Below are 132,338 nucleotides of genomic sequence, written 5' to 3'. Positions count from 1 at the left end.
AAATCTGGTCTAGTGGTTGTAATAAACTCAATCCACCGCTTCCATCGCTCTTCAAACTTATCTCATTGTAATCTAATATTGAATGTTATTCTCTCTAGTTTAAAAATGTCAATATGATATCAAACCATTCATTTATTGATGGTATTTGTGGGTTTAACCACTTTCTAGTAATTGCTTTCCTAGCAGCCGCACTTAAAATTTGGAATAAGTATTTACTTTTATATAATATATTGTCATCTAGCAAGGAACCTAGGTACAGTGATGTAAATTGAAACGGTATGTCCATGTGAAACACTTTTTCAAAGATTTTATGAACATCAGTCCAAAATGGAACAATCAGAGGGCATGTCCAGAAGATGTGGCAGTGATTTGCTTCTTGTTCTCCGCATTGCCTCCAACAGGTTGCTGATTTGGTGAAATGTTTTCCTTGTGCCGGTGTCTTGAAGAACCTAATCAAGTTTTTTCAACAAAACTCTCTCCAGATTGTTGAGTTGGTAGTTTTCCATTGTACCTCACAGATTGTTGTCCATTCCTCATCAGAGATACATAAATTCCCCAAATGATTCTCACCCCTTAGCCCCAACCAGTCCCAGCAGAAGACTGCCTCTCCCTGAGCCTGGTTCTGCTGGAGGTTTCTTCCTGTTAAAAGGGAGTTTTTCCTTCCCACTGTCGCCAAGTGCTTGCTCATAGGGGGTCGTTTTGACCGTTGGGGTTTTTCTGTAATTATTGTATGGCTTTTGCCTTGCAATATAAAGCACCTTGGGGCAACTGTTGTTGTGATTTGGCGCTATATAAATAAAATTGATTTGATTTGATGCCCTTTTCATTGCCTGTACACAGTCAGTGACCCTTAACTGGAGTAAGCGGGTATAGACGATGAATGGATGATATTGTATAGGAAATAGGTCTGGAGTCAACGGTTCCCAAGAACTGAGGGACTTTGCACAAAGAAAACTAGTGATTGTAAAAACTGTACAGTGCAACCTTTGCCTGTTGCATCACCAGTTCTACAGCTTCATGGTGGAGAGGGATATTAATCCAAGAAAACACATCAAATTAAAGTATTTCTTTTGGCAAGCAGTCTGTGATTTCACATGATCTTTTTCATTAAAAAAAAACCCTCCATTTTATTATGTATTTTTATTAAACTTGAATTAAAATTAAAGATTACAAGTACATGTTGAATGTTTAATTTCACCTCCATTGTGGTATAGAGGCATTTGTTTTTTTGTTGTTTTATTTTTTTTAAAGGGCGGGGTCACAGTCCAAATGGACCTAATTGTTTTATTGATCTCCATTTGATGTCAATCCCTAGGACACATCAGAAAGTGTTTAAATATAATCCTCTCCCCCTAAGCAAAAAAAAAAAAAAAAACTAAAAATAAGTTTGCAACACAAACCTTGTGACAACAGAGTTTTAATTATTTCACAGCTTTTACATTAGCATTCCTTGCTGCTGTGTGTGAGAGTGAGTTACACTCTCAATGACTCAGACATCTTTGTGATTATTGTGGCAGCTCAAAAGTATTCACAGCGCTTCACTTTTTCCACGTTATGTTACAGCCTTATTCTAAAATGGAGTAAATTCATTTTATTTCCCTCAAAATTCTACTCACAACACCCCATAATGACAACATGAAAGAAGTGTTTTTATTTTTGGTGGTGGGGTTTGGGGGCGCGTTGTAAATTTATTAAAAATAAAAACTAAGAAATCACATGTACATTTATTTACAGCCTTTGCTTAATACTTTGTTGATGCATCTTTGGCATCAATTACAGCCTCAAGTCTTCTTGAATATGATGCCACAAGCTTGGTGCACCAATCTTTGGGCAATTCTGTCCATTCTTCCTTGCAGCACCTCTCAAGCTCCATCAGGTTGGAGGGGAGCACCATTGTACAGCCATTTTCCGATCTCTCCAGAGATGTTCATTCGGATTCAGGTCTGGGCTCTGACTGGACCACTCAAGGACATTCACAGAGTTGTCCTGAAGCCACTCCTTTGATATCTTGGCCGTGTACTTAGGATCATTGTCCTGCTGAAAGATGAACAGTCGCCCCAGTCTGAGGTCAAGAGCATTCTGGAGCAGGTTTTCATCCAGCATGTCTCTCTACATTGCTGCATTCATCTTTCCCTCAATCCTGACTAGTCTCCCAGTTCCTGCTGCTGAAAAACATCTCCACAGCATGATGCTGCCATCACCATGTTTCACTGTAGGGATGGTGCCTTGTTTCCTCCAAACATGACACTTGGCATTGCTGTAGAGATGGTTGACCTTCTGGAAGGTTCTCTCTCCGTAGAGGAAGGCTGGAGCTCTGACAGTGACCATCGCGTTCTTGGTCATCTCCCTGACTAAGGCCCTTCTCCCCCAATCACTCAGTTTAGACGAGCATTCAGCTCCAGGAAGAGTTCTGGTAGATCCGAACCTCTTCCATTAATGGATGTTGGAGGCCACTGTGCTCATTGGGACCTTCAAAGCAGCAGAAATGTTTCTGTATCCTTCCCCAGATTTGTGCCTCGAGACAATCCTGTCTCTGAGGTCTACAGGCAATTCCGTTGACTTCATGCTTGGTTTGTGCTCTGATGTGCACTGTCAACTGTGGGACCTTATATGTAGACAGGTATGTGCCTTTCCAAATCATACCCAATCAGCTGAATTTACCACAGAGACTCCAATTAAGCTGTAGAAATATCTCAAGGATGATCAGTGTAAACAGGATGCACCTGACCTCAATTTTGAGCTTCACAGCAAGGTCGTGAATACTTATGTACATGTGATTTCTTTGTTTTTTATTTTTAATGAATGTGCAAAAATGTAAAAAAAAAAAAAAAATCACATTGTCATTATGGAGTATTGTGTGTAACATTTGAGGAAAAAATGAATTTTTTCCATTTTTGAATAACACCGTAACAGCAAAATATTGAAAACGTGAAGCATTGAATACTTTCCGGGTGCATGTACATGAAAACTTTACACAACCTAGTAGGGGTGCCACAATGCACTAGCTCTACGTTTTGATGCATATCATGATACATAGTTGCATCATTATTCCCACTAATTTCTGAGACGTTTGTAGAAAGCAATCTGTAGTGAATGTTTTAACTATAAAGAAACATTCTGTTTCCTGTTTGTAGATTTTACAAATCATTTATGATTTTTCTGCAGTGTCATTACGTCTTCCATGCAGTTGTTGAATTTTCATGGTATCATTACACAATTTATTTTTTTTTTTAAGGTTTGATACAAGCTTCACAATAATACGATTATCACAATTCATAGTGCGTCATTCTCTACAGCCTAGGAGGTTACTGTCGCTTTGTCTTCCTCATCATTCGAACACAGCTGACTATGACTCATTGGGTGAACTCAATTCAATTATGCGCAGGATTTCCATCTAATAAATGTAGCCCCAACTTTAGCAGGGGTGGTGGCCAAGTGGTAAATGTGCTTGGTTTCAGTGCAGAAGGTTCCAGGTTCAAATCCCACCCCTGCCACATTTCTCCATGTAATGTGGAGTTGCGTCAGGAAGGGCATCCAGCGTAAAACCTGTGCCAATTCAACATGCAGATCCACCTTGGATTTGCTGTGGCGACCCCGAGTGCAAACAAGGGAGCAGCCGAAGGGACTTACAAATGTTGCCCCAACTCAAAGCACATCCATGCAAGACCATTTAATTTAATTTAGTTGGGTCTACATATATTTATAGGTGAGTCAGTGAGTCAGTTTTTTGGGTGTAGGAGCATTTTCAGCTGTTTGGCTCTTAGTGGCATATCTCTGCGTTACAATGGGCATACATTTAGAATGTGTGGACTGAAAACTTGACATAAGTTACAGTGTCTTTATGCTTCAGTCATGCTACTGGACCAGCACTGGCCAATCTACATTAAAGCAATCTGGATCTAGTGGGAGGAAAGAAATGTTTCAGACTAATTAAGGGCTTATGATGTTCCACTACGTGCTCACATTTCTGTCAAAGCAGGGAACTGATAAGCAGTGAGTCTGCAGGTCTTATTCCTCTTTTAACTATAGGAATATGCTTCAAAACATAAAAACTAATGAACCTACCAAGTTTATTACATAAATTCATTAAAAAACAAATCATAATTCTGCTGAGCTGCATTAGTGACAGCCAAACAAATTGATAAGTGCAACAATGCATAAGCGTGTCTCCGCCATGGATCAGTATTCTGCCGGATCTGGTTTTCATTATGGATCCTTTGCAGCACAATCATTTGCAACACACACAGGTGTGCTCTAGAGTTTACATACCCTGACTTTTTTTGGGGGGTAGGCAATTATTCTGAGAATATGAATGATAACACAAAAACTTTTTTCCACTCATGGTTAGTGGTTGGGTGAAGCCATTTATTGTCACACAACTGTGTTTACTCTTTTTAAATCATAATGACAACAGAAACTACCGAAATGACCCTGATGAAAAGTTTACATACCCCTGTTCTTAATATTGTGCATCACCCCCTTTAACATCAATGACAGCTTGGAGTCTTTTGTGGTAGTTTGTGGACGAGGCTCTCTGATGGTAAAGCTGCCACTGAACGTCTTGGACTTTAATTACATCAATTATGAAGAAATACAAACAGTATGGCACTCTATGGTAATTCTGCATGGAGTAGACAGTTCTCAAAAACTGAGTGACTGTGCAAGAAGGAGTGAGGAAAGACACCCAGACAATCCAGAAGAAGTTATTATACAAATAATGAATGAGTTCAATGATACGAATATTCCATGAGGGCTTTCGCCGAATTAAGTATTCATTCCGTTGAAATAATGCAAAAACATTCATTATTTGTTTTACATAACTGTTAAAATAGATCCTTGACACTTGTTATAATATTAATTTATAAACAACAGAAAAGGAATTTACATTTTGGTGTGTATCACTGGTGCTTGACATCAACAATCTAACACGAACTTTAAATAGGAGCCAAAAATAATTCTGAAGATGTAGTCCGTGAGGCCGTGCACTGACTTTGTCTACTTCATCACTCTTCAGAAATTTGTCCGGCTTTTCTTTCTAACTTCATCCTCTTAACAGCTCTTTGTGCCTCCAGACAGCTCACAGTATAGTGGATTTGTTTGTGTGCGTGTGTTGTGTTAGAAGAATTAGCTCCGTCAATTAGCTCGTTCACATTGTCGTCTGTCATCAAAACAAACTGCCATGTTTAGCTAAATGCCACCCCGACTAGTGTGTACGTGGGTGGAGTTTGCAGCGTGCAATGGTACAAAATTAATTTTTCAGTGTAACTGCTGTGAATTTTAGGTCATTATTTTACTCTTGTGTAAATCTTAGGAGTGGCTAGCATTTTCACTAGCAGTTAGCTTGCGCTAGCCAGTTCAACCCCCCATTTCTTTAATACTTTTGCTGCTTTTTCAGTGTAACTGCTGTGAATTTTAATTCATTTATTTACATCTGTGTGAATCCTGTGTGAGCCTTAGGAGTAGTTAGGTTATTCATTATTGGTTAGCTCATGCTTGCTTGGCTGTACTCTTGAATTTCCTAGTGCACAAAGTACACTACTTTACACCCTCCGTAAATCCTGCATGATGTTGGAAGATAGGGTGGCTCTCTTAGAGAGCTGTGTCCGTAAGTTAGAACAGCTTCTTAGCTCAGTGGAGTTAGATGTTACAGGCACTCCAGATGAGTTAGTGTTGGGCCGGCTAGCATGCCCATTAGCATCAGCCTAGAAACGCTGGCTGTGGAGGACGGCTTTCAGACTGTGGTTAGGTGGAGGAAGCCCCATAGGGCTTGGTGCCCGGTTGTGGTACCCCGATCACAATCGCCACTATAAACTGTGAATCATTCTCCCCCTTGGATTTGCCTGATGTGAATTCTCCGAACCCACGAGTGACTTCCACTCCTGTGTCCAGGCCGAAATGCCGGACTTTACTGATAGGGGATTCTATCACCCGCAAAGTCAGGTTACAGACGCCGGCTGACGTTAAATGTATTCCTGGGGCCAAAGCTCCCAATATTGCATCCCATCTTAGGGTGCTGATGCTGCACAAGGGAAGACAGACTAAGGAACATGACATGAGATATAGTCAAATCAAATCAATTTTATTTATATAGCGCCAAATCACAACAAACAGTTACCCCAAGGCACTTTATATTATAAGGCAAGGCCATACAATAATTACGGAAAAACCCCAATGGTCAAAATGCCCCCTGTGAGCAAGCACTTGGCGACAGTGGGAAGGAAAAACTCCCTTTTAACAGGAAGAAACCTCCAGCAGAACCAGGCTCAGGGAGGGGCAGTCTTCTGCTGGGACTGGTTGGGGCTGAGGGAGAGAACCAGGAAAAAGACATGCTGTGGAGGGGAGCAGAGATCAATCACTAATGATTAAATGCAGAGTGGTGCACACAGAGCAAAAAGAGAAAGAAACACTCAGTGCATCATGGGAACCCCCCAGCAGTCTAAGTCTATAGCAGCATAACTAAGGGATGGTTCAGGGTCACCTGATCCAGCCCTAACTATAAGCTTTAGCAAAAAGGAAAGTTTTAAGCCTAATCTTAAAGTAGAGAGGGTGTCTGTCTCCCTGATCTGAATTGGGAGCTGGTTCCACAGGAGAGGAGCCTGAAAGCTGAAGGCTCTGCCTCCCATTCTACTCTTACAAACCCTAGGAACTACAAGTAAGCCTGCAGTCTGAGAGCAAAGCACTCTATTGGGGTGATATGGTACTATGAGGTCCCTAAGATAAGATGGGACCTGATTATTCAAAACCTTATAAATAAGAAGAAGAATTTTAAATTCTATTCTAGAATTAACAGCGCAGTGCCTTTAATACCTATGGCATGCTCTAATCTCTGTATGTCTGAGGCCATAAGAAGATCATTTGTAACCTTCACTAATGCTGTTTCTGTACTATGATGAATTCTAAAACCTGACTGAAACTCTTCAAATAGACCATTCCTCTGCAGATGATCAGTTAGCTATTTTACAACTACCCTTTCAAGAATTTTTGAGCGAAAAGGAAGGTTGGAGATTGGCCTATAATTAGCTAAGATAGCTGGTTCAAGTGATGGCTTTTTAAGTAATGGTTAAGTAATTCACAGAGAAACTCACAGTAACGACCAGGAGGACGATAGATAACAACAAATAAAACTGGTTTTTGGGACTTCCAATTTGGATGGACAAGACTAAGAGACAAGCTTTCAAATGAATTAAAGCTCTGTCATATTCTAACATATTCATCCTGCTGTAACCAGGTTTCTGTAAGGCAGAATAAATCAATATGTTGATCAATTATTATATCATTTACTAACAGGGACTTAGAAGAGAGAGATCTAATGTTTAATAGACCACATTTAATTGTTTTAGTCTGTGGTGCAGTTGAAGGTGCTATATTATTTTTTCTTTTTGAATTTGTATGCTTAAATAGATTTTTACTGGTTGTTGGTGGTCTGGGAGCAGGCACCGTCTCTACGGGGATGGGGTAATGAGGGGATGGCAGGGGGAGAGAAGCTGCAGAGAGGTGTGTAAGACTATAACTCTGCTTCCTGGTCCCAACCCTGGATAGTCACGGTTTGGAGGATTTAAGAAAATTGGCCAGATTTCTAGAAATGAGAGCTGCTCCATCCAAAGTGGGATGGATGCCATCTCTCCTAACAAGACCAGGTTTTCCCCAGAAGCTTTGCCAGTTATCTATGAAGCCCACCTTATTTTTTTGGACACCACTCAGACAGCCAGCAATTCAAGGAGAACAGAGAGAGAATTTAGTCACGTCCCTCGTGATGTGAAGCAAGGCAGGGTGTTTCTCTTATTTATAAATCTAGGTTTAGCTTATTAGCTGTTGGGGGTCACAAATATAACTCATTTGACATTTGTGAAATTTCATACTGTCTTCTTAAGTTAACTATTTTGTTTCTTTCTCTTTTTGCTCTGTGTGCACCACTCTGCATTTAATCATTAGTGATCGATCTCTGCTCCCCTCCACAGCATGTCTTTTTCCTGGTTCTCTCCCTCAGCCCCAACCAGTCCCAGCAGAAGACTGCCCCTCCCTGAGCCTGGTTCTGCTGGAGGTTTCTTCCTGTTAAAAGGGAGTTTTTCCTTCCCACTGTAGCCAAGTGCTTGCTCACAGGGGGTCGTTTTGACCGTTGGGGTTTTACATAATTATTGTATGGCCTTGCCTTTCAATATAAAGCGCCTTGGGGCAACTGTTTGTTGTGATTTGGTGCTATATAAAAAAATTGATTGATTGATTGATTGAACTATTTCAACAGTTCTTTTAGTCAGACAGGAAAGATTGTTTTACCTGCTTTACATGTTTCGGCTACTTCCTGTAGCCTTCCTCAGAAGTGTCACAAGATGGGGAAGTGACGTGTCTTATAGGCTGCTACTTCTTGATTTGGCCAGACAGCAGGGGGAACTTAACGCCCCCTGAGGGGGCGAAATTTCACAAATGTTTATATGAAAGTTTTGGACCAAGCGGTGTCAAGGCATGCCGGGCGCTGGAACATCAATTTTTAAAGTTAGCGCGGTACAAGAACCACCTACGTTTCCATCTGAGGTGCCGGGACGATGGAATAATTCAGAGAAGTTTATACATCAGAAACCCGATAAAGACCAAGAACTCTGAGGACATCATACGCAAAGCACGTAAGGCCCTGGTTAAAGAACGGATACGGACTATTACACACAACATCACACAAATCAACGCAGACATCGAGGGAAAAAGGCAGGATTTTAAACGCATCTACAATCCACAACCTGAAATAAACGCGGACATGACGGAGCATTTAAAACAACAATACGAAAAGGAATTCATAAAAACCAAGAAGAGACACATCGAAAAACTGGACAAACTCTTAACCAAAACAAAAGCTAACAGGGACACAACAAAACACGCAGCTGTGCCGGACAATTGGGTAAAAAACTACTCACAACATCAGCTCACACACACAGAAACACAAGTATTAGCAAAAGGACTCAACTACGCAATAACACTGGACACAATACCATACGAGGATTTCATTTTAGCCACGGAATTAGCTTGTCAATCCATACACGATCAGGGAAAGAAATCAGCATTACGCAATGAGGTAGCAGGCATTCTCAAAACCGCACATTTACCACCCAGTAACATCACCAAGGAAGAAAGGAGAGCCATACATACACTAGGTAAACAGGACAACATCATTATACTACCAGCAGACAAAGGTCGCACCACAGTAGTTATGGATAGGGACAGTTACAACAACAAAATGGACATCTTGCTTAAGGACCACAACACATACCACACATTGCAAAAAGACCCAACAGAACAACTAAAAAGGACTCTTAAATCATTACTCAAACCCATGTTAGCTGAAAACAAAATAACTCAGGACTCATACAACCACCTGGTGCCCACAGCCACCATCACCCCCCGGATATATGTTTTGCCAAAAATACACAAGCCTAACACACCACTCCGCCCCATTGTCGATAGCGTAGGATCCGTCACTTATAACCTTTCCAAATCTCTTGTAGAAATCATAAAACCCCTCCTCGGACTCACTGAACAGCACTGCAGGAACTCACAACAATTGGCAAAGGACTTACAACAAATCACCATAGGACAGGATGAAATATTCATATCACACGATGTCATATCACTTTTCACAAAAACCCCAGTAGAAGCCACACTCAACATCGTACACAGTAGACTCAGTTAAGGACAAATCGCTCCGGAAATGAACCAAACTCACAGTTGAAGACATCATGTCATTACTCAGTTTCGTTGCCACATCCACTTACTTTCAATACAACAACACTATATACAAACAGACTGAAGGCTTCGCCATGGGAGACCCGTTATCAGCCATTATGAGCGGGTTTTTCATGGAGCATCTGGAACAACAAGCTATATCCACAGCACCAGCAGATTGTAGCATATCGTTTTGGAAAAGGTACGTCGATGACATTTTAGAAAAAATATAAACCGGACACACACTACAGCTCACAGATCACCTCAACACCACAGACCATACAGGCAGCATCAAATTCACGTATGAAGAGGAAACAAACAATGAAATAGCTTTTTTGGATTTAAAAATACACCACAGCACAGACGGCAGTATCAAACTTAAAATACACAGGAAATCCACACACACGGACCAATATTTGCTCTGGACATCAGAACACCCCACAGAACATAAGCTGTCAGTAGTCAGAACACTGTACAACCGGGCCACTATAGTCACAGATACACAGGACAGGGAAGAGGAGGAGGCACACATACACAATGCACTCACAAACTGTCAGTATCCACAATGGGCAATAGAAAAAGGTAAAAAAAAACAGGTACAAAACACAGAAAAACACGTAAAAAAGAAGAAAAAGAACACTCAATAAAAACAAACCGGCCATAGTCAAACTGCCATATATCAGGGGGGTCACTGAACGTATCCAAAGAGTCATGAAAAAATACAATATCAATACACCGGGGTCAAACCACACACCATACTCAGACAGCTTTTAGTTAGGCCCAAGGACAAAATAAAATCAGAACACAAATGCGATGTAATATATGAAATACCATGCTTATCATGCAACAACACATACATTGGGGAGACAGGGAGACAATTTGGAACAAGGAAAAATGAACATCAAAAAGAATGTGAAAAAGAGACAGCCAATAGACAAACAAGAGCAATAAAAGAACAAGCCGAGCAGGAAAATCTCAAATCAGCCATATCCGACCATTGCAAGAGGAAAAATCACATCATGGACTGGACCAATGCCAGGGTCATACGTGCTGAAAGCAACAAATACCACCGCTGGATCAGAGAGGCCATCGAGATCCGCAAGCGAGGTCCAAGAAGCATGAATCGGGATGAGGGGGCCTACACCCTATCACATACATGGGATGCCGTCCTGGAGAAGACGTCAGACAGTAGTGTGCGTAAGTTCCCCCTGCTGTCTGGCCAAATCAAGAAGTAGCAGCCTATAAGACACGTCACTTCCCCATCTTGTGACGCTTCTGAGGAAGGCTACAGGAAGTAGCAGAAACATGTAAAGCAGGTAAAACAATCTTTCCTGTCTGACTAAAAGAACTGTTGAAATAGATAACTTGTTTGAGCATCTGATTCTCCACTCTGCTCAGGATATTGCGTATTGCCAAGGTCAGAAGAATAAAAATCAGCCGTATTACTTTGTCACTGTATATAGGCCTCCTGCCCATATTCTGAATTCTTAGATGAATTTGGTGCGTTCATCTCTAACTTGTCAACTAGTGCAGATAACATTCTGATCATTGGTGTCTTTAACGTTCATATAAATAAGCTTTATGATCCCCTCTGCAAATCATTTATGGAAATTGTGGATGCATTAGGATTTCGGCAATGCATTCCGGACTAGACACACATTAGTGGAAATACACTGGATTTGGTTCTCGCACGTGGTATTGCTGTCATGAATATTGACATCATGCCTCTTACATCAGTGGTCTCTGATCACTCACTTATTAAGGTTACAGTTTCTCTGCCGTGTTTAGTGGAACAACAACCTTATATATCACTATGGCGATGCATCAACTCCTCAACTAAGACTGAACTCGAAGCTAGACTGCCTGATGTCTTAGCTTCACATTTGGCAAATACCCAATCAGTAGTCAGACTTGTGGATAGTTTAAACTCAGTGCTCAAAACTACACTCGACATGATTACGCCACCTGTGTTAAAACTGCGCCCTCCCAAAACACAGGCTCCTTGGTTCAATGATTACCTGCGTGACCTCAAACATAAGACCAGAGGTCTAGAACAGAAATGGCATAGTTCAAAATTAGAAGTATTCCACCTTGTGTGGCATGATGCTATCTTAGAATATAAGCATGCATTACTGGCTACAAAGCGGACCTATTACTCTGATTTGATCAAAAAAAAATAAATAAAGTTCTTGTTTGACACGGTGTCAAGACTTATTCATGGACAACCACCTGTAGTTCGCTCTCCTTTTACAGCACAAGATTGCCTGGATTACTTGAGAAGGGAGGACATTAGGTTAAACATATCCCAGCATGCCTTAACCCAGCCACTACACCCTGCTGTTGAGGTGGGTGCAATTACTGAGGTATTACCTAGATTTACAGAATTTGATAGTATCTCACTCGACATGCTGACAAAACTCATAACATCAACAAAAAGCACAACCTGTTTATTTGATCCTATACCAACAAAACTGTTTAAGGACCTGTGGCCCACTTTTGGGCCGACTGTGCTGGAAATTATTCATCTTTCTTTAACTTCTGGATCTGTTCCTAAATGTTTCAAATCTGCAGTGATTAAACCATTACTTAAGAAACCTAATCTTGACCCTCGTGTACTGAAAAACTATCGGCCGATATCAAATCTATCATTTTACTCTAAAATTCTGGAAAAAGTGGTGTCACGCCAGCTCGTGGACTATTTTACTGAGAATAATCTCTTAATAATCTCCACTTCAGTCTGCTTTTAGAAAATATCATTCCACAGAGACGGCTCTCCCTAAAGTGGTGAATGATCTTCTGCTTGCAGTGGATTCGGACACCACTACGGTTCTGGTGCTGTTAGAGCTCAGTGCTACATTTGATACCATGAATCATCATATTCTACTTGATATAGGCTGGAAAATCATTTTGGGATTACTGGGAGTGCCCTTGCTTGGTTGACATCATACTTGACCAGTCATTCTCACTGAGTTTTGTACAGTAACACTACCTCTAACCTTAGTGACATGAAATTTGGGGTTCCACAGGGTTCCGTCTTAGGCCCCCTGCTTTTCTCCTTTTATATAGCACCCCTTGGGCCCATATTGTGGCGTTTTGTGATTCATTTCATTGCTACGCTGATGATACTCAGTTATACATGCCGATAACTGCTGGTAATCTCATTCACATAAAATCCTTAGAAGATTGCCTTGCATCAGTGAGAAGTTGGATGTCTAGAAACTTCCTACATTTAAACTCTGATAAGACTGAAATGATGGTTCTTGGTCCAGTGAGACATCGGCATCAATTTGACCAGTTAACGCTTAGTCTAGGCTTGTGTGTCATACATCACACTGACAAAGAGAGGAACCGTGGGGTAATTTTTGATCCTACATTGTCCTTTGACCTCCACATTAGACATATTACGAGGACTGCTTTCTTCCACCTGCGAAATATAGCCAAGATTCGTCCCATCCTGTCTATGGCTGATGCTGAGACCCTGATCCATGTGTTTATCTCTTCAAGATTGGACTACTGCAATGTTCTGTTTTCTGGTTTACCGCAGTCCAGCATTAGGGTTCTCCAAGTGGTTCAAAATGCTGCAGCCAGACTTTTGACACAAAGCAGAAAGTTCGACCACATTACACCCATTTTGGTATCCCTTCACTGGCTTCCTGTCCCAGTGAGATCAGATTTTAAGGTTCTGCTACTAGTCTATAAAATTGTTTGCGGATTGGCACCTCCCTACCTGGCTGACCTAATTAATCCTTAAGTACCAGCCCGGGCTTTGCTTTCTCAGGGTGCAGGACTTTGTGTCCCTAGTGATAAGAACTCTGTGGGTTATAGACCTTTCTCTTATCATGCCCCTGTTCTGTGGAATGATCTCCCTGCGTCAATAAAACAGTCAGATTCTGTGGAGACTTTCAAGTCGAGACTTAAGACACACTTATTTTCCCTTTCGTATGGCTAGCATACTGACATAGTATAGTTCTACACTTTGTACTCTTTTAATTCATTTATTAGGAAATGGAGCGTGCCATGGCCTCAACTTTACCTAAATTCTGGGTCTTTTAGTGAAGCTTAGGGCTAGTGGCCACCAATCATCTTAGTACAACCCCAGTTCCAGTGAAGATGGGACATTGTGTAAAATGTAAATAAAAGCAGAATACAATGATTTGCAAATCCTCTTCAACATATATTCAATTAAATACACCACAAAGACAAGATATTTAATGTTCAAACCGATAAACTTTATTGTTTTTTTGTGCACATATTTGCTCATTTTGAAATGGATGCCTGCAACATGTTTCAAAAAAGCTGGGACAGTGCTATGTTTACAATTGTGTTACATCACCTTTCCTTCTAACAACACTCAATAAGCGTTTGGGAACTGAGGACACAAATTGTTGAAGCTTTGTAGGTGGAATTCTTTCCATTCTTGCTTGATGTACGACTTCAGTTATTCAACAGTCCGGGGTCTCCGTTGTCGTATTTTGCGCTTCATAATGCGCCACACATTTTCAATGGGTGACAGGTCTGGTCTGCAGGCAAGCCAGTCTAATACCTGTGCTCTTTTACTATGAAGCCACGCTGTTGTAATACGTGCAGAATGTGGCTTGGCATTGTCTTGCTGAAATAAGCAGGGAAGTCCCTGAAAAAGATGTTGCTTGGATGGCAGCATATGTGTTGCTCCAAAACCTGGATGTACCTTTCAGCATTCATGGTGGCATCACAGAGGTGTAACTTACCCATGCCATGGGCACTAACACCCCCCCATACCATCACAGATGCTGGCTTTTGAACTTTGCACTAGTAACAATAGTTAAAACGTCCATGATTTTCCAAAAACAATGTGAAATGTGGACTCATCAGACCACAGCACACTTTTCCACTTTGCGTCTGTCCATTTCAAATGAACTCAGGGCCCAGAGAAGGCGATGAGATTTCTGGATGTTGTTGCTGTATGGCTTTCACTTTGCATGGCAGAGTTTTAACTTGCACTTGTAGATGTAGCGACGAACTGTGTTAACTGACAATGGTTTTCTGAAGTGTTCCTGAGCCCACGCAGTAAGATCCTTTACACAATGATATCGGTTTTTAATGCAGTGCTGCCTGAGGGATCAAAGGTCACGGGCATTCAATGTTGATTTTCGGCCATGCTGCTTACATGTAGAAAGTTCTCCAGATTCTCTGAATCTTCTGATTATATTATGGACTGTAGATGATGGAATCCCTAAATTCCTTGCAATTGAACATTGAGAAACATTGCTCTTAAACTGTTGGAGTATTTTATCACTCAATTGTTCACAAAGTGGTGATCCTCCCCGCTTCTTTGCTTATGAATGGCTGAGCCTTTTGCATGACACTCACCTGTTTACAATTAGATGTTCTTTGAGCATTCATCAACTTTCCCAGTTTTTTGCGGCCCTGTCCCAACTTTTTTGAAACGTGTTGCAGGCATCTATTTGCACAGAAACAAGCATTAAATATCTTGTCTTTGTGGTGTATTCAGTTGAATATAGGTTGAAGAGGATTTGCAAATCATTGTATTCTGTTTTTATTTACATTTCACGTAACGCCCCAACTTCATTGGAATTTGGGTTGTTCTTCCTGATTTGTTGTTGTTTAATGCTGGCAAATTATACTGTATTTCTTGTCTTTCTGATGCCTGATTCTGTTTAAGGTGCAGCTCCATCCGGTGTGGTATCTGTGCTGGAGACCCTCCTGTCCTGTGCACCAACAGCATTTCCTGTATATTCATTTTGTGAATTGTTTGGTAATTTATGTTTGCCACATGGCCCAAGCAGAGGGTCACCCCTTTGAGTGTGGTCTGCTTGAGGTTTCTTCCTCAGAGGGAGTTTTTCCTTACCACTGCTGCTCTGGAGGTTAGTAAGGTTAGATCTTACTTGTGTGAAGCGCCTTGAGGCAACTCTGTTGTGATTTGGCACTATATAAATGAAAATAAATTGAAATTGAATTGAAAAAAATTACTCCCATTACAAAGGACAAACACAAAATATCATCCAGGAACATAAAGTCTGTCTCTTCTTCTGCTCTTTCAGCTTCTCTTGCTCGTGTAATGTTCACTTCCCCTACCCCCTATCTAACAGTCCCTCTGATCTTATTGACTACTACAATGACATGCTTTCCTTTTGTCTTGATCAGCTGGCTCCCATTAAAATTAAAACTCTTACGTTCACTCACTCTGCACCATGGTATACTCCTGAACTTTCAGTTCAGTTCAGTTCATCATTTTTTATTTGATCAACAGATTTACATGGTTGTAAGCAGACATTTGGTAAAGTAGATATATACATGATGCCCAAAAGGAGTAGGCTGAAGCAAAGCTTATAAACGCCTACCCCCCTCCATACTGTTTTTACAGTAGGTACATTCCAAATCAGATTATATGGAGTGCGTACACATATACATTGCATTGTTTGTTGAGCAAACTGAATATTAGAAAGCACAGAAATTTGTCCATTTTGGTCTGCAACCCTTGACATGTTGTTAAAATCATTCATAGTTGTACAAATAATAGACGAGGAAAATGAAAAAAATGAAAAAAATTGAGTTGTTACCAAGGTCCTTAGTAAGAAAATAATTCCATATCTACAATCATTTATGATTGTACAGATTTAAAAAAGACAAACCTTTCTCTATCCTGTTAAGTGCGAGTGATTTCTTTTTCATGTTTCAGTAATAAGTATTCTTTATAAACCCTTTTAAAGTGTGGCAGATTCTTGCAAAGTTTGGCATTTGCTTCTAAAGTATTCCATGTCCCACTCCCCGTATAGAAATACACATACTTCATCAAATGAAAACACATAAATGCCAGCTTGAAAGACTTTTCAAGAAAAATGGCCTTACAGAACATCTTCAAGCTTATACTGATTATCTCCAACAGTATAAAGATGCTCTGTCCACTACTCGCTCCACCTACTACTCACACATCATACAGTGGTATGTAAAAGTTTGCGCACCCCTGATGATTTCCATGATTTTCCTTTTTAAATCATTGGTTGTTTGGATCAGTAATTTCAGTTAAATATATCATATAGCAGACAAACACAGTGATATTTGAGAAGTGAAATGAAGTTTATAGGATTTACAGAAAGTGTGCAATAATTCTTTAAACAAAATTAGACTGCTGCATAAATTTTGACACCCCAACAGAAAAAAAAAATACATCAATATTTAGTAGATCCTCCATTTGCAGAATTAACAGCCTATAAACGCTTCCTATAGCTTCCAATGAGAGTCTGGATTCTGGTTGAAGGTATTCTGGACCATTCTTCTTTACAAAATATCTCCAGTTCAGTCAGGTTTTGTTGGTTTCCAAGCATGGACAGCCTGCTTAAAATCACACCACAGATTTTCAGTAATATTCAGGTCTGGGGACTGAGATGACCATTCCAGAACATTGTACTTGTTCCTCTGCATGAATGCCTTAATATATTTTGAGCAGTGTTTAGGGCCGTTGTCTTGTTGAAAGATCCAGCACCGGCGCAACTTCAACTTTGTCACTGATTCTTGAACATTGTTCTCAAGAATCTGCTGATATTGACTGGAATCCACGTGATCCTCAACTTTAACAAGGTTCTCAGTACCTGCACTGGCCACAGAGCCCCACAGCATGATGGAACCACCTCCAAATTTTACTGTAGGTAGCAGGTGTCTTTCTTGGAATGCTGTGTTATTTTTCATCCAAGCATACCACCCTTGTTATGTTCAAATAACTCAGTTTTAGTTTCATCAGTCCACAGCACCTTATTCCAAAATGAAGCTGGCTTGTCCAAATGTGTTTTCGCATACCTCAAGTGACTCTGTTATTGTACGCAGAAAAGGCTTCCTCTGCATTACAGCATCTCCTTGCAACCATCTTCATCCTGCTCCTCCTTCATGTGCCTCTCTCTCTCACACACACACACAAGTGACTGCCACTCCCATCTCGACTCCTCCCTCCATCAGTGCGGACCAGGTATTTAAGGAGCTGCAACATCTCCATCTTAGGAAAGAAGCAGGTCCAGACTGGGTCTGTCCACGGCTCCTGAGGGTCTATGCTACTGAATTGGGAGACCCTCGACAGCACATTTTCAACCTGAGCCTGCAGTTGGGGAGTGTTCCCTCACTGTGGTAAACATCCTGCATTGTTCCAGTCCCAAAGAAGGGTAGCCCTCAGGGGCTGAATGACTACAGGCTGGTCGTGCTCACGTCGCACGTGATGAAAACACTAGAGTGAATGGTCCTGCAGCTTGTACGACCTCAGGTACGATGGGAAGGGACCCCTTCCAATTCGCCTACCAGGAGAAGGTGGGTGTTGAGGATGCAGTTCTCTATCTCTTACACTGTGCACTTACGTACTTGGATGGGGGGGCATTCTGAGGATGTTATTTTTTTTACTTCTCCAGTGCTTTTAATACAATTCGTCCCAGCCTCCTGCAGGGTAAACTTAACATCATGGCTGTGGACCCTCACCTTGTACACTGGATTTCGGACTATTTCACCAACAGGCCACAGTTTGTTCGTGCTGGACATTCTCTGGCTGAAACAGCTCATTAAGAAGGCAGCTCTGTGGTTGGACTGGGTCTGGACTCTGTGGAGAAGGTGGTGGAGCACAGGATGCTCTCCAAGATCAGGGTGATCATGTCCAATCAGAACCTTCCACTGAAGTCGGTCTTCTCTCACCAGAGAAACATCATGAGCAACAGTTTCCTCTCAGTCAGGTGGTCCACTGAAAGACTGAAGAACTTGTTTGTCCGTCGTGCTATCAGGCTGCATAATGCAGCCACTTCAGCCAGGAGCAGGAGATATAAGGCGGAAATGCCGTAAATGTCCCATGTAGTGCCTTAAACTCCTTCTACTTTTTTACTTGAATTTTATTGTGCTGTATTATTTATTGTTACTTTTATATGCAATTTTAATATGTGTGTTTTATTTGTGTGAATGGGAGCAGCAGACCACCACATAATTTCCTTTGGGATTAATAAAGTATTTATTTATCTACAGTAGCTTGTGCAAAGTGCACTGTATAGTTGAACGATGCATAGAGACACTATCTGCAGCAAGATCATGTTGTAGGTCTTTGGAGCAGTTCTGTGGATTGACTATGACTGTTCTCGCCATCCTTTGCATCAGGTTATCTGAGATTTTTCTTGGCCTGCCACTTTGGGCCTTAACTAGTACTGTGCCTGTGGTCTTCCATTTCCTCACTATGTTCCTCACAGTGGAAACTGACAGCTGAAATCTCTGAGATAGCTTTTTGTGTCCTTTCCCTAAACCATGATCTTGAACAATCTTTGTTTTCAGGTCATTTGAGAGTTGTTTAGAGGCTCCCATGTTGCCACTCATTAGAAGAGATGCAAGGAGGGGAAACATTTGCAAATGGCCACCTTAAATACCCTTTCTCATGACTGGATTCACCTGTGTAAGGAGATCAAGGGTCAGTGAGCTTACCAAACCAAATTTTTGTTCCAATAATTAGTGATAATGTATTCAAATCAATAAAATGACAAGGGTGCCCAAATTTGTGCACCTGCCTAATTTTATTTAAATAATTATTGCACACTATCTGTAAATACTAATAACTTCATTTCACTTCTCAAATATCAGTGTGTTCGTCTGCTATATGATATATTTAACTGAAATTTCAGATCCTGACAACCAATGATTTATAAAGGAAAATCATGAAAATTATCAGAGGTGCCCAAACTCTTGCATACAACTGTACACTCTGGCTCCAACAACCCTGTTTTTTCCACCATTAAAAAACTTCTCAAAACCAGTGACAACACCTCCGCTTCTTTCACAGTTGACAAATGTAATGCTGCGTTTACACATAACGACAAGTCACGAATGCCACTAAGTACACATTCTTGGCCGCTGATCACGAATGTGATGATTCGGGGCAGAGGCGTCAGGTGTCCTCAGGAACTGCTGCAACCTGTTACCACGCGTTACGATTAATGGCACATGTTGCTGGAGAATTATCAGGAACCATTACGCACGGTCAAGAATAGTGTTGCGCGCTATTGCGCATAACAGCGCATCGTTAAGTTCTGTCACGTTGTGAACGAGGTGAATTGTCTCCACACACACCCATATTCATCCAACTGAATTCAGATCACTCCAGTTTTTCAGAAGAACTTTGTGACTGCATGCGTAGTTGGGCTCTGTGCCATGGAGTGGTGCAGAGAGGAGGAGGAGAACAGAGCCAGATGTGTGGCTTCATGCGGCTCTTGTCTCGCTCGTTTTTCCAAACATCAGGCACATGCAGCAGGTGGAACACCTGCAGGAGCGCGCTGAAGATCACTGAAATTACACTTTTAGCCGACTTGGTGTCAGCAATCAAACTGAATGCGGTGCAGCAGGGTTTAATTGTGCGCGTGCTTCTTCCTCCGCCGGACTAGAGGAGGTGCAGAGATGTCTGGCTGCATGCGAGTCTCCTCTGGTTCCTCTGGCTCAGACTCGTTCTCCTGCTCATCGGTTACAACAGCAGGTGGAACACCTGCAGGAGCGTCCTGAGGAGCTTCAGCAGGAACTGTGGAACGACATTTGGAGCCGTGTTTAATTGTGCGCACGTGACAGAAAACTGATTTGTTGTGGTGTGCAGTGAAATGTGACGCCACGTTACAAGTCGTGTCAAAACTTGACAGTTTGGGCTCCAAGAATCATCACAGGAACCACTACGAACGTTGTCACATTCTATTAAGCATCACTACTCATCAAGACGGATCAATACGCTCAGTTGCGACCTCCACAACGTGAGACGAAATGAGGGTGGTGTGTGACATTTGTGGAAGATTTTTTGACAGGCAAAAACATGCTCCACGAATATCACGCATCAACACGCACTATTAAGAAACCTATTCAGATGCATTAAGTCACATTAATAATGTCACGAATGTGTCACGAATGACAGAAAAATGACATTCGTAACGCGTCTTGGTTATGTGTAAATGCACCTTAATACCTTCCTATCCTTTTTCCAAAAAAAATTGACACCATTTACAGTAACCTCAGCACCTTCCTTGCCCTTCTCATTCCCCCATCCCCCTCTCCCCCCTTTACCACTCAGCCCGTCTCAGTTCTCCAGTGTGTCTCCCAACAAGCTCCACAAACTCATGGCAGGTATGAGAAGCTCCAACTGTGTTCTGGACCCCATTATATCCACTCTTGCTAAGGACTGTTTTCCAATCATTTCCACTCTGATCACAGATATCATTTACTCTTCCCTCAGCTCTGGTCTCATCCCTCATATGTTCAAATTGGCTGCTGTGACCCCATTCTCAAAAAACCTGGATTCAACCCTGACATCATGACAAACCTCCAGCCCATTTCCAATCTTCCCTTCTTATCACAACTTCTTGAATGTGTTGTCGCCTCCCATTCAAAGCCCACCTCATTTCCAGTGATCTGTTTGAACCCTTTCAATCTGGTTTTCAGTCCCAACACAGTATAAAAACAGCCCTTCTCAAAGTCTCCAGTGACCTCCTCCTTTCCACAGACTCTGGTAAACTCAGCATTCTTGTCTTCCTCAACCTCACCGCAGTATTCAACACTATTTCTTTCCCGCCTCGAAACTACCCTTGACATTACCTACACTGCTCTTTAGCTGTCTACGGTCCTATCTCACTAACAGAAAATAATTCATCAGCATCAATAACTGCACCTCCTACATTACCCCTTTGTCCCAAGGGGTTCCCCAGGACTTGTTGTTGGGTCCTGTCCTTTTTATCCTTTACATGCTTCCCCTCGGTAAAATCATACGTCAGCATGGTCTTCATTTTCACTGTTATGCTGACGATGTCCAGCTCTACATTTCCACCAAATCCGTCACCACTTCAACTCACTCCATTCTCACTAACTGCCTCACTGGGATCAAGTCTTGGATGCGAAATAACTTTCTCAAACTCAACTTGACAAGTCTGAAATAATCATCATCAGCTCACCCACACCATCCACAATTTCGGACAATTTTTTTTTTTTTGATAACTCCACCCTGTCTCCCTCCCCGCACATCTGCAACCTTGGAGTCATCTTTGATACCAACCTGTCTTTTGAACAGCACATTAATCGCATCACTAGCACTGCTTTTTTTCATCTCAAGAACATTGCCCGTCTCTATCACTTTCCTTTTCTGCTGCAGAAACCCTGATTCACACCTTTATTACATCCAGGTTAGACCACTGTAATTGCATCTTTCATGGTACATCTTCAAAAGTCCAGTACATTCAAAAGTCAGCTGGTTGTTTGCTCACCTACACCTGTTCCCGTGAACACATCACTCCTATTCTTAAGAACCTTCATTGGCTTTGTGTCCTATGGATCCATTTCAAAATCCTTCTCCTCACATGCAAAGCCCTCCACAACCAGGCTCCATCCTGTCTTACCATACTCCTTCCCGTTGCCTTCACTCTTCTGATGCCAACCTCCTGTCAGTGCCACTCAGGACCAAGCACCGGACCTGGGAGGACAGAGCCTTTTCCATAGCTGCTCCCTTCCTCTGGAACTCTCTCCCCAAACAGATTTGTTACTGTACCAATCTGTCCACCTTCAAGACTCAAGGGGAACAGAAACGCTTTTTGAGAATTTGTTTGTGCATTCCTCGGTAAAAAATTAAGTGTTATTCATACACTTGCAGAATGTTTGAGCGTAGTGTAGATAATATTATTTGAATCAAATTTGCCACTAAATTGACATGTAAATCTCCATTGATTGAACTCAGTAGAGGGCACTTCCAGTTGATGTCACTGGTTGGGGTCTCCTCTGCTGGGACAAGCGCAGTTTACTGAGCTTGCTCAATGAAGTTCTACTAGTCTCCTCAAGAAACAGGTGGAATATACCGGAAAGTTGTGCATGTTGGCAAAGCCACAAACGGAGGAACAAGGGAGACAATACTTCCTTCCATAAGTAAGTGGTTTTTGGTTATTCTTGTCACTCTGTCTGTGACATTTGGTTGATAAACAGGTGTATGTTTCCTGCCCGTGCCTGTGTCATACACGAAACTACACACAGTGCTCACACACAGAGATGTGCACACACGCCACTGACTTCATGAATGAAAGTCAGCCAATAAAGGATAACTGTAATTATATATATAAATGCTTCATAATGGTTTTAGGAGCTGCCCTATGCTGAAAACAGCAGCAGCTCGGTTCAGTTCAGCAGCGCATTTTAACAGCACAGATCCGTGCAACTTTAAACACTAATATTTCAGAATGTGTGGGTGTCAGAGTTTAATATTTCCTGACATGATTTAATGTTAATTATTTTACTGGCTCGATATCCAGGTCAGACTGGCATTTTAACGCGTAATTTGTGAGTGTTTTCTGAGTGTGTTCAGTTGCGAATCCCCACTGAAAATGCATTAACATCCAGGAACTGCATCAATATTTTGGAGGCGTCATGTCGCTGTCCAAGAAGGGCATTCGCGTTTGGTGGGCAGCATTGGGACTGCAGACTCTAGTAGTCATTATAATCTCATTATTGGTGCCTCTGGCAGGGAATCTCAGAACGAGGCTCATCTTCCCCCAACCAGTGACGTCACCCGCCTGACCTGCATAAATGGCGGCAGCTGGTCAATGTCAAAGCCTCTCAGACCACGACTAAAACAACGTTTTCTGTAGATGTTTTATGGTCTTTAGTGTTTCTTGAACTATCACAAAAATGCATTTTTTGTTTACTCATGCTATAAATAATCCGTGGGCTTTTCTGTTCCCCTTTAAAAGCACTATACAAATCAAATGTATTATTATTGTTATTATTATTTGAGGTGCCTTAGACAAATTTGGGACAATGGATGGCAGGATAAGGTGCCCAACATAGAGGTCTTGGAAACATGCCACAAGAGCAGCATGTTCACCGTTCTTGGCGAAAGGTGCCTTCATTAGCTTGGCCACGTCAGGAGAATGGATCTGGGCCACATTCCTAAAGATCTACTGTATGGTGAGCTGGCACAGGGCACTCTTTTGGTTGGTCGACCACACCTGCGCTTCAAGAATGCCTGCAAGAAGAACTTGAAAATCTGCAGCATCAATGTCAACACGTGGGAGCAGTGGGCAGAGGACCGTGCAGCCTGGCGCCTTACTGTCAGAACAGAGGGCTGAGCAGGAGAGGAACCAAGGCCTTGCCGAGCAATGAGCTAGGAGAAAGGAGCGACAGCGGCAGCCTCAGCAGGCATCACAGTACACGTGCAACAAATGCAGCAGAGATGGTCAATCGCACATTGGACTGATAAGTCATTCGCGCAGGTGCAGATAGAAAGAAAAGACAACAATTTTCCTGTATATTTGTATTGTCAACTGTGTTGGTAGCATGGTCCAAGCAGAGGGTCACCCTTTTGAGTCTGGTCTGCTTGAGGTTTCTTCCTCAAATCATTAGAGGGAGTTGTTCACTGCCACTGTGCTTGCTCTAGGGGTTGGTAAGGTTACTTACTTGTGTGAAGCGCCTTGAGGCAACTTTGTTGTGATTTGGCGCTATATAAATGAAATAAATTGAAGTTGAATTGAAAAAGTGTATAAAAAAAACAAACGAACAAAAAAAACAAAACAAATTGGACGCTACCCCATCGTCTCCCGCAGATGGACGGATGCCAGGAGGACACCAGGAATAACCACACCAGGCTTGTTCATGTCAAACATTTCATTATTTTCTCCACAATAACTTTGAAACAACCCCATAAACCAAAGAGTAAGAAAGAGCATGCTCGGGCATGCAATGATGTCACAACATGATGATGCCACTGGGTGCGAAGTATAAAACATACAGTAGCAGAGAGTTTCTTTTGCTATCATTCATAAACTCGGGACGTTTCAATATCCACTGAGAGTTAAAAGCTAGCATTTATTTTACACTGTTCTCCATGTCTCGCGTAGCCTTGTGATGCTGGATAAAGACACAAGAGGGAGAAACTCACAAACTGACACCAGATTGAGCAGGCTAAACAAACATGCTGAAGAAAATCTCATCCGGCCCAAACGTGTCTGGAAACGACACTGTAGAAACCCCGATTTCCCTTTTTGACTGGTCCAAAAAGGTGACTGGGAGAGAGAGAGACCAAACAGTGCATGCCATTTCAGGATGAAGGGAGGTGAGCGGGCAGTTTGGAAGGTCACCTTTTCTTAATAATGAAGGTTAAACAAATCTCTTCACCTGCCCACGTATGGTGTTTTATCTCAGGTCGCGCGGTTAATAAATTAAGACGGAAAATGAATAAATACGAGGCACTCAGCATTCTCTCTGTCTTGCAAACTGCAAAAAAGTAACAAACTAGAATAATAATGACACATACACATATATATTAGAAGTAGTGGTTAACATAACAGTCTCAAGGCTGTACAAAGGGGCAAGGCTGAACCTTCCTCAGTAAGTCAGCGCTAAATGTGTTTCTGCGTGCAAATGTGTCTCGTCAAGAATGCACGTGTGTTGAAAGTCAGGTTGGAGAGTCGACGTAAAAATTTCACTTCACGTACAATAAATTCTGGAAGATCTTTGACATTAGACTCACACGTCCAAGCTGTAAAGACGTGCCACCACGTTCACGTTCAGTTCGTGAAGTCGGATTTGGTCGGATGTGAAGGTGCGACCGAATCCAAATCTCTGCCAGCGGGTGCAAAGAATTGTGAGACGTGATCATCAAGATCGAGCGTGTACAATGAGATGGAACAGTGATGTTAAAGGGATAGAAATGCATTTTAAAACACCACACAGCCTCATGCAATAGCTGTGCACGTTTCTTTTGTAGTTAAACAGAAAAGAAGAATGACGGAGCCCTTTAAAATGGATCTACTCTTGCAGCATAGTTCTGTAGCGGCATAGTGCGAATAGGGTTTAGAGATTGGTGGATGGGTTCAAAAGGGGGAAAGAGGCAGAGGGCAGAAGGGACTGTAGGGTTTGGCATGGAGAGTGTGCCATGCTCTTGGCTAGCATGTTTGTCATGGTAACGGGACACAAAGAGTCGTTATATTCTTTTCTAGAGTGGAAAAATGGGCAGAACTGTCTGTGCCACCTCCAGTCTTTATAACAGTACAGGTGCATGCATGTGCGTCCTTTTACACCACGCCATCTTAAAGCTGCTCTCTTTACTATCTTAATCACCTTTGTCTGTGGTTGCAAGCTCAAAATAAACATTTCAAAAAGGAATGGTTCGCTTGTAGAAACTCAGGCTTCAACAGAGGCGAAAAGACCAGTAGCAACGATAGACAGGCTGACTTGTGTCCGTCACGTGGGGCTGTGGGTTCCAGTGCAACAGGCAGAAAGTCCATCTCAGTATCAGGAATAATATAATATACCATAGTTATCAATAAGTCTTAGTAGATCGTACCTGTATAAGCTTAAATAAAGAAGTGAATGAAAAGAATGGCTACTCCAATGTTGAGTAAAATGACCATAACCACCAGAATAGAGCTGGAGCCCTAGGAGACAAGAGAGGAGAGGAGAGAAGAAGCAATTAGACCAGTTCTTGAATTGATTCTTTCTAAATGGCAAAGGAGAACATGCAGCCACCAGGAATCAGAAAAATGGAAATCAGTGCTACAAACAAACCATTGCATTGTTACACAACACGCAAGGATTGATACAATCATCAAGCATCGAACATGTGAGTTTTTAAAAATTGTACCTTAATGACTTTTCATGGTTATAGACTAATGTAATTAGTTTGAAAGCAAGCTGTCTCAGAGCAGTTGCGAGTGTACGACATGCTTTTCTGCAAAGATTGTGTGTGTGTGTGTATGTGTGTGAGAGAGAGAGAGAGAGAGATTTTTGTCAATTTTGTGAAGCCTGTTGTGTGTCTGTCATCTCTGACGTACATCTATGTATAAAGCAAGAAATGTCTATATGTGTGTATGTGGCTCGCACATCTCTCTACTTGTCAGATGGGCCTAAGCTTTCGGATTTTGCTGTGCATAGCACGGAGATGTGCATCCTTTATTATGAAAATTTTGGGAATTAATTTTCAAACCTTTATTTTGAAACCTTTATTTTGATTAACATTGTAACATTCGTACTTCCAAGATGGCGTGGCTTGATGTAGCCAGCTTCCGGCGTAGGCGATGCACATTACGCTTGCGTTCGGTGGCCATTTTGTAACCTGATATGGTGGGAATTTCCACTGGGCATGCCTTGCAACACCACGAACGTGAGACAGCGTGACCAAAACTAAAAACATGGCGGCCCCTGATGTCATAAATTCTGCACCAATCAGAGCTCAGAGCTCTCAACCAATCACAGTAGGGGAGAAGACCCACGGTACCTGTCTCTTTTGAGCCACTCCAGGCTAGGCTCGATGATGTTACTGGTAGCAAAGTTAACAACATCAGATACTTCATGTTGCTTGCACCATTTCACAATAAAACGTTTAATGCCAGCATCCCAGCAAGTACTTTTACTGTGAAACGCATGCTGTCAGTATTCCTTGCGACGGAGTTAACTTGACAACACTGAGGAGACGTTAGATAAAATCCGTTTTGCTTACACCAATAAACTTTCCCACTATTTGTACAACGTTTCAGTAAGTACACAAGCTGAATAAAATATTGCATTTGCTGTGAGTTCAACTTTAAATAAACTGTGCTCAGGAGGTGGAGTACTGGGTTTCAAATATTCTAAATGTTCTGTTTAATTTTGTCTGAGTCACTTCTAATAATAGGAATCCTTTTAGTTTCATATAATTGACTAGTTTCTTGAAAGTTGATTAATGATGAACAGTTATTCCACAATACCCCGTGATAAAGAATGGTGCATTTTCAATCAGATCACCATTTTCTGTTTTATTCTTTTTTTACTGACACAAATATTCAGATCACACACACACACACACAAACACACACACACACACACACACACACACACACACACACACACACACACACACACACACACACACACACACACACACGTACATGTAGCTTTATTCATAAACTGTGTAATCGCTGGCAAATTCATATCATACTGTAATTATCTCTCACTACAGACTGGATGTTTTGTATGGACATGTGGATTTGCTTATTTATATTTATATATTAATTATTAATATATGACTATTATTTGTATATTGTTATGAAGTGCTGCCATATGTTTGTTTGTTTTCATCTGTCAGTTAAATGCACATAGAAAGACTCACTGAGTTTGATTTGAGGGTGAGATGTTCTCCTTCCTGCTCCAGTATGATGGGCTGAGAGGTAAGGGGGCGGAGACAGTGTGAGATCCCTGTGCAGGGGCCATTCCTCTATCTCTGCCCCCACATTCAGGTTTTCCAGCATCTGTACAGAGTCCATGGATCCCTCCCTTACTGTCGAAGGCCTCGGGATCGCAGCCTGTTATTTTTCGGGGCTGGGGACTCCTGGCCCAAACCCCGAGACATCTGCAAGTCTGGACACTGGAGTCTCATGTCGACTGTATAGTCATTCATCTTCTCCTCGTCGTGCTCTGTGAGGCGTGAGTGAGCAGGGCTCCACCTAAGGGTACTCTCAGCAGTCCAGCCCCCGGTGAGGCCGTCGAGCCTTTGGTCAACTAAAGCATGCTCAATAAGCTTGTGGTTGGAGTGGTTGTGCTGCTTTGGGTAGTGGTTGGAGTAGACATGCTCTCGAGGGTTGTAACTGGAAGAGACGTGTTCCTTTGCATGATGATTAGAGGAGATATAATCTTGGGGCTTGTGACTGGAAGAAGCATGCTCAGAAGTCTTGTGATTGGACATATTATATTCCAAGGCTTTGTGATTGGATAAAATGTGTACCTGTGGCTTGTAGTTGGAAGCATGCTCGCAGGCCTTGTGATTGGTGGAAGAGTGATCCCATGTTTTGTGATTGGACGATGAGTACTCTCTTGACTTGTGATTTGAAGAGAAGTGTTTGGAGGGCTTTTGTTTGGACAGGGAATGCTCCCACACTCTGTAGGCAGAAGAGTGCTCACGGGGCTTGTGATTGGACAAAGACTTTTCTCGTGGTTTGTGATTGGACAAAGGGGTTTGCTCGTGGCCATTAATTTGGCCCTCCTGTTCCTCCAGAAGGGAGGGCGTGGTCGAGCGGCTACTGGCTCCTCGGTCTGGATACAGATCCTCAGTCCAATTATTAGGACCACCCCTTGGCAAATCAGTTCCCCGCCCCTCCACCAGCACCTGGATCTCGGCCCCGCCTTGATCTTCCACGGCACTTTGGCGCATGAAGCAAGCGTTCCGTAGACGATTGCTGTGCTTGGGCGGGCTGTGTGGGGGTGAGACGGGTACACTCAGCACGGGGCTGAGATCAGGTGTTATTACAGGCGGTGTGGTGTCGGGAGTGCACAGCTCCGGACTGTCTGTTCCTGTGGAGATGACCTCGTGATCTTTGTCCTTGGCATCCTGGTGCTTGGCCCGTTGACATTCAAGCCCTGTGAAAACAGTTGGAGAATAGCGCCTATGAAGTGATCTGACACCAAGCCACAGCAGGTCTGTTGGACTGTGTGTGTGTGTGTGTGTGTGTGTTGTGTGTGTGTGTGTGTGTGTGTGTGTGTGTGTGTGTGTGTGTGTGTGTGTGTGTGTGTGTGTGTGTGTTGCAATTGCAGACACAAAAACAGGATGGTGTGCAGGAAGTCACTGTTGGTCAGAGAGGATTAAGGAAGTGAAGACATTTAATTTGATTTGAATTGTCAAAGTCTCATTTGTACTTTGTCATTTAATATCAACTTTAACATGCATTTTATTAATAAGTCAGATATATACTGTGATTTAACATATTTGATTTATACTGCAGTACCAGTCAGAAGACTCCAAATGTATCAACATTTTAACATAAAGTCTTAATCAAAATTTAGAAAAATAACAATTGAAATTAAGACTGAAAACTACAAAAGCAACGGGAACAACTAAATATCATATAGTCAGTGTAGTGTGATACTGTGCTGAGGCCATTCCTCTTGTCCATGGATTCCCCCCTTACTGGTCTAATAAGGCCTTGGGGTGGCAGTCAATTTCAATTAAGGCTTCAGATTAAAATGTTGATACATTTGGAGTCTTTTGACTGGTATTGCATCATATATATTAGGCTTGTGGAGATTAATCGATACAAAACGGTATCTAGATACAAATGTACCTGATGCGAGCGCATTGATTCATTCAGTGTGCATCGATTCAGTTGATGGGTGAAATCGTGATGCATTGCTCGCTGCATGCTTGCACTGATTTTTTCCGAGGCACATTGAATGGACCATCACTGCTCCGCGTTTTGTTTTGAACATGGACAGAAGCCAGAAAGCACATTTCTACCGCAACAAGAACAGCTGCAAGCAGTCAGAAGAGATTTTTGACACACCTAAAACATTTACATCAGGCGTTTGGGGATACAGTGGTCCCTCGTTTATCGCGGGAGTTACGTTTTAAAAATAGCCCGCAATAGGCGAAATCCGCGAAGTAGACAGCGTTATTTTTTACAATTATTATAGATGTTTTAAGGCTGTAAAACCCCTCACTACACACTTTATACACTTTTCTCAAACAGGCATTAACATTTTCTCACTTTTCTCTCGTGTGTAAACACTCTCAAAGTTCCAACCTTAGTAGAAAAATAAGACCAACCTGTTTTCAGGCCCAAACATTTGTTTGAGAAATAAAAATAGAACCTTTTCCTATAAATAATTATGATGGCTTTTAGAACTAACAAATTTAAGTTTAACGGTCAACCTACGAGGTTGGACACATAAGAAATTATTAATAGTGACTGACCAGTATTTCACTGTTCCTCTGATCGCGCCTCTTCGTCCTGGCTCCGCGCCACTGACGCGCCTTTTCCACTGAGTTACACCTCGGTGCAGGTGTCTTTTTCCGAGTGATGAACAGACTTATGGGTAGTTGTTGGCGCTGTTTTTTCTTCTGGGCGAGAAGATTCTTATAAACAAACAGGCAGAACACAATGCGCGTACTCTCCCTTTGCGGTGCCGTGACCGGCCTGCTTGATGAGGACGCAGAACACAATGCGCTGTAAAAAAAAAATAAAAAAAAAGCATGCAAAATTGGACTAAAAAATCCGCGAAACTGCGAGGCTGCGAAGGTGAACTGCGTTATAGCGAGGGACCACTGGTACTTTGGCTTTTTTTTTTTAAATGGGAAACTTGACAAGATGCAGGTCGTTTGTAAGGATTATGCTGCTAAACGGTATCAAACATGGTCGCAGATGTGAACCGAAGTCCGGTGTCCCCCCCTAAAAATTGGTCCGCCCTGCCTTCACTGCGCATGCGTCATCAGCCGCGGTTCACGGATTAATAACTCATTTCTGCTTCAAACTGCACTCCAGTCATCATCTTTCTCATCGACAGATATCTGAAGCTTTTGTACAACAATCACTTCCACATATATTCAGCATTATTTCATCATAAGAGACAGAGGACGCGATCAGGGTGCCTTGGCTACATGAGCTGCTAGCTGATGCGTTTACTGCGCGTCGGTCATTTAAAAGTGTCACAGAGTATTGCCTCATTTCTGCTTAAAACTGACTTTAGAATGATTTAAGAGGTTTTACCTTGTCCTCTGATGGTTAATAATCCCATTAATCAATTTGATCGCTTTGGGTGAAGAGACTCTGTCTCAGACCAACGGCTGAGCACCAAAATGACGCATGTGCTGTGGAGGCAGGGCAGACCAAGTTTTAGGGGCGGACCGTTCAGTGTGCGACATCGGAAAACTGGTAAGAAAGTATCAAAGATTACTTTTGCTAATGCGGTACTCTGTCAATGAGTGACTCACTTTAAGTCATTCACTGACAGAGTAATGTTTTCTTACTGTTTACTGTTTAAGTTCTGACAGTGTGATGAAATTGGTACCAAATCTGAGGGAACTGACTCCTGTTCCTTAATGTTGAATCTGGTAAATTTGTTGCTTATAAGGAGTAAAACAACTCTTCTGCCTCTAGCAGAATCAGAAGAAGAAGAACACCATAGTACCATACTGAATTGCAGCTTCTTATTTTCTATTTAAATTTTTGGTATAATTTCTTTGCATCATGTTGAATCGCATCATATTGGACCAAATCGCATCGTATCGCATTCTTGAGGAATTTAATCGCCATCAAATACATATCAAATCACATCGAATCGGTAATAGGGGTGAATCGTACTGCATCGTATCATCAGTATCGTCCTGTATCGCTATATGTATCATATCGCTGGCAGTGTATCGAGATGTATATTGAATTGTTGCCAGTGATGAGATGCACACGCCTAATATGTATGAGGAATAAATCCTGAACTCCAAGCTGGGTGAATCTAACATAACTCATCCTGACTTGTCAGTTACACAACACTAGTTATCAATTTTCTCAATGAACTTTGAGTTTTATTAACAAGCTCTGTGGCCATTAATGGCCAACCTACAAAGACATCATCTATTGAGAGTCGAAACCATGAGTTACACCGGTGAAAAGGCGTACTATGTCTAATGATTATTTCTTCGATGATTTCTCCTTTGAAGGTCTAGCTAAAGTTTTATGATGAGTGACCTTGACAAATATTGAAGGACAAAACTAGTAACTGTGTGATGAAGACTGTACTCTCAATAACTTTCCAAGGACTTCAGACAGATTCATCAAACTTGCAGCAAACATGTATCCCTTCAATGATGACTGACCTACCTTAACTGAATCTGACTGACCTTAACCTAATTTTGAAGTTCATAAGGTCAAAAAATATCTGTAACAGTATATTCCCAATAACTTTTCAAAGAAATAACACAGCTTTACCAAATTAGGAGCAGTTGTCTTAATGGTCTAGGTCAATTTCAATGATTGAAGGGATTTTGTTAGTGCAGCAGATAACAGAATATTTAAAGAGGAATCATTCAAATGGTGATGCAAGCACCAAATTCGGCACCAATACTCCTTAGACATTACACTTTTGAAAAAAATGGACTGGCCACTTGAATTTTCAATAGGCAGGCAGGTAGGAGCCAATTGAAGAATTACACATGGGTCAAAGTTTCAATTTTGGTAAAGGTTGATGCAAATTATTGATTGAGTTAATAGGGTTTTAAAAAGGAATAGTTAGCACCAACTGTCATGCTTAGTTATCACATTACAGGGTAACATGTCACATGTCATAGAATCCAATGGATGTCAACATTGATTGACCTTTACTTTGGAGACATTCAGCACAGTCAAAACTATTCCAATCCTGTTAGTTCAACCAATAATTTACAGCACTGTTTTGCCAAAATTGGAGCAACTTTAACTTTTGACCCCTGTACAAACTGAAATTGACCTTTATCACCATTCTTGCTGTTTTGACTCCATAATCCGATCCCTTCCAACTTTATTTATAGAGCACTTTAAAAGAACAAGAAAGCTGACATAGTGTTTTCCAAATAAGACATTAATAAAATACAACACAGATAAAACAAAAATAGTAAAAAAAAAAAAAAAAAAAAAGGGACCAACATGGCTAACACTGACAAGAACATAAACAATTTTGAAATGCCTTAGAGAAAAGATTTGTTTTTAAGTGAACCTTAAAAACCTCTAGTGAAGGAGCCAGCCTAACATCCAAAGGCAACTCATTCTATAGTTTGGGGGCCACCACAGCAAAGCTCGGTCACCCCGGTGTTTCAGTCTTGACTTGGGGACAGCAAAGTAACTGGTCAGCCAATCTGAGTCCTTCAAGGGGTGTATATGTAAGACTATATGTATAACTCCATAACATTTAGTCATAGATAGTCCAAACTATACCTTTTTGGAATCTTTATGTTCAGACAAATAATGTGGTATAGTTGGAGCATTTTAAAATTTTGACCCCTGTGTAATTCTTCAACTGACCCTTACCTGGCTGCCTATTGAAAATTCAAGTGGCAAGTCTATTTTTATTTTTATTTTTTTTATTTTTATTTTATTTTATTTTATTTTTTATTTTTTTTTGGTGCTTGCATTAATGTTTGAAGGATAGTTTCAGTTATCTGCTGCACTATACCTAGTTTTGAAGGTTAAAGAGCCAAAAATTCTGTCCTTGTCTAATGAACATTCACCTCTCTATTGGTTTCCAGGGATTGCATTTCCACCAAGGATGTGTCCCTTGAAGATCTTGGTTAGGTTACTACTCCAGCACTGTATCCTTCATGCTCTTTTCAGTCAAACTTCCATATCTTTCCCACATCGTTTCCAAACCAATAAACTCATGACTTATGTAGAAATTGTTCTTGATTGCCTTTGTTCTGTGAATGTAGTCTCCCCAATAACAACTTGTGAACTAGTCTCCACAGTGATTATTATCATGAAGCTCACTTATGACATTCCTGTGAGCATCTGCAAAATGTGCTACAAGCAGCTACATAATCTATGGTGAGAAAAATGAAACCACCAGACAGACTTTGTTCAGGAAGAAGTTAACATTCAGGGACGAACGCAGTATAATCCACAAGGTCCAACAGAACCTCAGGATCACAACAAAGGAACAAAATAAGAAGTTGTACACATCACATGTCATCATCCAGCATTAACAGAGCAGTCAATCACAGAGGACTAAATGGTTGTCAACCAAGAGGAAGCCATTACTCAGTTATGGTCACAGCTGTAACCTCTGCCCTCCTCTGTCAGTTTGCAGTGTAAATAAAGATTAGGAATATTTTGCAGCCAGAGCCATAAACCACCCTCAGCTAGACTTCACAGATGTGGCGGTTTTATTTGCATCATGTTCTCATTGAATTAAAGATTGCATTACCTGGTATCACAGGGCTCAAATGATAAAAGGAGAATTCAGGGCTGTGAATTTTTTTTGACAAACTTCTGCTTTGTCCACTCACCATTACCATAGATGTGAAATGATGGTGAGAGCTCCTTGGCAGCAATCCGGGCTAGTCGACACTCTTCCATGGCCTTCTGTGCCACTCCTTCAGCTGCCTCCGCCTTCCCACGGGCATGGCTCATCCTAAACAGCACAGGTACAAACCATGCAGTCAAATATAGTTCTGCTTTGGTTGGCCTCATTATGTGACACCATGCCAATTTACCCTCCAATTAGCAGGACAAACAGAGGATTAATGGAGTCTGCTAGCGAGTCAAAGGATTCACAAATTGACCATAACTCCACTAAGATAAAAGCTACTGCAGATTCTGTTATGAAATTATGGGTTCTAATAGACAAAGGTGCATATGTATACCTTATCACATGTCTCTTTTGTATCATGCCCTGATGTATCTGTATGAATCCAAAGGACGAGGGCTCATAATTCAGACTTATTCAGACTTTGTAGAATCCAGCTCAATTCTGGCTCCTCCAGCGCTCATATATGTCTTGAAATCAGGAAAATTGTTCTGCTGAATACATCACTTTTATGTTCCCAGTGGAAATGTGACGTTATATGACAGAAATGTGCTTAGGGTCATTGTCCTGCTGAAAGATGAACTGTTGCCCCAGTTTGAGGTCGAGGGCACTCTGGAGCAGGTTTTCATCCAGGATGTCTCTGTACATTGCTGCATTCATCTTTCCCTCAATCCTGACTAGTCTCCCAGTTCCTGCTGCTGAAAAATATCCCCACAGTATGATCCTGCCACCACCATGCTTCACTGAAGGATGGTGCGTGGTTTCCTCCAAATATGATACCTGAGATTCACACCAAAGAGTTCAATCTTTGTCTCATGAGACCAGAGAATTTTGTTTCTCATGGTCTGAGATTCCTTCAGGTGCCTTTTGGCAAACTCCAGGTGGACTGCCATGTGATTGGTGGATTGCTGCAGAGATGGTTGTCCTTCTGGAAGGTTGTAGAGAAGTTTGAATCTTCAACTGGACTGGGTTGCTTGAACGAGGACGTTTCGCTTCTAATCGCAGAAGTTTCCCCAGCTAAAATTCTTGCTCTGGTCGTCTTTCACTCTATAATAGAGTGTATGTAACTCTATTTGGACTGGGACCAAATATTATCCTGGCAGAATATATTTTACTCAGCAAAATTTAGGAAGAGTCCTGGTGGATCCAAACTTCTTCCATTTACAGATGATGGAGGCCACTATGCTCATTTGGACCTTCAAAGCAGCAGAAATGTTTCTGTACCCTTCCCCAGATTTGTGCCTCAAGACAATCCTGTCTCAGAGATCTATAGACAATTCCTTTGACTTCATGCTTGGTCTGTGCTCTGACATGCACCGTCAACTGTGGGACCTTTTATGTAGACAGGTGTGTCTTTCCAAATCATGTCCACTCAACTGACTTTACCCCAGGTGGACTCCAGTTAAGCTGAAGAAACATCTCAAAAATGATCAGTGGAAACAGGATTTACCTGAGCTCAATTTTGAGCTACATGGCAAAGGCTGTGAATACTTACGTACATGTGATTTCTTATTTTTTTATTGATATTATTTTTAATAAATTTGCAAAAATCAAAAAAACAAAAACAAAGCTTTAGTCATATTGTCATTATGGGGTATTGTGTGTAGAATGTTGAGGAAAAAATCGAATTTACTTTATTTTGGAATAAAGTTGTAACATAACAAAATGTGGGAAAAGTGAAATACTGTGAATACTTCCTGGATGCACTGTAATTTGCTGTGAATCCATATCTTGGTTGGGTTTCTTAAAAATTGGTTGAATCACTGCAGATTTAAAATATGCAGGAACAGAACCGGCTGTAAATGACAGGTTCCATTTTCCCCACTCTTCATCCTCTTCATATCCGTCCTGACTTCACCCTTGCTAATCCTTTGCACATCCTGATTCACTCCATCCACATTATCCAGTCTTTCTCTCCCTCTCATGTTCTTCATTCATCATCTCAAGCAGTTGGCCATTCGCACTACAGAGGTACGAATTTTCTGAGCACCCAGGAGTTTCACCTTTTTTGATGCTCCATCATTTTGTTGTACATCATCATGAATGTCTTCTTTTAGTGTTTCTAGTTGGGTGAGAAGTTGTCTTACACTCAACTGACATGAATGTTGTGGCAATTTGGGGTTTTTAGTGATTTCTTTGAACGGTGCTTTATCTATGGCCAAAAGAATGCACAAAACAGTAGTGTTCAGAATCAAAGTAGTGCTATGTGACTAAAAAGATTAATCCAGGTTTTGAGTATATTTCTTATTGTTACATGGGAAACAAGGTACCAGTAGAATCAGTAGATTCTCACAAATCCAGCAAGACCAAGCATTCATGATATGCACACTCTTAAGGCTATGAAATTGGGCTATTAGTAAAAAAAAAGTAGAAAAGGGGGTGTTCACAATAATAGTAGCATCTGCTGTTGACGCTACAAACTCAAAACTATTATGTTCAAACTGCTTTTTTTAGCAATCCTGTAAATCACTAAACTAGTATTTAGTTGTATAACCACAGTTTTTCATGATTTCTTCACATCTGCGAGGCATTAATTTTGTTGGTTTGGAACCAAGATTTTGTTTATTTACTAGTGTACTTGGGGTCATTGTCTTGTTGAAACACCCATTTCAAGGGCATGTCCTCTTCAGCATAAGGCAACATGACCTCTTCAAGTATTTTGACATATTCAAACTGATCCATGATACCTGGTATGCGATATATAGGCCCAACACCATTGTAGGAGAAACATGCCCATATCATGATGCTTGCACCACCATGCTTCACTGTCTTCGCTGTGAACAGTGTCACCCCTCCAAACTGGTCACCAAGCTCACTGCCCTAGGCTTGGAGAAGTCCATATGCTGCTGGATCTTGGACTTCCTCACTAACAGACCACAGGCGGTGAGAATCGGCAGACCCTTTCCTCCACACTTGTCCTTAGCACAGGTGATCCTCAGGGCTGTGTTCTCAGTCCACTTCTCTACTCCCTCTTCACGTATGACTGTACAGCCAAGCACTGCTCTAACGTGATCCTCAAGTTTGCTGATGACACCACCATCTTGGGCCTCATCACTGACGACGACGAGTGCCTACAGAGATGAGGGGGAAATCACTGACCAGCTGGTGCCAGGAGAATAACCTCTCTCTGAACATCAGCAAAACGAAGGAGATGATAGTGGACTTCAGGAGACAGCGTGGAGGTCAGCACTCCCCCATCCACATCAACAACACTGAGGTGGAGCAGGTCAGCAGCTTCAAGGTCCTCGGCGTCCACATCACCGAGGACTTATCCTGGACCTTACATGCAGACACTGTGGTTAAGAAAGCATGGCAGAGACTCTACTTCCTGAGAAGGCTGAAGAAGTTTGGCATGAACACCACCATCCTCACGAACTTCTACAGGTGCATCATCGAGAGTGTGCTGACGGGCTGCCTCACAGTGTGCTAAGGGAGCTGCACCAGCCAGAGTCAGAAAGCACTGCAGAGGGTGTGCACGGCTGAGGACCTCACTGGCAGCAGTCTTCCCACCATCCAGGACATTTACCACAGTCGGTGCTCTCTTACCCTCTGGCAGGAGGTATAGGAGTCTGCCAGCCCGTACCAAAAGACTCAGGAACAGTTACTATCCACAGGCTGTCAGACTACTGAACTCTAAATAACACAGAACTATGATAATAACACTGCACTAAGCCACTTCCTTAACACTGTATGTCTATTGCTGTTATCAGTGTGACTGTATCTTGTATGTCACCACCTTACCTTTCATAACTCATCTCAGTTTTTACTATTTATTATTACCTGTGCAATAACTTGCTACACAACTGTGCAATATGTCATGTGCAATAATCTATGTGCAATATGAACAATACTACAACCTGTGAATACTACAACCTGACTACTGCTGACTATTATTATTATTATTTTTATTTTTATTTTATTTATTTTATTTTTATTTTTTTTGCATATGCTTATATTTTCAGTATTTATATTGCATGCTATTAGTACTTCCTGCGAGTTTGAACAGTCCAGCCCCAACCAGTCCCAGCAGAAGACTGCCCCTCCCTGAGCCTGGTTCTGCTGGAGGTTTCTTCCTGTTAAAAGGGAGTTTTTCCTTCCCACTGTAGCCAAGTGCTTGCTCACAGGGGGTCGTTTTGACCGTTGGGGTTTTACATAATTATTGTATGGCCTTGCCTTTCAATATAAAGCGCCTTGGGGCAACTGTTTGTTGTGATTTGGTGCTATATAAAAAAATTGATTGATTGATTGATTGAACTATTTCAACAGTTCTTTTAGTCAGACAGGAAAGATTGTTTTACCTGCTTTACATGTTTCGGCTACTTCCTGTAGCCTTCCTCAGAAGTGTCACAAGATGGGGAAGTGACGTGTCTTATAGGCTGCTACTTCTTGATTTGGCCAGACAGCAGGGGGAACTTAACGCCCCCTGAGGGGGCGAAATTTCACAAATGTTTATATGAAAGTTTTGGACCAAGCGGTGTCAAGGCATGCCGGGCGCTGGAACATCAATTTTTAAAGTTAGCGCGGTACAAGAACCACCTACGTTTCCATCTGAGGTGCCGGGACGATGGAATAATTCAGAGAAGTTTATACATCAGAAACCCGATAAAGACCAAGAACTCTGAGGACATCATACGCAAAGCACGTAAGGCCCTGGTTAAAGAACGGATACGGACTATTACACACAACATCACACAAATCAACGCAGACATCGAGGGAAAAAGGCAGGATTTTAAACGCATCTACAATCCACAACCTGAAATAAACGCGGACATGACGGAGCATTTAAAACAACAATACGAAAAGGAATTCATAAAAACCAAGAAGAGACACATCGAAAAACTGGACAAACTCTTAACCAAAACAAAAGCTAACAGGGACACAACAAAACACGCAGCTGTGCCGGACAATTGGGTAAAAAACTACTCACAACATCAGCTCACACACACAGAAACACAAGTATTAGCAAAAGGACTCAACTACGCAATAACACTGGACACAATACCATACGAGGATTTCATTTTAGCCACGGAATTAGCTTGTCAATCCATACACGATCAGGGAAAGAAATCAGCATTACGCAATGAGGTAGCAGGCATTCTCAAAACCGCACATTTACCACCCAGTAACATCACCAAGGAAGAAAGGAGAGCCATACATACACTAGGTAAACAGGACAACATCATTATACTACCAGCAGACAAAGGTCGCACCACAGTAGTTATGGATAGGGACAGTTACAACAACAAAATGGACATCTTGCTTAAGGACCACAACACATACCACACATGCAAAAAGACCCAACAGAACAACTAAAAAGGACTCTTAAATCATTACTCAAACCCATGTTAGCTGAAAACAAAATAACTCAGGACTCATACAACCACCTGGTGCCCACAGCCACCATCACCCCCCGGATATATGTTTTGCCAAAATACACAAGCCTAACACACCACTCCGCCCCATTGTCGATAGCGTAGGATCCGTCACTTATAACCTTTCCAAATCTCTTGTAGAAATCATAAAACCCCTCCTCGGACTCACTGAACAGCACTGCAGGAACTCACAACAATTGGCAAAGGACTTACAACAAATCACCATAGGACAGGATGAAATATTCATATCACACGATGTCATATCACTTTTCACAAAACCCCAGTAGAAGCCACACTCAACATCGTACACAGTAGACTCAGTTAAGGACAAATCGCTCCGGAAATGAACCAAACTCACAGTTGAAGACATCATGTCATTACTCAGTTTCGTTGCCACATCCACTTACTTTCAATACAACAACACTATATACAAACAGACTGAAGGCTTCGCCATGGGAGACCCGTTATCAGCCATTATGAGCGGGTTTTTCATGGAGCATCTGGAACAACAAGCTATATCCACAGCACCAGCAGATTGTAGCATATCGTTTTGGAAAAGGTACGTCGATGACATTTTAGAAAAAATATAAACCGGACACACACTACAGCTCACAGATCACCTCAACACCACAGACCATACAGGCAGCATCAAATTCACGTATGAAGAGGAAACAAACAATGAAATAGCTTTTTTGGATTTAAAATACACCACAGCACAGACGGCAGTATCAAACTTAAAATACACAGGAAATCCACACACACGGACCAATATTTGCTCTGGACATCAGAACACCCCACAGAACATAAGCTGTCAGTAGTCAGAACACTGTACAACCGGGCCACTATAGTCACAGATACACAGGACAGGGAAGAGGAGGAGGCACACATACACAATGCACTCACAAACTGTCAGTATCCACAATGGGCAATAGAAAAAGGTAAAAAAAACAGGTACAAAACACAGAAAAACACGTAAAAAAAGAAAAAGAACACTCAATAAAAACAAACCGGCCATAGTCAAACTGCCATATATCAGGGGGGTCACTGAACGTATCCAAAGAGTCATGAAAAAATACAATATCAATACACCGGTCAAACCACACACCATACTCAGACAGCTTTTAGTTAGGCCCAAGGACAAAATAAAACAGAACACAAATGCGATGTAATATATGAAATACCATGCTTATCATGCAACAACACATACATTGGGGAGACAGGGAGACAATTTGGAACAAGGAAAAATGAACATCAAAAAGAATGTGAAAAAGAGACAGCCAATAGACAAACAAGAGCAATAAAAGAACAAGCCGAGCAGGAAAATCTCAAATCAGCCATATCCGACCATTGCAAGAGGAAAAATCACATCATGGACTGGACCAATGCCAGGGTCATACGTGCTGAAAGCAACAAATACCACCGCTGGATCAGAGAGGCCATCGAGATCCGCAAGCGAGGTCCAAGAAGCATGAATCGGGATGAGGGGGCCTACACCCTATCACATACATGGGATGCCGTCCTGGAGAAGACGTCAGACAGTAGTGTGCGTAAGTTCCCCCTGCTGTCTGGCCAAATCAAGAAGTAGCAGCCTATAAGACACGTCACTTCCCCATCTTGTGACGCTTCTGAGGAAGGCTACAGGAAGTAGCAGAAACATGTAAAGCAGGAGAAAACAATCTTTCCTGTCTGACTAAAAGAACTGTTGAAATAGATAACTTGTTTGAGCATCTGATTCTCCACTCTGCTCAGGATATTGCGTATTGCCAAGGTCAGAAGAATAAAAATCAGCCGTATTACTTTGTCACTGTATATAGGCCTCCTGCCCATATTCTGAATTCTTAGATGAATTTGGTGCGTTCATCTCTAACTTGTCAACTAGTGCAGATAACATTCTGATCATTGGTGTCTTTAACGTTCATATAAATAAGCTTTATGATCCCCTCTGCAAATCATTTATGGAAATTGTGGATGCATTAGGATTTCGGCAATGCATTCCGGACTAGACACACATTAGTGGAAATACACTGGATTTGGTTCTCGCACGTGGTATTGCTGTCATGAATATTGACATCATGCCTCTTACATCAGTGGTCTCTGAGCACTCACTTATTAAGGTTACAGTTTCTCTGCCGTGTTTAGTGGAACAACAACCTTATATATCACTATGGCGATGCATCAACTCCTCAACTAAGACTGAACTCGAAGCTAGACTGCCTGATGTCTTAGCTTCACATTTGGCAAATACCCAATCAGTAGTCAGACTTGTGGATAGTTTAAACTCAGTGCTCAAAACTACACTCGACATGATTACGCCACCTGTGTTAAAACTGCGCCCTCCCAAAACACAGGCTCCTTGGTTCAATGATTACCTGCGTGACCTCAAACATAAGGCCAGAGGTCTAGAACAGAAATGGCATAGTTCAAAATTAGAAGTATTCCACCTTGTGTGGCATGATGCTATCTTAGAATATAAGCATGCATTACTGGCTACAAAGCGGACCTATTACTCTGATTTGATCAAAAAAAAAAAATAAGTTCTTGTTTGACACGGTGTCAAGACTTATCATGGACAACCACCTGTAGTTCGCTCTCCTTTTACAGCACAAGATTGCCTGGATTACTTGAGAAGGGAGGACATTAGGTTAAACATATCCCAGCATGCCTTAACCCAGCCACTACACCCTGCTGTTGAGGTGGGTGCAATTACTGAGGTATTACCTAGATTTACAGAATTTGATAGTATCTCACTCGACATGCTGACAAAACTCATAACATCAACAAAAAGCACAACCTGTTTATTTGATCCTATACCAACAAAACTGTTTAAGGACCTGTGGCCCACTTTTGGGCCGACTGTGCTGGAAATTATTCATCTTTCTTTAACTTCTGGATCTGTTCCTAAATGTTTCAAATCTGCAGTGATTAAACCATTACTTAAGAAACCTAATCTTGACCCTCGTGTACTGAAAAACTATCGGCCGATATCAAATCTATCATTTTACTCTAAAATTCTGGAAAAAGTGGTGTCACGCCAGCTCGTGGACTATTTTACTGAGAATAATCTCTTAATAATCTCCACTTCAGTCTGCTTTTAGAAAATATCATTCCACAGAGACGGCTCTCCCTAAAGTGGTGAATGATCTTCTGCTTGCAGTGGATTCGGACACCACTATGGTTCTGGTGCTGTTAGAGCTCAGTGCTACATTTGATACCATGAATCATCATATTCTACTTGATATAGGCTGGAAAATCATTTGGGATTACTGGGAGTGCCCTTGCTTGGTTGACATCATACTTGACCAGTCATTCTCACTGAGTTTTGTACAGTAACACTACCTCTAACCTTAGTGACATGAAATTTGGGGTTCCACAGGGTTCCGTCTTAGGCCCCCTGCTTTTCTCCTTTTATATAGCACCCCTTGGGCCCATATTGTGGCGTTTTGTGATTCATTTCATTGCTACGCTGATGATACTCAGTTATACATGCCGATAACTGCTGGTAATCTCATTCACATAAAATCCTTAGAAGATTGCCTTGCATCAGTGAGAAGTTGGATGTCTAGAAACTTCCTACATTTAAACTCTGATAAGACTGAAATGATGGTTCTTGGTCCAGTGAGACATCGGCATCAATTTGACCAGTTAACGCTTAGTCTAGGCTTGTGTGTCATCACACACTGACAAAGAGAGGAACCGTGGGGTAATTTTTGATCCTACATTGTCCTTTGACCTCCACATTAGACATATTACGAGGACTGCTTTCTTCCACCTGCGAAATATAGCCAAGATTCGTCCCATCCTGTCTATGGCTGATGCTGAGACCCTGATCCATGTGTTTATCTCTTCAAGATTGGACTACTGCAATGTTCTGTTTTCTGGTTTACCGCAGTCCAGCATTAGGGTTCTCCAAGTGGTTCAAAATGCTGCAGCCAGACTTTTGACACAAAGCAGAAAGTTCGACCACATTACACCCATTTTGGTATCCCTTCACTGGCTTCCTGTCCCAGTGAGATCAGATTTTAAGGTTCTGCTACTAGTCTATAAAATTGTTTGCGGATTGGCACCTCCCTACCTGGCTGACCTAATTAATCCTTAAGTACCAGCCCGGGCTTTGCTTTCTCAGGGTGCAGGACTTTGTGTCCCTAGTGATAAGAACTCTGTGGGTTATAGACCTTTCTCTTATCATGCCCCTGTTCTGTGGAATGATCTCCCTGCGTCAATAAAACAGTCAGATTCTGTGGAGACTTTCAAGTCGAGACTTAAGACACACTTATTTTCCCTTTCGTATGGCTAGCATACTGACATAGTATAGTTCTACACTTTGTACTCTTTTAATTCATTTTATTAGGAAATGGAGCGTGCCATGGCCTCAACTTTACCTAAATTCTGGGTCTTTTAGTGAAGCTTAGGGCTAGTGGCCACCAATCATCTTAGTACAACCCCAGTTCCAGTGAAGATGGGACATTGTGTAAAATGTAAATAAAAGCAGAATACAATGATTTGCAAATCCTCTTCAACATATATTCAATTAAATACACCACAAAGACAAGATATTTAATGTTCAAACCGATAAACTTTATTGTTTTTTGTGCACATATTTGCTCATTTTGAAATGGATGCCTGCAACATGTTTCAAAAAAGCTGGGACAGTGCTATGTTTACAATTGTGTTACATCACCTTTCCTTCTAACAACACTCAATAAGCGTTTGGGAACTGAGGACACAAATTGTTGAAGCTTTGTAGGTGGAATTCTTTCCCATTCTTGCTTGATGTACGACTTCAGTTATTCAACAGTCCGGGGTCTCCGTTGTCGTATTTTGCGCTTCATAATGCGCCACACATTTTCAATGGGTGACAGGTCTGGTCTGCAGGCAAGCCAGTCTAATACCTGTGCTCTTTTACTATGAAGCCACGCTGTTGTAATACGTGCAGAATGTGGCTTGGCATTGTCTTGCTGAAATAAGCAGGGAAGTCCCTGAAAAAGATGTTGCTTGGATGGCAGCATATGTGTTGCTCCAAAACCTGGATGTACCTTTCAGCATTCATGGTGGCATCACAGAGGTGTAACTTACCCATGCCATGGGCACTAACACACCCCCATACCATCACAGATGCTGGCTTTTGAACTTTGCACTAGTAACAATAGTAAAACGTCCATGATTTTCCAAAAACAATGTGAAATGTGGACTCATCAGACCACAGCACACTTTTCCACTTTGCGTCTGTCCATTTCAAATGAACTCAGGGCCCAGAGAAGGCGATGAGATTTCTGGATGTTGTTGCTGTATGGCTTTCACTTTGCATGGCAGAGTTTTAACTTGCACTTGTAGATGTAGCGACGAACTGTGTTAACTGACAATGGTTTTCTGAAGTGTTCCTGAGCCCACGCAGTAAGATCCTTTACACAATGATATCGGTTTTTAATGCAGTGCTGCCTGAGGGATCAAAGGTCACGGGCATTCAATGTTGATTTTCGGCCATGCTGCTTACATGTAGAAAGTTCTCCAGATTCTCTGAATCTTCTGATTATATTATGGACTGTAGATGATGGAATCCCTAAATTCCTTGCAATTGAACATTGAGAAACATTGCTCTTAAACTGTTGGAGTATTTTATCACTCAATTGTTCACAAAGTGGTGATCCTCCCCGCTTCTTTGCTTATGAATGGCTGAGCCTTTTGCATGACACTCACCTGTTTACAATTAGATGTTCTTTGAGCATTCATCAACTTTCCCAGTTTTTGCGGCCCTGTCCCAACTTTTTTGAAACGTGTTGCAGGCATCTATTTGCACAGAAACAAGCATTAAATATCTTGTCTTTGTGGTGTATTCAGTTGAATATAGGTTGAAGAGGATTTGCAAATCATTGTATTCTGTTTTTATTTACATTTCACGTAACGCCCCAACTTCATTGGAATTTGGGTTGTTCTTCCTGATTTGTTGTTGTTTAATGCTGGCAAATTATACTGTATTTCTTGTCTTTCTGATGCCTGATTCTGTTTAAGGTGCAGCTCCATCCGGTGTGGTATCTGTGCTGGAGACCCTCCTGTCCTGTGCACCAACAGCATTTCCTGTATATTCATTTTGTGAATTGTTTGGTAATTTATGTTGGCCACATGGCCCCAAGCAGAGGGTCACCCCTTTGAGTGTGGTCTGCTTGAGGTTTCTTCCTCAGAGGGAGTTTTTCCTTACCACTGCTGCTCTGGAGGTTAGTAAGGTTAGATCTTACTTGTGTGAAGCGCCTTGAGGCAACTCTGTTGTGATTTGGCACTATATAAATGAAAATAAATTGAAATTGAATGAAAAAAATTACTCCCATTACAAAGGACAAACACAAAATATCATCCAGGAACATAAAGTCTGTCTCTTCTTCTGCTCTTTCAGCTTCTCTTGCTCGTGTAATGTTCACTTCCCCTACCCCTATCTAACAGTCCCTCTGATCTTTATTGACTACTACATGACATGCTTTCCTTTTGTCTTGATCAGCTGGCTCCCATTAAAATTAAAACTCTTACGTTCACTCACTCTGCACCATGGTATACTCCTGAACTTTCAGTTCAGTTCAGTTCATCATTTTTATTTGATCAACAGATTTACATGTTGTAAGCAGACATTTGGTAAAGTAGATATATACATGATGCCCAAAGGAGTAGGCTGAAGCAAAGCTTATAAACGCCTACCCCCTCCATACTGTTTTTACAGTAGGTACATTCCAAATCAGATTATATGGATTGCGTACACATATACATTGCATTGTTTGTTGAGCAAACTGAATATTAGAAAGCACAGAAATTTGTCCATTTTGGTCTGCAACCCTTGACAAGTTGTTAAAATCATTCATAGTTGTACAAATAATAGACGAGGAAAATGAAAAAATGAAAAAAAATTGAGTTTGTTACCAGGTCCTTAGTAAGAAAATAATTCCATATCTACAATCATTTATGATTGTACAGATTTAAAAAAGACAAACCTTCTCTATCCTGTTAAGTGCGAGTGATTTCTTTTTCATGTTCAGTAATAAGTATTCTTTATAAACCCTTTTAAAGGTGGCAGAATTCTTGCAAAGTTTGGCATTTGCTTCTAAGTATTCCATGTCCCACTCCCCGTAAGAAATACACATACTTCATCAAATGAAAACACATAAATGCCAGCTTGAAAGACTTTTCAAGAAAAATGGCCTTACAGAACATCTTCAAGCTTATACTGATTATCTCCAACAGTATAAAGATGCTCTGTCCACTACTCGCTCCACCTACTACTCACACATCATACAGTTGGTATGTAAAAGTTTGCGCACCCCTGATGATTTCCATGATTTTCCTTTTTAATCATTGGTTGTTTGGATCAGTAATTCAGTTAAATATATCATATAGCAGACAAACACAGTGATATTTGAGAAGTGAAATGAAGTTTATAGGATTTACAGAAAGTGTGCAATAATTCTTTAAACAAAATTAGACTGCTGCATAAATTTGACACCCCAACAGAAAAAAAAAAATAATCAATATTAGTAGATCTCCATTTGCAGAATTAACAGCCTATAAACGCTTCCTATAGCTTCCAATGAGAGTCTGGATTCTGGTTGAAGGTATTCTGGACCATTCTTCTTTACAAAATATCTCCAGTTCAGTCAGGTTTTGTTGGTTTCCAAGCATGGACAGCCTGCTTAAAATCACACCACAGATTTTCAGTAATATTCAGGTCTGGGGACTGAGATGACCATTCCAGAACATTGTACTTGTTCCTCTGCATGAATGCCTAATTATATTTTGAGCAGTGTTTAGGGCCGTTGTCTTGTTGAAAGATCCAGCACCGGCGCAACTTCAACTTGTCACTGATTCTTGACATTGTTCTCAAGAATCTGCTGATATTGACTGGAATCCAGTGATCCTCAACTTTAACAAGGTTCTCAGTACCTGCACTGGCCCAGAGCCCCACAGCATGATGGAACCACCTCCAAATTTTACTGTAGGTAGCAGGTGTCTTTCTTGGAATGCTGTGTTATTTTTCATCAAGCATACCACCCTTGTTATGTTCAAATAACTCAGTTTAGTTTCATCAGTCCACAGCACCTTATTCCAAAATGAAGCTGGCTTGTCCAAAATGTGTTTTCGCATACCTCAAGTGACTCTGTTATTGTACGCAGAAAAGGCTTCCTCTGCATTACAAGCATCTCCTTGCAACCATCTTCATCATGCTCCTCCTTCATGTGCCTCTCTCTCTCACACACACACACAAGTGACTGCCACTCCCATCTCGACTCCTCCCTCCATCAGTGCGGACCAGGTATTTAAGAGCTGCACATCTCCATCTTAGGAAAGAAGCAGGTCCAGACTGGGTCTGTCCACGGCTCCTGAGGGTCTATGCTACTGAATTGGGAGACCCTCGACAGCACATTTTCAACCTGAGCCTGCAGTTGGGGAGTGTTCCCTCACTGTGGTAAACATCCTGCATTGTTCCAGTCCCAAAGAAGGGTAGCCCTCAGGGGCTGAATGACTACAGGCTGGTCGTGCTCACGTCGCACGTGATGAAAACACTAGAGTGAATGGTCCTGCAGCTTGTACGACCTCAGGTACGATGGGAAGGGACCCCTTCCAATTCGCCTACCAGGAGAAGGTGGGTGTTGAGGATGCAGTTCTCTATCTCTTACACTGTGCACTTACGTACTTGGATGGGGGGGCATTCTGAGGATGTTATTTTTTTTACTTCTCCAGTGCTTTTAATACAATTCGTCCCAGCCTCCTGCAGGGTAAACTTAACATCATGGCTGTGGACCCTCACCTTGTACACTGGATTTCGGACTATTTCACCAACAGGACCACAGTTGTTCGTGCTGGACATTCTCTGGCTGAAAACAGCTCATTAAGAAGGCAGCTCTGTGGTTGGACTGGGTCTGGACTCTGTGGAGAAGGTGGTGGAGCACAGGATGCTCTCCAAGATCAGGGGTATCATGTCCAATCAGAACCTTCCACTGAAGTCGGTCTTCTCTCACCAGAGAAACATCATGAGCAACAGTTTCCTCTCAGTCAGGTGGTCCACTGAAAGACTGAAGAACTTGTTTGTCCGTCGTGCTATCAGGCTGCATAATGCAGCCACTTCAGCCAGGAGCAGGAGATATAGGCGGGAAATGCCGTAAATGTCCCATGTAGTGCCTTAAACTCCTTCTACTTTTTTACTTGAATTTTATTGTGCTGTATTATTTATTGTTACTTTTATATGCAATTTTAATATGTGTGTTTTATTTGTGTGAATGGGAGCAGCAGACCACCACATAATTTCCTTTGGGATTAATAAAGTATTTATTTATCTACAGTAGCTTGTGCAAAGTGCACTGTATAGTTGAACGATGCATAGAGACACTATCTGCAGCAAGATCATGTTGTAGGTCTTTGGAGCAGTTCTGTGGATTGACTATGACTGTTCTCGCCATCCTTTGCATCAGGTTATCTGAGATTTTTTTGGCCTGCCACTTTGGGCCTTAACTAGTACTGTGCCTGTGGTCTTCCATTTCCTCACTATGTTCCTCACAGTGGAAACTGACAGCTGAAATCTCTGAGATAGCTTTTTGTGTCCTTTCCCTAAACCATGATCTTGAACAATCTTTGTTTTCAGGTCATTTGAGAGTTGTTTAGAGGCTCCCATGTTGCCACTCATTAGAAGAGATGCAAGGAGGGGAAACATTTGCAAATGGCCACCTTAAATACCCTTTCTCATGACTGGATTCACCTGTGTAAGGAGATCAAGGGTCAGTGAGCTTACCAAACCAAATTTTTGTTCCAATAATTAGTGATAATGTATCAAATCAATAAAATGACAAGGGTGCCCAAATTTGTGCACCTGCCTAATTTTATTTAAATAATTATTGCACACTATCTGTAAATACTAATAACTTCATTTCACTTCTCAAATATCAGTGTGTTCGTCTGCTATATGATATATTTAACTGAAATTGCAGATCCTGACAACCAATGATTTATAAAGGAAAATCATGAAATTATCAGAGGTGCCCAAACTCTTGCATACAACTGTACACTCTGGCTCCACAACCTGTTTTTTCCACCATAAAAAACTTCTCAAAACCAGTGACAACACCTTCCGCTTCTTTCACAGTTGACAAATTGTAATGCTGCGTTTACACATAACGACAAGTCACGAATGCCACTAAGTACACATCTTGGCCGCTGATCACGAATGTGATGATTCGGGGCAGAGGCGTCAGGTGTCCTCAGGAACTTGCGGCAACCTGTTACCACGCGTTACGATTAATGGCCATGTTGCTGGAGAATTATCAGGAACCATTACGCACGGTCAAGAATAGTGTTGCGCGCTATTGCGCATAACGCGCATCGTTAAGTTCTGTCACGTTGTGAACGAGGTGAATTGTCTCCACCACACCCATATTCATCCACTGAATTCAGATCACTCCAGTTTTTCAAAGAACTTTGTGACTGCATGCGTAGTTGGGCTCTGTGCCATGGAGTGGTGCAGAGAGGAGGAGGAGAACAGAGCCAGATGTGTGGCTTCATGCGGCTCTTGTCTCGCTCGTTTTTTCCAAACATCAGGCAACATGCAGCAGGTGGAACACCTGCAGGACGCGCGCTGAAGATCACTGAAATTACCACTTTTAGCCGACTTGGTGTCAGCAATCAAACTGAATGCGGTGCAGCAGGGTTTAATTGTGCGCGTGCTTCTTCCTCCGCCGGACTAGAGGAGGTGCAGAGATGTCTGGCTGCATGCGAGTCTCCTCTGGTTCCTCTGGCTCAGACTCGTTCTCCTGCTCATCGGTTACAACAGCAGGTGGAACACCTGCAGGAGCGTCCTGAGGAGCTTCAGCAGGAACTGTGGAACGACATTTGGAGCCGTGTTTTAATTGTGCGCACGTGACAGAAAACTGATTTGTTGTGTGTGCAGTGAATGTGACGCCACGTTACAAGTCGTGTCAAAACTTGACAGTTTGGGCTCCAAGAATCATCACAGGAACCACTACGAACGTTGTCACATTCTATTAAGCATCACTACTCATCAAGACGGATCAATACGCTCAGTTGCGACCTCCACAACGTGAGACGAAATGAGGGTGGTGTGTGACATTTGTGGAAGATTTTTGACAGGCAAAAACATGCTCCACGAATATCACGCATCAACACGCACTATTAAGAAACCTATTCAGATGCATTAAGTCACATAATAATGTCACGAATGTGTCACGAATGACAGAAAAATGACATTCGTAACGCGTCTTGGTTATGTGTAAATGCACCTTAATACCTTCCTATCCTTTTTCCAAAAAAATTGACACCATTACAGTAACCTCAGCACCTTCCTTGCCCTTCTCATTCCCCCATCCCCCCTCTCCCCCCTTTACCACTCAGCCCGTCTCAGTTCTCCAGGTGTGTCTCCCAACAAGCTCCACAAACTCATGGCAGGTATGAGAAGCTCCAAACTGTGTTCTGGACCCCATTATATCCACTCTTGCTAAGGACTGTTTTCCAATCCATTTCCACTCTGATCACAGATATCATTTACTCTTCCCTCAGCTCTGGTCTCATCCCTCATATGTTCAAATTGGCTGCTGTGACCCCATTCTCAAAAAACCTGGATTCAACCCTGACATCATGACAAACCTCCAGCCCCTTTCCAATCTTCCCTTCTTATCACAACTTCTTGAATGTGTTGTCGCCTCCCATTCAAAGCCCACCTCATTTCCAGTGATCTGTTGAACCCTTTCAATCTGGTTTTCCGTCCCAACACAGTATAAAAACAGCCCTTCTCAAAGTCTCCAGTGACCTCCTCCTTTCCACAGACTCTGGTAAACTCAGCATTCTTGTCTTCCTCACCTCACCGCAGTATTCAACACTATTTCTTTCCCGCCTCGAAACTACCCTTGACATTACCTACACTGCTCTTTAGCTGTCTACGGTCCTATCTCACTAACAGAAATAATTCATCAGCATCAATAACTGCACCTCCTACATTACCCTTTGTCCCAAGGGGTTCCCCAGGACTTGTTGTTGGGTCCTGTCCCTTTTTATCCTTTACATGCTTCCCCTCGGTAAAATCATACGTCAGCATGGTCTTCATTTTCACTGTTATGCTGACGATGTCCAGCTCTACATTTCCACCAAATCCGTCACCACTTCAACTCACTCCATTCTCACTAACTGCCTCACTGGGATCAAGTCTTGGATGCGAAATAACTTTCTCAAACTCAACTTGACAAGTCTGAATAATCATCATCAGCTCACCCACACCATCCACAATTTCGGACAATTTTTTTTTTTTTTGATAACTCCACCCTGTCTCCCTCCCCGCACATCTGCAACCTTGGAGTCATCTTTGATACCAACCTGTCTTTGAACAGCACATTATCGCATCACTAGCACCTGCGTTTTTTCATCTCAAGAACATTGCCCGTCTCTATCACTTTCCTTTTCTGCTGCAGAAACCCTGATTCACACCTTTATTACATCCAGGTTAGACCACTGTAATTGCATCTTCATGGTACATCTTCAAAAGTCCAGTACATTCAAAAGTCAGCTGGTTGTTTGCTCACCTACACCTGTTCCCGTGAAACACATCACTCCTATTCTTAGAACCTTCATTGGCTTTGTGTCCTATGGATCCATTTCAAAATCCTTCTCCTCACATGCAAAGCCCTCCACAACCAGGCTCCATCCTGTCTTACCATACTCCTTCCCGTTGCCTTCACTCTTCTGATGCCAACCTCCTGTCATGTGCCACTCAGGACCAAGCACCGGACCTGGAGGACAGAGCCTTTTCCATAGCTGCTCCCTTCCTCTGGAACTCTCTCCCCAAACAGATTTGTTACTGTACCAATCTGTCCACCTTCAAGACTCAAGGGGAACAGAAACGCTTTTTGAGAATTTGTTTGTGCATTCCTCGGTAAAAATTAAGTGTTATTCATACACTTGCAGAATGTTTGAGCGTAGTGTAGATAATATTTTTGAATCAAATTTGCCACTAAATTGACATGTAAATCTCCATTGATTGAACTCAGTAGAGGGCACTTCCAGTTGATGTCACTGGTTGGGGTCTCCTCTGCTGGGACAAGCGCAGTTTACTGAGCTTGCTCAATGAAGTTCTACTAGTCTCCTCAAGAAACAGGTGGAATATACCGGAAAGTTGTGCATGTTGGCAAAGCCACAAACGGAGGAACAAGGGAGACAATACTTCCTTCCATAAGTAAGTGGTTTTGGTTATTCTTGTCACTCTGTCTGTGACATTTGGTTGATAAACAGGTGTATGTTTCCTGCCCGTGCCTGTGTCATACACGAAACTACACACAGTGCTCACACACAGAGATGTGCACACACGCCACTGACTTCATGAATGAAAGTCAGCCAATAAAGGATAACTGTGTAATTATATATATAAATGCTTCATAATGGTTTTAGGAGCTGCCCTATGCTGAAAACAGCAGCAGCTCGGTTCAGTTCAGCAGCGCATTTTAACAGCACAGATCCGTGCAACTTTAAACACTAATATTTCAGAATGTGTGGGTGTCAGAGTTTAATAATTTCCTGACATGATTTAATGTTAATTATTTTTACTGGCTCGATATCCAGGTCAGACTGGCATTTTAACGCGTATTTTGTGAGTGTTTTCCTGAGTGTGTTCAGTTGCGAATCCCCACTGAAAATGCATTAACATCCAGGAACTGCATCAATATTTTGGAGGCGTCATGTCGCTGTCCAAGAAGGGGCATTCGCGTTTGGTGGGCAGCATTGGGACTGCAGACTCTAGTAGTCATATATAATCTCATTATTGGTGCCTCTGGCAGGGAATCTCAGAACGAGGCTCATCTTCCCCCAACCAGTGACGTCACCCGCCTGACCTGCATAAATGGCGGCAGCTGGTCAATGTCAAAGCCTCTCAGACCACGACTAAAACAACGTTTTCTGTAGATGTTTTATGGTCTTTAGTGTTTCTTGAACTATCACAAAAATGCATTTTTTGTTTACTCATGCTATAAATAATCCGTGGGCTTTTTCTGTTCCCCTTTAAAAGCACTATACAAATCAAATGTATTATTATTGTTATTATTATTTGAGGTGCCTTAGACAAATTTGGGACAATGGATGGCAGGATAAGGTGCCCAACATAGAGGTCTTGGAACATGCCAACAAGAGCAGCATGTTCACCGTTCTTGGCGAAAGGTGCCTTCATTAGCTTGGCCACGTCAGGAGAATGGATCTGGGCCACATTCCTAAAGATCTACTGTATGGTGAGCTGGCACAGGGCACTCTTTTGGTTGGTCGACCACACCTGCGCTTCAAGAATGCCTGCAAGAAGAACTTGAAAATCTGCAGCATCAATGTCAACACGTGGGAGCAGTGGGCAGAGGACCGTGCAGCTGGCGCCTTACTGTCAGAACAGAGGGGCTGAGCAGGAGAGGAACCAAGGCCTGTGCCGAGCAATGAGCTAGGAGAAAGGAGCGACAGCGGCAGCCTCAGCAGGCATCACAGTACACGTGCAACAAATGCAGCAGAGATGGTCAATCGCACATTGGACTGATAAGTCATTCGCGCAGGTGCAGATAGAAAGAAAAGACAACAATTTTCCTGTATATTTGTATTGTCAACTGTGTTGGTAGCATGGTCCAAGCAGAGGGTCACCCTTTTGAGTCTGGTCTGCTTGAGGTTTCTTCCTCAAATCATTAGAGGGAGTTGTTCACTGCCACTGTGCTTGCTCTAGGGGTTGGTAAGGTTACTTACTTGTGTGAAGCGCCTTGAGGCAACTTTGTTGTGATTTGGCGCTATATAAATGAAATAAATTGAAGTTGAATTGAAAAAGTGTATAAAAAAAACAAACGAACAAAAAAAACAAAACAAATTGGACGCTACCCCATCGTCTCCCGCAGATGGACGGATGCCAGGAGGACACCAGGAATAACCACACCAGGCTTGTTCATGTCAAACATTTCATTATTTTCTCCACAATAACTTTGAAACAACCCCATAAACCAAAGAGTAAGAAAGAGCATGCTCGGGCATGCAATGATGTCACACATGATGATGCCACTGGGTGCGAAGTATAAAACATACAGTAGCAGAGAGTTTCTTTTGTCTATCATTCATAAACTCGGGACGTTTCAATATCCACTGAGAGTTAAAAGCTAGCATTTATTTTACACTGTTCTCCATGTCTCGCGTAGCTTGTGATGCTGGATAAAGACACAAGAGGGAGAGAAACTCACAAACTGACACCAGATTGAGCAGGCTAAACAACATGCTGAAGAAAATCTCATCCGGCCCAAACGTGTCTGGAAACGACACTGTAGAAACCCCGATTTCCCTTTTTGACTGGTCCAAAAGGTGACTGGGAGAGAGAGAGACCAAACAGTGCATGCCATTTCAGGATGAAGGGAGGTGAGCGGGCAGTTTGGAAGGTCACCTTTTCTTAATAATGAAGGTTAAACAAATCTCTTCACCTGCCCACGTATGGTGTTTTATCTCAGGTCGCGCGGTTAATAAATTAAGACGGAAAATGAATAAATACGAGGCACTCAGCATTCTCTCTGTCTTGCAAACTGCAAAAAAGTAACAAACTAGAATAATAATGACACATACACATATATATTAGAAGTAGTGGTTAACATAACAGTCTCAAGGCTGTACAAAGGGGCAAGGCTGAACCTTCCTCAGTAAGTCAGCGCTAAATGTGTTTCTGCGTGCAAATGTGTCTCGTCAAGAATGCACGTGTGTTGAAAGTCAGGTTGGAGAGTCGACGTAAAAATTTCACTTCACGTACAATAAATTCTGGAAGATCTTTGACATTAGACTCACACGTCCAAGCTGTAAAGACGTGCCACCACGTTCACGTTCAGTTCGTGAAGTCGGATTTGGTCGGATGTGAAGGTGCGACCGAATCCAAATCTCTGCCAGCGGGTGCAAAGAATTGTGAGACGTGATCATCAAGATCGAGCGTGTACAAATGAAGATGGAACAGTGATGTTAAAGGGATAGAAAATGCATTTTAAAACACCACACAGCCTCATGCAATAGCTGTGCACGTTTCTTTTGTAGTTAAACAGAAAAGAAGAATGACGGAGCCCTTTAAAATGGATCTACTCTTGCAGCATAGTTCTGTAGCGGCATAGTGCGAATAGGGTTTAGAGATTGGTGGATGGGTTCAAAAGGGGGAAAGAGGCAGAGGGCAGAAGGGACTGTAGGGTTTGGCATGGAGAGTGTGCCATGCTCTTGGCTAGCATGTTGTCATGGTAACGGGACACAAAGAGTCGTTATATTCTTTTCTAGAGTGGAAAAATGGGCAGAACTGTCTGTGCCACCTCCAGTCTTTATAACAGTACAGGTGCATGCATGTGCGTCCTTTTACACCACGCCATCTTAAAGCTGCTCTCTTTACTATCTTAATCACCTTTGTCTGTGGTTGCAAGCTCAAAATAAACATTTCAAAAAGGAATGGTTCGCTTGTAGAAACTCAGGCTTCAACAGAGGCGAAAAGACCAGTAGCAACGATAGACAGGCTGACTTGTGTCCGTCACGTGGGGCTGTGGGTTCCAGTGCAACAGGCAGAAAGTCCATCTCAGTATCAGGAATAATATAATATACCATAGTTATCAATAAGTCTTAGTAGATCGTACCTGTATAAGCTTAAATAAAGAAGTGAATGAAAAGAATGGCTACTCCAATGTTGAGTAAAATGACCATAACCACCAGAATAGAGCTGGAGCCCTAGGAGACAAGAGAGGAGAGGAGAGAAGAAGCAATTAGACCAGTTCTTGAATTGATTCTTTCTAAATGGCAAAGGAGAACATGCAGCCACCAGGAATCAGAAAAATGGAAATCAGTGCTACAAACAAACCATTGCATTGTTACACAACACGCAAGGATTGATACAATCATCAAGCATCGAACATGTGAGTTTTTAAAAATTGTACCTTAATGACTTTTCATGGTTATAGACTAATGTAATTAGTTTGAAAAGCAAGCTGTCTCAGAGCAGTTGCGAGTGTACGACATGCTTTTCTGCAAAGATTGTGTGTGTGTGTGTATGTGTGTGAGAGAGAGAGAGAGAGAGATTTTTGTCAATTTTGTGAAGCCTGTTGTGTGTCTGTCATCTCTGACGTACATCTATGTATAAAGCAAGAAATGTCTATATGTGTGTATGTGGCTCGCACATCTCTCTACTTGTCAGATGGGCCTCAGCTTTCGGATTTTGCTTGTGCATAGCACGGAGATGTGCATCCTTTATTATGAAAATTTTGGGAATTAATTTTCAAAACCTTTATTTTGAAACCTTTATTTTGATTAACATTGTAACATTCGTACTTCCAAGATGGCGTGGCTTGATGTAGCCAGCTTCCGGCGTAGGCGATGCACATTACGCTTGCGTTCGGTGGCCATTTTGTAACCTGATATGGTGGGAATTTCCACTGGGCATGCCTTGCAACACCACGAACGTGAGACAGCGTGACCAAAACTAAAAACATGGCGGCCCCTGATGTCATAAATTCTGCACCAATCAGAGCTCAGAGCTCTCAACCAATCACAGTAGGGGAGAAGACCCACGGTACCTGTCTCTTTTGAGCCACTCCAGGCTAGGCTCGATGATGTTACTGGTAGCAAAGTTAAACAACATCAGATACTTCATGTTGCTTGCACCATTTCACAATAAAACGTTTAATGCCAGCATCCCAGCAAGTACTTTTACTGTGAAACGCATGCTGTCAGTATTCCTTGCGACGGAGTTTAACTTGACAACACTGAGGAGACGTTAGATAAAATCCGTTTTTGCTTACACCAATAAACTTCCCACTATTTGTACAACGTTTCAGTAAGTACACAAGCTGAATAAAATATTGCATTTGCTGTGAGTTCAACTTTAAATAAACTGTGCTCAGGAGGTGGAGTACTGGGTTTCAAATATTCTAAATGTTCTGTTTAATTTTGTCTGAGTCACTTCTAATAATAGGAATCCTTTTAGTTTCATATAATTGACTAGTTTCTTGAAAGTTGATTAATGATGAACAGTTATTCCACAATACCCCGTGATAAAGAATGGTGCATTTTCAATCAGATCACCATTTTCTGTTTTATTCTTTTTTTACTGACACAAATATTCAGATCACACACACACACACACACACACACACACACACACACACACACACACACACACACACACACACACACACACACACACACACACACACACACGTACATGTAGCTTTATTCATAAACTGTGTAATCGCTGGCAAATTCATATCATACTGTAATTATCTCTCACTACAGACTGGATGTTTTGTATGGACATGTGGATTTGCTTATTTATATTTATATATTAATTATTAATATATGACTATTATTTGTATATTGTTATGAAGTGCTGCCATATTGTTTGTTTGTTTTCATCTGTCAGTTAAATGCACATAGAAAGACTCACTGAGTTTGATTTGAGGGTGAGATGTTCTCCTTCCTGCTCCAGTATGATGGGCTGAGAGGTAAGGGGCGGAGACAGTGTGAGATCCCTGTGCAGGGGCCATTCCTCTATCTCTGCCCCCACATTCAGGTTTTCCAGCATCTGTACAGAGTCCATGGATCCCTCCCTTACTGGTCGAAGGCCTCGGGATCGCAGCCTGTTATTTTTCGGGGCTGGGGACTCCTGGCCCAAACCCCGAGACATCTGCAAGTCTGGACACTGGAGTCTCATGTCGACTGTATAGTCATTCATCTTCTCCTCGTCGTGCTCTGTGAGGCGTGAGTGAGCAGGGCTCCACCTAAGGGTACTCTCAGCAGTCCAGCCCCCGGTGAGGCCGTCGAGCCTTTGGTCAACTAAAGCATGCTCAATAAGCTTGTGGTTGGAGTGGTTGTGCTGCTTGGGTAGTGGTTGGAGTAGACATGCTCTCGAGGGTTGTAACTGGAAGAGACGTGTTCCTTTGCATGATGATTAGAGGAGATATAATCTTGGGGCTTGTGACTGGAAGAAGCATGCTCAGAAGTCTTGTGATTGGACATATTATATTCCAAGGCTTTGTGATTGGATAAAATGTGTACCTGTGGCTTGTAGTTGGAAGCATGCTCGCAGGCCTTGTGATTGGTGGAAGAGTGATCCCATGTTTTGTGATTGGACGATGAGTACTCTCTTGACTTGTGATTTGAAGAGAAGTGTTTGGAGGGCTTTTGTTTGGACAGGGAATGCTCCCACACTCTGTAGGCAGAAGAGTGCTCACGGGGCTTGTGATTGGACAAAGACTTTTCTCGTGGTTTGTGATTGGACAAAGGGGTTTGCTCGTGGCCATTAATTTGGCCCTCCTGTTCCTCCAGAAGGGAGGGCGTGGTCGAGCGGCTACTGGCTCCTCGGTCTGGATACAGATCCTCAGTCCAATTATTAGGACCACCCCTTGGCAAATCAGTTCCCCGCCCCTCCACCAGCACCTGGATCTCGGCCCCGCCTTGATCTTCCACGGCACTTTGGCGCATGAAGCAAGCGTTCCGTAGACGATTGCTGTGCTTGGGCGGGCTGTGTGGGGGTGAGACGGGTACACTCAGCACGGGGCTGAGATCAGGTGTTATTACAGGCGGTGTGGTGTCGGGAGTGCACAGCTCCGGACTGTCTGTTCCTGTGGAGATGACCTCGTGATCTTTGTCCTTGGCATCCTGGTGCTTGGCCCGTTGACATTCAAGCCCTGTGAAAACAGTTGGAGAATAGCGCCTATGAAGTGATCTGACACCAAGCCACAGCAGGTCTGTTGGACTGTGTGTGTGTGTGTGTGTGTGTGTGTGTGTGTGTGTGTGTGTGTGTGTGTGTGTGTGTGTGTGTGTGTGTGTGTGTGTGTGTGTGTGTGTGTGTGTGTTGCACATTGCAGACACAAAACAGGATGGTGTGCAGGAAGTCACTGTTGGTCAGAGAGGATTAAGAAGTGAAGACATTTAATTTGATTTGAATTGTCAAAGTCTCATTTGTACTTTGTCATTTAATATCAACTTTAACATGCATTTTATTAATAAGTCAGATATTACTGTGATTTAACATATTTGATTTAACTTGCAGTACCAGTCAGAAGACTCCAAATGTATCAACATTTTAACATAAAGTTCTTAATCAAAATTTAGAAAAATAACAATTGAAATTAAGACTGAAAACTACAAAGAACGGGAACAACTAATATCATATAGTCAGTGTAGTGTGATACTGTGCTGAGGCCATTCCTCTTGTCCATGGATTCCCCCCTTACTGGTCTAATAAGGCCTTGGGGTGGCCAGTCAATTTCAATTAAGGCTTCAGATTAAAATGTTGATACATTTGGAGTCTTTTTGACTGGTATTGCATCATATATATTAGGCTTGTGGAGATTAATCGATACAAAACGGTTATCTAGATACAAATGTACCTGATGCGGAGCGCATTGATTCATTCAGTGTGCATCGATTCAGTTGATGGGTGAAATCGTGATGCATTGCTCGCTGCATGCTTGCAATGATTTTTTCCGAGGCACATTGAATGGACCATCACTGCTCGCGTTTTGTTTTGAACATGGACAGAAGACAGAAAGCACATTTCTACCGCCAACAAGAACAGCTGCAAAGCAGTCAGAAGAGATTTTTGACACACCTAAAACATTTACATCAGGCGTTTGGGGATACAGTGGTCCTCGTTATCGCGGGAGTTACGTTTTAAAATAGCCCGCAATAGGCGAAATCCCGCGAAGTAGACAGCGTTATTTTTACAATTATTTATAGATGTTTTAAGGCTGTTTAAAACCCCCTCACTACACACTTATACACTTTTCTCAAACAGGCATTAACATTTTCTCACTTTTCTCTCGTGTGTAAACACTCTCAAAGTTCCAACCTTAGTAGAAAAATAAGACCAACCTGTTTTCAGGCCCAAACATTTGTTTGAGAAATAAAAATAGAACCTTTTCCTATAAATAATTATGATGGCTTTTAGAACTAACAAATTTAAGTTTAACGGTCAACCTACGAGGTTGGACACATAAGAAATTATTAATAGTGACTGACCAGTATTTCACTGTTCCTCTGATCGCGCCTCTTCGTCCTGGCTCCGCGCCACTGACGCGCCTTTTCCCACTGAGTTACACCTCGGTGCAGGTGTCTTTTTCCGAGTGATGAACAGACTTATGGGTAGTTGTTGGCGCTGTTTTTTTCTTCTGGGCGAGAAGATTCTTATAAACAAACAGGCAGAACACAATGCGCGTACTCTCCCTTTGCGGTGCCGTGACCGGCCTGCTTGATGAGGACGCAGAACACAATGCGCTGTAAAAAAAAAAATAAAAAAAAAGCATGCAAAATTGGACTAAAAAATCCGCGAAACTGCGAGGCTGCGAAAGGTGAACTGCGTTATAGCGAGGGACCACTGTACTTTGGCTTTTTTTTTTTTTAAATGGGAAACTTGACAAGATGCAGGTCGTTTGTAAGGAATGTAATGCTGCTAAACGGTATCAACATGGTCGCAGATTGTAAACCGAAGTCCGGTGTCCCCCCTAAAAATTGGTCCGCCCTGCCTTCACTGCGCATGCGTCATCAGCCGCGGTTCACGGATTAATAACTCATTTCTGCTTCAAACTGCACTCCAGTCATCATCTTTCTCATCGACAGATATCTGAAGCTTTTGTACAACAATCACTTCCACATATATTCAGCATTATTTCATCATAAGAGACAGAGGACGCGATCAGGGTGCCTTGGCTACATGAGCTGCTAGCTGATGCGTTTACTGCGCGTCGGTCATTTAAAAGTGTCACAGAGTATTGCCTCATTTCTGCTTAAAACTGACTTTAGAATGATTTAAGAGGTTTTACCTTGTCCTCTGATGGTAATAATCCCATTAATCAATTTGATCGCTTTGGGTGAAGAGACTCTGTCTCAGACCACCGGCTGAGCACCAAAATGACGCATGTGCTGTGGAGGCAGGGCAGACCAAGTTTTAGGGGCGGACGTTCAGTGTGCGACATCGGAAAACTGGTAAGAAGTATCAACGATTACTTTTGCTAATGCGGGTACTCTGTCAATGAGTGACTCACTTTAAGTCATTCACTGACAGAGTAATGTTTTCTTACTGTTTACTGTTTACGTTCTGACAGTGTGATGAAATTGGTACCAAATCTGAGGGCACTGACTCCTGTTCCTTAATGTTGAATCTGGTAAATTTGTTGCTTATAAGGAGGTAAAACAACTCTTCTGCCTCTAGCAGAATCAGAAGAAGAAGAACACCATAGTACCATACTGAATTGCAGCTTCTTATTTTCTATTTAAATTTTTGGTATAATTCTTTGCATCATGTTGAATCGCATCATATTGGACCAAATCGCATCGTATACGCATTCTTGAGGAATTTAATCGCCATCAAATACATATCAAATCACATCGAATCGGTAATAGGGGTGAATCGTACTGCATCGTAATCATCAGTATCGTCCTGTATCGCTATATGTATCATATCGCTGGCAGTGTATCGAGATGTATATTGAATTGTTGCCAGTGATGAGATGCACACGCCTAATATGTATGAGGAATAAATCCTGAACTCCACGCTGGGTGAATCTAACATAACTCATCCTGACTTGTCAGTTACACAACACTAGTTATCAATTTTCTCACTGAACTTTGAGTTTATTAACAAGCTCTGTGGCCATTAATGGCCAACCTACAAAGACATCATCTATTGAGAGTCGAAACCATGAGTTACACCGGTGAAAAGGCGTACTATGTCTAATGATTATTTCTTCGATGATTTCTCCTTTGAAGGTCTAGCTAAAGTTTTATGATGAGTGACCCTTGACAAATATTGAAGGACAAACTAGTAACTGTGTGATGAAGACTGTACTCTCAATAACTTTCCAAGGACTTCAGACAGATTCATCAAACTTGCAGCAAACATGTATCCCTTCAATGATGACTGACCTACCTTAACTGAATCTGACTGACCTTAACCTAATTTGACGTTCATAAGGTCAAAAAATATCTGTAACAGTATATTCCCAATAACTTTTCAAAGAAATAACACAGCTTTACCAAATTAGGAGCAGTTGTCTTAATGGTCTAGGTCAATTTTCAATGATTGAAGGGATTTGTTAGTGCAGCAGATAACAGAATATTTAAAGAGGAATCATTCAAATGGTGATGCAAGCACCAAATTCGGCACCAATACTCCTTAGACATTACACTTTTGAAAAAAATGGACTGGCCACTTGAATTTTCAATAGGCAGGCAGGTAGGAGCCAATTGAAGAATTACACATGGGTCAAAGTTTCAATTTTGGTAAAGGTTGATGCAAATTATTGATTGAGTTAATAGGGTTTTAAAAAGGAATAGTTAGCACCAACTGTCATGCTTAGTTATCACATTACAGGGTAACATGTCACATGTCATAGAATCCAATGGATGTCAACATTGATTGACCTTTACTTTGGAGACATTCAGCACAGTCAAAACTATTCCAATCCTGTTAGTTCAACCAATAATTTACAGCACTGTTTTGCCAAAATTGGAGCAACTTTAACTTTTGACCCCTGTACAAACTGAAATTGACCTTTATCACCATTCTTGCTGTTTTGACTCCATAATCCGATCCCTTCCAACTTTATTTATAGAGCACTTTAAAAGAACAAGAAAGCTGACATAGTGTTTTCCAAATAAGACATTAATAAAATACAACACAGATAAAACAAAAAATAGTAAAAAAAAAAAAAAAAAAAAAAGGGACCAACATGGCTAACACTGACAAGAACATAAACAATTTTGAAATGCCTTAGAGAAAAGATTTGTTTTTAAGTGAACCTTAAAAACCTCTAGTGAAGGAGCCAGCCTAACATCCAAAGGCAACTCATTCTATAGTTTGGGGGCCACCACAGCAAAGCTCGGTCACCCCGGTGTTTCAGTCTTGACTTGGGGACAGCAAGAAGTAACTGGTCAGCCAATCTGAGTCCTTCAAGGGGTGTATATGTAAGACTATATGTATAACTCCATAACATTTAGTCATAGATAGTCCAAACTATACCTTTTTGGAATCTTTATGTTCAGACAAATAATGTGGTATAGTTGGAGCATTTTAAAATTTTGACCCCTGTGTAATTCTTCAACTGACCCTTACCTGGCTGCCTATTGAAAATTCAAGTGGCAAGTCTATTTTTATTTTTATTTTTTTTATTTTTATTTTATTTTATTTTATTTTTTATTTTTTTTTGGTGCTTGCATTAATGTTTGAAGGATAGTTTCAGTTATCTGCTGCACTATACCTAGTTTTGAAGGTTAAAGAGCCAAAAATTCTGTCCTTGTCTAATGAACATTCACCTCTCTATTGGTTTCCAGGGATTGCATTTCCACCAAGGATGTGTCCCTTGAAGATCTTGGTTAGGTTACTACTCCAGCACTGTATCCTTCATGCTCTTTTCAGTCAAACTTCCATATCTTTCCCACATCGTTTCCAAACCAATAAACTCATGACTTATGTAGAAATTGTTCTTGATTGCCTTTGTTCTGTGAATGTAGTCTCCCCAATAACAACTTGTGAACTAGTCTCCACAGTGATTATTATCATGAAGCTCACTTATGACATTCCTGTGAGCATCTGCAAAATGTGCTACAAGCAGCTACATAATCTATGGTGAGAAAAATGAAACCACCAGACAGACTTTGTTCAGGAAGAAGTTAACATTCAGGGACGAACGCAGTATAATCCACAAGGTCCAACAGAACCTCAGGATCACAACAAAGGAACAAAATAAGAAGTTGTACACATCACATGTCATCATCCAGCATTAACAGAGCAGTCAATCACAGAGGACTAAATGGTTGTCAACCAAGAGGAAGCCATTACTCAGTTATGGTCACAGCTGTAACCTCTGCCCTCCTCTGTCAGTTTGCAGTGTAAATAAAGATTAGGAATATTTTGCAGCCAGAGCCATAAACCACCCTCAGCTAGACTTCACAGATGTGGCGGTTTTATTTGCATCATGTTCTCATTGAATTAAAGATTGCATTACCTGGTATCACAGGGCTCAAATGATAAAAGGAGAATTCAGGGCTGTGAATTTTTTTTTGACAAACTTCTGCTTTGTCCACTCACCATTACCATAGATGTGAAATGATGGTGAGAGCTCCTTGGCAGCAATCCGGGCTAGTCGACACTCTTCCATGGCCTTCTGTGCCACTCCTTCAGCTGCCTCCGCCTTCCCACGGGCATGGCTCATCCTAAACAGCACAGGTACAAACCATGCAGTCAAATATAGTTCTGCTTTGGTTGGCCTCATTATGTGACACCATGCCAATTTACCCTCCAATTAGCAGGACAAACAGAGGATTAATGGAGTCTGCTAGCGAGTCAAAGGATTCACAAATTGACCATAACTCCACTAAGATAAAAGCTACTGCAGATTCTGTTATGAAATTATGGGTTCTAATAGACAAAGGTGCATATGTATACCTTATCACATGTCTCTTTATGTATCATGCCCTGATGTATCTGTATGAATCCAAAGGACGAGGGCTCATAATTCAGACTTATTCAGACTTTGTAGAATCCAGCTCAATTCTGGCTCCTCCAGCGCTCATATATGTCTTGAAATCAGGAAAATTGTTCTGCTGAATACATCACTTTTATGTTCCCAGTGGAAATGTGACGTTATATGACAGAAATGTGCTTAGGGTCATTGTCCTGCTGAAAGATGAACTGTTGCCCCAGTTTGAGGTCGAGGGCACTCTGGAGCAGGTTTTCATCCAGGATGTCTCTGTACATTGCTGCATTCATCTTTCCCTCAATCCTGACTAGTCTCCCAGTTCCTGCTGCTGAAAAATATCCCCACAGTATGATCCTGCCACCACCATGCTTCACTGAAGGATGGTGCGTGGTTTCCTCCAAATATGATACCTGAGATTCACACCAAAGAGTTCAATCTTTGTCTCATGAGACCAGAGAATTTTGTTTCTCATGGTCTGAGATTCCTTCAGGTGCCTTTTGGCAAACTCCAGGTGGACTGCCATGTGATTGGTGGATTGCTGCAGAGATGGTTGTCCTTCTGGAAGGTTGTAGAGAAGTTTGAATCTTCAACTGGACTGGGTTGCTTGAACGAGGACGTTTCGCTTCTAATCGCAGAAGTTTCCCCAGCTAAAATTCTTGCTCTGGTCGTCTTTCACTCTATAATAGAGTGTATGTAACTCTATTTGGACTGGGACCAAATATTATCCTGGCAGAATATATTTTACTCAGCAAAATTTAGGAAGAGTCCTGGTGGATCCAAACTTCTTCCATTTACAGATGATGGAGGCCACTATGCTCATTTGGACCTTCAAAGCAGCAGAAATGTTTCTGTACCCTTCCCCAGATTTGTGCCTCAAGACAATCCTGTCTCAGAGATCTATAGACAATTCCTTTGACTTCATGCTTGGTCTGTGCTCTGACATGCACCGTCAACTGTGGGACCTTTTATGTAGACAGGTGTGTGTCTTTCCAAATCATGTCCACTCAACTGACTTTACCCCAGGTGGACTCCAGTTAAGCTGAAGAAACATCTCAAAAATGATCAGTGGAAACAGGATTTACCTGAGCTCAATTTTGAGCTACATGGCAAAGGCTGTGAATACTTACGTACATGTGATTTCTTATTTTTTTATTGATATTATTTTTAATAAATTTGCAAAAATCAAAAAAACAAAAACAAAGCTTTAGTCATATTGTCATTATGGGGTATTGTGTGTAGAATGTTGAGGAAAAAATCGAATTTACTTTATTTTGGAATAAAGTTGTAACATAACAAAATGTGGGAAAAGTGAAATACTGTGAATACTTCCTGGATGCACTGTAATTTGCTGTGAATCCATATCTTGGTTGGGTTTCTTAAAAATTGGTTGAATCACTGCAGATTTAAAATATGCAGGAACAGAACCGGCTGTAAATGACAGGTTCCATTTTCCCCACTCTTCATCCTCTTCATATCCGTCCTGACTTCACCCTTGCTAATCCTTTGCACATCCTGATTCACTCCATCCACATTATCCAGTCTTTCTCTCCCTCTCATGTTCTTCATTCATCATCTCAAGCAGTTGGCCATTCGCACTACAGAGGTACGAATTTTCTGAGCACCCAGGAGTTTCACCTTTTTTGATGCTCCATCATTTTGTTGTACATCATCATGAATGTCTTCTTTTAGTGTTTCTAGTTGGGTGAGAAGTTGTCTTACACTCAACTGACATGAATGTTGTGGCAATTTGGGGTTTTTAGTGATTTCTTTGAACGGTGCTTTATCTATGGCCAAAAGAATGCACAAAATACAGTAGTGTTCAGAATCAAAGTAGTGCTATGTGACTAAAAAGATTAATCCAGGTTTTGAGTATATTTCTTATTGTTACATGGGAAACAAGGTACCAGTAGAATCAGTAGATTCTCACAAATCCAGCAAGACCAAGCATTCATGATATGCACACTCTTAAGGCTATGAAATTGGGCTATTAGTAAAAAAAAAGTAGAAAAGGGGGTGTTCACAATAATAGTAGCATCTGCTGTTGACGCTACAAACTCAAAACTATTATGTTCAAACTGCTTTTTTTAGCAATCCTGTAAATCACTAAACTAGTATTTAGTTGTATAACCACAGTTTTTCATGATTTCTTCACATCTGCGAGGCATTAATTTTGTTGGTTTGGAACCAAGATTTTGTTTATTTACTAGTGTACTTGGGGTCATTGTCTTGTTGAAACATCCATTTCAAGGGCATGTCCTCTTCAGCATAAGGCAACATGACCTCTTCAAGTATTTTGACATATTCAAACTGATCCATGATACCTGGTATGCGATATATAGGCCCAACACCATTGTAGGAGAAACATGCCCATATCATGATGCTTGCACCACCATGCTTCACTGTCTTCGCTGTGAACAGTGTCACCCCTCCAAACTGGTCACCAAGCTCACTGCCCTAGGCTTGGAGAAGTCCATATGCTGCTGGATCTTGGACTTCCTCACTAACAGACCACAGGCGGTGAGAATCGGCAGACACCTTTCCTCCACACTTGTCCTTAGCACAGGTGATCCTCAGGGCTGTGTTCTCAGTCCACTTCTCTACTCCCTCTTCACGTATGACTGTACAGCCAAGCACTGCTCTAACGTGATCCTCAAGTTTGCTGATGACACCACCATCTTGGGCCTCATCACTGACGACGACGAGAGTGCCTACAGAGATGAGGGGGAAATCACTGACCAGCTGGTGCCAGGAGAATAACCTCTCTCTGAACATCAGCAAAACGAAGGAGATGATAGTGGACTTCAGGAGACAGCGTGGAGGTCAGCACTCCCCCATCCACATCAACAACACTGAGGTGGAGCAGGTCAGCAGCTTCAAGGTCCTCGGCGTCCACATCACCGAGGACTTATCCTGGACCTTACATGCAGACACTGTGGTTAAGAAAGCATGGCAGAGACTCTACTTCCTGAGAAGGCTGAAGAAGTTTGGCATGAACACCACCATCCTCACGAACTTCTACAGGTGCATCATCGAGAGTGTGCTGACGGGCTGCCTCACAGTGTGCTAAGGGAGCTGCACCAGCCAGAGTCAGAAAGCACTGCAGAGGGTGGTGTGCACGGCTGAGGACCTCACTGGCAGCAGTCTTCCCACCATCCAGGACATTTACCACAGTCGGTGCTCTCTTACCCTCTGGCAGGAGGTATAGGAGTCTGCCAGCCCGTACCAAAAGACTCAGGAACAGTTACTATCCACAGGCTGTCAGACTACTGAACTCTAAATAACACAGAACTATGATAATAACACTGCACTAAGCCACTTCCTTAACACTGTATGTCTATTGCTGTTATCAGTGTGACTGTATCTTGTATGTCACCACCTTACCTTTCATAACTCATCTCAGTTTTTACTATTTATTATTACCTGTGCAATAACTTGCTACACAACTGTGCAATATGTCATGTGCAATAATACTATGTGCAATATGAACAATACTACAACCTGTGAATACTACAACCTGACTACTGCTGACTATTATTATTATTATTTTTATTTTTATTTTATTTATTTTATTTTTATTTTTTTTGCATATGCTTATATTTTCAGTATTTATATTGCATGCTATTAGTACTTCCTGCGAGTTTGAACAGTCCTTCTCATCCTAAGCATTTCATTGCACTGTTGACTCTGTGTTAACCTGCATATGATCAATAAATTATCTTGTATCTTGTACCTTGTGGCTTGAATTCAGAGTTTGGGGGTCGTCTCACAAACTGTCTGCGGCCCATGGACCCAAAAACAACAATTTTACTCTCATCAGTCCAAAAATATTCCTCCATTTCTCTTTAGGCCAGTTGATGTGTTCTTTGACAAATTGTAACGTCTTCTGCACGTCTTTTATTTAACAGAGGGACTTTGTGGGGGATTCTTGCAAATAAATTAGCTTCACACAGGCATCTTCTAACTGTCACAGCACTTACAGGTAACTCCAGACTGTCTTTGATCATCCTGGAGCTGATCAGTGGGTGAGCCTTTGCCATTCTGGTTATTCTTCTATCCATTTTGATGGTTGTTTTCCGTTTTCTTCCACGCGTGTTTTTTTTTTTTTTTTGTTTTTGTCCATTTTAAAGCTTTGCAGATCATTGTAGATGAACAGCCTATAATTTTTTGCACCTGCATATAAGTTTTCCCCTCTCCAATCAACTTTATAATCAAACTACGCTGTTCTTCTGAACAATGTCTTGAACGTCCCATTTTCCTCAGGCTGTTAAAGAGAAAAGCATGTTCAACAGGTGCTGGCTTCATCCTTAAATAGGGGACACCTGATTCACACCTGTTTGTTCCACAAAATTGACAAAGTCAGTGACTGAATGCCACACTACTATTATTGTGAACACCCCCTTTTCTACTTTTTTTTACTAATAGCCCAATTTCATAGCCTTAAGAGTGTGAATATCATGAATGCTTGGTCTTGTTGGATTTGTGAGAATCTAATGAATCTACTGGTACCTTGTTTCCCATGTAACAATAAGAAATATACTCAAAACCTGGATTAATCTTTTTAGTCACATAGCACTACTATTATTCTGAACACTACTGTACATCTTTACAAGGAAGAATTTGGTGCACAAGTTTTAAATTAATCAACACAAGGTTAAACATAGACGTACGCCCACTTCAATTATTCATTCAGTAATGCTGAAAAATGCCTTTTAACTTCCTATTAGTGATTGTTGAGAGCTTTAGAGTCTCTGTGCCAACATTAAAAGGTTAGTTTGATACACTCACTAGGTCAAATACACAATAAAATGGGAAAGTCCAAGGACCACAGTGTATATCTGCACAAAAGGATCACAAATTTACACAAGTCAGGAGTATCTCTTGGGAGCCATAAGGTCTGGAATTGGTTTGGATGTTCAGGATCAAACCAGAAACTGCCCAGGTACGGACTTAACATGAACTGGACTCTCCTGGTGCACCAGTGCCACTGTCTACAGTCAAGTGAGTTTTACATCGCCATGGAGTGAGAAACTGCCACTCATCACCTTGAACTCCACTAATTTGGCAGAAGTTTTACACTAAATACTCGTGCTGACACAACACCGTTTTTATCCAGAGAGACAAACACAGCACCAGATCTTTCTTAGAGGTCTCCCATCTAGGAGACCTCTAAGACTCATGACCCATGAACTCATGGACTCATGACCCCCCCGAGGAGATCTATGAGGTTTTCAACATTATAGCTTCAGATGGTATTGTAATTTGCCAACTCTCGTCATTTTATTTTACTGTTTTGCAAGGAAGCACAACCAACAGACCCAGAATAGCAAGATTTACAGATGCATAAGCACTGAGACGGATTCTGAAATAAATGAACCCTAAAACAATCACTTATATAGAAATATTCCAATATAAAGACAATGGGGTCATAAATAACCCCACTCAGTCATATTAGTCACTAAAATAACTTGGTCGCTTGAGGGTTAATGAAGCCTCAGGCTGCTAACCGTATATGGAGGACTGATGATAAACTACATTGCCCTCCAAAATCATATGATTGAATAAATAACAAATTCATAACCCCATGTATTACAATGTGTGAAGGTGCAAATGGGAATGGGATTTGTGCCACTTGATTTTGCATTTGATTACTAGTTGGATTTGTGATTTGTGGCTTTTAATTTTTGAAAATGGACAATTCGCTCTATTGAGGTTTCAAATCTCACAAAATTTCAGAGTTCGTCAATGTCAGTAACACTGAGAACTGCACTGAGACGCTCTGATCACGCTGCACTTTAACCGCTGCACACGGACAACAGCATTAACATTGCAACATAAATATATTATGTGCATATTGTGCCTAAAACTCTGGATTTTTAGACGTTGCTATTGTGTTTGTTTTATGTAAAAATGCGAGAGGCTCAGGTTGTTTCTCCGTTATATTCAATGGGAGTTGCTGTGAGCTGCGATCGCTACCTGTACATGTCTTCCTGGTGGAAAGTGAAGTTTGCTCTTTAACGTCCTGCTTATTGTCCTTTACAACACTGTTTGTCCTCTTTGTTCCAGAATAATATATATATATATATAAGATGTCTGACATTCGGTTCATGAAGATTCACGCAGGTTAAACGTAGCAGACACAGAATATTTGGAATATTTATTTTAGCAAGTTTCAGGGTCTCATGCATACAGTAAATGGTAAATGGATTGCATTTATATAGCGCTTTTCCATCTGCATCAGACGCTCAAAGTGCTTTACAATTATGCCTCACATTCACCCCGATGTCAGGGTGCTGCTATACAAGGCGCTCACTACGGGGATTTGAACCCAGGATCTTCTGGTCTCAAGCCCAACACCTTAACCATTAGACCATCACCTCCCCCAATCTCTTATTAACGTGTCCTGCCTAACATGTCCTGTATAAGTCTCTTATTAACGTGATGAAAGGTATAAAAAGTAACATTTTGGTCGTATAATGTTCATTTGTTCATGTGAATTCTCCATGTTGTTTTGACTGCAGCGACCCTCCATGTGTCAGTTTCCTGTGTCTCTGCCTATGAAAAGAAAGTCTTACCTCGACACGGCGATCTCTGCTTTCTGCTTGGCGATGTCTGCAGCCTTTTCAGCAGCTTCAACGGCCCTGTCCACCTTCTCTCGGATCTTACTCGCCCTCAGCGGAATCAGGTTTTTGCGTTTGCCGCTCACCATCACATTCTGTTTGTACTTGCCTTCCTCCTTTGTGCCATCAGGGAACGTGGTGCATCCGTAGCCATGTCTTTTGTTCCCTGCCCATTCACCCGCATAATGCAGCCCGTCTGAGCGCCGACTCACACCCCAGCCAGCCCTGTGGTCACTCCGCCACTCGCCTGCATACATTTCGGTGACTGTAGCATCCACAGGTGCACCCTGTTCACTTTCACTGGCGTTGGAGTGGATGTCGGATGCAGCGGAGCTGACAGTGCTCATGCCAGCTTCACTGCAGAAGGAGCTCTGTTTGCTGAGTTGACTAGCCAGCGAACTTTTTGACTCAGAGCGACGTAGCTTCAGGCCACTCAGGATGGACTGGCGGAAGCGGCCTTTTCTCTTCCTCTGACGTTCGGACTCACTTGGAGCTGTGAGAGCAAATCCTCCGCGGCCCACCGGGCTCCCGGCCAGCCCGGCCACCACCCCGTCTGTGGGCATGGGGGTGATGCCGTCCTCCAGCATAGCAGGAGGGCCGTGGCTGTGGTCAGAGCGGAGGGAGTTTATGGATGTGCGCAGAGGGAAGACGATGACTGCCGCCATGCCATATGGCACGCTCTGCCGCACGCCGTAGCCATGACGCATTCCAGCCAGCCATTGGCCTTGGTAGGTTCCTGAAACAGACACAAAATGTTTAACAGCAAAGAATTTGCATCTGATTTCATCCGAACCCTACCTCACTCAAAATACCCCATAATACCAATTTCTGTTGAAATGTCCCTCTGCTACCTTATGGTGATCCACCACAAAATGTCATAGGATGTTTAACCACATTTTTCTAAACTATCACAATTGTTGTCTATCTATCTATCTATCTATCTATCTATCTATCTATTTTTCATTTGGGGATGAGTTACAGTGGCAGCACAAAGCCTGAGATGTCTTCCAGTTCCTTCTCAGGATGCCCAAGGTATTTTCATTACAGATGGAACATAGTATAACATCTCCTTTGTGTTTGCAAAATGTAGTCCAGAGTTTTGTGAAAGCTGGACATACCTAAGGGCCCCTTCACACATAGTATGAATAAGTACAAATCAGGGTGACTCACGGTGGAACAGCTCATATGAGCGAATCATGAAAACATTGAGCCAACGGACACGCGGGAACACAGAGCGAGACAAAAAAATACATGCCACCCACGTGATTCGAACTTGCACTTTCCAAAAGTTCTGATTACCAGCCAGAAACTTTACCACTGAGCTACCAACACTGTCCTTTAAAAGGTGCGGGAAAATGCCTGATATCAAGAAGGATATTGACATATTTAAGAAAAAATAAAACCACACACCATATAAAAACACTGCATTTTATTGAATCCCTCTTATCAAGCAGACAATACAAGTATGATCCATCTGTTCCTCTGTAGATGACCCATGGTCACAGATGTACAGTCATGAAATTACATGAATGAGAAGCAGGGCGCTCTTATCATGTCCACATCTGCTAGCGGTGTGTCCAGCCAGCCCTGCATGTCGGGCAGGACACGCACGAGTTGTGGACGGCGCACCACAGGACAGACACCGTATCATGTGGAACAGAGGTCACGTGGGTGACGTGACATTCAGATCGCCGCAATGTGTTATGATCTGATGGTCCGGATCACCTGGGGTAGCCTATCATGCAGCCCATTGCAACAGCAATATATGTTTTTATGTATGTCCATGTAATGACCACAAGCAGACACACGCACGTCACAGTGGGCCGTTGTTAGTTCTTGTGCACACGTACTGTCCAAACACAATACGTGTTCCCCAGCCATGACGTCCAGATGCACAGATCTCCACAGCTGCTCCTGTCGGCGGCCACACCTCGTGTCAGTTCAGCCTACACACCAACGTGTCACTGTGTCTGTTTGCAAAGCCACACTCGTGGGAGCTCTTAGACAAATTTCACATCCAGCTCAACAGTGATTGTTTGTTGACTGTGGTCGTGTTAACAGTGCAAATGGCCAAACATTTTCTAAGTGCCAAGAGAGCAGTGTGGTGTTCATGTGTGTCACCTGGAATTTGGCTGACGCCTGCCACGAGAGGGTTCGATGGGCTCTCACAGCGCACACTCTGTCTTTCAGCTGCTGGTGTAGCAACAGGTGTACGAGGCGTTGGAGGCAGCTACAATTTTACACGCATTGCATATGATTCCTGCTTCATGTGCACTTCATGCTCAAGTCGACCACATTTGTACTATGTGTGAAGGGGCCCTAAAAAATGTCCAGAGGTGGGCATCTAGGAGGTGTACTCATCAGACAGCTAATGCCTTTCTGCATGAGAGAGCAGCACTGCTGCTTTCTAGATGTCTACACTCCTCATCCTGCATCTCTACACTGAATAAAACAACCTGGCCTCTTTTTTGGACTCTACCCAAGCTTGATAACAGTAGGTGAGAGTGCAGTGGTAGGTGTGTTGGGAAGCTTCCACACAGTTCATGTGTCCATGATTCAGTGTTTGGTGCCGTCACACCCCTCACATGGTGCTTTGACACAGTGTAACCTGGTAATATGTTCAGCTGCTTTGAGAAGGGAGAAACCTTCAGGAAGGCTAATGTTACCTGTTGTTCATGTTGCTCACAACAGCGAGGTCACTTTCTTACCAAATCCCTGGAACCATAATTTCATGTACACTGCATGTAGCATTATCCAAGTATAATGAGAGTGTAATCAGAAGACAATAAAACCTTGAATCCTTCCACTTAACAAGCTCACTGCTGCCGACAGTAGCTGCTATTGTTAACTAGCCACAAATGTTTGTTCCTTGCGATTCTGTGCGTCTGGAGTGCAATCGGGGAAAAAAATCCTTCAGGCCTTTTTCTTATAGGAAGAAACTTCAAGCAGATCTGAATTAGTGGAGTGACTATCTGCTTTGGTCATACAAACAAATAAAACAATTAAATAAAATGAAAGCACAACAAAGAATTGTGCAACATGTGACAAAAATGTTGCAGCTGAGGAATCATTTACAAAAAGAGTTTATCACAACCACCGATGGCTGAAAAGACAACGGAGAGAAAAGCAGAGTGCCAGTGAAATGGACAATTGATGATTCAGTGTTTGTATTGATGCGAGAACACTCACTGAAATGGGACAGACAGCCAGTTTCCCACAAACCCTGATACTCCCTCCACACACACACACACACACACACACACACACACACACACACACACACACACACACACACACACACACACACACACACACACACTGCAAGTTCTGGCTTTCAAATACCTCCCATGTAGACCACACATGTCCCACTGTGGAGTCATCATGCCCAGACATGATTCAATGAAACTTGTTAATATAATTATGTCAGTGCAGGAAACTAAAAACCCCACAGTTCATCTGCTCCTGCCCGAAGGTCAACAAGGGGAATTTTCCAGATGCTGGCGAGGACCAGAGGACCCCCTATTTTGGGCCATGATGGCATCTTCAGTAAGTAAATATACTCAACAAAAATATAAACGCAACACTTTTGGTTTTGCTCCCATTTTGTATGAGATGAACTCAAAGATCTAAAACTTTTTCCACATACACAATATCACCATTTCCCTCAAATATTGTTCACAAACCAGTCTAAATCTGTGATAGTGAGCACTTCTCCTTTGCTGAGATAATCCATCCCACCTCACAGGTGTGCCATACCAAGATGCTGATTAGACACCATGATTAGTGCACAGGTGTGCCTTAGACTGCCCACAATAAAAGGCCACTCTGAAAGGTGCAGTTTTATCACACAGCACAATGCCACAGATGTCGCAAGATTTGAGGGAGCGTGCAATTGGCATGCTGACAGCAGGAATGTCAACCAGAGCTGTTGCTCGTGTATTGAATGTTCATTTCTCTACCATAAGCTGTCTCCAAAGGCGTTTCAGAGAATTTGGCAGTACATCCAACCAGCCTCACAACCGCAGATCATGTGTAACCACACCAGCCCAGGACCTCCACATCCAGCATGTTCACCTCCAAGATCGTCTGAGACCAGCCACTCGGACAGCTGCTGAAACAATCGGTTTGCATAACCAAAGAATTTCTGCACAAACTGTCAGAAACCGTCTCAGGGAAGCTCATCTGCATGCCCGTCGTCCTCATCGGGGTCTCGACCTGACTCCAGTTCGTCGTCGTAACCGACTTGAGTGGGAAAATACTCACATTCGCTGGCGTTTGGCACGTTGGAGAGGTGTTCTCTTCACGGATGATGCGAAGGAGATGTGTTGCACTGCATGAGGCAAATGGTGGTCACACCAGATACTGACTGATATCCCCCCCCAATAAAACAAAATTGCACCTTTCAGAGTGGCCTTTTATTGTGGACAGTCTAAGGCACACCTGTGCACTAATCATGGTGTCTAATCAGCATCTTGGTATGGCACACCTGTGAGGTGGGATGGATTATCTCAGCAAAGGAGAAGTGCTCACTATCACAGATTTAGACTGGTTTGTGAACAATATTTGAGGGAAATGGTGATATTGTGTATGTGGAAAAAGTTTTAGCTCTTTGAGTTCATCTCATACAAAATGGGAGCAAAAACAAAAGTGTTGGATTTATATTTTTGTTGAGTGTAAGTAAGTAAAGTTTATTTCAAGTTAAAATCACAAAGTGCTTTACAGTGAAATAAAACAAAACAGAAACACAATCATTAAAACAGCAGTAACAGAAAACTAGTTAAATGGAAGCCTGTACAAGTGGGTCTTGAGCTTCTATTTAAAGGTTTCAACAGAGTCCACAGAATGTAGATGCAGTAGAAGTGCATCCCACAGTTTCAGAAACAGAACCTCAAAGTCTCAGTTTGTCTTCAGCCTTGACCTTGGGACAACTAACAGGTTCTGGTCTGAGGACCTCAGGGACCTGCTTGTTATATAAGGGTGCAAGAGTTCACTGATGTAGAGAGGTATTTGACTGTGCAGAGCTCTAAATGTCATCAACAGTATTGTAAACTGCAGTCTGAGCTGAATGGGGAGCCAATGCAAAGAGAAAACAATGGGTGTTCAGTGAGGCCACTTAGAGGACCAAGTAAAGGTGCGATTGTTGGGGAAAGTGTAATGCACGGACCCACAACAGGGGGCGCAAATGAATGGTCAATAGATAATCCAATAAATACAATTTATTGTGGTAAAAGTGCACAACAGGTCGAATACTGCTTTTAGACAGTCGATCATAAAATACAATAGGTGACGTGTGGGCAGGCCCGAGGGTAGGAGACGCCTATCCAGAGAAGAACCGGGGCCCAGAAGGTTCCGCCGCCAACGAAGACCTGCAGTATACTGAAGCCGCCAAGTCCTGAGTACCCAGCTGGCCTCTGCTTCAGCTGTCAGATCCGGTACTGCTGGCAGGAACAAAAACAGGTTAATAGTGGGTGTGTGGACACCCAGTAAGCAGTCAGCAAACTCACAGTTCTTTCTGGAGTGACAAGTACTTCACTCTCAGGCAGCAGAAAAACCAGTGCGTGCAGTGCCTACTGAACACGAAGGAATTTAGGAGCGGAATCGCCGACTCCTCCAAATTTCCAACACACCAGCTCCAGGATGTTAGTTACGGTAGGTAACGGCTGTAAACAGGTTAGCATACAATATGTGCGTACGGCACAGAGAAAGGCTGAGAAGATTACCTGAGAGGTAAACTGATATCTTGGCAGAGATGTGGTGTCTCCTCCAGGCTTTTATGGTGCAGTGATGATGATTAATGACAGCTGTCAGTCCTGCCTCCTGGGACGTAACTGCGCCCTCTGGTGCCTGAAACCCGACTACAGGCAGGGCGCCCTCTGGCGTTGGCCAGCAGTACCTCCTCTTCGGGTGGCCCACACAACAGCCATGACACGAGCATGTTTTTGATTCACACAACAGCACGACCTGTGTCGTGATGATCCCACCCGCTGTGTTCACAGATGGTCGCTGTTCTTTGTTCTACCGGCTGCCACGTTAAAATGTCAGAACTCCAAACAATCAATGAATCAATTAATTTTATTTATATAGTGCCAAATCACAACAAACAGTTGCCCCAAGGCGCTTTATATTGCAAGGCAAGGCCATACAATAATTACGTAAAAACCCCAATGGTCAAAATGACCCCCTGTGAGCAAGCACTTGGCGACAGTGGGAAGGAAAAACTCCCTTTTAACAGGAAGAAACCTCCAGCAGAACCAGGCTCAGGGAGGGGCAGTCTTCTGCTGGGACTGGTTGGGGCTGAGGGAGAGAACCAGGAAAAAGACATGCTGTGGAGGGGAGCAGAGATCAATCACTAATGATTAAATGCAGAGTGGTGCATACAGAGCAAAAAGAGAAAGAATCACTCAGTGCATCATGGGAACCCCCCAGCAGTCTAAGTCTATAGCAGCATAACTAAGGGATGGTTCAGGGTCACCCGATCCAGCCCTAACTATAAGCTTTAGCAAAAAGGAAAGTTTTAAGCCTAGTCTTAAAAGTAGAGAGGGTGTCTGTCTCCCTGATCCGAATTGGGAGCTGGTTCCACAGGAGAGGAGCCTGAAAGCTGAAGGCTCTGCCTCCCATTCTACTCTTACAAACCCTAGGAACTACAAGTAAGCCTGCAGTCTGAGAGCGAAGCGCTCTATTGGGGTGATATGGTACTATGAGGTCCCTAAGATAACCTTATAAGTAAGAAGAAGAATTTTAATTTCTATTCTAGAATTAACAGGAAGCCAATGAAGAGAGGCCAATATGGGTGAGATATGCTCTCTCCTTCTAGTCCCCGTCAGTACTCTAGCTGCAGCATTTTGAATTAACTGAAGGCTTTTCAGGGAACTTTTAGGACAACCTGATAATAATGAATTACAATAGTCCAGCCTAGAGGAAATAAATGCATGAATTAGTTTTTCAGCATCACTCTGAGACAAGACCTTTCTAATTTTAGAGATATTGTGTAAATGCAAAAAAGCAGTCTTACATATTTGTTTAATATGCGCTTTGAATGACATATCCTGATCAAAAATGACTCCAAGATTTCTCACAGTATTATTAGAGGTCAGGGTAATGCCATCCAGAGTAAGGATCTGGTTAGACACCATGTTTCTAAGATTTGTGGGGCCAAGTACAATAACTTCAGTTTATCTGAGTTTAAAAGCAGGAAATTAGAGGTCATCCATGTCCTTATGTCTGTAAGACAATCCTGCAGTTTAGCTAATTGGTGTGTGTCCTCTGGCTTCATGGATAGATAAAGCTGGGTATCATCTGCGTAACAATGAAAATTTAAACAATGCCGTCTAATAATACTGCCTAAGGGAAGCATGTATAAAGTGAATAAAATTGGTCCTAGCACAGAACCTTGTGGAACTCCATAATTAACCTTAGTCTGTGAAGAAGAATCCCCATTTACATGAACAAATTGTAATCTATTAGATAAATATGATTCAAACCACCGCAGCGCAGTGCCTTTAATACCTATGGCATGCTCTAATCTCTGTAATAAAATTTTATGGTCAACAGTATCAAAAGCAGCACTGAGGTCTAACAGAACAAGCACAGAGATGAGTCCACTGTCTGAGGCCATAAGAAGATCATTTGTAACCTTCACTAATGCTGTTTCTGTACTATGATGAATTCTAAAACCTGACTGAAACTCTTCAAATAGACCATTCCTCTGCAGATGATCAGTTAGCTGTTTTACAACTACCCTTTCAAGAATTTTTGAGAGAAAAGGAAGGTTGGAGATTGGCCTATAATTAGCTAAGATAGCTGGGTCAAGTGATGGCTTTTTAAGTAATGGTTTAATTACTGCCACCTTAAAAGCCTGTGGTACATAGCCAACTAATAAAGATAGATTGATCATATTTAAGATCGAAGCATTAAATAATGGTAGGGCTTCCTTGAGCAGCCTGGTAGGAATGGGGTCTAAGAGACATGTTGATGGTTTGGAGGAAGTAACTAATGAAAATAACTCAGACAGAACAATCGGAGAGAAAGAGTCTAACCAAACAAGAACAAAAAAAATTTATATCTGGAAAATCAGGTGTCTGACTTGGAGCAGTATTCACGAATGAACGATGTCATTGTCTCCAGACTAAAAATTAAACCAAGGAACTTTTCACAAGCTGTAACAGGAGATAGTTTTGAGGACAGTGGACACGAGGAAACCACAGAGGAACAGGTAACTGTATTCCTTCATAGTAAACATATTGACATTAATAAAGAAAATATTGAAGCATATCACACTCTGCCGACTCGGGATAAGACATCCACTCCAGTTATCATCATCCGCTTTGCAAACAGAAGACATAAAATTCAATTACTTAAACAGGGAAGGAAGTTGAAAGGCACAAACGTTTACATAAATGAGCATCTTACCAAGAGTAACGTGGACATTGCAAGGAAAGCTAGGCTACTTACAGTGGGGTAAAAAGTATTTAGTCAGCCCCTGATAGTGCAAGTTCTCCTACTTAGAAAGATGAGACAGGTCTGTAATTTTCAACATAGGTACACTTCAACTATGAGAGATTAATTTATTTGTAAATTATGGTGGAAAATAAGTATTTGGTCAGTAACAAAAGTTCAACTCAATACTTTGTAACATAATGAAGAGTTTCATTATTAATTATGGAGTTCCACAAGGTTCTGTGCTAGGACCAATTTTATTCACTTTATACATGCTTCCCTTAGGCAGTATTATTAGAAAGCATTGCTTAAATTTTCATTGTTACGCAGATGATACCCAGCTTTATCTATCCATGAAGCCAGAGGACACACACCAATTAGTTAAACTGCAGGAATGTCTTACAGACATAAAGACATGGAAGACCTCTAATTTCCTGCTTTTAAATTCAGATAAAACTGAAGTTATTGTACTTGGCCCCACAAATCTTAGAAACATGGTGTCTAACCAGATCCTTACTCTGGATGGCATTACCCTGACCTCTAGTAATACTGTGAAAAATCTTGGAGTCATTTTTGATCAGGATATGTCCTTCAATGCGCATATTAAGCAAATATGTAGGACTGCTTTTTTGCATTTGCGCAATATCTCTAAAATTAGAAAGGTCTTGTCTCAGAGTGATGCTGAAAAACTAATTCATGCATTTATTTCCTCTAGGCTGGACTATTGTAATTCATTATTATCAGGTTGTCCTAAAAGTTCCATGAAAAGCCTTTAGTTAATTCAAAATGCTGCAGCTAGAGTACTGACGGGGACTAGAAGGAGAGAGCATATTTCACCCATATTGGCCTCTCTTCATTGGCTTCCTGTTAATTCTAGAATAGAATTTAAAATTCTTCTTACTTAATAAGGTTTTGAATAATCAGGTCCCATCTTATCTTAGGGACCTCATAGTACCATATCACCCCAATAGAGCGCTTCGCTCTCAGACTGCAGGCTTACTTGTAGTTCCTAGGGTTTTTAAGACTAGAATGGGAGGCAGAGCCTTCAGCTTTCAGGCTCCTCTCCTCTGGAACCAGCTCCCAATTCAGATCAGGGAGACAGACATCTTCTCTACTGTTAAGATTAGGCTTAAAACTTTCCTTTTTGCTAAAGCTTATAGTTAGGGCTGGATCAGGTGACCCTGAACCATCCCTTAGTTATGCTGCTATAGACTTAGACTGCTGGGGGGTTCCCATGATGCACTGAGTGTTTCTTTCTCTTTTTGCTCTGTATGCACCACTCTGCATTTAATCATTAGTGATTGATCTCTGCTCTCTTCCACAGCATGTCTTTTTCCTGATTCTCTCCCCTCAGCCCCAACCAGTCCCAGCAGAAGACTGCCCCTCCCTGAGCCTGGTTCTGCTGGAGGTTTCTTCCTGTTAAAAGGGAGTTTTTCCTTCCCACTGTCGCCAAGTGCTTGCTCACAGGGTTTGTTTGTTGTGATTTGGCGCTATATAAATAAAATTGATTTGATAATCTTTGTTGGCAATGACAGAGGTCAAACGTTTCCTGTAAGTCTTCACCAGGTTTGCACACACTGTAGCTGGTATTTTGGCCCATTCCTCCATGCAGATCTCCTCTAGAGCAGTGATATTTTGGGGCTGTTGCTGGGTTTCAGGAAAGATGACTTTAAGCTTGCTTTCAGCTTGTTTTCATCTTGGAATATAATACGTGCCATGGGATTAATATACATGCTGTTGGATTAAACGGCACAGTGTTTGGTACCTTCGCGGAGTAAGTGAGGTCATACCGGACTTTTCCATTACAAATGGGGAGGCCCACGGAATGAACTCAGTGGTGAAGACGATGGAATATGTCTAAGAATGATTCTAACATGACAAGTATGATCAAATGAAGTATTAATGTGTTAAAAATTAAGAGTTGATTAGAAAAAGTGTTACAAATAAGTGAAATGAATGATTATGAGTTGTTTTTCATAAAGAGTGCAGAGTCAGAGGAAAAGGGGAAGTGAAGAAGATGTCGCAAGCAGGGCAAGAAAAGCTGATGATAAACAACTGATCAAATGATTAAGATGTTGGTAAAATATGAAATGAATAATAAGGAATGAAAATGTTTGTATATGATCATATGAATTGTTTTTATGTGAAAGAGTTGTAATGAAATGATTGAATATGATTGATGTGATTCTAAAGAAATGATTTAAAAGAATGAATTCTCAGAAAAGCTGAAGTGTTAACAGAAAAGAGGAACTTGAGCAATAAGTTACTGGTAAGGAGCTGCAGAAGATTTCCAGTAAGGGAAGGAGAAGGGAGGAGGTTTTGAGTCAACAGCGTCCCCATGGTAACCAAGATCATCTGAACACAACAAGAGGCAAGCACATATATAAACTGTGAAACACCAGGAACCGGGGTTATTTTTCCAGGGAGAGGTGCTGTTGCCACTTCTCCCCTGCTACGAGGAAATCACAAGACTTGACCATCTTGTGAGCAGCAATTGGAATCGTGGAGTGAGAGGATTGGAGCCATAAAGATCGTTTGAGAGAGTTTTCAACTCCCACTCAGGCCGTCCAGTCACGGAGTAGCAGATCATTGGAGAATAATCACTGGCCTTACGTCTGAGTGGGGAATGTTCAACGTTTTCTCTCTCAAGGAACATCACATCATACCAGAATGGATTATATCATTAACTTATGTGGATTAACTTCCTGAAGGATTACAACATCACACAAGGATCGTGGTCAGCTAACGACTAATAGCTGATGAAGAGGAAATCAAGTTCATCGAGCTGGGGACTTTAACCTCAAAAACCTCCTTCCCTCACTCCTAGAAAAATTGTTAAGAAGTCAATCCAGTCCCAGTCAAAGTAAGATCAGTCAGAATTATTGAATCAAAAACAAAAAATCTCTGCCAATCATCATTCTAATTATACTTGAATTACTGTTGTGAAATTATCACCATATAATCTATGTTGATTATGTTATTGGCACTTGCAAAACCTGCAATAAATTTCCAAACATGCAGTTAAAGTGTTAAGGCTCGGACATTGGATTTACTGATGCTTCTTAAGGTGTAAAAGTTAAAGTTTACTGGGTGTACAACATCAAAAAGGCTCTAAAAGGTTAGTCTGGTTTTTTAATGAAAATAACACATCCTGGGGACTCGCTGTACGAGTCACTAAATTCAAAATCTAGCAACATTCCAAGAGCCCTGATCCATAAGAGGAGAGCTGCCGTTAACAGGCGTGGCCGGTTCGTATCCTGGTTCCAGAGAAGGCTATTCGACCGGGGTGCGAGATCAGCTTCAGCGGGGTGGACGTCCGGATGGAGGCAGTGAGCGGCTAGACGAATCTCCTCGCCACCAGCTTAACAGTCTTTGTGCAGCTCTGCCGGGTAATACCCGTGGAGACACGAAGGTCGGACCCCAGAGACGGAGAGCTGGTTTTGTACACAAACACACTCATCTGAGGGTGAGCATGTGCCGTGTATCTAAAAAAAGCGGGATCTGACATGGGCAACACGGACTTTCAACTCCCTCCACAAATTTTCTATGGGGTTGAGGTCTGGAGACTGGCTAGGCCACTCCAGGACCTTGAAATGCGTTTTAAGGAGCCACTCCTTCGTTGCCCGAGCGGTGTGTTTGGGATCATTGTCATGCTGGAAGACCCAGCCACATTGCATCTTCAATGCTCTCACTGATGGAAGGAGGTTTTGGCTTAAAATCTCATGATACATGGCCCCATTTATTCTTCCCTTGACATGGATCAGTCATCCTGTCCCCTTTGCAGAAAAACAGCCCCAAAGCATGATGTTTCCACCCCCATGCTTCACATAGAGATGGTGTTCTTGGAATGCAACTCAGCATTCTTCTTTCTCCAAACACAATGAGTTGAGTTTTTACCAAAATGTTCTATTTTGGTTTCATCTGACCACATGATAGTCTCCCAATCCTCTTCTGGATCATCCATATGCTCTCTGGCAAACTTCAGACGGGCCTGGACATGTACTGGCTTAAGCAGGGGACACGCCTGGCACTGCAGGATTTGAGTCCCTCTCTTTGTAGTGTGTAGCCTTTGTTACTTTGGTCCCAGCTCTCTGCAGGTCATTCATCAGGTCCCTCCGTGTAGTTCTGAGATTTTTGTTCACCGTTCTCATGATCATTTTGACCCCATGGGATGACATCTTGCGTGGAGCCCCAGATCGAGGGAGATTATCAATGGTCTTGTATGTCTTCCATTTTCTTACAATTGCTCCCACAGCTGATTTATTCACACCAACCTACTTGACTATTGTAGATTCACTCTTCCCAGCCTGGTGCAGGTCTACAATTTTCTTCCTGATTGTACTTCGACAGCTCTTTGGTCTTGGCCATGGTTGAGTTTGAAGTCTGACTGTTTGAGGCTGTGGATAGGTGTCTTTTATACAGATAACAAGTTCAAACAGGTGCCGTTAATATAGGTAACAGGTGGAGGACAGAAAAGCTTCTTAAAGAAGAAGTTACAGGTCTGTGAGAGCCAGAAATCTTGCTTGTTTGTGGGTGACCAAATACTTATTTTCCACTATGGTTTACAAATAAATTCTTCAAAAATCCTACAATGTGATTTTCTGGATTTTTTTTTTTTTTCTCATTTTGTCTCTCATAGTTGAAGTGTACCTATGTTGAAAATTACAGACCTCTCTCATCTTTCTAAGTAGGAGAACTTGCACAATCAGGGACTGACTAAATACTTTTTTACCCCACTGTAGAAAACAGGGTAAAATTCATTCGGTCTGGGTCGCCGATTGCAAGGTTTTTATCAAACTAAGAGATACACCTGAAAATGCCACAATTCTGTGTATCAGGAATTTTAGTCAGAACAGTTTGAGTAAGGATGTTTCATCCTTTAAGGGACAAATCTTGAGAAATTCTGTACCATGTTTAGATTCACATCGTGAAGTTAGACTTTACTTAACTGCATTTTTGGATTGTGGATTACATTTCTTTTGGGATGGCAACTGAGTTTTCAAAATTTACTCCTGCACAGGAGCTCAATTTAAAAATGTTTGATGATGCCGAACACAGATTTCATAACACTGAAGATAATATTGATCCGGACTGTTTCTTCCTTAAAAATTGAAATCATCACTGTAATTATTTTACTGAGGAACAATTTAAGCAATATTCTTCACAGACGGGGCATTCTCTATTATACATTTTAACAGCAAAAGCCTTTCTATGATTTTTTTCCAAAATCCAGGACTGTTTGAAAATTGCTAATAAATATTTTTCAGTTATTGCAGTTAGTGAGATGTACTGAGACATACTGAGTATGTTGATTCTGTCCAGCTTGAGGGTTATGATTTTTTTTTGCCAGAAATAGGGCAAATAAATGAGGTGGTGGTGTGGCTCTGTATGTCAGATCTAATCATTATTGTGAAATTGTTCCGAATATGTCATTTTCTTTGGATGGTGTTATGGAATGTGTTACTGTGGCGATTATTTGTGAAAAATCAAAAAACATAAATATAAGTTGTATTTACAGAGTTCCTGGGTCAAATCTAAACATTTTTGTGGAGAAATTGTTGGTGATGTACAGCTCAGTTAAAAACAATAAGCTTTTATTTGTTTGTGAAGACTTTAACATAGATCTTTTAAATCCTCATGGCCATATACATATAGCATAATTCCTAGATTCTGTGTTCTGTATGGGATTATATCCAGTGATAACACACCCAACCAGGATTACTACGAACACATTGACGCTCATTGAAAATATATTAACAAACGTTATTGTTGGGAGTTAAAGGGATGGGTTAGTTATTAGTGACATCAGTGATCACCTTCCGGTTTTTGTTGTTTACAATTCTTTAGTTGATAAAGTTGATCATGTTGACACTGAAATTTCAAAAGAAAATAACTAAGGAATATATGGCCAATCTTAGAATGGATTTATTGCACCAAGATTGGCGTGGCATATACACTCAACAAAAATATAAACGCAACACTTTTGGTTTTGCTCCCATTTTGTATGAGATGAACTCAAAGATCTAAAACTTTTTCCACATACACAATATCACCATTTCTCTCAAATATTGTTCACAAACCAGTCTAAATCTGTGATAGTGAGCACTTCTCCTTTGCTGAGATAATCCATCCCACCTCACAGGTGTGCCATACCAAGATGCTGATTAGACACCATGATTAGTGCACAGGTGTGCCTTAGACTGTCCACAATAAAGGCCACTCTGAAAGGTGCAGTTTTATCACACAGCACAATGCCACAGATGTCGCAAGATTTGAGGGGAGCGTGCAATTGGCATGCTGACAGCAGGAATGTCAACCAGAGCTGTTGCTCGTGTATTGAATGTTCATGTCTCTACCATAAGCCGTCTCCAAAGTTGTTTCAGAGAATTTGGCAGTACATCCAACCAGCCTCACAACCGCAGACCACGTGTAACCACACCACGCCCAGGACCTCCACATCCAGCATGTTCACCTCCAAGATCGCTCTGAGACCAGCCACTCGGACAGCTGCTGGAACAATCGGTTTGCATAACCAAAGAAATTTTGCACAAACTGTCAGAAACCGTCTCAGGGAAGCTCATCTGCATGCTCGTCGTCCTCATCGGGGTCTCGACCTGACTCCAGTTCGTCGTCGTAAACCGACTTGAGTGGGCAAATGCTCACATTCGCTGGTGTTTGGCACGTTGGAGAGGTGTTCTCTTCACGGATGATGCGAAGGAGATGTGTTGCACTGCATGAGGCAAATGGTGGTCACACCAGATACTGACTGGTATCCCCCCCCCCAATAAAAACAAAACTGCACCTTTCAGAGTGGCCTTTTATTGTGGGCAGTCTAAGGCACACCTGTGCACTAATCATGGTGTCTAAACAGCATCCTGATATGGCACACCTGTGAGGTGGGATGGATTATCTCAGCAAAGGAGAAGTGCCTCACTATCACAGATTTAGACTGGTTGTGAACAATATTTGAGGGAAATGGTGATATTGTCTATGTGGAAAAAGTTTTAGATCTTTGAGTTCATCTCATACAAAATTGGGAGCAAAACCAAAAGTGTTGCGTTTATATTTTTGTGAGTATATATGGAAGACATATGAATCATTTATCGCCATTATCTCCAAGTCGTATGATAAACATTGTCCACTGATATCAAACGTTGCACACAAGCAAAACAATGATAAACCTTGGATCACTAAGGAACTGCTGAATGCATGTAAAAAGAACATTTTTTTGTACAAGCAATTTTTAAGGCATAGAATAATTGAGGCTGAGAGCAAATATAAGACATATACAAACAAGTTGACCAATATTATACGATCTTGCAAGAGGCAGTATTACAGTGATTTGTTGGAAAAAAATAAACATAAAAGGTACATGGAAGCTCTTAAATGAAATCATCAAAAATAAAAAAAATGTTGTTCAAGACTATCCAACATATTTTACTCAAATACTAATACAGTGGTTAAAGAAAGGAAAATTATCGGAGATCATTTTAATGATTATTTTTCCAATGTGGGGAAAAATTTAGCAAATGCAATTCTACCTTCTAATATGAGCTCTTGGGATAACACGACAATGAGGACCAACCTTTCAGATTCAATATTTATCAGAGAAACCTATGAATATGAAATAATTAACATAGTACATAAACTAAAAGGGAAAAATTCAACTGATCACGGTAATTTTGATATGCCTTTGATGAAAAAAATATATATATATATAATCGATTGTGTCATTTAACCTTTAACGTATATCTGTAACTTGTCATTAACAACTGCCAGATTTCCTTCCAAAATGAAAATAGCTAAAGTGGTACTGCTGTTCAAATCTGACGACAAATACGGTTTTTCAAACTACAGGCCAATCTCACTGCTACCTCAATTTTCAAAAATAAGTATTCATTAAGAGGTTGAATGATTTTATATCCAAACATCACATACTAAATGAGCAGCAATATGGATTTAGGAAAAACTGTACCACTTCTCTGGTGGTAATTGATTTTGTGGAACATATCACAAATGCAATTGAAAACAAACAATACACCATTGGGCTTTCTTTTTTTTTTGACTTACAGAAAGCTTTTGATACTGTTGATCATACCGTATTATAGGATAAATTATGGAAGTATGGCATCAGAGGATTGGCACATAATTGCATAGCCAACTACTTGTACAATAGGTGCACTTGTGGGGTGCCCCAGGGCTCAGTCCTTGGGCCTTCGCTGTTTCTTTTATATATTATTGACATGTGTTTGGTTTCCAAGTTTGTGAGTTGTATTTTATTTGCTGATGAAATGACTGTTTTGTAGTGGGGATAATTTGGGACAGGTTCTGGACACGATGGAGAGGGAACTGCAAAAGTTTGAGGAATAGTTTGATTCTAGCAAATTGTTGCTTCACTTTAGTAAAACAAAGTGCATCATATTTGGTAATAAGCCCAGGAACGCATGTAGAAATTAATGAATACGTGATGTTGAAATTGAACTCGTTAATAAAACTAAATTTCTTGGGGTCTTTGTTGATGATAATTTAAGTTGAAAAACACATATAAATTATGTTGAATCTAAAATGTCAAAGATCATTCCCATTTTGTATAAGGCACAAGACTCCCTCCCCCAACACTTATTAGTTACGTTATATCGCTCATTACTTGTTCCATACATGACCTACTGTATTGAAGTTTGGGGAACCACCTACAAATCTAACACAAATCCTATATTTTTACTTCAAAAGAAAGTTATAAGAATTATTAGTAAGAAACCTTACCGTGAGCCACTAATCCTTTTTTGTTGTTGTTGTATTGTGAGCCAAACTAATCCTTTGCTTGTTTGCATATTTTGAAATTTTGGGACTTGATTGATTACATCATACAGTAATCCAAATTATGTTCAAAGTGAAAAATAGACCTCTGCCACAACATGTCCAGGACCTGTTTGGAATGAGGGGTTCCAGTTATAATTTATGAGGAACATTATTACTTGAGAAATCAAAGATTCAAACTACCATAAAAAGTCATTGTTTTTCTGTTAAAGGTGTAAATATTTGGAATAACTGCCCGGATAATATAAACTCACTCGGTAGTTTGGTTGGTTTTAAAAGGCTCTGTAAAAATTATTTGATTCCTTTTCAAATTCAAATTCAAATTTATTTATATAGCACATTTAAAACACAGCTGCAGCTGACCAAAGTGCTTCACAATAATAGCAATACAAAAGTGTAAAATATTAAAGGACAATAATAAAATAAATAAATAATCTAAAAATACAGAGTAAAATAGCAGAGCAAAGCATACACCACTTAGCCAGTGTTGAAAGCCAGGGAGAAGAGATGAGTTATGTCATGTTCCTTGTTATGTCATATTAAATTAGGTTTATTGATTCTGTTTTTTGATTCTGATTTGGACTGATTCTGTTTTCTGCACTGCTGCGTGCATGTTTGTGTTTTTTGAAATTCAGATTTATGGATCAATGTATACTTTGTATTAGTTATGATGGGTATATGTATAATTTTATATACATATGTATAATTTTTAGTTTTGGTTAAAGGGATAGGCGTTTACAAGCTTTTGCTTCTGCCTACACCCTATCGGGCACATGGGTGTATTGGTGGACTATTTTCTTTCACTCTTTTGTTATAAGTTTTTTGTTGTTCTGGACCTGTGTGTGGCCGAATAAATTCATTCATTAATTCATTCATAAGCCAAGCAAAAGCAATGACAAATTGTGCATAGCAGAGATAATCCATGTTCTGTGTAAATTATCTGAAAAAGAATTCAAAACCAAAAAGTTGAACCCACCCCCCAAGAAAACCTGACAACACCACAAAAAACTGTGATTCAAGTGCATGAACTCCTGACATTTAATCACATCTAATTTAGTTTATGAAAAGCCACTTCTAACAGGATCTTGAAAATATTTTCCAAAGTAAATTTTGTGAAATTGGAAACTAGTGTTGGTGGAGGTTTGTGCTCTATGAGCGCCACGCTCAAGTTTGTAATAATATTGTTGTGTGGGCCGCTGAAGAGGAGGTACTGCTGGCCCACCATTCAGAGGGCGCCCTGCCTCGAGTGCGGGCTTCAGGCACGAGAGGGCATTGCTGCCTCACAGGACAGCCGAGAGTGACAGCTGTCACTCATTAACTCCTGACAGCTGTCACCAATCATCAACTCATCAACCACTCCATATAAGCTGGAAGACATCTCCACCCCGCTGCCGAGATATCGTTTGCCTTTGGAGGTAAAGCTCTCAGCCGTATTCAGTAGGTGCTACTGTACTCGTAATTGTGTTCCTGTTTTGGAGGTGGAGGTGTCTTACCCACCATTAAGGAACTGTCGCTGCTTGTTTTTGCTGGGTGTACACACACCCACACATAACTGCTTCTGCTTCCTGCCAGCAGTACCAGATCCGACAGCTGGAGACGGTGGCCACCTGGGGACTCGGATCTTGGCGGCTCCAGTATTCTCCGGGTTCGGTGGCAGTGGAAATCGTGTGGGATCCGGCTCTTCTCTGGATGGACGTCTTCTATCCTCGAGCCTACCCACACGTCATCTTAGTACATTTGACTCTGTCCAATTCTGTATTTGTCTGTATTTCGTTGTGCACGCTTCACAACAGTAAAGTGTTGTATTTTTGGCTCATCTATTGTCCATTCATTTACGCCCCCTGTTGTGGGTCCGTGTCATTATACTTTCACAACAGGATAGACTGGGTTAAGGGTGGGTCCAGACATTCACGTGGGACGTACACGTATTTCCACACATCTCCCAGTCACAATCCTGAGCGGGGATTTAACCCTTCAAGCCCCAGCACTGGTGGACACGGGGTCAGAAGGGAATCTGCTGGACAGCAGATGGGCAAGGGAGGGAGGGCTCCCTCTGGTGGCGCTTCCTTCACCTTTGAAGGTACAGGCACTAGATGGCACCCTTCTCCCTTTAATCACACACAAGACACAACCAGTAGTTCTGGTGGTGTCTGGGAATCATCGGGAAGAGATAGAGTTTTATGTGACTCCTTCTACTTCCCGTGTGATTTTGGGCTTCCCGTGGATGGTAAAACACAAGAGGTGTGGTTATCCACGAAGGACATTCCTCTCCAAGTGGACTCCCCGAAACTGAAGGACAGGTACATCGGCCCCTTCACAATCCTCAAAGTCCTCAGTCCGACCGCAGTGAAGCTCCAACTCCCAGCTTCACTGCGGATCCACCCCGTGTTTCATGTTTCCAGGATCAAACCGCACCACACCTCACCCCTCTGTGCTCCCGGACCGGCACCGCCTCCTATCCGGATCATCGACGGGGAGCCCGCGTGGACAGTCCGCCGGCTCCTGGACGTCCGTCGTATGGGCCGGGGGTTCCAGTACTTGGTGGACTGGGAGGGGTACGGATCCGAAGAACGCTCCTGGGTGAAGAGGAGCTTCATCCTGGACCCGGCCCTCCTGGCCGACTTCTACGACCGACACCCCGACAAGCCTGGTCGGGCGCCAGGAGGCGCCTGTTGAGGGGGGGGGTCCTGTTGTGTGGGCTGCTGAAGAGGAGGTACTGCTGGCCCACCTTTCAGAGGGCGCCCTGCCTGGAGTGCGGGCTTCAGGCACGAGAGGGCGCTGCCGCCTCACAGGACAGCCGAGAGTGACAGCTGTCACTCATTAACTCCTGACAGCTGTCACCAATCATCAACCACTCCATATAAGCTGGAAGACATCTCCACCCCGCTGCCGAGATATCGTTTGCCTTTGGAGGTAAAACTCTCAGCCGTTCAGTAGGTGCTACTGTACTCGTAATTGTGTTCCTGTTTTGGAGGTGGAGGTGTCTTACCCACCATTAAGGAAGTGTCGCTGCTTGTTTTTGCTGGGTGTACACACACCCACACATAACTGTTTCTGCTTCCTGCCAGCAGTACCAGATCCGACAGCCAGAGATGGTGGCCACCTGGGGACTCGGAACTTGGCGGCTCCAGTATTCTCTGGGTTCGGTGGCAGTGGAAATCGTGTGGGATCCGGCTCTTCTCTGGACGGATGTCTTCTATCCTCGAGCCTACCCACACGTCACCTTAGTACATTTGACTCTGTCCAAATTCTGTATTTGTCTGTATTTCGTTGTGCATGCTTCACAACAGTAAAGTGTTGTATTTTTGGCTCATCTATTATCTGTTCATTTACGCCCCCTGTTGTGGGTCCGTGTCATTACACTTTCACAACAAATATAATGCAGTTTGTAGAAATTTGCATGTTCTATTTAAATAGTTACTTACAGGAGTTTGAGTAAAGAGCAAAGAAACATCAGCTTTTGCAGAGTCTTTAGTATTTGAAATAACCATGGCTGTGCCTGAATTCAGGGACTGCATCCTTCGAAGGCTGCATTCTATAAAGCTGAACCACCAAATCTGGCCCACAGAGCATTTTGTATTTATGTTAGAGCCTGAAAATTGCAACCCTCCCAACCCCATTTTTATTTTTATTTATTTATTTATTTATTTAGTAATTCACCAACCATTTTATCTTGGTGGGGGGGGGGGGGGGGGGGGGGGGTTGTTTGGGCTGTGAAGGTTACACCTGTTGTATCCTTCACTTTTGGGGGAAGAAGGCTGCATTAATTGGCAGACTTCCAAAGAGTCTTCAAAATGAGACATCCTAGCTGTGCCACTATGATTCACGAATGCAGCCTTTGAAGGATGCTGCCCCTGAACTGGGGCACATCTTATATAAGACACATAAGGGAGACTGTTAGAAAAATTCTCATGTTTGTCATTTTAGGATGGAATGGCAAAAGATCAAATCAAATCAAATCAATTTTATTTATATAGCGCCAAATCACAACAAACAGTTGCCCCAAGGCGCTTTATATTGTAAGGCAAGGCCATACAATAATTACGAAAAACCCCAACGGTCAAAACGACCCCCTGTGAGCAAGCACTTGGCGACAGTGGGAAGGAAAAACTCCCTTTTAACAGGAAGAAACCTCCAGCAGAACCAGGCTCAGGGAGGGGCAGTCCTCTGCTGGGAGGATACACGCGCAGGGCCGGCTGCACACGCCGCCAGTAGATGTGGACATGATAAGAGCACCCTGCTCTTCTCATTCATGTCATTTCATGAATGTACGCCTGTGACCATGGGTTATCTAGAGAGGAACAGATGTTTCATATTTGAATTTGCCTGCTTGATAAGAAGGATTCAATAAAATGCAATGGTGTATAGGGTTGGGTATTGAGAACCGGTTATTTTTGGGTATCGTTAAGAAATGATTTGATCCCTGACATCAATAGCCTTTTTGCTTAATGATTCCCTTATCGGTCCTTCAGAGTGGCCGTTGTTTTTGGGGGTGTTTGTCAGGAAAATGGTCATGTCTCTACATTGATTACAGAACCCCTGCAGGGTCTGTAATCAACCGTTTCTGCAGCGCAGCTTTTCTTTGAAGCTTGAAGCAATGAAGCATTGATCCAACTCACTGCTTCATTGATTCTTTGTTTTATTTCACTTTATCTTAATTTTTCCCTGCTAAAACCCAAAGAGCATAAGTCTGTCAGTAATATTTACCTTTTTTTATGTTAAACCGACCTGTTATGGTCTTCTGAAGCAGTTGATAGGTGTATTTTATAACTTAAAAACAGGACCGATGGTAACACGTTAGCATATCTATGGTGTTTTCAATGTTAAAGTTAGCATTAAGTTGTTCACATCTCAGCACATTTGTGTGCATTTGTTTTCTGTATAATAATTAATGGCTCAGCGTTTGTTGTCATAAAAGAGTCAAATGTATTACAAATTGTAATATTTTTTAAATTTATTTTTGTTTATATATTAATAATAATAATAATAGCAACAACAACAATAATTGTAATAATAACTAATAATACTACAATACAATTTTAGATAAAGAGACAAAAATACTCTGATTGACACAACAGAAAATATAAAACCAACTAACAATGAACATAAATAAATATAGAAATAAACAACTGTTTTCTGTGAACACCTAGTGACTCTTACACCTCCACTTCATCCCTGTTTTATTTAAGTTTGATGACAGTTTGATTCGGTCAAACCATATTTTCAATTTGTTAATTTCTTCAGTGATTTCCTCCAGAACTATCTGCCAAGCTAGAAAACTGCTGCATCCTAGTGAGAGCACAATACTACTGGAATGAATTTAAATAACGAAAGTTGTGTTTTTTCTCACCAAAATGGATGCTGCACTCACTGCAAATTATTGTCTGGAATAGTCCCAGATTGCATTTCTGAGTTTCTAGAATTCAAACATTTTCATGTGGGTGGTGGTGGTGGGCGGGGGTAATTTTGGGTTACAGCTTTTTTTGTTGTTTTTCACCACTTTCATCCCTGAATGTCAATCGTGAGGCACTTTATGCGGATTAAAGTCACTAACAGGGACTCCTGTCTTATTGTGAGAAAGAAATGCGAGTCGTCCTCCATTCTGTTCACACAGCTCCAAACGCTGTGTGACTCTCTGCTGAGTCAAGTTAGAATGATAGAATCCAGTCGTAATTAATAAACATACCTGGCAGAATTTTGGATTTTTTTGGCTATTTTTCAGAGAATATGAATGATAACAAAAAAAATTTTTTTTTCACTCGTTAGTGGTTGTGTTAAGCCATTTATTGTCAAACAACTGTGATGGACAAAATATGGCCATCGGATATTGCAAAGGCTTTTCATCCATCCGTCTCTCGGTCTGTGCTCAGCATAAGTCCAGTCCTATTACTGTCAGTCTTCAAATTCACAGGAAACATTCTTGGAACACAGACCATGGACATGTTCAAAGATGCTAACCTTGATGTATTTTAAGAGGTTTAAAAAGTTGCATTCTGCTATAATCTGATCCGTTTCATGTTTGAGTGACTCGGGTGACAGCCAATCAGAGTAGAGTTGCAACGTGACGTCAGTCGCTAGTCTCTTCAATACTGCTTTATTTTGTGTGTTTATATACGTTTCACATATATTATGTAAAAGCTAGCAAGAAATAAGCACTTCTAAAACTGAAAATGTGTTTTTGGGACCTATTAATACTTCTGAACTTATTTAGAAGACACGGAAGTTAGCATGATGATGTCATTTCCTACTTTAGCTACTTGCTAACCCTTCATTTCTTGTATATTATGTAGTGAGAAATAAACACTTCTAAAACTGAAAATGCTGTTCTTATCACCTGATAACACCTCTGGTGTCATTTACAAGACATTTTGTAGATGTTAGCTTGCACGCTAACTCAAAGCTAACTTCCCATGTAGTTAAATTTGTCTCATTATTAATTCTCTGCGCCCACGTGACGTGGTGAAGTGGCCAATCCGCAGGCGAGAATTCGTACGTCCGTGACTGTAGCCGCTCGGTGACAAGACGCTTGGGCTGTATGCTCTTTTATTGAAATCAGCTGTTTTTTTTTATTGTCTATAACTTGCTTCTAACGGCCAGCTGACAGCTATCATTGCCTCAATCGGTGAGATTTATACACTAAGATTACCTGAAATTAAACATTGTACATTAAATTGAATTTACTGACGAGTCTCCCCTTTGAAAAGTGACTAAATTACATGTATTTGTATTGAGCTCGGCGATGTTTTCACAGAGAAAAACCGCCGCTCGAGGTTAAATGCCCGGATGACCGACCTTGAGAATATTAGCAGTTATCAAGTTGTTCACCAATGAATATGGCCTTATACACTCTGAAGAAAACCATACACCCTGAGGCCGAAGGCCGAATTTTATCATTTACATTTAACGATTTTATCATATACCTATAAATGATAAATGTTGTATGGTGTAAAAAGCCATATTCATTGGTGAACAACTTGATAACGATTTTATCATATACAGTGGTCCCTCGTTTATCGCGGGAGTTACGTTCTAAAAATAACCTGCGATAGGTGAAATCCGTGAAGTAGTCAGCGTTATTTTTTACAATTATTATAGATGTTTTAAGGTTGTAAAACCCCTCACTACACACACTTTTCTCAAACAGGCATTAACATTTTCTCACTTTTCTCTCCTGTGTAAACACTCAAAGTTCAAACCTTAGTAGAAAAAAACGTTTTCCTATAAATAATTATGATGGCTTTTAGAACTAACAAATTTAATTTTAACGATCAACCTACGAGGTTGGACACGTAAGAAATTATTAATAGTGACTCACCAGCATTTCACAGTTCCTCTGACCACGCCTCTTTGCTGTCCGGATTGGCTGATTACCAAGGCGACATTCATTTTGTAGGTTTTACTTGGGTGGTATGAAAAATATTACCCGTCCGCAAAAAGGGTGTATTGCTATTTATTCTTTAGTGTTTTATCCCATCATATTGGCGTATCATTTATAGGTATATGATAAGTGCAAATACACAGAGGGTGATTGAGAAATATTCCTTGATTTGTACAATATGAACAAATGATGATGTGATTTGAACATGTACAAATTGTGCGTAAGACAATAGGATCTTAATAATTAATTAAATAACTGCAAATTATAATGAACACAATGCTCATACGGCCGATGGTATTTTAGCATTGCACACACATAGTTGTGATTACAGACAGTCAGGTCAAATGGACTTGTTTAGCTTATTACTTCCGCTGAAGAAGTAATGATCCGCTCTGGGCTTTTTGAATATGCATCCAGTGTCCGTGCACCCGGAGCTGTCCTTTGTACTGGAATCAAAACCTGTGCTGTCTCGTGCTCAACCGGGCCGTCAGTGCACAAGAGTGCTTGTGGTCTGTATTATGTAGAGACGAGAGGCCTGCTAGTGTTTTAATGAGCACCAGCTCTGTTGACACACTGTGTGTGTGTGTGCGTGTGTGTGCATGGTGCAAATGATGCAGCCCATTTATGGCTGGGAAAAATGTGTCAGCTCGTGCGTGCTACACCCAGTTCATCTGATGGCGGGCTTCCACATGAGCAGAAAAGCACAGCAGAGCGTTTGGGTGATGCAGTCTTTTTTAATGGTTTCTTCCACGAACCCTTCAGTTGTTTTGTTTGTTTTTTAAAGAGCGTGTTAATAAAGCAGCAGTGTAAACAGGCCTCAGCTGTGCACAGGCAGCGTGGTCCACCTGTATCACTGATTTGACTTCACTCTCCATCCTTTGGTGGTGCACTGTAAGAAGCCCTCAAAGTAACAGTCATATTGACAGCACCTGAGAGCTAATCAAACTGCAGAAGAGCTGCGAGCTGGTCTCCAGTGACATCCTGACCCGCTGTCTCTTGTTGCTGTGGCGACTGTACAGTGGGATGCAGAGGGGAGAGGTTTTAATTAAGGGTCTGAAAGGCAGAACCTGGGTGATGGAAGAGAAGACATTTCAACATGATTTAATTTCTAATATTAGACATGCGGCCTATATTTCTGTGCTATGGCTCTGTTGTTTTTCTAATAAGGTTGTTTTCTAATAATAAAGGCTGGTCAGTAGGGCAGCATGAGAGTGATCTGTCTTTGTATCACTGCACGTTTTACATCATATCAGCTGGAGGGGAAGTAACATTAGATTTTTGCAGGACGGCAATCAAATATGGCCATCGGCTATTGCCAAGGCTTTGCATCCATCCATCTGTCTGTCTGTGCTCAGAATAAGTCCAGTCCGATTACTGCCAGAGTCTTGAAATTCACAGGGAGCATTCTTGGGACACAGAACTTGGACAAGTTCAAAGATGCCTAACCTTGGCCTATTTTAAGAGGTATTTTAAAAGATATTTTAAGAGGTTTAAAAAAAAAATCACATTCTGTTTCAATCTGTTCCGTTTGTTTTTGAGTGGCGGGAATGACAGCCAGTCAGAGTAGAGCTGCACTGTGACAATGGATTTTCTCTCCCAAAGCACTTTGTTTTGTGTGTTTATATGCATGATTCTCATATATTATGTAAAAGATAGTGAGAAATAAACACTTCTAAAACTGAAAACACTGTTTTTATGCGCCACGTGGTGCTTGTGCCGCGAGGCGGGGCATATAGCATCCGGGTATTCCGTCCGTCCGTCCGTCCGGCCGCAATTCGTTCGCCGCAATGTAGCTCAGCACCTATTGCTCACAAAAACTTCGTATTTGGTGGGTACATGCCTTGGAGGAGTACGTCACATGGGTTCAAAGGCCAGTGACCTTGACTACTTCTGAAGGTCACCAGTGGTCACAACTTTCAAATCCTTCACCGCAACGTAGCTCCGCACCTTTTGCTCACAGAAACTTCATATTTGATGGGTATTTGCCTTGGAGGAGTACTTCGCATGGGTTTGAAGGCCGGGGACCTTGACCTACTTTTCAAGGTCATCAATGGTCACAACTGTCAAATCCTTCGCCACAACATTGCTCGGCACCCACTGCTTGCAGAAACTTCATATTTGGTGGGTACATGCTTTGGAGGAGTACTTCACATGGGTTTGAAGGCCGGTGACCTTGACCTACTTTCCAAGGTGACCATTTGTCACAACTGCCAAATCCTTTGGCGCAATGTAGCTCAGCAGCTATTGCTCACAGAAACTTCATATTTGATGGGTACATGCCTTCTTCAAAGGTCAGTGGCCTTGACCTACTTTTCAAGGTCACCAATGGTCACAACTGTCAAATCATTCGCCTGAAATTTGTTCGCCGCACTGTACCTCGGCACCTATTGCTTGCAAAAACTTCATATTTGGTGGGTACATGCCTTGGAGGAGTACTTCATATGGGTTTGAAGGCTGGTGACCTTCACCTACTTTTAAAAAATTACCAATAGTTGCATTTGTTCGAAGGCTACCGACTTTTTATGGTCACTGTTGGCCACATCCTCTAAATAAATATAATGTCAATCTCCAATTTTTTTCACTGTGTATCCCAGTTTACATCAAACACATGAGGGTTCAACCAAATACCTACCCCACACATGTACATATTACTGCACTTTACATGGAAAATAGTACTGCGCGCGGGGCATTTCATGACGAATGTCTCTAGTTGGAACTTAATAAAAACCTGAACTTATTTACAAGACTTTTCGTGGACGTTAGCATGGTGATGTCATAGCCTGGTCTAGCTAGCTCCAAAACTCTGTTTCTTTGTGTGTAAATATAACCTCTTTGTCATATATTACGTAAAAGCTAGCAAGAAATAAACACTTCTAAAACTGAAAAAGCCATTTTTGTAAACTGATAACACCTCTGGAGTCATTTACAAGAGATGCTTGTCAAAAGCTCATGTCCACACAGATGCTCGCACTCCTGCAGACGCCGTTAAAATGTAAATATTGTTTAAGATGGACTGATTGATAGAAGGGCTTTTTTGAACGTGTACAAATTGCACGTAAGACAATAGGACCTTAAGAATTTATTAAACAACTGCAAATTATAAAGAAGCCAATGCTCATATGGCCGAGGGTATTTTAGCACTGTTATATTTTGTTGTTCTACAGCCACATACTATTTATTCATTACATTACCAGCATGAATTTTGGAAAACATTTCTGAAGATACCATTTGCATTTTTGTGCTGTCACATAACTAAATTGTTTGTGAATGACTGTTGTCTGTAGTGAAACTATGGAGCACATGGAGACAAGCTTTGAGAGGAGGGAAGAGAACAGCTTGGACAGTTTGGAGATTGGGTATATCGGGATAAGAATGCTGCTGATGGAGCCAACAGGCAGGAGGAAAAGATGGAGACCAAAGATGATGTGCTGAGGGAGGACATGCATTTGATTGTTGTCACAGAAGAAGATGCAGGCAACAGTGTACAGTGGAGATGGATGATCTGTGGTGACCCTTTAAGGGAGCCACCAAAAGGGGGGGGGGGGCTGACAAGACTGTCCAAACACCGCCATAACATCACCACTAGATTTCACCAACATAATTTCTTCACATTGTTCAGAGTTGTCATGGTTACAGGTGGTCATAAGAATGGGACGTGGGTTGGGGGTTTGACTAGTTGAATAAGCTCTCAATGTAGAATTTTAGGTACATTATTTTCATTTCAATTTATTTATATAGCATCAAATCACAACATAAGGTGCTTCACAAGAACAAACGTTAACATTAAGAGCCCCCCTGAATAAGGAATAGGCAACAGTAATAAGGAAAAACTCCCTCAAGGAAGAAGCCTCAAGCAGACCAGACTCAGAGGGGTGACCCACTGTTTTTGGCCACACTAACAAAGACCAAATAAAGTACAACAAAGAATTGTCAAACAAGCAGAATGGAGATGATGAAACTAAGCATCCGGATAATAAAATCGTGACCGCATCGTGACCCACAGTTCATTACAAATATGTTTAAATTGTATTTAAATAATTAACCGGTGTAATGTTTTAGCTTTTTTGGTGAAAACATCGACATAATTTCTTTTAAGTGTTTTCTGGAATTTACAATAGATTATTAGCATCTGTTTGTGTTGTTAAGTACAGTACAGGCATTCTGAATGAAAATGGTTGGAATGAAAACTTTCTGCACTGAAAAACTCCTCAAAACATTACATTTTTATCTAAATACTGTGATACCTAAAATCTTTCAACATCACTCTAAGATTTGCATCCATCTGTAGTAGCTGAAGACATCTTTTGTATTAGACATGAAATTTCTTTGATGTCTGTAAGGCAAAATTCACAATAATGCTTTTATGCTAACAGTATTCTGTTGTGCAAGATGACATATTTAGGTTGGCCACAAGGGGGCCAACCATATCATGATGGGGCGTGGCTTCACTGTCCCTCTTGAGAAACGGATATCTGTTATTGCCTCAACAGCACACCTCTTCTAACTGATGCACATGAATATGACCTGTTAACTACATCATTACATCTCATTCATGTGCTTCCTATACCCGCTTATTCCAATTAAGGGTCACGAGGGGGCTGTACATAAAATCATTTATGCACAGAAAATAAAATACATTTGTGTTCAGTAGACTTGATATTTAAAGAATATTGCACTCCTTCATAATAATTCATCAACTACTTTAAAATATGCAATGTGACCAGACTGGGCCATTTGGGGTTTTCACGTATCCCATAATCCCTTGCGTGCGAGACAGTCGCTGCAGTCAGAACAACATAGAGAATCTACACGATGACAGTTGTAAATGAATATTATACTACGAAAATTTAATTTTTTATGCTTTTCATCACGTTAATAAGAGAGTGCTGCATGATACCCTGAAAACTTGCTAAAACAAATATTCCAGATAATCCATGTCTGTTATGTTGAATCTGCGTGGACTTTAATAAGTGCAAACCAAATTTCAGACATATTATATATATTAGTCTGGAACAAAGAGGACAAACAGTGTTGTAAAGAACAATAATCAAGACATTAAAGAGCAAACTTCACTTTCTCCCAGAACGACATAATCAGGAAGCGATTGTATCTCACAGCAGCTCCCACTGAAAATAGCGGAGAGACAGCCTGTGATTCTTGCATGTTTACATAAAACAAATGCAATAACAACGTCTATAAACCCAGAGAATATATTCACGAGAGTTTTAGGCACAATATAAAAATAGTTTTATGTTGCGATGTTAATGGTGTTGTCCGTGTGCAGCGGTTAAAATACAGCGTGATCAGAGCATCTCAGTGCAGTTCTCAATGTTACTGAGATCTCGCAGCACTGCGACCTCTCCGAGATTTTGCGGGATTTGAAACCTGAAAAGCCTCAATGGTCTTTGCAGAAAGATGCTGGTCTTTAATGGCTTTCGGACTTGAATATGTTGATGTTTAGTGTCTTTTTCAAGGACACATTGACATCCAAGAATACCCAGAGACTGAACCACCAACTTTTAGTTTTAGAATAACATGCGCTCCCATCTACAGCACTGTCTAAACTCAGAAGTGCTTATACTTGTGCTGTTGGAGGTACATCTGGGTTTTGGTGAGCTATAGGAAATCTCCTGCCTCCCAAATTGATCTGGCATCAATACAGTCACTGGGCTCCTAAAGCAGTCTATTTTACCAGAACTCTAATCTTCACCTCACTGTCTTTCCACCTATCCTGTCAATGTGACACTGGACTCTATATGATGGATTTACTGCAACATTTTCCATTGCACATTCTGCCAATCTTGTGTTGTGCATTTTGTTTCGTCTTGTTAGAAGCGCAACAGCAGATGGCCACTCCAGAGTCTTGTCTACTTGAGGTTTCTTCCTGCAATAAAAAAACAAAAACCCACTGGGAGTTTTTCATTTACCGCTGTGACTAATGTGTTGCTCATGGGGTGGGTAATGTGAAGACCTTACTTGTGTAGTACACCTAGAGTAACTTGTGATTTGGCCATGTATAAATGGAATTGAACCCATCATATTTTATTTTTACACAAAAAAATGAACTACTTTACATTAATCAATCAATTCAATCAATTTTTTTATATAGCGCCAAATCACAACAAACAGTTGCCCCAAGGCGCTTTATATTGTAAGGCAAGGCCATACAATAATTATGTAAAACCCCAACGGTCAAAACGACCCCCTGTGAGCAAGCACTTGGCTACAGTGGGAAGGAAAAACTCCCTTTTAACAGGAAGAAACCTCCAGCAGAACCAGGCTCAGGGAGGGGCAGTCTTCTGCTGGGACTGGTTGGGGCTGAGGGAGAGAACCAGGAAAAAGACATGCTGTGGAGGGGAGCAGAGATCGATCACTAATGATTAAATGCAGAGTGGTGCATACAGAGCAAAAAGAGAAAGAAACAGTGCATCATGGGAACCCCCCAGCAGTCTACGTCTATAGCAGCATAACTAAGGGATGGTTCAGGGTCACCTGATCCAGCCCTAACTACAAGCTTTAGCAAAAAGGAAAGTTTTAAGCCTAATCTTAAAAGTAGAGAGGGTGTCTGTCTCCCTGATCTGAATTGGGAGCTGGTTCCACAGGAGAGGAGCCTGAAGGCTGAAGGCTCTGCCTCCCATTCTACTCAATTAACCAACTGTCTTTGTTGAAATTAGTCCAATCAAGTTGTTCAAAACAATCAATTAACACTGGATTCGGTGTACGTATTTTTCCAATTCAAGACTCAAAACTATCCTTCATTTTGGCTTTCTCAAAGTCAAAGATACTGAGAAGTCTATTGCTTCCCAAAATCAGACAGATAATGTAGTGTTGTCCACTGTGCCAACGGAGTGATAATGGAGGAAGACCAACAAACTTGTCACAGGCTGATCAATATATCTGTTGAACAAAATTATATTGGTAGACAGTTTAACTGATCCGTTTGTAGAGCCTGTTGTTTAATTCTAGCATATATCATCTGAGAAGATGATCAGAAAGCGCTGTAACTAGGTTTAAGGATATGATTCCTTCTTTATGTTCTCTAATGCCATATACCAACACAGTGCAGAGTAGCTACCTAAACTCTGTAAGTGAGATAGAGTATCTCGCCAATAGTTTTACATCCTCATTGAAGACAACTTTGGATGCTGTAGCTCCTCTAAAAAAGAGAGCTTTAAATCAGAAGTGCCTGACTCCGTGGTATAACTCACAAACTCGTAGCTTAAAGCAGATAACCCGTAAGTTGGAGAGGAAATGGCATCTCACTAATTTAGAAGATCTTCACTTAGCCTGGAAAAAGAGTCTGTTGCTCTATAAAAAAGCCCTCCGTAAAGCTAGGACATCTTTCTACTCATCACTAATTGAAGAAAATAAGAACAACCCCAGGTTTCTTTTCAGCACTGTAGCCAGGCTGACAAAGAGTCAGAGCTCTATTGAGCTGAGTATTCCATTAACTTTAACTAGTAATGACTTCATGACTTTCTTTGCTAACAAAATTTTAACTATTAGAGAAAAAATTACTCATAACCATCCCAAAGACGTATCGTTATCTTTGGCTGCTTTCAGTGATGCCGGTATTTGGTTAGACTCTTTCTCTCCGATTGTTCTGTCTGAGTTATTTTCATTAGTTACTTCATCCAAACCATCAACATGTTTATTAGACCCCATTCCTACCAGGCTGCTCAAGGAAGCCCTACCATTATTTAATGCTTCGATCTTAAATATGATCAATCTATCTTTGTTAGTTGGCTATGTACCACAGGCTTTTAAGGTGGCAGTAATTAAACCATTACTTAAAAAGCCATCACTTGACCCAGCTATCTTAGCTAATTATAGGCCAATCTCCAACCTTCCTTTTCTCTCAAAATTCTTGAAAGGGTAGTTGTAAAACAGCTAACTGATCATCTGCAGAGGAATGGTCTATTCACTTTATACATGCTTCCCTTAGGTAGTATTATTAGACGGTATTGCTTAAATTTTCATTGTTACGCAGATGATACCCAGCTTTATCTATCCATGAAGCCAGAGGACACACACCAATTAGCTAAACTGCAGGATTGTCTTACAGACATAAAGACATGGATGACCTCTAATTTCCTGCTTTTAAACTCAGATAAAACTGAAGTTATTGTACTTGGCCCCACAAATCTTAGAAACATGGTGTCTAACCAGATCCTTACTCTGGATGGCATTACCCTGACCTCTAGTAATACTGTGAGAAATCTTGGAGTCATTTTTGATCAGGATATGTCATTCAAAGTGCATATTAAACAAATATGTAGGACTGCTTTTTTTGCATTTACGCAATATCTCTAAAATCAGAAAGGTCTTGTCTCAGAGTGATGCTGAAAAACTAATTCATGCATTTATTTCCTCTAGGCTGGACTATTGTAATTCATTATTATCAGGTTGTCCTAAAAGTTCCCTAAAAAGCCTTCAGTTAATTCAAAATGCTGCAGCTAGAGTACTGACGGGGACTAGAAGGAGAGAGCATATCTCACCCATATTGGCCTCTCTTCATTGGCTTCCTGTTAATTCTAGAATAGAATTTAAAATTCTTCTTCTTACTTATAAGGTTTTGAATAATCAGGTCCCATCTTATCTTAGGGACCTCATAGTACCATATCACCCCAATAGAGCGCTTCGCTCTCAGACTGCAGGCTTACTTGTAGTAACTAGGGTTTGTAAGAGTAGAATGGGAGGCAGAGCCTTCAGCTTTCAGGCTCCTCTCCTGTGGAACCAGCTCCCAATTCAGATCAGGGAGACAGACACCCTCTCTACTTTCAAGATTAGGCTTAAAACTTTCCTTTTTGCTAAAGCTTATAGTTAGGGCTGGATCAGGTGACCCTGAACCATCCCTTAGTTATGCTGCTATAGACGTAGACTGCTGGGGGGTTCCCATGATGCACTGTTTCTTTCTCTTTTTGCTCTGTATGCACCACTCTGCATTTAATCATTAGTGATCGATCTCTGCTCCCCTCCACAGCATGTCTTTTTCCTGGTTCTCTCCCTCAGCCCCAACCAGTCCCAGCAGAAGACTGCCCCTCCCTGAGCCTGGTTCTGCTGGAGGTTTCTTCCTGTTAAAAGGGAGTTTTTCCTTCCCACTGTAGCCAAGTGCTTGCTCATAGGGGGTCGTTTTGACCGTTGGGGTTTTACATAATTATTGTATGGCCTTGCCTTACAATATAAAGCGCCTTGGGGCAACTGTTTGTTGTGATTTGGCGCTATATAAAAAAATTGATTGATTGATTGATTGAGTCTGCCTCAGTAAGAATAAGAGCCCGTCTTTGGCACATACTTTGTCTTAAAGGGAAAAGAGCATAGATAAAATGTGATTTGAAACATGAATGTCAAAACGTGGCTTATTTACTAGAAGGTCACTGGATTAATAACCTGACAGCTTTTTTGTGTCATAGTGCAAGATAGAGATGAGGCGTACTACTTTCAGTATGAAGGAAGATCAACTGTATGCTTCAGAGGACCCCGGCAAATGGGTGCAGTGTCACCTGGCTGTAGCAGATACATGGGTACTTTCAGGAAATGGGGATGGACTGGTAGTGTGCCCAGGTGGTTGTCAATCAGGATCCAGGGCAGTTCAGTAGATGTACAGTACCAGTGCATACTCCCAGACGTGACCTGATTCACTAGTTCTAGTGCCTATGTCAGTCATGGAGGTAGTGTATCCAAGGAGCAAGTACAAAGATGATAATACTCAACTAGAACAGCAATAAAACAGAAAATATAGAACTGCATCACCACATAGGAAATATGCCTAAAGAACCGGCATCAATTCACCAACAAGGCCTGGGGTGATTGTTTACTGTCAGCTAGTGATTATTCATCACAAATCTACCCCTGTGGTTGTACTTTTCACACTGGCAGATTCACAAAAGGCACAGTGGCAAGTATACAAAGAAAACAATTATGTTTTCATCTTTTGATGACCTGGTCAGCCCTAATCCAGTCTATGAACCGGTGAGAAGATACTGGGAGGGCAAAGTGTGATTGTCTGTTGCCTGATTGGAAGCAAGCTAATTTGGTTTTGGCACCTTACCTCCATCGCAGTAGGTTTCAGTGCCGTATCCATCCTGCAGACCGTTGCTCCATGTCCCCTCATATCGGGCACCGCTCGCCGTGCTCTCCAGCTGCCCATAGCGACCTTTGAAGCCCTGTGTCCACTCGCCTCTGTACTCCCAGCGGCCCTTACGCTCCACTCCAATGCCGTGTCGTTTGCCTTGTGCCCAGGTACCCTGGTAGCTGTTACCGCTGGGCCACGTGTAGACGCCAAGGACCTCAAAGCCATGGCTCCAGGCCCCCGCATACTCACCCTGACCCTGGGGCCCTGTGCAGACCCCTCGGCCGTGGGCCTTGCCCTGCTCCCACCCCCCGCAGTACGACCCCCCATCGTCAAAGTCAAACCTGCCTCCAGTGGACATGCATGAAACAGGTTTAGGCAAATACTCAGAATGTCAAGAAAAGCAGAATCAAGGGTCTCGTTCAAATAGAAAGAGCAACGAGGGAGGGGGCTTTGTTTGGAGCTGATAGCATGGAGGTGCAGGGTCTTGCCTCTCCCTCTTCTGTTAGATCAGGATGTAAAATTCCAGTACCTCATCCCAAAAATTTCAAAGAGACCTTATGATTGAGAAGCAATCTACCCGTCACTGATGGGTCGGAAGTGAGGACTGATGCTGTGATGTGTTAGACTTCCCGTGGGCATGCAGGCTCATGGTGCTTCTCATCTTTCTCCTCCTCCAGCTTCCTGCTCCATGCAGTCGGGGAGCTCACCGGCCCATTGCCTGGGCCGTGCAGCGGGGCGCTCCAGACGAGCGAGGCCTATAGGCTTTCCTAGCAATGCTCGCGGCCCACAGCAACAGCAGCAGCAGTAGCACCAGAGCTCAGCTCAATCAAACATCACAGCATCACCGCGTCATAAATGGAGCCTGATCCAGGACAGGGATGCTGCTGCTGCTGCGCCGGTGCACCATCCACACAAATCACAAGAGCGGAGAAGTTGAAGATATTTCCCTATAGCGTGGCCTGGAAACGAGCGATCCGAGTCATGTTCAGAGCCACACATCCGTGGCTACGGACACAGACTCAACCTCGCAAACACACTTCGGAAGACATAACGGAGCGTGAATATCTCCTCTGCTCCTCTTATTGCTTCTATTTCTCCTCTTCTCCTTTACTCTGCTGTGATCTAATGATGGCGCTCTCGCTTGAAGATGAGGTTGTGAAGAAGGAGATAAAAAAATTATTCATCTTTTCCCCCCCTCCATTTCAGCACTCGCTCACATCCGGGATTGTTATTGTAGCCCAGTTCCACCAAGTCATCTGTCCTCTCTTGTTTTTTGTTTTCTCTCTCTCTCTCTCTCTCTCCCTCTTGCTCTATCATTCCCTCTCTCTCAAATCTGCTCATTACAGGACTGTTCCACCCCAGCCAATACCCCTCCCCTCACCACACACACACACACACACACACACACACACACACACACACACACACACACACACACACACACACACACACACACACACACACACACTCCTTCTCTGAGCTCTTAAAGCGATAGAGACGGAGGGATGCTGCATGTATAGAGCTCGCCTCCTTTGGGGATACAGGCTGCTTTTCCTAATTATCCAGCCTCATTCTGCCTCCCTCCTCCTCCCACACTGAAACCTGGGTAGTCAGCAGTCTGTTTTCCTGATAACCGGTGGTCTGTGAGTTCATTGATCCTGTGGCACTGAGGCGGCCATGCTTCCGAGCTAATTGCCGTTCGTCTTTTTCACGATACGCTTTTTCAAAGGCAAACCAATGGACTGGAGCTGTCACTTGACTAAGCTTTATTGAAGGCCGGACAGACTGTTTTGTCACATATCGAATTCTAAATTGGCAATCCAGAGGCCACAAACTAATGTGTGATTTTTGTGGTTAATCTCAATCTGATTATGAGAGCCCCATAACAATTTGACAAACAGATGTCTTTACGTTAATTTGCACAGCATCTTTAGATTAATGCAAAATAAAACGCAATGCTAAAATACCCTCGGCCATATGAGCAGTGTCTTCTTTATAATTTGCAGTTGTTTAATTGGTATCCCAGTGTAAAGTGTGCGTGTTATATATATATATATATATATATATATATATATATATATATATACATATACGAGGTCTGTCAATAAAGTAACGGTCCTTTTTATTTTTTTCAAAAACTATATGGATTTCATTCATATGTTTTTACGTCAGACATGCTTGAACCCTCGTGCGCATGCGTGAGTTTTTCCACGCCTGTCGGTGACGTCATTCGCCTGTGAGCACTCCTTGTGGGAGGAGTCGTCCAGCCCCTTGTCGGAATTCCTTTGTCTGAGAAGTTGCTGAGAGACTGGCGCGTTGTTTGATCAAAATTTTTTCTAAACCTGTGAGACACATCGAAGTGGACACGGTTCGAAAAATTAAGCTGGTTTTCAGTGAAAATTTTAACGGCTGATGAGAGATTTTGAGGTGATTCTGTCGCTTTAAGGACTTCCCACGTGCGAGACGTCGCTCAGCGCTCTCAGCCACCGTCGTCAGCCTGTTCAAGCTGAAAACCTCCACATTTCAGGCTCTATTGATCCAGGACGTCGTGAGAGAACAGAGAAGTTTCAGAAGAAGTCGGTTTCAGCATTTTATCCGGATATTCTACTGTTAAAGGAGATTTTTTAATGAAAGACGTGCGGACGGGTCCGCGCGTCGGGACGCAGCCGACGCGGTGCGGCGGCACAGGAAAAACACCTCCGTGTTGATAACCATTTGTAAAATCCAGGCGGCTTTTGATGGCTTTCAGTGGAGTGAGTATATGAGAAATTGTTTAACAGGCAGGACATGTTCCAACTTGTCCTTAAGGCTTTCAACAGAGGTATTTTTCCTGTGGTGGAGCGTCGCGGCGGCTGCGTCCCGACGCTGCAATCCACCCGCACGTCTTTCATTAAAAAAATCTCCTTTAACAGTGGAATATCCGGATAAAATGCTGAAACCGACTTCTTCTGAAACTTCTCTGTTCTCTCACGACGTCCTGGATCAATAGAGCCTGAAATGTGGAGGTTTTCAGCTTGAACAGGCTGACGACGGCGGCTGAGAGAGCTGAGCAACGTCTCGCACCGTGGGAAGTCCTTAAAGCGACAGAATCACCTCAAAATCTTTCATCAGCCGTTAAAATTTTCACTGAAAACCAGCTTAATTTTTCGAACCGTGTCCACTTCGATGTGTCTAACAGGTTTAGAAAAAATTTTGATCAAACAACGCGCCAGTCTCTCAGCAACTTCTCAGACAAAGGAATTCCGACGAGGGGCTGGACGACTCCTCCCACAAGGAATGCTCACAGGCGAATGACGTCACCGACAGGCGTGGAAAAACTCACGCATGCGCACGAGGGTTCAAGCATGTCTGATGTAAAAACATATGAATGAAATCCATATAGTTTTTGAAAAAAATAAAAAGGACCGTTACTTTATTGACAGCCCTCGTATATATATATATATATATATATATATATATATATATATATATACACACGAGGTCTGTTAGAAAACTATCCAACATTTGTATTTTTTGCTAAAACCATATGGATTTGAATCACGTGTGATTGCATCAGACAAGCTTGAACCTTCGTGCGCATGCGTGAGTTTTTTCACGCCTGTCAGTTGCGTCATTCGCCTGTGAGCAGGCTTTGTGTGAGCAGTGGTCCACCCCTTTCATCGGATTTTTATTGCAAATAAAATGTCTGAACGATTTGGAGCTTTGCTGCATCAAATTTTTCGAGAAACTGTGAGAGACCTCCAGGTGGACACCATTTGGAAAATTCAGATGGCTTTCAGGGACGATTTTATGGGGATTACACAGATTAAGGAGTGCTCCAGCCGGTTTAAAGACCGCCCACAGCGGCTGAGAGCGCGGCGTACTCCGAGCACCGATCGACAGGCTGAAACCCCGCTGAAACAACCAGATAATTTCCAAAGTGAAGGCTTTGTTGATCCGGAACGTCGTCTGACTTCCACAGAAATGGCAGAATACGTGGACATCAGCACTTTTTTGGCACATTCCACTGTTACAGGAGTTTTTGTCATGGAAAGAGAAGCGGAGGGTTGCGCCACGGAGCCGCTCATGGCGCGGGACAAAAGCACCTCTGTGTTGGTCTCACAGGAGGGCTTTCAGATGGCTTTCGGTGGCTTTTCAGTCGTGTGACTATCCGAGAAATTGTGGATGAGCTGGACATGCCAGAACATGTCCTGTGAGGCTTCATCATGGCATTGCTCTGCGCCATGCGGCTCCGTCCGGATGCGCGAATTTCTCCGCACGTCTGTCTCGGAGTGCGCCGCGCTCTCAGCCGCTGTGGGCGGTCTTTAAACCGGCTGGAGCACTCCTTAATCTGTGTAATCCCCATAAAATCGTCCCTAAAAGCCATCTGAATTTTCCGAATGGTGTCCACCTGGAGGTCTCTCACAGTTTCTGGAAAAATTTAATGCAGCAAAGCTCCAAATCGTTCAGACATTTTATTCGCAATAAAAATCCGACGAGAGGGGTGGACCACTGCTCACACAAAGCCTGCTCACAGGTGAATGACGCAACCGACAGGCGTGAAAAAACTCACGCATGCGCACGAAGGTTCAAGCTTGGCTGATGCAATCACACATGATTCAAATCCATATGGTTTTTGCAAAAAATAAAAAGGTCGGATAGTTTTCTAACAGACCTTGTATGTATATATATATATACTCAGATTGCAATAGCCAATCACAGATTAGCCTTTCTGTCCATCATTTACCTGTATTTTGGCATGCTTGGTGCCAGAAAGTTATGTTGGATCCAAAAGGATCCAAAAAGGCTAGGACCAAAAGTTATATTGGCTCGGTTCCCACTGACCAATAGCGTTAGAGCTTACTGCCACCAGCTAGCCAATCAGAGCACAGCATCCGAGTACAAAGGTCAGGAACTAGCTGACAGACGCTGGTTGAAAAAATGGCAACAAACATGTCAATAACAGCAGAAAATTCTCTGCCAGTGAGGTTTGCTGAGTTCACAGAGGAGGAACTGGTGGAAATATTGAACTCCAAGGATGCCAGAAACACTAAGAAGGTACTCTGAATCAGTCATATGCTGTTCACAACAAAATAAATTGATCTAATGTACTTGACTCTTTGTTGTTTGTTTAATTTGGGAGGGGGTGGAGAACATAACAATTGATGGATGGCAAGTCGTCCAACATAGAGAAATATTGGATTCAGAAAAGTTATATTGGACTCGGTTACGCCTCGTCCACCATTCGGAAGATTTAGACGGCTTTCGGTGGCTTTTCAGTCGTGTGACTATCTGAGAAACTGTGGAAGAGGTGGGCATGTCACAACATGTCCTGTGAGACTTCAACACAGAGGCGCTTTTGCTCCGCCATCAGCTTCATGCCGAAGCCATCGGCATGAATTTCGCTGCGACTCTTTTCATGGCCAAATCTTATGTCACAGTGGAATGTGCCGAAAAAGTGCTGATGTCCACCTCTTCTGCAATTTCTCGGCTAGTCATACGACGGTCCCACATCACCACAGCGTTCACTTTGGAAATGATCTGGTCATTTCAGCATGTTGATGGCCGCCTGGAGCGTGGCTCGCTCTCCACCGTTATGCGGCCATCTTTAAACTGGTTGTACCGCTCCTTAATCTATGTGATGCCCATAGGATTGTCACCGAAAGCCGTCTGAATAATCCGAATGGTTTCCACCTGGCTGTCACCGAGTTTCTGGCAAAATTTGATGCAGTCACGCTGCTCCAGTCGTTCCGTCTTTTTCCTTGGAATGAAAAAAACGCCGAAACACTCAACCCGTCCTCACACAAAGGCTGCTTACAAGCAAATGACGCAATCGACAGGCATGAAAAAATTCACGCATGCGCACGAAGGTTCAAGGTTGGCTCATGCAAGCACACGTGATTCAAATCCATCAGGTTTTTGAAAAAAAATTAAAAGGTCGGATACTTTTCTAGCAGACCTCGTATATATTGGAATCAAATTTATTCCCAAATAAGTTCTCGCATACAAGGAATTTGGTCTTGTGTCATTGGTGCATAAACAACAGTAAAAAGAAAAGGAAAAATACTTAGACAAATTCAAATTTCAAAATTTCACATGTATTAATTTATATAGCGCCAATTCACGATGAAATAATCTCAAGGCGCTTCACAACATAAAAAATAAATAAATAAGCAAGTAGGCAAAATTATGTTCACTGTCAAAAACATAAATGCTGCATAAACATAAATATAAAATAGTGGAATGGGGCTGTGCAAAGGCTTGCAGATGTACAGTCAATGAATTATACATTTCTAATTATAATTATATCAATTACAATTAATTATACATTTATTGTTATTTACATTAATTATTAATCTCATACTGTCTTACGTGTTGTGTGTTGGGGGGGTGTGGCTGGACATTTTGGTGTTCTTTTCTTTTCTTTGCTCTCCAGGTGGTATGCAAACTGATTATTGTCTGTGGAGAAGGTGCTGGCAGAAGAGTCCTTCACCCTCATCAACGTTATGTGCAGCACCTGTGGATGGTGCTCACGTGCAACCTTAAAGACTTTCAGCTGAAGCAGATAATGAGATGGCGTTCTGCATTTAAGCCATGTGTGATTCAAGCAGAATTGCCGGGAACTCGACCTTGTGGTGTTCGTTTGTGAGACGCTGAGGACCGCGCCTGGGTTTGACATCGTGCTTGTGAAGGAAGAAGGGTGAGGGACACATGCTGTCAGCACACATCAGAGGTGAATAATTGTTTGACTAATTGTTGATAGTAACTTGGTATTTTGTTACGCAGTATATTTGAATTGTGATGAGAATTGTGCAGATCGCTTCTCACTGCCGTGGCGTGCGGACAACTGATCCTCCACCTATTGTGAGAAGCTGCTCATTTACATAAAGCTTAAATACAGACCTGAATGTGTTGCTGATAGTGTGTGCCTTTTGAAGGATATTGCTTGTAACTGCTGACTTACCTCACCTCTTCTATCCTTCGCAGAGAGTTGGTTTGTCGTGTCCACCTGGGGGGTGTTTGGCGGTAAAAGTGAGTCCAGAAGCGCCGGGCCTCGATCCTTTTGGGCGCTGGAGAGCGTGCCAGCCTTCACTCCACCAGACTGATGCTGTTTTAGTTTGTACACGTTGTTATGCACCAAAGGGTGGAAGAAATAAATTGTTTTATTATTGGAACCGCTTTGTGGTTATTTTAGCGCTGGGTTCCGTCAGACGCAGGTCCGCTCCTCAACCTGCGTCGACACATAACATTACGTACAATTTGTACATGTTCAGTAAAACCCCTGTGACTGGAAGACCTTTGTGGCTGGGATGGTGGTGGGATTGAACCCCTGCTCGAACTAAAGACCAGAACTCTACCAGGTCAGCCAAAGGGGAATTCCCCGTTAGCCAAGCTAGTGGGAACATCTTTTCAATCCGGACTTCACCTTGCTACATATCTCACCACCATTTTTGACTTCGTCCCTAAGTCATAGGTACATTTAAGCATGTTCTGCGACTACCCACATCCTACCGACAATGCCAGTTGTGACCAAAGGACCTTTATGGCCGGGACGGTGGTGGGGTTGAACCCTGGACTGCTTGAACTAAAGACCAGAACTCTACCAGGTCAGCCAAAGGGGAATTCCCCGTTAGCTATGCTTGCGGGAACATCTTTTCAATCTAGACTTCACCTTGCTACATATCTCCCCACCAGTTTTGACTTCGTCCCGAAGTCACAGGTGCATTTAAGCATGTTCTGTGTCTACCCACATCCTGCCGACCACACCAACTGTGACCAGAGGACCTTTGTGGCCAGGACGGGGTGGGATCGAACCCTGAACTGCTCGATCTAAAGACCAGAACTCTCCCAGGTCAGCCAAAAGGGAATTCCCCATTAGCCAAGCTAGCGGGAATGTCTTTTCAATCCAGACTTCACCTTGCTACACCCCTCTATCAATCAATCATTCATAAACAATATTTATGTTCATGAGCCTTTGACAAGAGCGGAAGTTAGCTTTGAGTTAGCGGATGTTAGCATGCACGCTGAAGTCCATGAAATGTCTTGTAAATCAATCTAGAGGTGTTATCAGGTTCCACAAACAGGGTTTTCAGTTTCAGAAGTGTTTATTTCGAACAAGCTTTTACATACTATATGACAAAGAGGTTATATTTTTAAGATTAGGCTTAAAACTTTCCTTTTTGCTAAAGCTTATAGTTAGGGCTGGATCAGGTGACCCTGAACCATCCCTTAGTTATGCTGCTATAGACTTAGACTGCTGGGGGGTTCCCATGATGCGCTGAGTGTTTCTTTCTCTTTTTGCTCTGTATGCACCACTCTGCATTTAATCATTAGTGATTGATCTCTGCTCCCCTCCACAGCATATCTTTTTTCCTGGTTCTCTCCCTCAGCCCCAACCAGTCCCAGCAGAAGACTGCCCCTCCCTGAGCCTGGTTCTGCTGGAGGTTTCTTCCTGTTAAAAGGGAGTTTTTCCTTCCCACTGTCGCCAAGTGCTTGCTCACAGGGGGTCGTTTTGACCGTTGGGGTTTTTCCGTAATTATTGTATCGCTTTGCCTTACAATATAAAGCGCCTTGGGGCAACTGTTTGTTGTGATTTGGCGCTACATAAATAAAATTGATTGATTGATTATATTTACACACAAAGTAACAGAGTTTGCAGCTAGCTACTGTTAAGATTATCACCCTTCCCCACTTCCAAAAGGACCTGGAAGTGTTCCTTGCGTGTTCATGAATCGTGAGAGACACAAAAAACTCAGAATTCAATTTGCAATTATACAGACCTTAAAGGGTTTATTGGAGAATACAGCAGAACAGATTAGCGGATTGTCATCATTCACCAAGCGCAGGGTGGGTTCAATGCAACACACTTTATTACGCAACAATGATACCAACAGGTTGTGTGTTCAGCAAAGAACCTCGAATGCTGGAAACACACAGTCTTTATAGAGTTGGTTCAGTTCAGTTCAGTTGGGGTGTTATCCTCTTCTGATTGGTTAACCGGGAGAGACCAGGAGGCCATGAAAGATCTTTGGGAAGTTGGCGGGGGAAAGATCTTCGGAAAGTGACATGGGGAGGGATGTCTGGGGCAAACGGATTGCTGAGTCAGATGTCTGGCCGGACATCTGATCCTAAAACCAGTTTAAACCTGTTCAACAGTCCATATATGGAGGTGTCTTCAATTTTAGTGCACCATTGTAAAGACAGCGAGAAACCACAGTTCTAATATCAGCACAGACGAAAGTTTCAGTTCCTATGTCAGGAGAGTCAAACATTTCCTCGTGTGTGATCGGCTGTTACTCACTGAACATACTGTAAATGTGATTAACAAGCCAGCACCACCTCAGCATCAGATGCCTCATTAGTCCATAGGCTACACTGTGTGTGTGTGTGTGTGTGTGTGTGTGTGTGTGTGTGTGTGTGTGTGTGTGTGTGTGTGTGTGTGTGTGTGTGTGTGTGTGTGTGTGTGTGTGTGTGTGTGTGTGTGTGTGTGTGTGTGTAACATACCCACTGTCACTTGGATGGTCGATTAGTAATGTGAGAAGTTCTCACATTAGTTATCAAGCACCCAAACGGTGCATATCTGAATTGCCCAATAGTGGCAGCAGCCAACAGCAGGAATTGATTAACTTATTACAGGTGTTGTGTCAAGTATGAAAATAATATATAAATCATTTTTTAAGTGGGTAATGCCATTTTGTTTGAATTATTCAAAATTCTATGTATTTTCTTATCATGATTTCTCTGTGCTCTTGGGGGCCCCCTGGTGGCGTAGGGGCCTTAAGCGACCACGTAATTCGAGTATCCTTTGGGCCGGCTCTGTCTGCAAGTATTGTACATCAGTTTGCACAGTGATTCTCTTGAATCGCTCTGCTTGTTGGTGATGGCATTTGTGGGACTGCTGTTATTTGCTCATTATCTTGTTTTCATAGGTTGCTGACTAAATCAAAACACTGATGAAGCTCTCAGATTGTGTCCACCCTCAGATAATGTGAATGCCAGCATGATATTGTCTACAGTGTCACAGGCTTACAAAGCAGCACAAATAAGCGGTGTACCAACATGGGTCATTGAATCTCAGGGAAGACACAATATGGACTTTTGGTTACCATTTGTTATTTCAGAATAAAGTGATACCTTTGGCTGATACTGGCAGAACAGTGGGGTGTGCACTCTATAGGAGGTCAAACATGCAAAACAAAGTTCCATTCAAAAACAGAAAGTATGCCGCTGACTGAGTCAAGACAACTAACTATTAGATTAAAGAATCACGGTGAGAAAAGACAAGATGTTAGGCTGCCTTGTGTGCACTCATGAATCATATGAAAACGTTTTTAAAATTTAAGGGACAAGTTCACTTTTTATTTATTTACTTGTTAAATCCTAAAGCCCTTTTCAGACAGGAGTAGTTTTATATGGAGAGGTAGAGTAATGTAATTTTACCCAAGGATGTCTCTAATATTTATAGACGATTTACACTGTGCATAACGCACTGCAGTCGCACCACAAAAAAGAAAAGACAAAGGGAAAAAACAATAATCGTCTCTTTTTTCATTTTCCTTCCATGTTCTTTGCTGTGTGACAGAATGAATCTGCCTCAACAGTCACTCTTTATCTTTTTTCACCTTATCTGGATGTATTACTCTGTTGTGAGTCACAGTTGTCTCATACTATGAAGAATATACAATTTTAATATTGGAGCAGCAGTTGAAGTCGACCCTCAGTTGACTTGAGCTCGTCCAAAATGCTGCAGCACGTCCCTTTAACTAACACACGTAGACGCGACCACATCACCCAAGTCCTTTACGCTCTGCATTGGCTTCCAGTTTGGGCTAGAATTGATTTTTAAATTCTTATGTTTGTTTTTAAAGCTCTGAATGGTTCGGCCTTCACCCCTGTTGCCTTAGCGTGTCTACAGACCTTGGCCTCACTTGTTTACCCAGTGCGGCTTTCAAGCTGGGAGGTCTACCGTGGACATGATCTTTTCAATACGCCAGCTGCAGGAGAAGTGTCAAGACCACCAAATGCCACTCTACATTGCTTTCATTGACCTGACCAAGGTTTTTGACTTGGTCAGTGGATGCAGACTCTTCAGGCTCCTACAGAAGATCGGCTGTCCCACAAAACTCCTCGCAGTGGTCTGTTCGTTCCATGAGAACATGCACAACACAGTTTGCTTCAATGCTGCAACATCAGAGGCCTTACCAGTTAGCAGTGTGGTGAAAATGTGCCCTTGCACCGACGCTCTTCGGAATCTTGTTCGCCATGCTCCTCCAGTACGCCTTGAAGGATTGCAGCGAAAGAGTGTAGAGTCACACCAGGGCCAACGTCTTCAACATCGCCCGACTTCACGCCAAGACAACGATTATGGTGGTACTCATCCATGAGATGCTCTTTGCTGACGATGCAGCCTTGACATCACACTCTGAAGACAGTCTGCAACAGCTTGTTAGTTGTGTCTCTCACACCTGCAAGGAGTTCAGACTGACCATCAATCTGAAGAAGACAAACGTCATGGCTCAGGGCACAGTTGCTCCCCCTAATATTGACATTTGAGGCGTACAGCCTGGAAGTCATGGAGCACTTCACATACCTTGGGTCAACCATTCTAACTCACTCTCCATTAATGCAGAGATGAACAGCAGCATTGCGAAGGCAGCAGCAGTTATGGCCAGACTAAGCTACAGAGTCTGGAAAAAGTCCAGCCTCACTGAGAAGACAAAACTGCACGTCTATCAGACCTGCGTGCTCAACACACTCCTCTATGGTAGTGAGACATGGACTGCCTACACCAGACATGAGAAAAAAAAACAGCTACCATCTGAGGTGCCTTAGATGAATTCTGCACATCGGATGGCAGGACAAGGTGCCCAATACAGAGGTCTTGGAACGCACCAACATGAACAGCATGTTCACCGTTCTTGGCGAAAGGCACCTTCGTTGGCTTGGCCACGTCAAGAGAATGGATGCAGGCCACATTCCTAAAGATCTGCTGTATGGTGAGTTGGCAGAGGGCACTTGCTTGGCTGGTTGACCACGCCTGCACTTCAAGGATGTCTGCAAAAAGGATATTAAAATTTGCAGCATCAATCAATCAATCAATCAATCAATCAACTTTTTTCTTATATAGCGCCAAATCACAACAAACAGTTGCCCCAAGGCGCTCCATATTGCAAGGCAAGGCCATACAATAATTATGAAAAACCCCAACGGTCAAAACGACCCCCTATGAGCAAGCACTTGGCAACAGTGGGAAGGAAAAACTCCCTTTTAACAGGAAGAAACCTCCAGCAGAACCAGGCTCAGGGAGGGGCAGTCTTCTGCTGAGACTGGTTGGGGCTGAGGGAAAAAAACAGGAAAAAGACATGCCGTGAAGGGGGGCAGAGATCGATCACTAATGATTAAATGCAGAGTGATGCATACGGAGCAAAAAGAGAAAGAAACAGTGCATCATGGGAACCCCCCCACAATCTACGTCTAAAGCAGCATAACCAAGGGATGGTCCAGGGTCACCCGATCCAGCCCTAACTATAAGCCTTAGCGAAAAGGAAAGTTTTAAGCCTAATCTTAAAAGTAGAGAGGGTATCTGTCTCCCTGATCTGAATTGGGAGCTGGTTCCACAGGAGAGGAGCCTGAAAGCTGAAGCCATGCAGCCTGGCACCTTACTGTCAGAACAGGTGCGCAGAGGGCTGAGCAGGAGAGGAACCAAGGCCTTACTGAGCAACGAGCTAGGAGGAAGGAGCAACAGTGGCAGCCTCAGCAGGCATCACAGTACATGTGCAGTAAATGCAACAGAGATTGTCACTCGTGCATTGGACTGATAAGTCATTTGCACAGGTGCAGACAGAAACAAAAGACAACTATAGGGGGGATCACACTCCTCAGCCTCCCCGGTAAGGTCTATTCCAGAGTACTGGAGAGGAGAATTCGACTGATGGTCGAACCTCGGATTCAGGAGGAGCAGTGTGGTTTTCGTCCTGGTCGCGGCACACTGGACCAGCTCTACACGCTCCATCGGGTGCTCGAGGGTTCATGGGAGTTCACCCAACCAGTCCACATGTGTTTTGTGGATCTGGAGAAGGCGTTCGACTGTGTCCCTCGGAGCACCCTGTGGGGGGTGCTCCGGGGATACGGGGTCCTTTGCTAAGGGCTATCCGGTCCCTGTATGACTGCAGCAGGAGCTTGGTTCGCATTGCCGGTAGAAGTCAAACCTGTTTCCAGTGCATGTTGGCCTCTGCCAGGGCTGCCCTTTGTCACCGGTTCTGTTCATTATTTTTATGGACAGAATTTCTAGGCGCAGCCAGGGTGTAGAGGGGGTCTGGTTTGGGAACCACAGAATCTCGTCTCTGCTGTTTGCGGACGATGTGGTTCTGTTGGCTTCGTCAAATCAGGACCTTCAGCGTGTACTGGGGCGGTTTGCAGCCGAGTGTGAAGCGTCCGGGATGAAAATCAGCACCTCCAAATCCGAGGCCATGGTTCTCGACCGGAAAAAGGTGCTTTGCCCTCTTCAGGTCGGCGGAGTGTCCTTGCCTCAAGTGGAGGAGTTTAAGTATCTCGGGGTCTTGTTCACAAGTGAGGGACGGATGGAACGTGAGATCGATAGACAGATCGGTGCAGCATCTGCAGTGATGCGGTCACTGTATCGGACCATTGTGGTGAAGAGAGAGCTGAGTAGGGGGGCAAAGCTCTCGATTTACTGATCGATCAACGTTCTGATCCTCACCTATGGTCATGAGATTTGGCTCATGACCGAAAGAACGAGATCGCGAGTACAAGCAGCCGAGATGAGTTTCCTCCGAAGGGTGGCTGGGCGCTCCCTTAGAGATAGGGTGAGGAGCTCGGTCACTCGGGAGGAGCATGGAGTCGAGCCGCTGCTCCTCCACGTCAAAAGGAGTCAGTTGAGGTGGCTCGGGCATCTTTTCCGGATGCCCCCGGACGCCTCGCTGGACAGGTGTTCCAGGCACGTCCCATTGGGAGGAGGCCCCGGGGAAGACCCAGGACACACTGGAGGGACTACATCTCTCGGCTGGCTTGGGAACGCCTTGGGGTTCCCCCGGAGGAGCTGGGGGAGGTGTGTGTGGATTGGGAGGTCTGGGCGGCTTTGCTTCAGCTGCTGCCCCTGCGACCTGACTCCGGATAAAGCGGAAGAAAATGGATGGATGGATGGATGGATGATTGATTGATTGAATTTGCTGCCTCACCCAAGTTAACGGGATAATACACAAACAAACAACTGTCCAAATTCCACACAGCAGGAACTTGGCCTACTCCCCAGATTTCATGAATGGGCACAGGAACGAATTGGCCTTCTCACAGTATCCCCACTGCAGTGAAGAGCCACAGGGCTTACAGTGATAGCAAGCATCTGCGTGTGATAGCTAATAAACTTTAACCTTAACATTCTCAAAGCAACACAAACAGGTTTGCAGGGTTGCCAACTCTCACGCATCTGGCATGACAGTCACGCTTTCAGCATCAATCTCACGCTCTCATGCACAAGAAAGAAATGTCACACCAAAATAAAAATTTCTCCCGTTAATTTTCTGTTGATGACTAGATCACAGTAAACCAGATCATAGTGCATTGTTTCTTAATGAGAGGAGTTTAAGGCACACACCTGAAACAGCTGTTAACATCTGCTGGCAGCGTTCTGATTGCAGTATTCTGTGATCATTGATTCTTTGAAAACCTTGCACCTGATACGTCAGCTGCACGTGAAGAGTTCAGAGAGAATTCAAGCAAAGCTTCAGAGCCACTTTTTGGTTGACAATGTAAACCAATAAATACCTAACAAATCGAATAATTTATTGTTTAATAAAATTGGGCTGTCACAGACAGAGCCTAATCAGTGTGTTGACACAGTAGGCTACAGACTTCGGTTGCAAACTAGGTCATTTAAAGGACACATCATTCTTTATTTAATGTCCTGTTTAGCAAGTATTCATGATTGTAAGTCTATCTGTGCACATGCACTGAAAATGTGTGGTCGCTGATGTATTTTATTGATAATTATTAGTGACAGAGAAACCAAAGCGTTTTGAACCAGTAGATCAATATGAAGTAATTGTGTTGAAATGGTTCAGTGTTTGAAGCATTTGATACAATTAAATATGGCGACATCTGCTGGCCAATCTTTAACATAGCACTTGCACACAATGAAACAGGCATTGTTATGTATATTATATAATAAAGGTTCTATGTGCATCATGAAATTTTAACTATATTTTTGTTTAAAGACATTAATATACTTGTGTTGTAATGTGATTGTGCCATCTGCCATCATAAAATACTGTATGTAACAGAGATATAAATTGTGAAATGCTTCTGCAACTAGGGACTGTTATGACATAGTTGTACAAAATGAAGGGGATTTGGGGGCTTCAAAGGTTTTTATTTAAAAACAAGATCATTTCAGTGCTGTTAGACCCCCAACCAGGACCGTTTTGACCCCCAGCCATCCCAGGAGGATGGATGTGGACAGAAGAATCAAACAGTTTCCCTTCTATTATTATTTGTATTAGTAAACGAGGAATATTTTTTTAAAATTAGGGTTACCAAAAATTTTCAGCGCATGCGCTATGCACACAGTTTCACTCCAGCCAAGGCCCAAAAGTTGGCAACCCTGGGTTTGCTTGCTAGCTACTGTTAGCATATAGTGTGTGTTAGCCAAGACAAAAGCAGAAATGAGAGAATCACACCCTACTTTATCTGGGTCAGACGCCAAACTTTTCAATCACCCCTAATATCTATCTGTGGTGAAAATTTTGTCAGAATCCATGCAGTAGTTTTGATGTAATCCTGCTAAAAGACAGACAAATAAACGGTGATGATTTTATTACAAATAATAGGGCACAGCAGTCTCGTTTGAAACCTGCATGAGATTGCGGGATTTGACCACTTACGGGGCCCTCCACTCCGTTGCGCTGTTTTTTTCAGTCGCAGTCACCGAAGCAGTCACAAAAAGGTTTTTTTTTTCGGTTCCCAGTGGAGAAGAAGAAAAGACAAGGCAGATGGGAGACGCTGTGTCAGTAAGTGTTAGCCTACACAGCTAACCAGAGTAGCTGTGTTCTCTCACCTGCAAAACCGCCTCAACACGTTTGTGCTCCGAATTATAAACAAACCGCAACACGTCCACTTTCCCACCGCATCATCACTTTTTCTATGTATTTTCACTTTGTTTGTGTGTAATTTGTTATGTGTCGGACGCAGCTCGGAGAACCGACCAGCGTTTGAAGGACCCAGTATGAAATAAGCAGAGCACGGTTCAAAGGCTAACTGAATTTAATACATAACAGTGATAATAACAAAAAGGTGCGGCCTGGCGTGGTGTGCTCCCAGCAGCGCTAACGGTCCGGAGCCAGAAGCTGTTTCGGACCCAAGGACCCCGCCGACACCCCCCAGGTGGCCGCAACAACCGAGTCTGTGAAAGAAGGAACCATTATGTGAGTCCACACTCTACACACAGAACACTTAAAGGTGTACAAACAGCAAACACTTCCTGGCTTGATTACTGATCAGCTTCCCAACCTGCAGGCATGGAATATCCCGTTCACAAAACTCCACTGCAGTGGAAGCTGATACATGACTAACAAACAGCTCAATACAATAAGGTGTGAGGGACACCACATTTACTGACTGTATAACTGTTAGTCACAAAATCTAACGTACCTCAGGAAGTGTGCTGACGAGCGTGAGACCTCACCCCCTCCTCTTTCACAGACTGTGCATCAAACCTGGACGTTCTCAGCATCCGCTGTTGATGAGATGGCTCCCGAGACGACGATCTCACCCGTCTGGTCACAAGGTCGAGTCTCTGGCAAATACACACTGTGCACTCCAGTCTTAAATGCCAACATGTTCCAATCCATCCAGATGCACCACAGCTGTGAGTCCTGACGAGTCGCAGGTGATCAGGGTGAGGTCCTGACAGCCTCAGCAACACAGCCACTCAGTCCCAAATGCACGCCACCTGGGAGGAAACCAAAAGACAAACAAACCGGCAGCCAGGCCCCGCCAGCCATATAACATAATTTGCCCAAAATCCCATTGAAAACGTCGTGGTTTTTCACCCGGAAGTACAGAAATTAAGTCATATTTTACCCGTTTAGCGCCCGCCCCCAAACGAGACTGCAGTGCCCAATTAACAACAAGAGAAGATGAACATGTTTAATAGTGGAGGTGCACATGATAACAGCAAAAATAAGAATGTGCAGAATTTTACATGGCTTATGGAGTATACTGCATGAACTTGAGTCACATGAATGCACGTGAGCGTGAGATGGACACTATGGTAGATGTAATGTCATGATGTGTGTGACATTTTGAGTCATGATTGATTGTGTTGTGTCTGTGCTGCATAGTCCTAAAGCTGTAGTAGCACCTGCATGGACACACTGGGTATGACCTGGAGTAATGGCAATGCCACAGGGCACTGAGCGCCCTGCCCCCAATTCCCAGTTTCAATCTGCATGATAGTCCACGGTGAGTGGCGGGCAAACTGTCCTGATTCGTTAGGTGCTGTTATTGTTATCTTCATTCTATGGGCCTCAGTGATCCTTTGCAGCTGCTTCTTTTACGATGAGAGCTTGTGAATTCAGTGCTTGTGGTTTCAGCCCTGTGCAGAATCTCAAGGTCTCTGATCTTGTCCTGCCATCACATTCAAAGGTATACAGTCCAGAACCCTCATTATTAACCGTTCATACATGCAGATTTGTATTTAAATCATGCATTTGAAAATTTCTGTACAAAGTATGGAATTTAGTTAGACATCTAGCCTCACTGGTGCCAAAACCGGTGTCAGGAGCTCAGCACTCACAGCGTAAACACACCTCATGACATATGGACAACAAGACAACATCAGGACACATGAGACGTCCATCACAGGTGCTACACCTCCTCTAGATAACCCTCTCAACTTGGGAGAATGTATCATCACCATAATCGCCCGGGAACTCACTAAATCAATGACGACATCCACATCCTCGCTTTGCAATTGTTTACATGCGCTGTGAGATGGCAGAACTCTGCTGGCGCCGTTGTGTATTCCGGGAAGTGCAGGGGGCCACCAGGGGGATTATGGGAAATGCTGAAGTACCGAATAAGAGACACTTGTGTGAACAGCAGCTTTTGACTTTGTCATTTCAATAAAAGTCAGTAAAACCTTTACGATAAAAAAAACACATCAATCACCACGTGTTACCAAAAGATCTAAATCAGATCTAAATCATGCTTTTAATAGATCATCAGCGTACCGCAGCTGCTGAACTGTAATTATACTGTGTATCCAGAAAGTATTCACAGCACTTCAATTTTTCCACATTTTATGTTACAGCCTTATTCCAAAATAAATTAATTTCCCCTCAGAATTCTACTCACAACACCTCATAACGACAATATAAATTTCTGTTTTTTTATTTTTGCAAATTTATTAAAAATAAAATACAAAGAAATCACGTGTATGTAAGTATTCACAGCCTTTGCTCAATACTTTGTTGATGCAGCTTTGACAGCAATTACAGCCTTACATCTTCTTGAATATGATGCCACAAACTTGGTGCACCTATCTTTGGGAAATTCTGCCCATTCCTCTTTTCAGCACCACTCAAGCTCCATCAGGTTGGCGCGTTGGTGCACAGCTATTTTCAGATCATTTTCTGGATCTCGCGGGACCACTTGAGGACATTCACAGAGTTGTTCAGAAGCCACTCCTTTGATATCTTGGCTGTGTGCTTAGGGTCGTTGTCCTGATGAAAGATGAACCGTCACCCCAGTCTACAGTGCTGTGGAGCAGGTTTTCATCCAGGAAGTCTGTGAACATTGCTGCATTCATCTTTCCTTCAATCCTGACTAGTCACCCAGTTCCTGCTGCTGAAAAACATCCCCACAGCATGATGCTGCCACCACTTTGCTTCACTGTAGGGATGGTGCCTGGTTTCCTCCAAACATGACATCTGGCATTCAGGCCAAAGAGTTCAATCTTTGTCTCATCAGACCACAGAATTTTGTTTTTCATGGTCTGAGAGTCCTTCAGGTGCCTTTTGCCAAACTCCAGGTGGGCTGCCGTGTGCCTTTTATTAAGGAGTGGCATTCGTCTGACCACTCTACCATACAGGCCTGGTTGGTGGATTGCTGCAGAGATGGTTGTCCTTCTGGAAGGTTCTCCCCTCTCCACAGAGGAATGCTGGAGCTCTGACAGAGTGACCATCGCGTTATTGGTCACCTCCCTGACTAAGGCCCCGATCACTCAGTTTAGACAAGCAGTCAACTCTCGGAAGAGTCCTGGTGGATCCGAACCTCTTCCATTAATGGATGATGGAGGCCACTGCGTTCATTGGGAATGCTGGAACTCTGACATAGTGACCATTGGGTTGTTGACTAAGATCCTCTCTGACCAAGATCCTTCTCCCCCGATGGCCCAATTTAGACGAGCAGCCAGCTCTGGGAAGAATCCTGGTGGATTCAAACTTCTTCCATTTACCGATGATGGAGACCACTGTGCTCATTGGGACCTTCAAAGCAGCAAAAATGTGTCCTTACAAATCATAGACGGATATGTTTTGGAAACATAATACCCATTACTACATTGGATGACAGTGAAATTGAGGCTGGCCCGCTAGCTGTTCCAGCAATATTAAACATTTTGTGTCTGTTACCTACAATCCGCATGGAATGTCTCAAATCTACACCTACTTCCAGGCACCTTATATATGCTACACTGGAACCACCCCTAAAGCCGAACAGTCCAACTGTAAACCCTACTGAGGTCCTTAGTTTGGGTCTCATTAACATAAGATTGCTGTCCTTAAAATCATTATTGATTAATGATCTAATTATGGCTCATCACTTAGATATGATTGGATTATGTGAAACCTGGCTTAAACCTACAGTTGTCTCTCCCTTAAATGAGGCCTGCCCACCAGCATACACATTTAGTCACATCCCCCATGATGTGAAGCAAGGCGGGGATGTTGCTCTTATTTATAAATCTAGGTTTACCTTATTAGCTGTTGGGGGTCACAAATATAATTCGTTTGAGCATCTGATTCTCCGCTCTGCCCACGATGCTACATATTGCCAGGGTCAGAAGAATGGAAATCAGCCATGTCATTTTGTCACTGTATATAAGCCCCCTGGCCCATACTTTGATTTCTTAGATGAATTTGGTGCGTTCATCTCTAACTTGTCAATTAGTGCAGATAACATTCTGATTATTGGAGACTTCAACATTCATATAAATAAGCCTTCTGATCCCTTCTCCAAATCATTTATGGAAATTGTGGATGCATTGGGATTCCAGCAATGCATTCAGGACTCAACGCACATTAGTGGAAATACCCTGGATTTGGTTCTCGCACGTGGTATTTCTTTTACGAATACTGACATCACACCTCTTGCATCGGTGGTCTCTCATCACTGACTTATTAAGTTTACAGTTTCGCTGCCGTGTTTAGTGGAACAACAACCTTGTTTACTACTGTGGTAATGCATGAACTACTCAACTATGACTGAACTCGAAGCTAGACTGCCTGGTATCTTAGCTTCACGTTTGGAGAATGCCTAATCAGTTGACAGTCTTGTGGATAGTTTAAACTCAGCGCTCAAAACTACACTTGACAAGATTGCGCCACCTCTATTAAAACCATGCACCCCCCCCCCCCCCAAAACACAGTCACCTTGGTTCAATGGTTACTTGCGTGATCTCAAGCATAAACCTAGTAGTCTAGGCGTGCTGACGAATCTTGTAATGTCTACAAAAAGCACAACCTGCTTGTTTGATCTTATACCAACAAAACTGTTTAAGGAACTGTGGCCCATTCTTGGGCCAACTGTGCTGGAAATTATTCATCTCTTATAGCCTCTGGATCTGTTCCTAAATGTTTCAAATCTGCAGTGATTAAACCATTACTTAAGAAATCTAATCTTGACCCTAGTGTATTGAAAAACTATAGGCCGATATCAAATCTATCATTTTGCTCTATAATTCTGGAAAAAGTGGTTTCACGGCAGCTCGTGGACTACCGTAAAGTGAATAATCTTTTTGAGCCACTGCAGTCTGCTTTTAGAAAAAATCATTCCACAGAGATGGCTCTCACTAAAGTGGTGAATGATCTTCTACTTGCAATGGACTCGGACACCACTACGGTTCTGGTGCTGATACCATGGATCATCATATTTTATTCGACAGGCTGGAGAATGATTTTGGAATTACTGGAAGTGCCCTTGCGTGATTGGCATCACACCTGTCCATTCGTTCTGTGTTTTGTACAGTAACACTACCTCTAACTTTTGTGACATTAAATTTGGGGTTTCACAGGGATACATCTTAGGCCCCCTGCCTTTCTCCCTTTATATAGCACCCCTTGGGCATATACTGTGGCATTTTGGGTTTGCCTTTCACTGTTATGCTGATGAAACTCAATTGTACATGCTGATAACTGCTGGTAATCTCATCCACATAAAATCCTTAGAAGATTGCCGTGCATTAGTAAGAAGCTGGATGTCTAGTAACTACCTACTTTTAAACTCTGATGAGACTGAAATGATGGTTCTTGGTCCAGTGAGACATCAGCATCAATTTGACCAGCTAGCTCTTAGTCTAGGTTCGTGTGTCATACATTATACTGACAAAGTGAGGAACCTTGGGGTAATTTTTGATCCTACATTGTCCTTTGACAGCAACATCAGAGATATTACGAGGACTGCTTTCTTCCACCTGTGAAATATAGTGAAGATTTGTCCCATCCTGTCTATGGCTGATGTTGAGACCCTGATTCATGCATTTGCCTCTTCTAGATTGGGTTATTGCAATGTTCTATTTTCTGGTTTACCACAGTCCAGCATTAGGGCTCTCCAACTGGTTCAAAATGCTGCTGCCAGACTTCTGACACGAAGCAGAAAGTTTGACCACATTACACCCATTTTGGCATCTCTTCACTGGCTTCTTGTCTCTGTGAGATCGGATTTTAAGGTTCTGCTACTAGCCTATAAAATTGTTCACGGACCGGCATGTTCCTATCTAGCTGATCTAATTAAACCCTATGTACCAGCCCGGGCTTTGCGTTCGCAGAATGCACGACTACTTTCTGTACCTAGGGTGAATAAAAAGACTGCGAGTCACAGAGCTTTCTCTTATCGTTCCCCTGTTCTGTGGAATGATCTCCCTGCATCAATGAAACAGTCAGATTCTGTAGAGACTTAAGTCCAGACTTAAGACGCACTTATTTTCCCTTTTGTATGGCTAGCATACTGGCATATTATGTTACTATGCTTTTTACTTTTTACTCTTTTACTGTGCTTATTTTTTATCTTTTAATTCATTTTATTTTGTTTTCTGAATTGTTTTGAGTGAAGCGCCTTGTGGCAACTCTTTTGTGATTTGGCGCAATATAAAATGAATACACTGAACTGAATTGAAAAAATGTTTATGGATCCTTCCCCAGATTTGTGCCTCGAGACAATCCTGTCTTGGAGGTCTACAGGTCTTCTGATGTCATGCTTGGTTTGTGCTCTGACATACATGTCTTGAATTAAGATTGTTAAATCTAGAAATAAACATGTCGAACACTTCACATAAGAAATTGGCCCTTAAAACAAGATGAATTAGCTAACACTTCTAAATCTAAGGTGTTTTTTTTTTATTGTTGGTAAGAACCAAATAATTTGCTGTGTACCTAGATTAAAAAAACTTTAGATTTAGAAGTGTTAAATAATTGATCTTGTCTTAATTTAATAATTATCTTAGACACCCCTTTTTTGCAGTGTCCAATTTAAAGGTAAATCTAACAAATGGATGATGGAGTATCTTTAAATGCTGAATTCAAAAATTGCCAGCTCCAAGAGGTTTAACCAATGGGTTGGCTGCCATCTTGAATTCCAATATGGCTGCTATGTTGAAACATTGATAGTCACTATCTTGGGACACAGGTTATTGAATTTTTGGACACAAGGGAATTTTGATATGCTGAATTAATAATACAGTTATTAATATAGAATCCTTAATATATTATTACATTAGTGATTCATACATTAGTTATTAATTCATAATACCGTTAATTTAATTCTACTCTACCTTTCACCTGCCACCACATACCATCACCACAAGTCCTGAAAAATAAAGAACATAAATTAAGAAATTATTGGTTTACAAATCCTGGAAAATCTCGCAAAACTTTGAAGAGGTCGCCGTGCTGCAAGATATCAGTAACATTGAGAACTGCATTGAGATACTCTGATCAGGGTGCACTTTAACCGCTGCACACAGACAACACCATTAACATCGCAACATAAAAGTTTGTATATTGTGCCTAATGTTGTGTGGGCTGCTGAAGAGGAGGTACTGCTGGCCCACCACCACCAGATGGCGCACTGCTTGGAGTGCGGGCTTCAAGCATGAGAGGGCGCCGGAGCCACTGGGAGTGACAGCTGTCACTCATCATCAGCACCAGCTGTCACTCATTCAACTCATCACCATCACCATAAAGGCCAGACTGCAACTCCACCTCCTCGCCGAGAAATCAGCTACCTTGGAGGTAATTTTCTCTGCTAAACCGAAAACACTGACTAATAGTCTGAACTTCTTTGCAGCCGTTTTCCTGTGGGTGTTGCGCTATCTGTGGGATTGGCGTTTGGTGTGATCAGCGATGGCTTCGCTTCACACCCCAACCAGATAAGTTAGTTAGTTGTTGTTAGTTAGTTAAGTTGGTTAGACAGGAGCTACACGAGTGTGTGACTGGAGGTGGAGGTGCTCCCTCCCAAAAGAACACAGACTGTGGGATTACTGAGTGTGCGTACTCACACTCACCTGTACTGTTTCTGTTCTCTGCCAGCAGTACCAGGTCTGACAGCTGGAGACGGTGACCACCTGGGGACCCAGGACTTGGCGGCTCCGGTGTTCTTCAGATCCGTTGGCGGTGAGGGCCGTGTGGGATCCGGCTCAGTTCTGGACGGGCGTCTCCTATCCTCAAGCCTGCCCACACGTCACCCAACGTAATTGACTGTAGTTCCAAACTGGTTGTTGTCTGTATTCCGTTGTGCACAATTTACAACATTAAATTGTTACTGTTTGGCTTGTCCATTGCCCGTTCTTTTACGCCCCCTGTTGTGGGTCCGTGTTCCTACACTTTCACAACACCTAAAACTCTTGTGAATATTTTATCTGGGTTTTTAGACATTTTATTGCGTTTGTTTTATGTAAACATTCAAGAAGCTCGGGTTGTTTCTCCGTTACTTTCAATGGGAATCGCTGTGAGCCACGATCGCTTACTGTTCATGTCATTCTGTGGGAAAGTGAAGTTTGCTCTTTAACGTCCTGCTTATTGTCCTTTACAGCACTGTTTGTCCTGTTTGTTCCAGAGTAATATATATAAAATGTCTGAAATTCGGTTTGCCTTTATTAAATTCCAAGCATGTTAAACGTAGCAGACACAGATTATTTGAAATATTTGTTTTAGCGAGTTTTCAGGGTCTCATGCATGCAGTCTCTTATTAAAGTGATGAAAAGCATAAAAAAATAAAATTTTGGTAGAATAATGTTTGTAATTGCTGTCATGTGGATTCTATATGCTGTTTTCACTGCAGTGACTCTCCGGCGTGCAAGGGATTATGGGATCTCTCAATAGGGCGAATAAGTGTAAAAGTGTAAAATATCTGCCTAATTTACCTGTAAATGTACTCAATTATATTCTACCTCATCAAAATACTGATGCATATAATTTGAATTTCATCAAAACCAGCAGATTAAAACCTGTTTCACATTGTTAGCATGTTTATCCAGGACTTCTGCTTCAGTTCATTTGAACTGGTCTCCCAGGAGAGCCTGCATTTTACCTGGATTAGTGGACCAACACTCTAACCACTGAGCTATCATGACTCCTACTGACAAACTGTCCTACTGACAGTCTAAGGTGATGATGTGTCAAAGATTGAAGTATGCAATCTAATGGACCTGTTGTGTGTTGGGGGGTTTGGCTGGATGTTTTTGCGGATGAGCCCATGCAGCTCGGACGAGCTGAAGCCGCCATATTGCCCCGTCATATAAGCGTCAAGAAAAACAGTGATGACGTATCTCCAGGTGTTCTGGGACAGGCAAAATAATGGACACAAAAAAAAAAAAAATTATTTGGGCTGTTTTTGTTTTTTTTTGTAAGGGGTTATAAATTGGGGATTTAGAGGCGGTTCTGGTGGAGTGAACGACTGGCGGTTCGGAGCTCGGCTGGACTCAGTCAATCGTTGGTTTTTATTATTTGAATTTAGGTATTTTCTGTTTGGGATGGGGTCGTTTTGTTTTGTTGTTTTTTATTTCCCTGCTTCCCTAACCCCAACCTCACTCGCCCTAAGACCGTTCGTCTTGTGGGTTGTGGGGTGGTGCAGGTTGGTCACGCTGAGTGTTTCTCAGAAGACCTCTGCACCTAGGGGGGGGGGGTTGTCAGGGGCGTTTTTTGGGTTTGGTCAGGACCCGGTTCCACTCCAGCCTCGGTGGGCCTTTGACCGTTTGTCATTGGTGTTGCCAGGGTGTGGTGCAGCGGGAACATACCTCAGTCGGAGGGGTGGGCCGATCTGTTGCCGTTCGCCATTTCGGTAGTTCCGCCCCTCCCGATAGGCTGGTGGTATGGTCGGATAGGGGCACTGGACGTATTTCCGGTTTTCCGCTGCGCTTCGGGGTTGGGGCCGGGTTAGTTTTTCCTGTTTCCTTCCCCGGCTTAATAATTTTGTGTCGTTCGCCAAAATTGAGCCGACGAAGGGCTC

General features: G+C 42.3%; 1 protein-coding gene, 2 long non-coding RNA genes and 1 pseudogene across 3 annotated transcripts; all 4 read right to left on the bottom strand.

The window, feature by feature from the left end:
- Nucleotides 1-25,663: 25,663 nt before the first annotated feature.
- On the bottom strand, nt 25,664-34,592 carry LOC117530934 (annotated as a pseudogene).
- Nucleotides 32,180-32,754, bottom strand: LOC117530944. Its single transcript, XR_004566488.1, has 3 exons — nt 32,744-32,754; nt 32,563-32,568; nt 32,180-32,276 (listed from the first exon to the last, which is right to left on the bottom strand). It is a non-coding gene; the product is annotated as an uncharacterized LOC117530944 (long non-coding RNA).
- A 20,723-nt stretch (nt 34,593-55,315) lies between the features above and the next one.
- Nucleotides 55,316-107,992, bottom strand: si:ch211-146m13.3 (junctophilin-3). Its single transcript, XM_034193891.1, is given in 6 exon segments — nt 55,316-56,549; nt 58,261-58,700; nt 58,703-59,503; nt 64,906-65,030; nt 71,869-72,649; nt 106,596-107,992. Coding segments are annotated over 6 exon segments (2,610 nt in total). The 5' UTR covers nt 106,978-107,992; the 3' UTR covers nt 55,316-56,468.
- LOC117530950 lies at nt 62,654-63,213 on the bottom strand. Its single transcript, XR_004566490.1, has 3 exons — nt 63,203-63,213; nt 63,022-63,027; nt 62,654-62,736 (listed from the first exon to the last, which is right to left on the bottom strand). It is a non-coding gene; the product is annotated as an uncharacterized LOC117530950 (long non-coding RNA).
- Nucleotides 107,993-132,338: the final 24,346 nt, after the last annotated feature.

This window comes from Thalassophryne amazonica, chromosome 2 (genome assembly GCF_902500255.1).
Source record: "Thalassophryne amazonica chromosome 2, fThaAma1.1, whole genome shotgun sequence".
Taxonomy (NCBI): domain Eukaryota; kingdom Metazoa; phylum Chordata; class Actinopteri; order Batrachoidiformes; family Batrachoididae; genus Thalassophryne; species Thalassophryne amazonica.
This window is presented reverse-complemented; position numbering and strand designations above follow the sequence as displayed.